Raw genomic sequence first — 144,179 nt, 5'->3', positions numbered from 1 at the left:
TCCGAAGGATGCTGCCCCTGAATTTGGACACAGCCATAGACTCGACTCCATCTGCCCTGATGATCCAAAGTTTATCCTCGGGGATTTTAATCATTGCACCTTGACCAAGTCACTGAAAACCTATGAACAATATGTGTCTTGTGCCACCACTATAAGAAACTCAACGATTGATCTATGCTATGGTTCAGTAAGCAGTGCTTATAAATCCTTGCCCATGCCGTCTCTTGGTGCTTCCTACCACAACTGTGTGTTTTTAATGCCCACGTATAAGCCTGCCCTCAGACGTCTTGAGCATGAAGAGAAAGAAGTCCAAATCTGGTCGGAGGACAGTGTTTCATCTCTCCAGGCCTGTTTGGACTGCACTGATTGGGACTGTTTCTATGATAGCTGTGAGAATATTGACGTCCTCGGTGACACGGTTTCCTCCTATATTTCATTCTGTGTAAACTCTATTATCCCATCAAATAAAGTTGTTGTTTATCCTAATAACAAACCCTGGGTAACTAAGGAGCTCAAAACCGTTATTAACAAAAAGAAAAGGATCTTCTTCACAGGTGATCTTCTTGAGAAAAGGGCCCTCTCCAGGGAGGTGAGGAAAGAAATAGCAAAGGCTAAAGTAAACTACAAGAATAAAATCGAAATGAGGTTTGCAGGTGGCAATATCAGAGCAGCTTGGCAAGGACTTAAATCAATAGCCTGTGTTAACAAGCAGGCAGATGAGGCCAAGCAGCACACCACCATTAAAGGAGTACCGGATGCTGAGTTACCAAACGCTTTCAATTGTTCTTTTTCTCGTTTTGAAAGTTGTGATTTTACTCAGAATATCTCTGCATTGAAGAATTCTCTTGTACCCCTGACTGATTTTGTTATATGCAAAGATCAGGTTACAGCTTTGTTGAAGAAAACCAACATAAGGAAGGCTGCGGGCCCAGATGCTGTCTGTGGGCGCACACTGAGGTACTGTGCCAACCAGCTCAGTGAAGTTTTCTCTACATTCTTTCAGATGTGTGTCAATCACTGTCAGCTTCCTTTAATTTGGAAAAGCTCAACAATAATTCCAATCCCCAAAACAAAAAATCCTGAGCAACTTACTGAGTTTAGGCCTGTCGCTCTTACATCACTTATTATGAAAATCTTTGAGAAAATTCTGAAAGATGAGATTGTCTCTTTAGTGTATGACAAATTAGACCCCTTACAGTTTGCATATCAACCTGGAAAAGGTGTGGAGGATGCTAAGCTCCTCATCCTTGACAAAATCTACAAGCACTTGGAGAAGCCAAAATCACATGTGACACTTTTATTTGCTGACTTCTCTTTAGCTTTTAACAAGATGCAACCACATATTTTAATTCAACGACTTTCCTCTTATTTTAATCTACCTGATCAGTTCTTATTGTTGCTTCTAAACTTTTTAACTGATAGGAAGCAGCAGGTCTTAGTTAATGGAGCTTTGTCAGATGTTGTGGTTACAAATACAGGCTCCCCACAGGGTTGCTCCCCTTCTTTTTATTTTGTATACAGACAGTTGCAGGTCTCACAAAGAGGGCAGCTACCTGGTGAAATTCTCGGACGAAACGGCACTTCTGACTCTCCTCCAGGGGTCAGAGTCAGACCACGGTAGTGCCCTGCCAGACTTTGTTAGCTGGTGTGACGAAAATGTCCTCGATCTTAACGTGAACAAAACCAAAGAGCTTGTCATTGATTTAAAAAAAAAAAAAATGGTGGAAAACCTAAGGCAAGTACAATTCATGGGAATAAAGTCGAAACTGTTGAAACTTATAAGTACTTAGGCACTGTTTTTGATTCACAGCTGAAGTTTGACAAAAATATTGAGTCCACTGTCAAACGAGGCCAGCAGAGAATCCACTTACTAAGAAAGCTGAACTCTTTTAAAGTCTGTAACAAAATGTTGTGTATGTTTTATCAGTCTTTTGTCGAGAGCATTTTAACTTTTTCCTTCATCTGCTGGTTTGGTGGCCTGGCTGTAAGAGACAAAAACAGCCTCTGCAGCATTGTAAAGGTCTGCTCTAAAATAATTGGCATCCAGCAGAGGGACTTGGGGTCTTTGTGGGAGAGGCAGGTGGTTCAGAAAGCCAAAGGAATAATTTCCCATTATGGCCACATCCTGTCCTCTGAGTTTACGACGATGCCTTCGGGCCGCCGTTTTATAGCCCCTATTAGGAGGACAAATAGGTATGCCAATTCTTTTATCCCATCTGCTATTAAGCTCTTGAACATGGACAGTGGCAGCCACTATGTGTAACATTGTAAACTTGTGTCCCAGTGTCCCTGTAACTTAATGTGCCACTTATAATTTATTACTTTTTTTACTCTTATTCTTGGTCTCTGTTATTTAGTTGTGCCACTCCACACAATTATGTGACAGTGGCCTAAGTGCCTTGGCCCCCTGGGGATATGTACTGATCTGCATATTAGTGTACTCCCGTTTGTCGCCTTGCTGCTCATTATTATGTCATGGTTGTTGTTTGTGTTTTTCTATGCCAGAACTGCTTGAACTGAATTGCCCCCCGGGGACTAATAAAGTTGTCTGAACTGAACTGAACTGTCACCAGATTACTTTCATACTGATGGAAACTTAAAAATGTGAAGTTTCTGAGGCAAGCAGTTCAAAGATTTCTGAACCATTTGTCTTCAACATTAGTGAAGGGCTGGGAATCCTCAGTAACCATGGTGACCATGCCTCATCCACATCAGTCTTCCCTCCTGATGACAAAAAATGCAGTATTCAATTACAGATGTCATTAATTAGTCACAATTAAAATATAAATTAATGTTGTAGTTGTATGTTTGTATGCCGTCTTATCATTGCATCCTAAAATTGCTTACCTGAGTTTGGTCCACCTTGGTTGGTCTCCTTGTTCCCATGTAAGACCCTATAATGCCTCAGCATAGAGGAGGTGTTGCTGTATCCAAGTTCTTTGGATCACAGACACTTCACCTTTTAAAATACCAGACATGAGAAGAAAGAAATCAGAACAAGGGATATGCTGTGTTGCCACATTTATATTACACTAGTAATTACATACATTATGGGAGATCAGCTCAAATTGTTCCCAGACAGGGAAAATCTTTTCTTTCTTGCAGGTTCCATCATAAAGTCAAATGACACTTGAATAGATCGCAAAGAAAAAACAGAAACTACACAAAATGTGAGGTAACGGGGGACCTCCATTGCATTTCGTTGCCCCTTAAATTTCAAATTGAACGCCAAAACCACAAAACAGTTCCTGAATCAGTCACGTGGTACGGCCGGCTCGTGAGGCTTCGAACAAACCTCGATACACGCTTCACAAATATCTTCCTGGACTACTCGACACAGAAGACACATCACTACACACGCCACACTGAGGAACAAAAGACCGTCTGTGTGGCAGCAGCTCAGCTTTATAGGCTACAGGTGGCTGATCAGGTGCACTGCAGTGGCCCCGCCCCCGGAATGTACCATTTCTGTGGGGGAGTTTGATTCTCTTTGAACAAATCTAGTTCCAGTGCCTCAATTCACTGATTCAATCAATCAAAGCTTTTAAAGTTACTAAAATTTCCTCCCAGTAAAAGGTCTGAACCTCACAAAGTCCAGCTTGTGTCTTACAGTCTTCCCCACATTCAATGTTCAACACTTGTACAGTCATCAACCAGATATTTTACCAGAAGTAGAAGTCGTCACAGGCGAATGAATTTAAGGCCTTTATTTCAAGTTAAAGAAAACAGAAGCCTCAGTATAAAAGCTATAAGAGATGAAAACAGAGCTCAGAATAACATTTTTTACGCTTCAATTAGACATTTCAAGTGAAAACACGTCAACATATTCAGAAAACAGTCAATAAAAAGTGCAAACAGCCTTTTCTCTTTGAATATCTGCTTCTTTTCTTTGACTTGTCTTCCTGAGAGGAATGGGCATGTGATGGTCCTGCCACTGAATTCAATCTTGGCTGAATGGAGTCGGTGCCGTTCTCATGCAGATCTGTAGGTGTTCACCTGTGAGCCTGGAACCAGACGTGTTCTTCATGTTGTTGAAGGTGGAAAAAGCCGACTCACAGCCGTCAGTGGGTCCAAACGTGGTCCAGGTGTGCAGTGCTGCTTTGGTTAGACCATGAAAACAGTGTGCAGCAGCCAGAAAGCAGCAGGTCAGTGGCCTCTAAATGCTCTTCATGCATCACTTCCTCACAGATCAATGAGCTCCAGCTGCAGAGATCCCACATAAGCCCACCTCAACGTCTGTGTCACCTCCTGTGAAAAGTTCTGTGATGAGGAGAGGATTGTGGGTCAGCAGGAGGAGCTGCTGCCCGAGGCTGAAGCTGTCAAAGCTTTTACTGAAGTTTCCATTCAGCTTGTGTATGAAGTCAACACGGGGAGGAACATCTCTCTCAGACTGAGTGTGTTCTGCAGCTTTGGGAAGTGTGTTCACTCTCCTTCAACATCTGCTGTGAGAATGTGCAGCTTCCTGTGGAAACATCTGACAGCTTTCATCCAATGAACCACTGAATGTTTCCGGTCCTGCAGCTTTAACTTGAGCTCATGAAGGTGTGATGTGATGTCAGCCGACACAGCAACCGTCTCCATGTTGTGCTCATCTTGCAGAAACAGTGAAATCTGTGTTGCTGTCTGACTCTTGAGCTGCTCTTGTTCATGACTTCAGCGCACAGAACAGTGTGATGGATGAGACGGTGGTGAGCTCTGAGATCAGGGTCGTCTTCTCTCTTCCCACCATGGCAGGGGCTCCATCTGTGGTGATGAGACCACCTGGTTCAGATCGACACCTCTCTGTCTCAACATCTCCTTTATTGCTGCATATATGTCCTCTCCTCTCGATGTGTCTCAGTGGTGTTACAGACAACAGCTCCTCACAGAGCTCTTTATCATCTCTGGGAAAAGATGGAAACATTTTAGAAACAGGTGAGCATCATCCAAGATCATCTAGACTCTAGATGATCTTGGATGATGCTCACCTGTTTCTAAAAGGTGAAACCAGGTGTTTCTACTGACAGAGGAGATCATTCCGGCTCCGTCTACTTCCTGCTGAGACCCTCAGACTATACAATCTTTGATGATGCTCACCTGTTTCTAAAAGGTTTCCACCTCTTTCATTCTTCCATCCTGAGTATTTTCTAAGTAAAAGTGATCAAACTCTGGTTAAACGTGTCACATCTGTTGTCAGAACGGTAGAAACACTTAAAACAATAAATAACATGAAGTTAACAGTAGAAAAACACCACGTCAGCACAATGAGACAGTTTAATGAATATATACATGATAATACAGACTTGTTTGTTTTGTATTCTAATCAGCTGTTAATATTCAGTTTTTGTAATAAAACATCCTGATAAACAACCTGTTTTTACATCCATCTGTTTATTATGTCACCATGGAAACCATCAGATGAGTTTATGAACACGATCACAGGTTTTTTTTTTTCTTCTCATCATTATAAAAACACATAAAACAACCAGAAACATCAACATGTGAGTGACACACATCTTGTTAAATAAAGCTTCAGAGACGTTTGATTTTACGTCCTGAATGTTTTTCAGGTGAAAGTGTTGAAATATAAAAACTGAAGTTGTATGGAAAGTATGACACGTGTTATTTTCAGAACATCAGTAAACGACAGAGTAAAATAAGATATTTAGATGTTCTGTAGATACGGGTCGCTCCACACCGACTGACCCAGGACCTGCCAGCTCATGTCACACATTCTTTTTAAGGACATTTATGTTGAAACTTTTGTTCAATTCATGACAACTTGTAAAATCCAAATAGTTGTTTTGTCTCAAATTTAACCAAAATCCTGAAATTGAGTTTAGAGAGTCAAAGTTGAAAAATCCACAAGTTAAAAAGTATTTGGAGTTCAGCTGCACGATCACATTCAGTTCATTTAAGTTTCTACATGAAGTGTTTTGGAGAAGCGGGAAAAGTTCTGGATTGTGGGTGAGTTGGCTGGTTGGAACGACCCATAATCACTACATGACTTATTGATTCACACACATGTTGAAGCATTGAACATATTTGGTGAAAACTTAAAACGTTTAACAAAAGAAATGAAGAGAAAATGAATGATTGAATGTGAGTGTTAAACAAATGAGTCACATACAGATTGATGAGAGTCGTCAGGACAGAAGATCTCTGAGTCCCACTGATTCTGTGCTGCCACCTGCTTTCATTTCATCATCAATTCATGTCTCAGCAAACTTTTACACTCATTCTGTTTTGGTTTTATAATCTATTTGTTCCTTCTCTAAAAGAAAACATGTTTCAGCTTTAAGAATATTAAAAACCTGTTTAAAAAAAACGTAATTTATCCTGAAAGAAGTCAGAATAATAAAAATAAAAAGAGGAGTTTAAGTTGTGCTCGCTGTGCTGCAATCACACAGAATAATACTTGTTTCAGATATTTTCTAAAATCAAGTCAAAGTTTTTGTTCTTCACTCGATTTCTGATGCCAGGAAAGAAAGTTTAAAGGAGCAGTCTGTAGTTTAGTTGAAGAAACAACAACAAGCAGACAAAGATCTTCATCAGCTGATCAACAAACTAAATAAACAAACTTTATACTGTTTCACTGTGTTTATATGTGGCGGACCCTGCCACCTCTCTGGCTTCAAACAGTGTTCTGTTGGAAAAATTGTCTTATTACCTCATTAATATTGTAAATATTTGATTTTCTTATATTGAGCTACTTTAGCAGAGGAGAAACATTTCAGTGATGCTGTGCGACATCTTTCAGTCTGATTATAAACTCGTCAGCTGATCGTTTTACAAACAGTCAGATTTAAACAAAAAGGAACAATTTGTACAAGTTTTGGACTCTTTGCTGTGAACATCAACGTTCAGAAGCATCAAACATGAGCTCAAATCTCTTCAGCACTTGTTTAAAAACTTCATCAGGACAGTTTAGTTTGTGATCTCTGAAAGTGTTTCAGTATTTCATCCGGCTCTCAGACTTCCAAACATCTTCAGCCAACCGGGTCAGACAGAGAAAGACTTTTCTCACAGCTGTTTAGTTTCACAGACGAGATTCAAATCCAACAAACGTCCTGAAAATACAGCCGGACTTCAACAGCCACAAAACACTGAGAGAAACACAATGATTGTCATTAAAATGTGTTTTCTTCTCATATAATAATCACCCAGAAATGAACAGATGTTGTGCAGTTTATCACGTCACTACGGACATAATTACATGTGTTAACCAACACCATCAAACTTTTAGTTTCATCATTAGAAACACATGAAACAAGTCAGAGTGTTTCAGGTGGAGTGTCGAGTACATTTGATCAGATTTTACTGTCCATTCACAACTTTGTTCACAATGATTCTTTACAATTAAAGCTGCAGACGAGTCAATGTTTTCTGTTTCTTACATTTCACTAATAGTTCTGGATTTTATTGGAACAAGAGCCAGAATTCAAAACAACACATGACGGAAAGTACAAGTCAACACAATTTCCACAATTTAATGGAAGAAGTTTAAAATGTAAATGAAGAATCTTTTCAATCAGTTTGAATCATTTTGTACAAAGTTGACTGATGAATTTATTACAAGAAGCTGAAAGATTGATGTGACTGTGATCCTGTACAGACTCAACTGTTCAGCACTGACAATGTTTCTGTGACAGGAGGAGACTCTGCACACTAAACACCACACAGACTCACTGAGGAACCAGAACTGGGCCACAAGAGTCCAAATCCAGGATAAAGAGGTTCAGTGAATGTGGTGTTGAAGGTGTGGAGGTGGATCAGTGAGTCAGAGGAGACTCTGTAGAAGGACAGAGTGCCAGCAGGACAGTCCACATACACTGCTACTCTACCAGAGGAGGAGGAGGAGGAGGAGGAGGAGGAGGAGGAGGAGGAGGAGGAGGAGGAGGAGGAGGAGGAGGAGGAGGAGGAGGAAGAGGAGATGTTTGTTCTGCTGTTATTGTGCCTGACAGAGTAACGACCATCAAAGCACCTCAGACTCCAGGACTGATCATTCCGTCCAAACACACAGTCATCACTGCCTCCTTTCCTTCTGATTCTTCTGTAACTCACTGATATAGAAACACTTCCTCTCCACTCGACCTCCCAGTAACAGCGACCACTCAGACCAGTTCTACACAGTAGCTGATGCCACCTGCCAAACCTCTCTGGATGATCAGGATATGACTGATCCTCCTCCACACATGTCATCTTCCTGTTGTTGTCAGACAGTTTGATGTTTCTGCTGACTGTGTTTGTGTCGACTGTGAGCTCACAGGAATCTGATGGAGAGAAAAAGACACAACACAGCTGCAGTTATTAATGTGTCATCAGTGTGATGATGACATCACAGATGTGAATGAGTGATGTCACAGTGTTTTGATGAATGAAAGTAAAAAGACACTCACACTTCCTCAGACCTGGTGTCAACCATCGGACTCCAGCAGGCTCCACCCTGAAAGGAGGAGGGGGGTCAGAGCAGCACATCCTCTTTCAGCATGCAAACATGGACATGACATGACTCTCATACACAGAAACACAATCTGTCCATCAGGCTGCTTCTCCCTGTTCTCCCTGAACCTCTTCACCTCTGCCACTCTCCTCACACACTGAGAGTGAGCCACAGGATGTTGGTGTGTGTGAAAGAGGACCACAACATCTGAGAACACACACAAACCTCCTGTTGGATTTATCACTTCATCTTTATTTTATTGGATGTTGTTGCTGTTTCCTGTGGGCGACCTTACGCTTGCTGTTTGATCCAATGTCAACTTGTGCTTATGTTTCTATATTATAGGACTTTTGTATTTGGACGTCAGAACTTTTGAGGTCCGATTCCTGTTTGAAGCTTGGAGGGCTTTTCTGAATCTCAGCTGCACAGTCTGCTTTTTGTTCTTGCTGTGTTTCTGCTGCTTTGTTTTACTGTGCAAAGAAACAAATACAATTTATACGTAATAAATCAATCAGAAAACATTGGACGTTGGTTCCCGACCTCTGCCACAAAACCAAGTGACAGAGACCCCCAGACTGTTTCCCTCCAGAACCTCACAAGTGTCACTGTTTCTATCAAGTGATAGAAACAGTTTCATGGTTTCATGTGTTGACATGTTCATGTTACTATAGTTTGGTGCTGGATTGATATCTGATGTATATTACAGCAGTAATAGTTACTGTGAGGAGAACTTCATGTCATGTTTGATGCCAAGTCATCAAAAGTGTGGCAGCACTTTATATTAAAGTCTTCAAAGAAAACAGCTCCAAGATGTGCAGAGCTGATCTCACATGGCCCGGTAGCACCACATCACTGAGACCTGAAGAGAAAGCAGGTCGGAGCCACTACGGGTGAAGGAGACTCGGCACGGTGACTTAGTAAAGGTTTCAAACCCAGAACCTGTCTCCACTGATCCATAGTGTCTGTCCCTTTACTCACTTATTGTTCAGTGTGTTAATGAGCAGCAGGATTTGTTTGTTGGACAGGCTGACTGACAAAAGTTTGGACAGGATGAACTTTTGGACCTGATCCACTTCATCCATTAATAAACCTGTTATTCCTGCAAACACAAGATTAGGGCCCGGCTATATTACAGGTTTCAATTTAACAACCAACGTTTAAGACAGAAACAGCTTCCGTCTGTGCTCTCAGGTCTGTGATGGATCAGTGACGCCCCCTGGTGGGTAATTAGCTGAAGTACGCTCAGAGACACTGGAGGACATCAGAGGAGGTTTTAGAATATTTCATGTTGTAGTCAGAGATCGTCTGAAGTGAAGTCTTAATTTCTTCACAATAGAAACTTGAGCACATCTGTTCTGTTAAAATATATATTACATGTCCTTTTTATTCTCAGTGCATGGCTCAGGCTGCATTCACAATGTACATTTATCTTTTTATTTAATTTTCTAAATTCAAATCCAAATTAAAAAATGTCTTTATTAGCACGATGTGAGACAAACATGTGGCCAAAGCAAGAAAAGAAGAACATTGTAGTGTAAAGACTAGTACAGTAGATGAAAACACAACATAGATATAACTGTAACCAAAGCTGACAATAACAGCACAACACTAAATAATACGTGTCATCACATATAAGATGAACAACTGTCAGCTGACTGTCACTCGCTGTCCCTCAGTTTGTGGCAGCAGAACATAGACTGCTGCTGGATCACAGCTCTTTGGGTTCTCCCCTAGTAGGACTGTTCATGTTTCTTCATCTACTGGCTCAACAAAGCCTTTGTAATCTATTAGATGTTTAATATGTAATCTATTACATGTTTAACATGTGTTTCTCTGATATGTTTCTACTTTTCACATGTTGTGAGGAAGTGCTGCTCTGTTGTTGTGTTTTATTGTACAGGCCTGATCTGTATTTGCTCTTTACATCAGCAGATATGAACTAAAACAACAAGGCGTGTACTGAGTTCACTGAGCTTCATGTGAATTGTGCTACTTTGCAAACTGATATCATATAATATTGTGTCTGTCACTTAACAAAGAAACAAGTCAACGTGGTGACTACGTTGTGAGGAAGGACGCCCCATGACACCACAGCCAGCAGCTGTTCTGACTGATGGTATCCTCAGTATGCTGCTAACACACATGAGGCCACTATCAATGGTGGAGGATGAAGGAGTGCTATGTGCACTTTAGAAAACAAACTATATTTTACTTTTGCATTCTTCATGTAACAAATATATTAGAGGTGTGAATCTTCACTGGCCTCACGATTCCATTACGATTCAGCTGTCAACGATTCTCGATGCATCTCAGTGTTCGTCATCCTCAATGATCTATATCACTGCACACGGCTACTGTTCATCATTTAAATTAATCTTTTATTCTGAAAGTCCTTCCAATAATCAGACTACAGCAGTCTGCAAAATAAAAGCTGCATTTTTTCAATCATCAAACAAAACCTGTCTCCATCTGCAGCGTCTTTCATGTTTGTCTACAATAATCTAGTTTTCACATGGCAGCTTTAAGATCCAACATTTACTGACTCTGCTGCAGACACCTCTCTCAGAGTTGGACAGCAGAGTTGACAGCACCTCCTCAGATCTCGGCTGATAAGCTACTGTAACAGTTATTATTCATGGCTGCAGACGTTAGCTTAAGGAGAAAATGACCAACGTGATCAGTGATTGTTGTGAGGCAGAAGTCTCGTCCAGTTCGTGCTTCACAGCAAGTTCATAAAATCTGATGTGTCTCGAGATTAAAAAGATACTCTTTTTTAATCTCTCTCAGATGATCTCTGCCTCCCTCAGACATCCCTCCTACATCAGTAACTTCAGCCGGAAGTCCTCCCACAGTTCAAAGCATGGGAGCAACATTGCGATGAAACTTTATTGTCCAGCTGAGGCCGAAAAATCAACAATCAACATGAGCTGCAGACTCTTGATGATGCTCTGTCTCTGCATCATGATGCATCTTATAATGGAGACATTTCATCACCTCTAATACATTTATGTTGCTTTTACAATTTGAAGTTGAACTGAACAAGACTAAAGAGAAAAATGTAAGAGATTTTTTGTATTCTTTTAATAAAATGCTGGAAATGTAAAAAGCTAAGTCTGCTTTAGTGATTTGATGTGATTTATGGTTTATGAAAATAGTTGTTAGTTGCAGCTCTATAACTTGTGACAACAAACACTACTCTGTGTTGTGTTGGTAGGGAGTGAGTCTCTCTGGTATGTGACAGAGCTACGAGCACGTTGCTGCAGTCACAGTAAAGTGCTGCTGTTATTACTGTAGTCGGACATAAAGTGAGTGGATAGACTCAGTTAGTGACTGAAACCATGTGTTGTTTGCTGCCACAGAAGATAAATTAAAAGTCCATTCATGAAATGTCGTCACGCCATCTTCCTGCATTTAACACTTCCTATAAATCATTCACAATAAAAGTCCTGGATGATGCAGTTATTTTAAAACTTTTATTTTAGCAAAAAAAATATCTGAATATCTGAACAACAGGAGGTGGAGTAAACGAAGCAGATGATGAGGTCTGTTTGTTTTCAAGGTGTTTCCCCGATGTCCTTCTGTCAGTCTAAACCGGCGGATACTCTATAATGATATGGATGCTGTTATCATGTGTAATGATTGAGATCCTGACCCACCAAACATCCTCAAAAGAGACAAAGTTACGTTTTTCATTCTAAATTACATAATTAGATAATTACCATCAATAAACTCGATGCTGTCTGATTCTGTCACTCGCGGGGATGGGGGCTGTGTTCTGGGGTAAGGTTAAGTGAAGTCTCTGTCTGGAGGGACTGACCGTCACAGAGATTTATTTTTCAACACAAACACTTGGTGAGTTAAAGATTTTGTTAAGTGACAGACGCTGTTTTTCAGGCAGAAATGTGATTTAGAGTCGGGAGGACGGACGAGACGACAGACGGGAGGACAGAGGACAGACAGGAGGACAGACGCTTCTCCACGTATAACTGCAGTATTTTTTTCCTCATATAAGCTGCCAAAGACAGTTACAGTTACTATTACGGCTGGGCGATATGGCCTTTTACTAATATCCTGATATTTTTAGGCCATGTCACGATACATGATATATATCTCGATATTTTCCCTTAGCCTTGAATTAACACTTTGATGCATACAATCATGCCAGTATGATGATTCTATGTGTCTACATTAAAACATTGCTCATACTGCATTAATATATGCAGATTTCATGGATTAAAGCAAAAAAAAAAAAATCTTTTGACTGAAATGTTTTTTCGAGCTGTAGCCAAGTCATATTCCCAATTTGTTATTTGTGAAATATGTTACAGGACACGTTACTTGACACGTGCTAAAAAAATAAGATATGATTTACAGCCTCACCCCACACACTGTTCTCTAATGCAGACATCAAGTTTAAATATTTGACCAACAGTGCCATTTTTTTTGCCAAGCTTCCCTCAAGTTTTACTCTTTCAAATAATCAACCATCGATAGAACTTTTCAGTACGCTATTTTTCTACTTCTTCTTCTCATCATCATTATTATTAATTATTATTATTATTATTATTATTATTATTATTATTATTAATAATAATAATGTTTAAAGCGAGCCTCTTATCGTTTAACAGAAAAATACATCATACAAACAGTAACTACAGCAACTTCTGCAGCCATGTCAGTCTGATGGCGAGTTATCACCTTTCTGTCATCACTAACATACTGTTAATAATCAAAGAAGCTCTGAGGCTTTACATTTGTTCTATATGTTATAATACAAGATTTCAGCATTGAGCTACAATCAGGCTACATTCATGATTTTGTACAGTCAAACTAACCAGAAACTTCGCATTGATCACTGTAAAGTTTCAGGGCGTTCCTGTAACCATGGTAACTCATGGTGCCAGAGGGGAGGGAGAGACGCTGAAGCCGTTTACACAGATACACTGCAGACAAAGTCCAGACTATAGTTGTTATTTCACACATGTAGCACACAACAGGAGACTCTCCGTGTCAGACGAGTTCTCACGTGTTGACTAAACTCAAAAACTAATTGGTAACGTAGCAGCGCGACGAGTCCTTGTTAGCTAAGCAGCTAAACGTTAGCGCCGCTCCGTGTTTATATCCCGCCCTGTGTGGGTCACTGCACTGTCATTGGTCAGGCGCACACACGCAGTTAACGATACCATTGGCTGTAGAGTGTGACAATCTGTCAATAAAGCTCAACCAACACTTGTTCTCCTCCGACCTACATCGATCTCATAAGTCGCCTCTGTGAAGTTTGAATGACGGAAATCTGTGGTAGCGACGGAGAACTTTAATCCATGCATACTTTACGTCCTCCCTCTTGTACCCAAACCACTGCCAGACAATGGAGCCTGCGTTGTTTTTCTTGGGAATTAATTCATAGCACCTGCTGCTGCTGCTACCTGAGACCTCTGCTGCTACATGCTGCCGGGCGTATGACGTTGCACGCACGACAGAATGCGATGTACGTAACTAGGTGCATTTGTTTTATCTCTCTGTGCAGAGAGATGAGAGAGAGTGAGAAGTACCTGTAGTTCAGTGTCCGTGACTAAAAGCAACTGCGTGACAATTGAATGTATACTCGAGTATTCACAATATAGTCATTTTCTACATCCCACAGAGAACAAGCCGCGATACATCGAGTATATTCAATATATCGCCCGCCCTAGTTACTATGTTACTTTTGTTTGGTCCTGTTACGTTGCTTTGTGGGACATTTCTCTTTATTGAGTTGAGTGAAGGACCGACATGCGCTGATCAGCACCAGACCAAAATTTCACCCCTCACAGCTTCTGAAAAATTCTCACAGAGGCGGAGAATTGGCGCAGCACTGTGAATGGGGCTACTGACTGTCTGTGGCTGCAGCAGGACTCTACATACCTGAGAGTGTCCAGTCTCCAGCCTGGATCCTCCAGTCGAGCAGATAGCTGCTTCACTCCTGAGTCTCCTGGATGATTGTAGCTCAGATCCAGCTCTCTCAGATGGGAGGGGTTGGAGTCCAGAGCTGAGACCAGAGAAGTACAGCCTTCCTCTGTGATCAGACAGCCTGACAGCCTGCAGACACACAAAACAACACACATCACAGATCAGCTGAGGGTCCTGATAATTCAGTGCACATCTGTGTTTAAGGGTTTAATGTTTATAACATAATTATCAGAGGCAGAATGAAACCATCCCCACATTCCATGTGAATGGGACTTCTGTCACTCTCTCTCAACCCAACCACTTGAGACAGATGGCGGCCAACCACTAAGCCCGGTTCTGCTTGAGGATTCTGTCCGTTAAAAGGCAGTATTTTCTCAACACTGTGTTGAGTGCTTGCTCGTGGGGGACATGATGGGTCTCTTAAATAAATTTAATTATATAAGGAGTATGATCAATACCTGCTCCAATTGTTATGTTACAAAAAATAATGAAATAAAATAATGAATCCTGACCTGAGAGTTTCAAGGACACAGTGTGGACTCTTCAGTTCAGCAGAAAGTAGCTTCACTCCTGAATCCTGCAGGTTGTTGTTACTCAGGTCCAGTTCTCTCAGACTAGAGGACTGGGAGCTGAGAACTGACGACAGAGCTTCACAGCTTCTCTCTGAGAGGTTACAGTCACTCAGTCTGGATAAAGAATAATGAGCAGAACAAGACAGTTATTTCTATTTGGGTCAATAAAAGCACATTTACTGCATTCTGAAGAAACTTCTCCACACTTACAGAGCTTTGTTGGAGGCTTTGACCACTGGCAGCAGCCTCAGAAGAGCCTCCTCTGAAGCAGAGTATTTATTCAGGTCAAACACGTCCAGATCTTTTTCTGATGACAGTAAGATGAAGACCAGAGCTGACCACTGAGCAGGAGACAGTTTATCTGTGGAGAGACGTCCTGATCTCAGGTACTGTTGGATCTCCTCCACTAGAGAACGATCGTTCAGTTCATTCAGACAGTGGAACAGATTGATGTTTCTCTCTGCAGACAGATTCTCACTGATCTTGTTCTTTATATACTCCACTATGTTCTGGTTGGTCCCTGAGATACTTCCTGTCTGTGTCTGCAGACCTCGGACGAGAGTCTGATTGGTCTGCAGTGAAAGACCGAGGAGGAAGCGGAGGAACAAGTCCAGGTGTCCATTTGGACTCTGTAAGGACTTGTCCACAAAACTCTGGAGGTACTGTGTCAATGCAACTTCGTTTTTTCTTGCTTCAGACTCCTGGGAGTTGATGAGATGTGTTGGGTCAGGTTTGTCTCTTAATAGTTTAGACCACCAGGATGTTGACTGCTTTTCTTCTACCGGCAGATTGACTCTGGAGTTGATGAATGTCAGATGGACATGAAGAGCAGCCAGAAACTCCTGAACACTCAGATGGATGAAGCAGAATACCTTGTCCTGGTACAGTCCTCTCTCCTCTTTAAAGATCTGTGTGAACACTCCTGAGTACACTGAGGCTGCTCTGATATCGATGCCACACTCTGTCAGGTCTGATTCATAGAAGATCAGGTTTCCTTTCTGCAGCTGATCAAAAGCCAGTTTTCCCAGAGACTCAATCATCTTCCTGCTCTCTGGAGTCCAGTGTGGATCTGTCTCAGCTCCTCCATCATACTTGACCTTCTTCACTTTGGCCTGAACCACCAGGAAGTGGATGTACATCTCAGTCAGGGTCTTGGGCAGCTCTCCTCCCTCTCTGGTCTTCAACACATCCTCCAGAACTGTAGCAGTGATCCAGCAGAAGACTGGGATGTGGCACATGATGTGGAGGCTTCTTGATGTCTTGATGTGGGAGATGATTCTTCTGGCCTGCTTCTTGTCTCTGAATCTCTTCCTGAAGTACTTCTTCTTCTGTGGGTCAGTGAACCCTCTGACCTCTGTCACCATGTCAACACACCCAGGAGGGATCTGATTGGCTGCTGCAGGTCGTGTGGTTATCCAGAGACGAGCAGAGGGAAGCAGTTTCCCCCTGATGAGGTTTGTCAGCAGCACATCCACTGAGGTGGACTCTCTAACATCAGTCAGGATCTCAGTGTTGTGGAAGTCCAGAGGAAGTCGACACTCATCCAGACCGTCAAAGATGAACACAACGTGGAACTCTTCAAAGCTGCAGATTTCTTTGGTTTCAGTGAAGAAGTGATGAACAAGTTCCACCAAGCTGAACTTTTTCTCTTTCAGCACATTCAGCTCTCTGAAAGTGAATGGAAATGTGAACTGTATGTCCTGGTTGTCTTTGTCTTCAGCCCAGTCCAGAGTGAACTTCTGTGTTAAGACTGTTTTCCCGATGCCAGCCACTCCCTTTGTCATCACTGTTCTGATTGGTTCATCTCTTCCAGGTGAGGCTTTAAAGATGTCTTCTTGTCTGATTGTTGTTTCTGGTCTGTGTGGTTTCCTGGATGCTGTTTCAATCTGTCTGACCTCATGTTCATCATTGACCTCTGCAGTCCCTCCCTCTGTGATGTAGAGCTCTGTGTAGATCTGATTCAGAAGGGTTGGGTTTCCTGCTTTAGCGATCCCCTCAAACACACACTGGAACTTCTTCTGAAGGTCAGATTTGAGTTTAAGTTGACAAATTCCAGAATAACTTCCTAAATAAACACAACAGAAAGTTCAGTAAGTTATCTATGAAGAACATATGACAATTTCCTTCCCCTAAAGTAGCACATATAAACATGTTTTCCATGTTTTTCCTCCATCTGTTGAGACAAACTGTCTCATTGATCCATCATGTTAAATCTTTAGTGAAATCCTCTTACTGCTCTGCAGACAGTCAGCCAGCTCCTCCTGCTTCATTCTCCTCAGGAAGTGAAGTGTGATCTTCAGAAATGCTTCTCTGCTGCTCCTCCTCTGCTCTTCGTCCTCACCGTCCAACACCTCCTCATCACTTTGACTCTCTGAGCATTCTGGGTAATCTGAACTCAGAACCTTCTGGACCTTCTTCAGCTCGTTCTTCACAAAAGTCACAATGTTCTCCTCCAGCAGCTGAAACAGAATATTATGTGAATGACAACATTTAACATCAGATCCATGTTGGACAGATTCACCACTGGTCTGTAAAGTGCAGCATGGAGATTATTGTGAACAGACTGGATGTAAAAGTAGTTGTTGTTCATGTACAGACCATAAATATGGAGTCCAGGTGTGTCTGATGCTGCTGGACAGACGGACCTCTGGGAACCTCTGAGCTCTCCTGGTCGACTCTGTGGAGGAATCATGAAGAATCAGTCACATTGTGTCTGTAAAACTTTGAATCTGATACCAAAAAACTAAATTACTGGTTTGTTTTTCATACAAACTCTATTCTGAAATTTATTTTGTCTGATTTGTGTTACCTGAAAGTCATTTATTGAATATTTTGTGGGTTGATTTTACGTGATTAACGACACAACGGCCTAAATACAAAGCAACTAGTAAATTCATCATTTGTCAATATAAGCTATATTCATGTCAACATGACTTGTGGGAAGAAAAAATATTTAAAGTCTCCGTTAAAATGCTCCATGTGATTTTAGACATATTTGTAAAACTTTATTATTTTTGCGTATTTAATAAATATTATAAAACAGTGAAATGTTCTGCCTTCAGTTCATATCTTTGTCTCAAGTGTTTAAACTATATTTAAGAGATCAAAAAATAAGTTATTTGTTTTTATATATTTTATATCTAATCAGCCGATATATCAGTTATCAGAGTTTTTTATTCCTTAATATGGGTTTTGGTACCGGCCCCATGAAGTCCAGTTGGGTCGGGCCCTTGTAACGTCAGATATAACACACAGCCCTTCCTCTCCTCAGCAGCAGGACTCAGATTTCAGCAGGAGGTGAGTCACTGCTGTTTGTCCACAGGAGGAACACTGTCCTGTCAGAGTTGTTTAGGGACGGACATGAAGAAATGTGAACCTGTCCTTTAATACTAATCCTGCTCTGACCTCCATCATCACTCTGAGAACATGAAGACCATCAGGACAACTGGTCAGACTGGATTTAATGAGGACAAACATCAACAGAGAGTAACAGGACAACAACTTACTGTCTGTCTGAGGAATGTTCTTGTTTGAAATTAATAAAAAACTCATTTGACTTGTCACTCTTGAAGGACACACAGCTGGTTTGATCTTGTTTGAAATCAATGATCTCATCCATTGATCGGGACAAGCAGGATCTGGTGAACAAAGCATGAATCAGTTATATTTAAATGTAACAGCTCACCTCTTTACAGCAGGAGCTGGTTGTCCTTTAAAATCAATGAGAAGACCTTTTGACTCGTCACTCTTGAAGGAAACACAGCTGGGTTCAGGTCCAGGTTCAGGTTCAGGTCCAGGTCCAGTAGAGGCTGGTCTCCTGTTGGACAGAGAAGAAGACCACCAGAGATGTTAATTCACTTTCTAGTCTTCAGACACAGAAGCTTCTGTCCATAAAATAGTGGAAAACATCAGGAATAAACCTTCAGAGAATATTGGACCAAACTAATTCAATAAAGTGAAATGAAGAGTTGAAGACTGGTTCTATTGGGCAGCTTTCTAAAATGAGAATATACATTTAAGTGAAGAAGAAAGAAGCTGAAAATAAACATCAGGTTTCAAAAAACATCTTTCTCCACAGTTAAAACATGAATCAGTCACATATTAATGTTATTAACAGCTCACCTCTTTACAGCAGGAGCTGGTTGTCCTTTAAAATCAATGGGACGATCTTTTGACCAGTCACTCTTGAAGGACACACAGCTGGGCTCAGGTCCAGGTTCAGGTCCAGGTCCAGGTCCAGGTTCAGGTCCAGATCCAGTGGTTTTAGAGGGAGGGCCTCCCTCCCCTCTGTCCTCACACTGATTCATGCTGCTCATCTCACACACACTTTCATCTGGAGGGGAAACACAAATCATTCATCTGCACATCAACTGAACATTAATTGACTATTATTAATTTCAACCATGAAAATTTAAACATAAAACAATTATTTCTCAACAAGAAGTATAAAGTGACCTTTGAAAAAGAGAGAAAGGACAAAATGTTTGAAACATTCAACAAATAAAATGAAAATGTTAAAAACTAAGATGAGCTGCAGAATCACACAGCGCAGCTCCTGATTGGTCAAACAGTTTCTGCAGCAGCTGATAATATCTTTTGCTCACAAGTTGATTTATTGAGCTGTAAATGTCAGTAAACAGCATTTTACATGTTGTAATGTTGTGTCTGTGTCAGTAATGCCATCGTTGGTTTAATGGACTAAATTCAAGAGGCGTGAAGCAAAGATTACACAACACACACACACACACACACACTGTCTCGTGTGTGACTAAATGTGTTACAAGCTCAACAATATAATATAATATATATAATATATAATATACACCTATGTCACGAACATTACACTTGTTTACTTTATGGTTGCGAGTGTGCTTCACCTGTGTGACGTAGCTGAGGTCTGAGGTCACATGACGTAACACACCGTGCAGTAATAATATGAATAATGATAAGAAGTTAAGCTTCTACAGTGAAACTCTAAATACTCAAAGATGTTTAACCAAGTTAAACTGTCGTCAGTCTGTGTTGGCTGTGTTTCAGTAAGTAAGCAGGTATCGGCACAAAATGGCGGATATTCTTATCGGCAGTTGTTTCTCCTCCGTCGTCCCGAGTTTAAACTTAAACGAGTTCGTCGAGAAATAAACAACGAGCTTCACTTTTTGTGCTGTTTCCGGTGTAACAATGAAAAGTAGAGCTTGTGTTAGCGAGTCGAACATGTCAGATTCATTACATTACCTTCAGCTGGAGGTTCAGACGGAGAAAACTATCTGCAACACACCTGTCAGAGAAAGTGAAAGTAAACTTTGAGGAGGAAACAGCCAGAGAGGCGTGTGACTGACTGGGAGTCTTCCTGTTAGACTGAGGGGGCTGCAGCACGACCCACAACGAGCTAACACATGCCGAATTTACAAGAAGGCCCAAATAATGAAGAATCAGTCACAAACAGCGTTTCTGGAGGTTATAAAGTGTCTCCTAACTGAAAAACTCACTAAATGGAGAGATTTCATAAGGGAGTCTGGGGGTTGACATGTTCACACTGTTAGTGACGTCACCACAGAGGATTTCTGGGTATTGAAGTTCCAATCAAGAGTAGAATGTGTTGGTCAGAATGTTTTCACAGCTGATGTGGACACCATTCATTATTAAATACGGCACATTTCAATGAATATCCTTGAATATAATTTTGACAAATCCTTAATCACTGGTGACTTCTTGTAAATTCGGCTTTAAAATGCAAAACATTAGGATGTTTATTTCCTTGTAAAACGTGTCAGTTTCCACCAGCCTACATTAAACAGTAACTACTGTAATATGAGCTACTTCTTAGTCATGTTGAATATAAAAGCAGCTTTGTTATAAGATCAGTTCAGGGCTGGATGAAGAGTCAGAGCTGTCAGACTGAGAGCGCAGGACACGAGATTCACCACAAGAGGGAGCTAAAGGGCAGCAGAGCAGAGGAGAAGCACCACAAGACACAAAAACATACTTTTTTTTAAATATTTTATTTATACTTTTTTAATTCTTTACAAAAAACAAAGGACAGAAAAAGGAAACAAAAAACCAAAAAAACCAAAAACCTACATACAAAATGGACATACAACACCTGACATTGTTACCCTGAGAGGAAAATCAAAGCCTTGGTCAGTACAGAAACAATACAGGAAACTGAATGAATTACAAATACCACATAGCAGCCTGATTCATATTATTGGTCATTTAGGTCTCATCAAGTAAGGCCAAAAATGGTTTCCATGTTTTCTCATAATGCTTAGGTGCATTCCCTCTACTAAGGCGAATCTGTTCCATCCTTGAAACAAAAACCATTTCGTTAAGCCACCACTTAAAGCAAGGGGATGATGGAGATTTCCAGTTAAGTCAAATTAATTTTTTGGCTGCTACCATGCCTGTTTTGAGAGCCTGCTTACAGTGGGAAGGGAGGGTCGATGTCCTTTCAGAGGAACCAAAAATAGCAAGGTTACAGTCTGGTTGAATAATTATTTTATATTGCTTAGAGAACCAATTGAATATGTCGCTCCAAAAGCTGTCCAGCACTGGGCAATACCAAAATAAATGTGAGAGTGAACCTTCGGCTCTGTTACATCTATCACACATGGGAGACACTGATTCAAATATTCTATTAAGTTTAGTTTTGGAGTAATGCAGTCTATGTAGGACTTTAAATTGAATTAGGCGATATCTTGAGTTTATAGAACACTTCTGTATACTGGACAGGCCCTCCTCCCATAGTTCCTCTGACAGTGGAACTCCCAGTTCTTTTGACCATATATCCCTGAGATGACTGGTACTCACTGGCATCTCAAAAGCAGTAACAAAGCGCGAAATCAAATGCCTGGAGTTTGGTTGTAAGAGAAATGTATCATAAAAATTATAATTATGTGGTCTTAATGGGAAATCCGAAACATGTTCTCTTACAAAATGTCTGACCTGTAAATATCGATAAAAATGTGACTGAGGGAGGTGATATCTAGCCTGGAGCAGAGGGAAAGAAGCAAAATTGTTATCTATGTAAAAATCAGAAATGCAACGTAGGCCTCTCTTTCTCCAGTCCAGAAACACCCCATCCGTCAAGCCTGGTTTAAACAAATGATTACCCGCTATTGGTGCATTTAATGAAACATTTGGTAATCCAAGGGCTTTTCTTATTTGACTCAATATCTTCAAAGAATTGCTAAGAACAAAATTGTTACCAAATAACTTGTGGGATGGCTGTGCAATTGAAAAGAGCAACGCTGGGAGCGAAGTTTGTGATACAGACATGGATTCAATTTTTAACCAGAGCGGAGAGGAACAGTCATCATGAGGAGAACCCCCCTGCCAGAAAATGAGAGCCCTTGCATTTGCAGCCCAGTAATAATGCCTAAAAATCGGGAGACCAAGACCCCCGCTTTTTACGTTCTTCTGCAGATGGGCTTTAGAAATGCGAGGGGGTTTATCTGCCCAAACAAATGACAGGACAACTGAATCTAGTTGTTTACAAAAATGTAACGGCAAATAAATAGGGAGGTTTTGAAAAAGATACAAGAACCTTGGAAGTGCAACCATTTTAATGGCATTTATACGGCCAATCATTGAGAGAGGGAGCAGTTTCCAGTTCTTAATATTAGCTTTTAGTTTATCCACCATATCCAAAAAATTCAATTTCAGTAAGAGTTTGGGGTTTCTGGAAATCTTAAGGCCAAGGTAATTAATATGGGTAGTAACCAATTTAAATGGCAAAGATTTCACGAAAATAGGGCACATGTTAGTCAATGGCATGAACTCACATTTGTCCCAGTTAATTGTGTACCCAGACAATTTACCAAATGATTCTATATAATTCAGGAGGTTGGGAACTGAGACCACTGGGTCTGATAAACAGATCAATAAATCATCAGCATACAGATTAACAAGGCTTTCGACATTACCAAACTTTACACCATGAATATCTGGGTGACCCCTTATACCTATTGCAAGTGGTTCCAAGGTAATATCAAAGAGAAGAGGAGAAAGAGGGTCGCCCTGCCTTACACCCCGCTGTAACTCAAAGGGTTGGGACCTATCTGAATTAGTGAGAATAGAGGATACTGGTTTAAGATAAATCATTTTCACCCATTCAATAAAACTTTCCCCAAATCCAAATTGCTTTAGAGTCTTCAGCATGTAAGGCCATTCGATCTGATCGAATGCCTTCTGGGCATCAAGAGATAAAATAGCAGCCTGTGTATTTTCCCCATGTACTGAATATATTGTATTTAAAAGCAGACGGACGTTACTAAAAGAAAACCGACCTGGGATAAATCCAGTCTGATTAGGGTGTATAATTGTGGAAATATGCCTACCTAATTTTGTAGCCAAAACTTGAGTTATTATTTTCAGATCACAATTTAAGAGAGCAACCGGTCTGTAACTTGCAGGATCCACCGCTTCCCTTCCCCCTTTCAAAAGCAAGGAGATATTTGCCTCATATAATGAACTGGGGAGCGTCTTATTGCTCATAGAATCTTTCACCATTCTCAGCATGAGTGGAACTATTTTGTCATGAAATGATTTATAAAATTCACAGCCAAAGCCATCTGGGCCGGATGTTTTTCCAGAGGGGAAGGCTCGAATAGCATTCAAGAGGTCAGTTTCAGAAAATGGGGCATCCAAGTCATCTCTCGCCGCACTATACTGGTCTTCAAGAAGAAGAGGGTTGAAGCGCCAGCTGTATTTTGGTCTAGATAGGATATTTCTGAAGTTAAGAGAAACTGGACTGTGATCAGATATTAAAATATCATGATATGTAGAATTAGTAACACTAGGCAGTAATTCAGAAGCTATCAGAAAGTAGTCAATCCTAGTGTAAGACTTATGGACATGAGAATAAAAAGAAAACTCCTTATCTGTAGGATGCTGCAGGCGCCATATTACAACCATATTCCTTGTTTTAATTAAATCATTCAGAATTCCCACTAAAGCTATAGTGGGAGGTGGCTTTGTAGAAAACCTATCCAGGACCGGGTCCAGATAACAATTAAAGTCTCCTCCAATAATAACATTCGGGGTGGAGTCCGGTATCAAATCAAATGCTTTACGGAAGAAATCAGGATTATCGATATTTGGACCATAGATGTTAAGCAACGTTATTGGAAGGGAGATTATGTGTCCAGATATCATCAAATACCTGCCATATGGGTCTGCTGTCATACAGTCAAGACTAAATGGTATATCTTTTCGGAAAAGAATAGCAACCCCCCTAGACTTGCGGGTAAAAGGTGCTTGATAAACTTGTGAGATCCAATTTGCTCTCAACCTGCGCTGCTCATTTACACCGATGTGCGTTTCCTGAAGAAAAACTACGTCTGGTTTTAATGACTTGAGATGCGAGAAGACGCGACCCCTTTTAATCACATGACCCAATCCCTTTACATTCCATGAGACCAATGTAAATGTATCATTTATGCTGCTACGTGTTACGTTATCTGATACTGACATTATCCCTATAATAAAAGCAATCTGGTATCCTCTCAAACGTGCACAAAATATAATAAAACAAGACACAAAGTACATCCATTGTAACCTGAGGTAACACCCTCAAACAAACCCATGAACCTGAACATGTCCCCTACCCGCCCGCAAGCACTTCCCCAAACGAAGCACAGACATCCCTTCATGCTCGGGGCCGCTACACGCACGGCCTGAAACCTGCCTTCAAACCTAACTCGCTGTTAAAGCTGTGATAGCTAACTTAGCCCAGTTCCGCTGCCAAACATAATTGACCTGAGTCCGAAGAATCAGAATGACAGTCTCTCAGTGTGTTGAACACAGTTATTTGAATGAGAAGTGTAGCACTAGTCTTAAGATGAGTTCTTTAAGTCAGTGTTGATAAAAGTCATTGCCTCACTCGGTGTTCTGAAGACCTTGAACCTTTAGCTCCCGTAGCATCCGCTGGGCCTCGGTGTACTCACGCCGCTGCCGCATCACCTCAGGCGTGTAATCCGGGAACATTAGCACCTTGTTGGCTTTGTACTCTAGTTGTCGTTCCCTCCGGAGGCGAAGTATGAGCTCCTTCTCCCGATAGAAGTGGACCCTGGCGATGATGGCGCGAGGCTTAGCTCCAGCTGTGGGCGGCGGCCGCAGGGTCCGGTGCGCCCAGTCGATAACCACCGGTGACTGAAAACTGTCTTTGCCAAAAAGCTTCGGGATTAATGCCTCGATGAATTCGGTTGGTTTACCGCCCTCTTCCTGTTCAGGAATGCCGATAATCTTGATATTGTTGCGACGCGACCGGCCTTCGAGGTCATCCACCTTTAGCCTGAGCGCGTTGTTTTCATCCTTCAGGCCAGAGACTGCCTTCTCCAAGCAGGTTATGCGGCTCTCATGGTCCAGCACTCGTTCTTCCACTGTTTCAACCTTCTCCAATAGTTCCCTTTGAGAGCTCTGCACTACTTGAAGTGTTTGCTCTAGTTTATCAAACCTGCTGTTCATGTGTCCCAGGATCTTGTCGGAAACTTTCTCCCATATTGACGGCAACAGCTCCGTGTCGCTGTCGCTGGAGTCATGAACTGGCTGGCTAGCGCTAGCATTGTTAGCATTAGCGCTAGCATTGTTAGCATCAGCGCTAGCATTGTTAGCATTAGCGCTAGCATTGTTAGCATTAGCGCTAGACGAAGCAGAGGATGGTGGAGGCCACTCGACGTTTTTTGACGACTTCCTCGGCATGTCGTTGCATAAACTTAACTGGTTAGGCCACTACTGTGTACAGTTGTTCCCGAGGCTGATAGAATTATGTACGAGACTGTCAGAATAATAATTTTACAAATTGGCAGGGAAGAGCCCCTGAAAGCACGTCTACTCCATGCGCTGCTCACTAGCGCCCCCCACAAAAACATACTTTAATAAATGTCTTTGACCTGTTTCACTGTTTTCTGTCACTTTACTCGTTTATATTTTCTTTTTATGTGTGATTTGATTCGGAAAGTGCTCCATGAATTATCATCAGGGGGGTTGAAAGCTTTAATTTTTCTCCTTTTTGTTCATGTTCTTATTTTTCTGAGTTTAAAATGATCCTCATCTGTATCTACCCAGAGCTGCTGTCAGATATTAAAGGGTAAATTCAACTAAATAGGAATTCAGTCCTCGTCTTTTCAGTTCCGTGCTGATGGAGAGTCAGGTGAATTGTCTTAGTCCACAGAACATCTCTGGAGCTCAATTAAACTTTGCTGAATTAGTTATCAGAACTTCCTGTTTGCAGTGTGCCTGTGGATATACACGCTACTGTCACCAGATTTATGGAGGACCAAACCTGACATAAGTATAAATAAATAAATGCATAAATGCATAAATAAATAAATAAATAAATAAATAAATAAATGCATAAATGCATAAATGCATAAATAAATACACAAATAAATAAATAAATGCTGAAATAAATGTATAAATAAATAAATGCATAAATAAATACATGCATAAATAAATGAATAAATAAATAAATGCTGAAATAAATGTATAAATAAATAAATAAAAGTATAAATAAAAGAATAAATGCTTTTTATTTATTTATACATTTCTGTTCACCTACATTTATTTATTTCTGTATTTCTGTTCACCTACATTTATTTATTTCTGTATTTCTGTATTTCTGTTCACCTACATATATTTATTTCTGTATTTCTGTGTCCATATGTAAATGAGGAGGTAGGAGGTCCTAACCTCTGTCAAGAGCATGATTGGTCAAATCAGAGAGCCAGACAAAAGCAAACGATTCCTGATCTCAAGCCTCACTCTCTGTAACGTTGTAAACAGCTCCAGTTAGCTTAATGGCCTCGACCAGTGTGACAGGTTAACTGGCGTTCATTTTAACTTGTGAGGGTCCCAGATGTGCTGGTGGTGTGGTTTGAGAATCCTGTCTGGAGAGCCGTGTCCGCTAACCAAGAAAAACATTCTGCTCATCCCTCCAAGTCATGTATACGTGTATTCGTTTTGACGTGGCTTGAACACTTCTATCCACACGGAGAAGCCGGGGCTGCGACTTGCAAACCACTGCTAGACGAGCGCTACAGAGCACAAATCGTCCAAAAGTGCATGTTGTCGGTCTCATATCTTTGTCTTGAATCTCTGTACTCTTAAACAACTCATGTGTGGAACAGTATCAAGCATTTGTTCACGCCGAGCGACTCGAGAGCGGCGTGGACACCGCTGTTAGCAGTTAGCTGCTAGTTAGCTTTTAGCTGCTCGCTGTAGCGCTAAGAGCGTAGCGTCCAGGTTAACTGTTGACACATGTTACCACCGAGAGTGAGATACATGTCTGGGCTTTCCTATGAACCATTGTCGCTACTGGTGTTTGTATCACAGGTTGATCTGGACGTCTCACGATTTGCCACAGCTGATTGATATCCAGCCCGAGCTCAGCGTCAGGTCAAAGTACTCTGCAGACTGTTTGACCAGCAGGCTGTATGACAGTGTACAGTTTTCACACTGACTTAGCTTCAGCTTTATAACGATGTATGCGGCTCGGAACGATGGCTTTAAGCGACCATTTGAACAGTGCGGAATGAAAAATACCCGATGGTAACCGGTGTCACAAGGTAGCCTGGACGCTGCGCTACAGCGAGCAGCTAACAGCTAACATAAGAGCTAACAGGCGTCTCCACGCCGCTCTCGAGCCGCTCGGCGTGAACAAATGCCTCAGCCTGTTCCACCCATCAGTTATTTGAGAGTACAGACATTCACGACAAAGATATGAGACCGACAACATGCACTTTTGGACGATTTGTGCTCTATAGCGCTCGTCTAGATACACATATACATGACTTGGAGCGATGAGCAGAATGTTTTTCCTGGTTAGCGGACATGGCTGAGGACCCCTCTCTCTCCAGACGGGATTCTCAAACCACACCACCAGCACACCTGGGACCCTCGCAAGTTAAAATGAACGCCAGTCAAATTCATAACTATACCATAGCTACATGAACAAATGTCAACAACTGCAGCTAACAGTTAGCTGAGCGGGCTTGCTGGTAGCCAGCAACATTCCTGTACAGTGTACAGGAATCAGCGCTGCTAGTAAGGCAGAAGTAGTAGACCTTCATCGAGCACACTCCTGTAACCAATCATGCTCTTGACAGAGGTTAGGACCTCCTACCTCCTCATTTACATATGGACACAGAAATACAGAAATAAATATATGTAGGTGAACAGAAATACAGAAATACAGAAATAAATAAATGTAGGTGAACAGAAATACAGAAATAAATAAATGTAGGTGAACAGAAATGTATAAATAAATGAAAAGCATTTATTCTTTTATTTATACTTTTATTTATTTATTTATACATTTATTTCAGCATTTATTTATTTATTCATTTATTTATGCATGTATTTATTTATGCATTTATTTATTTATACATTTATTTCAGCATTTATTTATTTATCTATGTATTTATGCATTTATTTATTTATTTATACTTATGTCAGGTTTGGTCCTCCATACAGATTACTTTCATATTGATGGAAACTTAAAAATGTCAAGTTTCTGAGGCAAGCAGTTCAAAGATTTCTGAACCATTTGTCTTCCACATTAGTGAAGGGCTGGGAATCCTCAGTAACCATGGTGACCATGCCTCATCCACATCAGTCTTCCCTCCTGATGACAAAAAATGCAGTATTCAATTACAGATGTCATTAATTAGTCACACTTAAAATATAGATTAATGTTGTAGTTGTATGTTTGTATGCTGTCTTATCATTGCATCCTAAAATGGCTTACCTGAGCTTGGTCCACCTTGGTTGGTCTCCTTGTTCCCATGTAAGGGATCACTCAATAGTGAGTGTGAGGAGCTGAAGAGGACGGACGTGCTCCGTGTTGAACAAGAAGTAGCCCGTGTTGAACAAGAAGAAGCCAAAGAAGAGCCTGACTGCACGGAAAAGTGAGACAATGCCTCCTAAGTCAGACCTTAAGAATGAGAATGAGAAAAAAGACCAGCTGATAAAGGAGCTGGGAAACAAAGTGGAGGAGCTGGATCAACAGGGAAAGCTCAATGATGTGATTGTGACTGGCCTCATAATCAAGCCTCCAACCTACGCAGCGGCGGCTGCAGCTGGGAATTCAGTCCATGAGCCTGGTGAATCTGAGATGAAATCTGTGGAGAAGCAGGTGTCTGAGTTCCTGAATGGTAAAGGCATCGAGGTGAATTTCGGCAACGTGGAAGTATGTTACCTCTTACCTCGAAGGAAAGAGTCAGCAACTCGAGCTGTCATCCTGAAATTCATCAACAGAAAATACAAGACTGCACTGCTGAAGCAGGGCAAGAAGCTCAAAGGCTCGAATGTCTACATCAATGAGAATCTCACCAGAAAGAATGCAGACATCGCCAGAACAGCTCGCCAACTGAAAAAGGATGGTAAGATACAACACACCTGGACGGCTAACTGCAGAATCTACATCAAAACAAATGGAGCATCAGCTGAAGAAGTCAAAATAATCCAGATCAGGAGCAAGGATGAGTTGGAGAAATACAATAACTAAGGTATGGCTCACGAACACTCCATAACTACAGCACAGCAAAGTTCAACGGTTCTTACACAGACTGAAAGTATGATGGGAATATCTGAAAGGATTGCTGAGCTAGGAAGTGTGGAGTTCACTACAAATCAACATGTGAATCATACCTTATCTGACCCGAACGAAGGAATTGACCCGGATAATCACTTCTGTTTCAACATGACTGGGAATTGCAAGTATTATACTGAAGTTCAATACAGAGACAGCGCTGAGATGGACGGGAAACTGTCTCTAATTCACTTTAACAGCAGGAGTCTATATACCAACTTCGGCCACATCAAGGAATACCTAAATCACTTCAAAACCCCTTTCACCATCATTGCAGTGTCGGAAACATGGATTAATGAAGACAAAGGCACAGATTTTTTCCTGGATGGATATAATCTTGTAAAAAGTATGTACATTCAATCGTTGATCAGTACAGATCAATACAGGAGGGTTGATAAAGGTCAGAGGCACGAATCAACAGACACTGTGCAGACACTGTGTTGAGGCGGCATGTGAGCATAACAAATACCATTCTGTACCCAAACAATAAGTTGAACCTGAGAAAATTGTATGGTCCAAGGCCAATGCCAGTTGTACATAGCAGGATGTTGTTATAATGTGTATCAACAATGTGAGATAACTTAGGTACGAACACTGTGACACTACTGTGAGTTATCACAAGTTCTTCTGAGCTGTGAAGAACTCAACTAGCCCTGTAAATCGGCACACAACAGTAGACACACATGTAATCGGTATGTACTGTCTAGAGCTTGAATTCAGCTCTGTATGCTACTGCTGTAATATGTTTTGTCAAAGGTCATAACAAAAGAAGTTGAAAAAAAAAAGAAAAAAGAAAAGAAAATGTAAATGCAAATGACAAGAAAAGATCAGGATGAAGACTTTATCCTGTGGGTAATGGGGGCGGGACTTGATAAGCTTTGGCTTCTCCCGCTTTTCCCTTTCGGCCATGTGTATTGTATTATTTGAACAATGATGAAATGTGATGTTTATGAATTGACATGCCCGAAATAAACAACATAAATAAATAAATAAATAAATAAATCCTGTACAGACTCAACTGTTCAGCACTGACAATGTTTCTGTGACAGGAGGAGACTCTGCACACTAAACACCACACAGACACACTGAGGAACCAGGACTGGACCTGTACCAGAGTCCAAATCCAGGATAAAGAGGTTCAGTGAATGTGGTGTTGAAGGTGTGGAGGTGGATCAGTGAGTCAGAGGAGACTCTGTAGAAGGACAGAGTGCCAGCAGGACAGTCCACATACACTGCTACTCTACCAGAGGAGGAGGAGGAGGAGGAGGAGAGATGTCTGTTTGTCTCTTGTTGTGCCTGACAGAGTAACGACCATCAAAGCACCTCAGACTCCAGGACTGATCATTCAGTCCAAACACACAGTCTTCACTGTCTCCTCTCCATCTGATTCTTCTGTAACTCACTGATATAGAAACACTTCCTCTCCACTCGACCTCCCAGTAACAGCGACCAGTCAGACCAGTTCTACACAGCAGCTGATGACACCACCTGGACACAAACCTCTCTGGATGATGAGGATATGACTGATCCTCCTCCACATGTGTCATCTTCCTGTTGTTGTCAGACAGTTTGATGTTTCTGCTGACTGTGTTTGTGTCGACTGTGAGCTCACAGGAATCTGATGGAGAGAAAAAGACACAACACAGCTGCAGTTATTAATGTGTCATCAGTGTGATGATGACATCACAGATGTGAATGAGTGATGTCACAGTGTTTTGATGAATGAAAGTAAAAAGACACTCACACTTCCTCAGACCTGGTGTCAACCATCGGACTCCAGCAGGCTCCACCCTGAAAGGAGGAGGGGGGTCAGAGCAGCACATCCTCTTTCAGCATGCAAACATGGACATGACATGACTCTCATACACAGAAACACAATCTGTCCATCAGGCTGCTTCTCCCTGTTCTCCCTGAACCTCTTCACCTCTGCCACTCTCCTCACACACTGAGAGTGAGCCACAGGATGTTGGTGTGTGTGAAAGAGGACGACAACATCTGAGAACACACACAAACCTCCTGTTGGATTTATCACTTCATCTTTATTTTATTGGATGTTGTTGCTGTTTCCTGTGGGCGACCTTACGCTTGCTGTTTGAGCCAATGTCAACTTGTGCTTATGTTTCTATATTATAGGACTTTTGGATTTGGACGTCAGAACTTTTGAGGTCCGATTCCTGTTTGAAGCGTGCTTTGTTTTACTGAGCAAAGAAACAAATACAATTTATACGTAATAAATCAATCAGAAAACATTGGACGTTGGTTCCCGACCTCTGCCACAAAACCAAGTGACAGAGACTCCCAGACTGTTTCCCTCCAGAACCTCACAAGTGTCACTGAACCTGTTTGCGATAGAAACAGTTTCACGGTTTCATGTGTTGACATGTTCATGTTACTATAGTTTGGTGCTGGATTGATATCTGATGTATATTACAGCAGTAATAGTTACTGTGAGGAGAACTTCATGTTATGTTTGATGCCATTAAAAGCAGAAACAATGACAGAAAATGTCTCTCAGTCTGAAATCTGCTGTGGTGAACATGATGTGTCCAGATGTGACCAGAGGAACATCTGACTATGAAGCCAGGAATCTGTCTTTCTTTCTGTCTGTCTGCGGTTCACATGTCTCCGCACATGTTAGCTAACGTTAGCTAGCTAGCTAAAAGGTCAAATGAAGCGGTGCTCGTGTGACTAACGGCTGTTAGCTAACATTAGCGGCCGTAAGCGCGCTAGCTAACGGTCGCTAATGTTAGCTATGTTATTCACGTTTAGCCAGCTAGCTATTGATAGCGACGCTAACGGCCGCTAACGGTAGCTGGCTAGCTAACATGAGTCCTTCTTCATTTGAACTTGTAGCTAGCTAGCTAACGTTAGCGTTAGCTAATGATGCAGGACTCAAGTGACGAATGGCCGTTAGCTAGCTAGCTACTTCAGAACTCCTCACACATTTTGTTACACCTTGAGACACCAAAAATGAGCGGAGGTGTGTTTTCTTCATTTATGTTTGCATATTATGTGTTTACAACTTGTTTGGAGTCCTGTTGTGGTAAAGTCGGTGGGCCATATTTTCCAGAAATTCCATCACTCTTTGCAGCTGTGAAGACCCTCATTTCAGATAAGGTCACAGAGAGCTCAGGCTGTTAAGGTGAAAGTGAATATGAGGCGAGTGTTGCTCTACAATCACCACCTCCTTAACCCACATCTCCCAAACCAACAAAGTACATTTTTGTAATGATCAATTAAAAACATAAAACATTCTGTCACTGGTGATTTTCTTTGTTTTTATTCCTGTGTTTTTTTCCTTCTTACAATTAATTAGGGAATGAGACTCCACCGGAGTGTCTGCTCATTGTTGGGAGACTGCAAAAGCACAACCCACAGTGAAAGGAAAGGCCCGCACCCTTCTGCTGGGCCTGTTCAGCACTGATGCCCTACTGAAGTCCAACCTGACGGGAGGGGTCAACAAGGTCGGTCCATCTGCAGAGAGACGCAGCCTCTGGACCCCAAGAAGCTTAAAGCTTTACTCAGTAAGACAGTAAAAAAATGTTTAATGGATTAATATATTTTGCTACAAGTTATTGTAAATGGTAAAGGGTAACAAACCTCGGGTTATTCACTGCCTGTGTCTACAGACACCAGCGATACAGCCCAAATGTGCATTTTTATTCGGATGATGTTTACAGATATGACTGTAAAAGAGGAGCTGTTAACATTACTGCTCATGAAAGAACACACGTGGTGAGAGGACATTTTTCAGTCATTCAAAAACTTTCAGGAGAAAACCAGCAGCAGCTCCTGGTGTGTAAACTGTGCAGTATTGACAGCTGTTTGTCACCTATGTGCATTACTGCTGTCAATGTTTATGTGCAGCACCAAGGGTTACATTACTCTCTCAATATCAGTTATGCATTGTGTTATATAAAGTATACTCAGTGTATGTATAAATAAAGAGATGTTTTAAATCACCAATTATTTGTATCGGTATCGGCCTTAATCCTCAATGATCTTTTATTCTGAAAGTCCTTCCAATAATCAGACTACAGCAGTCTACATAATAAAAATTGCATCTCTTCAATCAAACCTGTATCCATCTGCAGCGTCTTTCACGTTTGTCTGCAATAATCTAGTTTTCACATGGCAGCTTTAAAATACAACACTGGGGCAGAACAATCAACAATCAACATGAGCTGCAGACTCTTGATGATGCTCTGTCTCTGCATCGTGATGCATCTTATAATGGAGACATTTCATCACCTCTAATACATTTATGTTGCTTTTAAAATTTGTAAGTTGTTTGAAAGTGAACTGAACAAGACTAAAGAGGAAAATGTAACAGCAATGTTTTATTCTTTTAATAAAATGCTGGACATGTAAAAAAAAAACAAAAAAAAACCATCTGCTTTAGTGATTTGATGTGATTAATGGGTTATGAAAATAGTTGTTAGTTGCAGCTCTGTAACTTGTGACAACAAACACTACTCTGTGTTGTGTTGGTAGGGAGTGAGTCTCTCTGGTATGTGACAGAGCTACGAGCACGTTGCTGCAGTCACAGTAAAGTGCTGCTGTTATTACTGTAGTCGGACATAAAGTGTGTGGATAGACTCAGTTAGTGACTGAAACCATGTGTTGTTTGCTGCCACAGAAGACAAATTAAAAGTCCAATCATGCAACGTTGTCACGCCATCTTCCTGCATTCAACACTTCCTATAAATCTTTCAAAATGAAGGTCCTGCATTATGTAGTTATTTAACAGATTTTACTTTGAAGCAGCAAAATCAGGAAACATTGGATTTCCACCAGCTGCACTTTAACAGACTCCAGAACAGCTGAGAGTGAAACTGAGTCAGCAGCTACGAGCCAGGCTGAAGTAAATTACAACAGCATTAAACCAGAAGTCCACCAACTACTGTATAGAGCTGCAGCTCTGCACAGGTCACATATCATGTTAATCAATGGAGCAGATGATTGATCACTGAATGTCTTCTGTCATTTGATTTAGCTGGTGGTGCAAAACACTGAAACTTTCCTGCCCCTGCAGGCTGTTATAATGATAACTACCCAAACGCAGCAGCGGTTCACCAATTCTCTGCCGTTGGTCGCTCGCACAGAGTGAAGCAGCTCCGCCTTGATTACAAACTGACGTGTAATTCACACAGAAAGCCGACGCTGCGGCTCCTATAGAGGCGTGAACTACACATCATGATGATGACGTCTGTGTGTTTTTAAGGTGTTACACCATTTTCATTGTCAATCTAAACCCATGAATAGTTTATAATCATTTATACCATGGTCTGGGGGAATACTCGATTCTGATTGGCTGCAGGGTGTCAATTAACCCCTGATATATGGACACCTACTAAGTAGTTCCAGTCAATTTGACTGTTCACCACTGTAAATTAATGCGCTAGCTGGCGTACCAAATCTGAATATTTTATTTCCAGCACTGAGTGCAGTGTATCAGTCCTTCAGTATCCTCTGAACACCACAGGGTGGCTACTGTAACACACAAGCTGCAGAAAGTACACTTCCCCTTTAAACTTACTGATACGCGAATAATCCCATATCCCGTTCACTGTTCAGCTCTCTGCTCCAGGCTGCGGCCACAGTAATGTTACACACGGCCGTCATTGTTTGTGAAAATCTTGCTATTGATTTGGGGACAATGACATGACTGGTTAGTTAGCTAATCGTGTTAGCTAGCATACTGTGAAATTATATTTACTGTTTGTCAACCGTATGCAATGTTATTGACTTTGAATCTTGCTAGCATAGCATTAGCTTTCTGGCTCATCGCTGAGCGGACTAGAATATCTCCCGTTGCCAAGTCGTATTTATGATCCGTCCTATTTACTGGAGGAGTGAACAATGTCTCCGTTGCATAAGAACCTTACGGGAGAGTAATGACTGTTCCAGGTATTAGTCAAACCCTCAGGCGTTACCAGGGAAACTAAGTTATGGCTTGTGAAAAACTTTATATTTTGATTGTAAAACGCATGAAAATGTAAATTAATGGTCCAAATTTCTTTTCTTTGGCAAGTGACCATGGTATAAGTGGGATAATGCTCTTTGAGGTGTCCATAAACAGGAGTTAATGGGCCTCTGCGTCATCCATTAACTCCTGTTTATGGACGCCTCGTTGGGCATTATCCCTTACATGGATGCTGTTATAATGTGTAGTGATTTAGAGCTAAAAACCTAACTTTGTCACTCTCAAGGATGTTTGGTGGGTCAGGATCTCACTTGCTTAAGTAAATAATTTCCATCAGTAAACTCCACACTGTCTGACTCACTAACAGGGACAGAGGCTGAAGTCACGTGTATCTGCTGTATTTTCTTGCTCAGCTTTTGTTTGGTCCTGTAACTTTGATTTGTGGGACATTTCTCTTTACTTAGTTGAGTGAAGGACCTGTGTTGTTATCAGACTGTCAGACCGACAGTCCCTTGATATGCACAGCTGGCTTATTCATTCACACTGGTTCAGTTCACCAATAAAGCGCCCCTGATACTACCTCCAGAGGCGGATCAGCGTCGGAGCGAAATTTCACCTCTCGCCGCCTCCGAGAAATTCACACAGAGGTGGAGAACTGGCAGTGTGCAGTGTGAATGGGACTACTGACTGTGGCTGCAGCAGGACTCTACATACCTGAGAGTGTCCAGTCTCCAGCCTGGATCCTCCAGTCGAGCAGATAGCTGCTTCACTCCTGAGTCTCCTGGATGATTGTAGCTCAGGTCCAGCTCTCTCAGATGGGAGGGGTTGGAGTCCAGAGCTGAGGCCAGAGAAGTACAGCCTTCCTCTGTGATCAGACAGCCTGACAGCCTGCAGACACACAAAACAACAAACATCGCAGATCAGCTGAGAGTCCTGATAATTAAGTGCACATCTGTGTTTAACGGTTTAACATTTATCATATTCATTATCTTAGTTTTCAATAATCAGCACTAAACGTTGAATATAACTGAAGTCGATGGAAATGCCATTAGTTTTGCAAATATTTGGCCATGAACCAACATATTGTACTGATGATGGCAAGAAAAGAAATTACAGTTCATCCTGAGGAAAGCATATATCTTAATATATATATTATAGTTTTAGGAGGATCAGAGGTGGAATGAAACTGTTCCCCCATTCCACCTTTGTAACTTTCACATCAACAGTAAGATGGAATGAAGAGACAGTGTGAATGGGGCTTCTGTGTCTGTCTCAACCCAACCAGTTGAGACAGATGGCGTTTCACTATTTAGTCCGGTTGAATGAATGAATGAATGAATGAATGAATGAATGCTTTATTTCAAACATGTGAAAAATATATTAAACTTAAAGCACTAGTCATTAAAACCCTTTGTATGTTTGAAAAGGAGTAGGAAGAAGCATTAGCTTATTAATTCCTACCCCTTCTCCACTTAGTACCTAGTACTATAGGTTATCTTACTTCCTGTGTATCCTGTTTTTTTTTTGTTTTTTTTTAATACTCTCAACAAAAACAATCACCAACAAACAACACAATAACCGCTTGTGTAAAAATAAAATAAATGACAAGTATGGCAAAATGTGAGAACCCTAGTGTTTGTCATACCCCTCTTCTGCCCTGTACCTTGTAAATACCATCTGTTTGTACCGCTGGTTGTGCTTGAGATTTCTGCCTGTTAAAAGTCAGTTTTTTGATTCCACTGTAACAACTGCTTGCTCATGAGGAACATGTTGGGTCTCTTAAATAAATTGAATTATATTAGAAGTATGATCAAGACCTGCTCCAATTGTAAAGTTAAATGAACTAATGACATAAAATAATGAATCCTGACCTGAGAGTTTTAAGGACACAGTGTGGACTCTTCAGTTCAGCAGAAAGTAGCTTCACTCCTGAATCCTGCAGGTTGTTGTTATTCAGGTCCAGCTCTCTCAGACTAGAGGACTGGGAGCTGAGAACTGAGGACAGAGCTTCACAGCTTCTCTCTGAGAGGTCACAGCCACCAAGTCTGGAGCATGAACAGTAAAAAAGACATTTACAGTATTGATAATATCATTGTAGAACATGTGAACTTGCTTTCTGTTTTACTCTAATATGTCAGAGAAATGAGTAATCAACAAAAGGAAATCTGGAACAAACAGACATTTAACAAAATGAGTAGTATGGTTTCAAAACATAGTTCTAACACGAGGCAGAGAGAGAGAACTGAATTCAAATGTTAAAGAAATGACAAAAGTAGTTTGAGACAAACTATGAACTACCTGACCTTAGAGTTTTAAGTTTACACTGTGGACTCTCCAGTCCAACAGACAGATGCTTCACTCCTGAATCCTGCAGGTTGTTGTTACTCAGGTCCAGCTCTCTCAGACTAGAGGACTGGGAGCTGATAACTGAGGACAGAGCTTCACAGCTTTTCTCTGAGAGGTCACAGCTACTCAGTCTGGAGCGTGAACAGTGAAGAAGACATTAGGCGATGCAGTATTCATAATATCATTGTAGCACATGAAGACTTTCTTTGTGTTTTACGCGAATATGTCAGAGATATGAAAAATCATTAATACTAAATCTGGATTAAACAGACATTAAACTATAATAAGTAGCAGGGTTTCTTTCTGAGAGGTTACAGACACTCAGTCTTGACAAAGAATGATGAAGAAAATTAGTTTTTATTTGGGTCAATAACAGCACATTTAAAATAAAATAAAATAATGAATCCTGACCTGAGAGTTTCAAGGACACAGTGTGGACTCTTCCGTTCAACAGAAAGTAGCTTCACTCCTGAATCCTGCAGGTTGTTGTTACTCAGGTCCAGTTCTCTCAGACTAGAGGACTGGGAGCTGAGAACTGAGGACAGAGCTTCACAGCTTCTCTCTGAGAGGTTACAGTCACTCAGTCTGGATAAAGAATAATGAGCAGAATAAGAAAATTATTTGTATTTGGGTCAATAACAGCACATTTACTGCATTATGAAAAAACTTCTCCACACTTACAGAGCTTTGTTGGAGGCTTTGACCACTGGCAGCAGCCTCAGAAGAGCCTCCTCTGAAGCAGAGTATTTCTTCAGGTCAAACATGTCCAGATCTTCTTCTGATGACAGTAAGATGAAGACCAGAGCTGACCACTGAGCAGGAGACAGTTTATCTGTGGAGAGACGTCCTGAACTCAGGTACTGTTGGATCTCCTCCACTAGAGAACGATCGTTCAGTTCATTCAGACAGTGGAACAGATTGATGCTTCTCGCTGGAGACAGATTCTCACTGATCTTCTTCTTCATGTACTCAACTGTTTCCTGATTGGTTTTTGAGCTTCTACCTGTCTCTGTCTGCAGACCTCGGAGGAGATTCTGATTGGTCTTCAGTGAAAGACCGAGGAGGAAGCGGAGGAACAAGTCTAGATGTCCATTTGGACTCTGTAAGGCCTTGTCCACAGCACTCTGGAGGTACTGTGTCAATGCAACTAAGTTTTTTCTTGCTACAGACTTCTGGGAGTTGATGGGATGTGTTGGTTTGTCTTTGAATAGTTTAGACCACCGGGATGTCGACTGCTTTTCTTCTGACAGCAGATTGACTCCAGAGTTAATGAACATCAAATGGACATGAAGAGCAGCCAGAAACTCCTGAACACTCAGATGGATGAAGCAGAACACCTTGTCCTGGTACAGTCCTCTCTCCTCTTTAAAGATCTGTGTGAACACTCCTGAGTACACTGAGGCTGCTCTGATATCGATGCCACACTCTGTCAGGTCTGATTCATAGAAGATCAGGTTTCCTTTCTGCAGCTGATCAAAAGCCAGTTTCAGTCACATTGTGTCTGCAAAACTTTGAATCTGATACCAAAAAACTAAATCACTGGTTTGTTTTTCATACAAACTCTATTCTGAAATTCATTTTGTCTGATTTGTGTTACCTGAAAGTCATTTATTGAATATTTTGTGGGTTGATTTTACGTGATTAACGACAAAACGGCCTAAATACAAAGCAACTAGTAAATTCATCATTTGTAAATATAAGCTATATTCATGTCAACATGACTTGTGGGATGAAAAAATATTTAAAGTCTGAGTTTTAAAATGCTCCATGTAATTTTAGACCTGTTTATATAACTTTATTATTTTTGCGTATTTAATAAATATTGTAAAACAGTAAAATGTTCTGTCTTCAGTTCATATCTTTGTCTCAAGTGTTCAAACTATATTTAAGAGATCAGAAAATAAGTTATTTGTTTTTACATATTTTATATCTAATCAGCGGATATATCAGTTATCAGAGTTTTTTACTCCTTAATATGGGGTTTGGTACCGGCACCATGAAGTCCAGTTGGGTCGGGCCCTTGTAACATCAGATATAACACACAGCCCTTCCTCTCCTCAGCAGCAGGGTCAGATTTCAGCAGGAGGTGAGTCACTGCTGTTTGTCCACAGGAGGAACACTGTCCTGTCAGAGCTGTTTAGGGACGGACATGAAGAAATGTGAACCTGTCCTTTAATACTAATCCTGCTCTGACCTCCATCATCACTCTGAGAACATGAAGACCATCAGGACAACTGGTCAGACTGGATTTAATGAGGACAAACATCAACAGAGAGCAACAGGACAACAACTTACTGTCTGTCTGAGGAATGCTCTTGTTTAAAATTAATGACTGCATCCTTTGACCAGTCACTCTTGAGGGAAACACAGCTGGGCTCAGGTCCAGGTCCAGGTCCAGGTCCAGGTTCAGATCCAGGTCCAGGTCCAGGTTCAGATCCAGGTCCAGGTCCAGGTTCAGATCCAGGTCCAGGTCCAGGTCCAGGTTCAGATCCAGGTCCAGGTCCAGGTTCAGATCCAGGTCCAGGTCCAGGTCCAGGTTCAGGTCCAGGTCCAGGTCCAGGTCCAGTGGTTTTAGAGGGAGGGCCTCCCTCCTCTCTGTCCTCACACTGATTCATGCTGCTCATCTCACACACACTTTCATCTGGAGAGGAAACACAAATCATTCATCTGCACATCAACTGAACATTAATTGACTATTATTCATTTCAACCATGAAAATTTGAACATAAAACAATTATTTCTCAACAAGAAGTATAAAGTGACCTTTGAAAAAGAGAGAAAGGACAAAATGTTTGAAACATTCAACAAATAAAATGAAAATGTTAAAAACTAAGATGAGCTGCAGAATCACACAGCGCAGCTCCTGATTGGTCAGTGGTTATCAGTGGTTTAATGGACTAAATTCAAGAGGTGTGAAGCAAAGATTACACAGCAACACACACACACCAATGAAATTATTATTCTAAACAACGTTTGGCTCTAAGAAACTGTCAAGTGTTCTCCACAACTTTTGACATCTTAAAGACCAAACGACACAGAGTCTTCACTTGGCAGGACAGCAGGGAGAAACTGAAAACTAACTATGAATTAAAGTCTGTCAGACAAATATTTGCCTTTAAAATGTCGTGGAGTAGAAATATAAAGTTGCATAAAAACAAATATTAGAGCCTAAATACAGTATTTGAGCAAATGTACTAAGTTTCAATCCACCTCTGTTGATAATAATCATTTAAAACTCTAATAGTTTCTATTTATTAACATATTTACTGTTGTCTGAGTTTGTTCATAAATATTTCATTTGAATGTATTTAATGTCAGAAAAACATCAAGAAAAATAAAGACACTGATGTTTTATTATTATTATTATTATTATTATTATTATTATTATTATTATTATTGTTGTTGTTGTTGTTGTTGTTGTTGTTAATAGACAACCAATACTTTGCTAGTGTGCTTCTGTTATTACATCTAACATAATTTTACCTGCATGTGATAAATTAACTGCATTCATTTTGAGTTCAAGGAGAAAAATGTCTCGATATCGAGCCTAAAAATTATTTCTTGTTTATGTGAAAATATATTACATATATTCATATATATGTGATCAATAAAATATTAATGCTTGTAAGAAAAGAGTTTTCCAACATGTTTTTTATGTAGTGAATCTTTTACAGATTCTGCTCGTCATCTTACTCTGATACAAAGAGCAGCGATCTGAGTTTAACCTCATGTGTGACTACTAAATGTGTTACAAGCTCAACAATATAATATAATATATAATATAGACCTATGTCACGAACATAACACTTGTTTACTTTATGGTTGCGAGTGTGCTTCACCTGTGTGACGTAACTGAGGTCTGAGGTCACATGACGTAACACACCGTGGAGTAATAATATGAATAATGAGAAGAAGTTAAGCTTCTACAGTGAAACTCTAAATACTCAAAGATGTTTAACCAAGGTAGTTAAACTGTCGTCAGTCTGTGTTGGCTGTGTTTCAGTAAGTAAGCAGATATCGGCACAAAATGGCGGATATTCTTATCGGCAGTTGTTTCTCCTCCGTCGTCCCGAGTTTAAACTTAAACGAGTTCGTCGAGAAATAAACAACGAGCTTCACTTTTTGTGCTGTTTCCGGTGTAACAGTGAAAAGTAGAGCTTGTGTTAGCGAATCGAACATGTTAGATTCATTACATTACCTTCAGCTGGAGGTTCAGACGGAGAAAACTATCTGCAACACACCTGTCAGAGAAAGTGAAAGTAAACTGTGAGGAGGAAACAGCCAGAGAGGCGTGTGACTGACTGAGAGTCTTCCTGTTAGACTGAGGGGGCTGCAGCACGACCCACAACGAGCTAACACATGCCGAATTTACAAGAAGGCCCAAGTAATGAGGAATCAGTCACAAACAGCGTTTCTGGAGTTTATAAAGTGTCTCCTAACTGAAAAACTCACTAAATGGAGAGATTTCATAAGGGAGTCTGGGGGTTGACCTGTTCAAACTGTTAGTGACGTCACCACAGAGGATTTCTGGGTATTGAAGTTCCAATCAAGAGTAGAATGTGTTGGTCAGAATGTTTTCACAGCTGATGTGGACACGATACTTTATTAAATACGGCACATTTCAATGAATATCCTTGAATATAATTTTGACAAATCCTTAATCACTGGTGACTTCTTGTAAATTCGGCTTTAAAATGCAAAACATTAGGATGTTTATTTCCTTGTAAAACGTGTCAGTTTGCACCAGCATACATTAAACAGTAACTACTGTAATATGAACTACTTCTTAGTCATGTTGAATATAAAAGCAGCTTTGTTATAAGATCAGTTCAGGGCTGGATGAAGAGTCAGAGCTGCCAGACTGAGAGCGCAGGACACGAGATTCACCACAAGAGGGAGCTAAAGGGCAGCAGAGCAGAGGAGAAGCACCAGGAGACACAAAAACACACTTTTTTTTGAATATTTTATTTATACTTTTTTAATTCTTTACAAAAAACAAAGGACAGAGAAAGGAAACAAAAAACCAAAAAAACCAAAAACCTACATACAAAATGGACATACAACACCTGACATTGTTACCCTGAGAGGAAAATCAAAGCTTTGGTCAGTACAGAAACAATACAGGAAACTGAATGAATTACAAATACCACATAGCAGCCTGATTCATATTATTGGTCATTTAGGTCTCATCAAGTAAGGCCAAAAATGGTTTCCATGTTTTCTCATAATGCTTAGGTGCATTCCCTCTACTAAGGCGAATCTGTTCCATCCTTGAAACAAAAACCATTTCGTTAAGCCACCTCTTAAAGCAAGGGGATGATGGAGATTTCCAGTTAAGTCAAATTAATTTTTTGGCTGCTACCATGTCTGTTTTGAGAGCCTGCTTACAGTGGGAAGGGAGGGTCGATGTCCTTTCAGAGGAACCAAAAATAGCAAGGTTACAGTCTGGTTGAATAATTATTTTATATTGCTTAGAGAACCAATTGAATATGTCGCTCCAAAAGCTGTCCAGCACTGGGCAATACCAAAATAAATGTGAGAGTGAACCTTCGGCTCTGTTACATCTATCACACATGGGAGACACTGATTCAAATATTCTATTAAGTTTAGTTTTGGAGTAATGCAGTCTATGTACGACTTTAAATTGAATTAGGCGATATCTTGAGTTTATAGAACACTTCTGTATACTGGACAGGCCCTCCTCCCATAGTTCCTCTGACAGTGGAACTCCCAGTTCTTTTGACCATATATCCCTGAGATGACTGGTATTCACTGGCATCTCAAAAGCAGTAACAAAGCGGGAAATCAAATGCCTGGAGTTTGGTTGTAAGAGAAATGTATCATAAAAATTATAATCATGTGGTCTTAATGGGAAATCCGAAACATGTTCTCTTACAAAATGTCTGACCTGTAAATATCGATAAAAATGTGACTGAGGGAGGTGATATCTAGCCTGGAGCAGAGGGAAAGAAGCAAAATTGTTATCTATGTAAAAATCAGAAATGCAACGTAGGCCTCTCTTTCTCCAGTCCAGAAACACCCCATCCGTCAAGCCTGGTTTAAACAAATGATTACCCACTATTGGTGCATTTAATGAAACATTTGGTAATCCAAGGGCTTTTCTTATTTGACTCAATATCTTCAAAGAATTGCTAAGAACAAAATTGTTACCAAATAACTTGTGGGATGGCTGTGCAATTGAAAAGAGCAACGCTGGGAGCGAAGTTTGTGATACAGACATGGATTCAATTTTTAACCAGAGCGGAGAGGAACAGTCATCATGAGGAGAACCCCCCTGCCAGAAAATGAGAGCCCTTGCATTTGCAGCCCAGTAATAATGCTTAAAAATCAGGAGACCAAGACCCCCGCTTTTTACGTTCTTCTGCAGATGGGCTTTAGAAATGCGAGGGGGTTTATCTGCCCAAACAAATGACAGGACAACTGAATCTAGTTGTTTAAAAAAATGTAACGGCAAATAAATAGGGAGGTTTTGAAAAAGATACAAGAACCTTGGAAGTGCAACCATTTTAATGGCATTTATACGGCCAATCATTGAGAGAGGGAGCAGTTTCCAGTTCTTAATATTAGCTTTTAGTTTATCCACCATATCCAAAAAATTCAATTTCAGTAAGAGTTTGGGGTTCCTGGAAATCTTAAGGCCAAGGTAATTAATATGGGTAGTAACCAATTTAAATGGCAAAGATTTCACGAAAATAGGGCACATGTTAGTCAATGGCATGAACTCACATTTGTCCCAGTTAATTGTGTACCCAGACAATTTACCAAATGATTCTATATAATTCAGGAGGTTGGGAACTGAGACCACTGGGTCTGATAAACAGATCAATAAATCATCAGCATACAGATTAACAAGGCTTTGGACATTACCAAACTTTACACCATGAATATCTGGGTGACCCCTTATACCTATTGCAAGTGGTTCCAAGGTAATATCAAAGAGAAGAGGAGAAAGAGGGTCGCCCTGCCTTACACCCCGCTGTAACTCAAAGGGTTGGGACCTATCTGAATTAGTGAGAATAGAGGATACTGGTTTAAGATAAATCATTTTCACCCATTCAATAAAACTTTCCCCAAATCCAAATTGCTTTAGAGTCTTCAGCATGTAAGGCCATTCGATCTGATCGAATGCCTTCTGGGCATCAAGAGATAAAATAGCAGCCTGTGTATTTTCCCCATGTACTGAATATATTGTATTTAAAAGCAGACGGACGTTACTAAAAGAAAACCGACCTGGGATAAATCCAGTCTGATTAGGGTGTATAATTGTGGAAATATGCCTACCTAATTTTGTAGCCAAAACTTGAGTTATTATTTTCAGATCACAATTTAAGAGAGCAACCGGTCTGTAACTTGCAGGATCCACCGCTTCCCTTCCCCCTTTCAAAAGCAAGGAGATATTTGCCTCATATAATGAACTGGGGAGCGTCTTATTTCTCATAGAATCTTTCACCATTCTCAGCATGAGTGGAACTATTTTGTCATGAAATGATTTATAAAATTCACAGCCAAAGCCATCTGGGCCGGATGTTTTTCCAGAGGGGAAGGCTCGAATAGCATTCAAGAGGTCAGTTTCAGAAAATGGGGCATCCAAGTCATCTCTCGCCGCACTATCTAATTGGGGAACATTTAAATGAGCAAAAAAGTTACAGAAATCTGCTTCAGTGGCCTTTACTTTACTAGAATACAGTTCCTTATAGAAGTCCCTGAAGCACGCATTTATCTCTCTCGGATTGGTTAGGAGTCTGCCTGGTTTGGATTTTATCCTATGAATGGCCTGTTTAGCCCTTTCGCCTTTAAGTTGGCTAGCTAGCAGCTTCTCTGGTTTATCTCCAAGTTCAAAATATTTCTGTTTATTTTTTAATAAAAGACTACCAACACGTTTATTAAGAATGGTGTTATATTCATATTTCAATTTCAAGATCTTATTGTAATCAGCGGATGAGAGGGAAGATCTATAAGCCTCTTCCAGTACAGGAAGCATTTTTTCAATGTCCTTAAGACGATTGTTAAATTCTCTTTTCTTGGTGGATTCAAATGAAATAATGTGGCCCCTTGTAACTACTTTGAAGGCCTCCCACAAAACAGAATCCGAAACCTCCCCATTATCATTTGTAACAAGAAATTCGTTTATACGTGCATTCATATGCTCAATGAAAGACTGGTCTTCAAGAAGAAGAGGGTTGAAGCGCCAGCTGTATTTTGGTCTAGATAGGATATTTCTGAAGTTAAGAGAAACTGGACTGTGAACAGATATTAAAATATTATGATACGTAGAATTAGTAACACTAGGCAGTAATTCAGAAGCTGTCAGAAAGTAGTCAATCCTAGTGTAAGACTTATGGACATGAGAATAAAAAGAAAACTCCTTATCTGTAGGATGCTGCAGGCGCCATATTTCAACCATATTCCTTGTTTTAATTAAATCATTCAGAATTCCCACTGAAGCTATAGTGGGAGGTGGCTTTGTAGAAAACCTATCCAGGACCGGGTCCAGATAACAATTAAAGTCTCCTCCAATAATAACATTCGGGGTGGAGTCCGGTATCAAATCAAATGCTTTACGGAAGAAATCAGGATTATCGATATTTGGACCATAGATGTTAAGCAACGTTATTGGAAGGGAGTTTATGTGTCCAGATATCATCAAATACCTGCCATATGGGTCTGCTGTCATACAGTCAAGACTAAATGGTATATCTTTTCGGAAAAGAATAGCAACCCCCCTAGACTTGCGGGTAAAAGGTGCTTGATAAACTTGTGAGATCCAATTTGCTCTCAACCTGCGCTGCTCATTTACACCGATGTGCGTTTCCTGAAGAAAAACTACGTCTGGTTTTAATGACTTGAGATGCGAGAAGACGCGACCCCTTTTAATCACATGACCCAATCCCTTTACATTCCATGAGACCAATGTAAATTTATCATTTATGCTGCTACGTGTTACGTTATCTGATACTGACATTATCCCTATAATAAAAGCAATCTGGTATCCTCTCAAACGTGCACAAAATATAATAAAACAAGACACACAAAGTACATCCATTGTAACCTGAGGTAACACCCTCAAACAAACCCATGAACCTGAACATGTCCCCTACCCGCCCGCAAGCACTTCCCCAAACGAAGCACCGACATCCCTTCATGCTCGGGGCCGCTACACGCACGGCCTGAAACCTGCCTTCAAACCTAACTCGCTGTTAAAGCTGTGATAGCTAACTTAGCCCAGTTCCGCTGCCAAACATAATTGACCTGAGTGCGAAGAATCAGAATGACAGTCTCTCAGTGTGTTGAACACAGTTATTTGAATGAGAAGTGTAGCACTAGTCTTAAGATGAGTTCTTTAAGTCAGTGTTGATAAAAGTCATTGCCTCACTCGGTGTTCTGAAGACCTTGAACCGCTCCTTGTGCTTTATCCGGAGCCTCGCTGGGAAAAGTAGGCTGTGCTCCACCTTTAGCTCCCGTAGCATCCGCTGGGCCTCGGTGTACTCACGCCGCTGCCGCATCACCTCAGGCGTGTAATCCGGGAACATTAGCACCTTGTTGCCTTTGTACTCTAGTTGTCGTTCCCTCCGGAGGCGAAGTATGAGCTCCTTCTCCCGATAGAAGTGGACCCTGGCGATGATGGCGCGAGGCTTAGCTCCAGCTGTGGGCGGCGGCCGCAGGGTCCGGTGCGCCCGGTCGATAACCACCGGTGACTGAAAACTGTCTTTGCCAAAAAGCTTCGGGATTAATGCCTCGATGAATTCGGTTGGTTTACCGCCCTCTTCCTGTTCAGGAATGCCGATAATCTTGATATTGTTGCGACGCGACCGGCCTTCGAGGTCATCCACCTTTAGCCTGAGCGCGTTGTTTTCATCCTTCAGGCCAGAGACTGCCTTCTCCAAGCAGGTTATGCGGCTCTCATGGTCCAGCACTCGTTCTTCCACTGTTTCAACCTTCTCCAATAGTTCCCTTTGAGAGCTCTGCACTACTTGAAGTGTTTGCTCTAGTTTATCAAACCTGCCGTTCATGTGTCCCAGGATCTTGTCGGAAACTTTCTCCCATATTGACGGCAACAGCTCCGTGTCGCTGTCGCTGGAGTCATGAACTGGCTGGCTAGTGCTAGCATTGTTAGCATTAGCGCTAGCATTGTTAGCATTAGCGCTAGACGAAGCAGAGGATGGTGGAGGCCACTCGACGTTTTTTGACGACTTCCTCGGCATGTCGTTGCATAAACTTAACTGGTTAGGCCACTACTGTGTACAGTTGTTCCCGAGGCTGATAGAATTATGTACGAGACTGTCAGAATAATAATTTTACATATTGGCAGGGAAGAGCCCCTGAAAGCACGTCTACTCCATGCGCTGCTCACTAGCGCCCCCCACAAAAACACACTTTAATAAATGTCTTTGACCTGTTTCACTGTTTTCTGTCACTTTACTCGTTTATATTTTCTTTTTGTGTGTGATTTGATTCAGAAAGTGCTCCATGAATTATCATCAGGGGGGTTGAAAGCTTTAATTTTTCTCCTTTTTGTTCATGTTCTTATTTTTCTGAGTTTAAAATAAACCCCATCTGTATCTACCCAGAGCTGCTGTCAGATATTAAAGGGTAAATTCAACTGAAAATAGGAATTCAGTCCTCGTCTTTTCAGCTCCGTGCTGATTGAGAGTCAGGTGAAGTGTCGTAGTCCACAGAACATCTCTGGAGCTCAATTAAACTTTGCTGAATTAGTCATCAGAACTTCCTGTTTGCAGTGTGCCTGTGGATATACACGCTGCTGTCACCAGATTACTTTCATACTGATGGAAACTTAAAAATGTGAAGTTTCTGAGGCAAGCAGTTCAAAGATTTCTGAACCATTTGTCCTCCACATTAGTGAAGGGCTGGGAATCCTCAGTAACCATGGTGACCATGCCTCATCCACATCAGTCTTCCCTCCTGATGACAAAAAAATGCAGTATTCAATTACAGATGTCATTAATTAGTCACAATTAAAATATAAATTAATGTTGCAGTTGTATGTTTGTATGCTGTCTTATCATTGCATCCTAAAATGTCTTACCTGAGTTTGGTCCACCTTGGTTGGTCTCCTTGTTCCCATGTAAGGCCCCATAATGCCTCAGCATAGAGGAGGTGTTGTTGTATCCAAGTTCTTTGGATCACAGACACTTCACCTTTTAAAATACCAGACATGAGAAGAAAGAAATCAGAACAAGGGATATGCTGTGTTGCCACATTTATATTACACTAGTAATTACATACATTATGGGAGATCAGCTCAAATTGTTCCCAGACAGGGAAAATCTTTTCTTTCTCGCAGGTTCCATCGTAAAGTTAAATAACACTTGAATAGATTGCAAAGAAAAAACAGAAACTACACAAAATGTGAGGTAACGGGGGACCTCCATTGCATTTCGCTGCCCCTTAAATTTCAAATTGAACGCCAAAACCACAAAACAGTTCCTGAATCAGTCACGTGGTACGGCCGGCTCGTGAGGCTTCGAACAAACCTCGATACACGCTTCACAAATATCTTCCTGGACTACTCGACACAGAAGACACATCACTACGAATGCCACACTGAGGAACAAAAGACCGTCTGTGTGGCAGCAGCTCAGCTTTATAGGCTACAGGTGGCTGATCAGGTGCACTGCAGTGGCCCCGCCCCCGGAATGTACCATTTCTGTGGGGGAGTTTGATTCTCTTTGAACAAATCCAGTTCCAATGCCTCAATTCATTGATTCAATCAATCAAAGCTTTTAAAGTTACTAAAATTTCCTCCCAGTAAAAGGTCTGAACCTCACAAAGTCCAGCTTGTGTCTTACAGCCTTCCCCACATTCAATGTTCAACACTTGTACAGTCATCAACCAGATATTTTACCAGAAATAGAAGTCGTCACAGGCGAATGAATTTAAGGCCTTTATTTCAAGTTAAAGAAAACAGAAGCCTCAGTATAAAAGCTATAAGAGATGAAAACAGAGCTCAGAATAACCTTTTTTACGCTTCAATTAGACATTTCAAGTGAAAACACGTCAACATATTCAGAAAACAGTCAATAAAAAGTGCAAACAGCCTTTTCTCTTTGAATATCTGCTTCTTTTCTTTGACTTGTCTTCCTGAGAGGAATGGGCATGTGATGGTCCTGCCACTGATTTCAATCTTGGCTGAATGGAGTCGGTGCCATTCTCATGCAGATCTGTAGGTGTTCACCTGTGAGCCTGGAACCAGACTCGTTCTTCATGTTGCTGACGGTGGAAAAAGCCGACTCACAGCCGTCAGTGGGTCCAAACGTGGTCCAGGTGTGCAGTGCTGCTTTGGTTAGACCATGAAAACAGTGTGCAGCAGCCAGAAAGCAGCAGGTCAGTGGCCTCTAAATGCTCTTCATGCATCACTTCCTCACAGATCAATGAGCTCCAGCTGCAGAGATCCCACATGAGCCCACCTCAACGTCTGTGTCACCTCCTGTGAAAAGTTCTGTGATGAGGAGAGGATTGTGGGTCAGCAGGAGGAGCTGCTGCCCGAGGCTGAAGCTGTCAAAGCTTTTACTGAAGTTTCCACTCAGCTTGTGTATGAAGTCAACACAGGGAGGAACATCTCTCTCAGACTGAGTGTGTTCTGCAGCTTTGGGAAGTGTGTTCACTCTCCTTCAACATCTGCTGTGAGAATGTGCAGCTTCCTGTGGAAACATCCAGCAGCTGTCATCCAATGAACCACTGAATGTTTCCGGTCCTGCAGCTTTAACTTGAGCTCATGAAGGTGTGATGTGATGTCAGCCGACACAGCAACCGTCTCCATGTTGTGCTCGTCTTGCAGAAACAGTGAAATCTGTGTTGCTGTCTGACTCTTGAGCTGCTCTTGTTCATGACTTCAGCGCACAGAACAGTGTGATGGATGAGACGGTGGTGAGCTCTGAGATCAGGGTCGTCTTCTCTCTTCCCACCATGGCAGGGGCTCCATCTGTGGTGATGAGACCACCTGGTTCAGATCGACACCTCTCTGTCTCAACATCTCCTTTATTGCTGCATATATGTCCTCTCCTCTCGATGTGTCTCAGTGGTGTTACAGACAACAGCTCCTCACAGAGCTCTTTATCATCTCTGGGAAAAGATGGAAACCTTTTAGAAACAGGTGAGCATCATCAAAGATCATCTAGACTCTAGACGATCTTTGATGATGCTCACCTGTTTCTAAAAGGTGAAACCAGGTGTTTCTACTGACAGAGGAGATCATTCCGGCTCCGTCTACTTCCTGCTAAGACCCTCAGACCATAAAATCTTTGATGATGCTCACCTGTTTCTAAAAAGTTTCCACCTCTTTCATTCTTCCATCCTGAGTATTTTCAAAGTAAAAGTGATCAAACTCTGGTTAAATGTGTCACATCTGTTGTCAGAACGGCAGAAACACTTAAAACAATAAATAACATGAAGTTAACAGCAGAAAAACACCACGTCAGCACAATGAGACAGTTTAATGAATATATATAATAATACAGACTTGTTTGTTTTGTATTCTAATCAGCTGTTAATATTCTGTTTTTGTAATAAAACATCCTGATAAACAACCTGTTTTTACATCCATCTGTTTATTATGTCACCATGGAAACCATCAGATGAGTTTATGAACACGATCACAGGTTTTTTTTTCTTCTCATCATTATAAAAACACATAAAACAACCAGAAACATCAACATCTGAGTGACACACATCTTGTTGAATAAAGCTTCAGAGACGTTTGATTTTACGTCCTGAATGTTTTTCAGGTGAAAGTGTTGAAATATAAAAACTGAAGTCGTATGGAAAGTATGACACGTGTTATTTCAGAACATCTGTAAACGACAGAGTAAAATAAGATATTTAGATGTTCTGTAGATACGGGTCGCTCCACACCGACTGACCCAGGACCTGCCAGCTCATGTCACACATTCTTTTTAAAGACATTTGTGTTGAAACTTTTGCTCAATTCATGACAACTTGTAAAATCCAAATACTTGTTTTGTCCTGAAATTTAGTTTAAAGAGTCAAAGTTGAAAAATCCACAAGTTAAAAAGTATTTGGAGTTCAGCTGCACGATCACATTCAGTTCATTTAAGTTTCTACATGAAGTGTTCTGGAGAAGCAGGAAAAGTTCTGGATTGTGGGTGAGTTGGCTGGTTGGAACGACCCATAATCACTACATGACTTATTGATTCACACACATGTTGAAGCATTGAACAGATTTGGTGAGAACTTAAAACGTTTAACAAAAGAAATGAAGAGAAAATGAATGATTGAATGTGAGTGTTAAACAAATGAGTCACATACAGATTGATGAGAGTCGTCAGGACAGAAGATCTCTGAGTCCCACTGATTCTGTGCTGCCACCTGCTTTCATTTCATCATCAATTCATGTCTCGGCAAACTTTTACACTCATTCTGTTTTGGTTTTATCATTTATTTGTTCCTTCTCTAAAAGAAAACATGTTTAAGCTTTAAGAATATTTAAAAATCTGTTTTTAAAAACGTCTTTTATCCTGAAAGAAGTCAGAATAATAAAATAAAAAGAGGAGTTTAAGTTGTGCTCGCTGTGCTGCAATCAGACAGAATAATACTTGTTTCAGATATTTTCTAAAATCAAGTCAAAGTTTTTGTTCTTCACTCGATTTCTGATGCCAGGAAAGAAAGTTTAAAGGAGCAGTCTGTAGTTTAGTGGAAGAAACGACAACGAGCAGACAAAGATCTTCATCAGCTGATCAACAAACTAAACAAACTTTATACTGTTTCACTGTGTTTATATGTGGCGGACCCTGCCACCTCTCTGGCTTCAAACAGTGTTCTGTTGGAAAAAAATTGTCTTATTACCTCATTAATATTGTAAATATTTGATGTTCTTATATTGAGCTACTTTAGCAGAGGAGAAACATTTCAGTGATGCTGTGCGACATCTTTCAGTCTGATTATAAACTCGTCAGCTGATCGTTTCACAAACAGTCAGATTTAAACAAAAAGTAACAATTTGTACAAGTTTTGGACTCTTTGCTCTGAACATCAACGTTCAGAAGCATCAAACATGAGCTCAAATCTCTTCAGCAGTTGTTTAAAAACTTCATCAGGACAGTTTAGTTTGTGATCTCTGAAAGTGTTTCAGTATTTCATCCGGCTCTCAGACTTCCAAACATCTTCAGCCAACCGGCTCAGACAGAGAAAGACTTTTCTCACAGCTGTTTAGTTTCACAGACGAGATTCAAATCCAACAAACGTCCTGAAAATACAGCCGGACTTCAACAGCCACAAAACACTGAGAGAAACACAATGATTGTCATTAAAATGTGTTTTCTTCTCATATAATAATCACACAGAAATGAACAGATGTTGTGCAGTTTATCACGTCACTACAGACATAATTACATGTGTTAACCAACACCATCAAACTTTTAGTTTCATCATTAGAAACACATGAAACAAGTCAGAGTGTTTCAGGTGGAGTGTCGAGTACATTTGATCAGATTTTACTGTCCATTCACAACTTTGTTCACAATGATTCTTTACAATTAAAGCTGCAGACGAGTCAATGTTTTCTGTTTCTTACATTTCACTAATAGTTCTGGATTTTATTGGAACAAGAGCCAGAATTCAAAACAACACATGACAGAAAGTACAAGTCAACACAATTTACACAATTTAATGGAAGAAGTTTAAAATGTAAATGAAGAATCTTTTCAATCAGTTTGAATCATTTTGTACAAAGTTGACTGATGAATTTATTACAAGAAGCTGAAAGATTGATGTGACTGTGATCCTGTACAGACTCAACTGTTCAGCACTGACAATGTTTCTGTGACAGGAGGAGACTCTGCACACTAAACACCACACAGACGCACTGAGGAACCAGAACTGAACCAGATGAACCCAAATCCAGGATAAAGAGGTTCAGTGAATGTGGTGTTGAAGGTGTGGAGGCGGATCAGTGAGTCAGAGGAGACTCTGTAGAAGGACAGAGTGCCAGCAGGACAGTCCACATACACTGCTACTCTACCAGAGGAGGAGGAGGAGGAGGAGGAGGAGGAGGAGAAGATGTCTGTTCCTCTGTTATTGTGCCAGACAGAGTAACGACCATCATCAGAGCACCACAGACTCCAGGACTGATCATTCTGTCCAAACTCACAGTCTTCTCTGCCTCCTTTCCTTCTGATTCTTCTGTAACTCACTGATATAGAAACATTTCCTCTCCACTCGACCTCCCAGTAACAGCGACCAGTCAGACCAGTTCTACACAGCAGCTGAGGACACCAGGACTCAAACCTCTCTGGATGATCAGGATATGACTGATCCTCCTTCACACGTGTCATCTTCCTGTTGTTGTCAGACAGTTTGATCCTTCTGTCGACTGTGTTTGTGTCGACTGTGTTTGTGTCGACTGTGAGCTCACAGGAATCTGATGGAGAGAAAAAGACACAACACAGCTGCAGTTATTAATGTGTCATCAGTGTGATGATGACATCACAGATGTGAATGAGTGATGTCACAGTGTTTTCATGAATGAAAGTAAAAAGACACTCACATCTCCACGGACCTGGTGTCCACCATCGGACTCCAGCAGGCTCCACCCTGAAAGGAGGAGGGGGGTCAGAGCAGCACATCCTCTTTCAGCATGCAAACATGGACATGACATGACTCTCATACACAGAAACACAATCTGTCCATCAGGCTGCTTCTCCCTGTTCTCCCTGAACCTCTTCACCTCTGCCACTCTCCTCACACACTGAGAGTGAGCCACAGGATGTTGGTGTGTGTGAAAGAGGACCACAACATCTGAGAACACACACAAACCTCCTGTTGGATTTATCACTTCATCTTTATTTTATTGGATGTTGTTGCTGTTTCCTGTGGGCGACCTTACGCTTGACGTTAGCTAACAAGGCAGGACTCAAGTGACTAACGGCCGTTAGCTAGCTAGCTACTTCAGAACCACTCACACATTTTGTGACACTTTGAGACACCAAAAATGAGCGCAGGTGTATTTTGTTTATTTTTGTTTACATGTTATGTGTTTACAACTTGTTTGGAGTCCTGTTGTGGTAAATGCGGTGGGCCATATTTCCCAGAAATTCCATCACTCTCTGCAGCTGTGAAGACCCTCATTTCAGATAAGGTCACAGAGAGCTCAGGCTATGAAGGTGAAAGTGAATATGAGGCCACTGTTGCTCTACAATCACCACCTCCTTAACCCACATCTCCCAAACCAACATCAGTAAGTACATTTTTGAAATGATCGATTAATAACATAAAACATTCTGTCACTGGTGATTTTCTTTGTTTTTATTCCTGTGTTTCTTTCCTTCTTACAATTAATTAAGTGCAACTAGGGAATGAGACTCCACCGGAGTGTCTGACATTGTTGGGAGACTGTAAAAGCTCAACCCACAGTGAAAGGAAAGGCCCGCACCCTTCTGCTGGGCCTGTTCAGCACTGATGTCCTACTGAAGTCCAACCTGACGGGAGGGTCAACAAGGTCGGTCCATCTGCAGAGAGACGCAGCCTCTGGACCCCAAGAAGCTTAAAGCTTTACTCAGTAAGACAGTAAAAAAAATGTTTAATGGATTAATATATTTTGCTTAAGTTACTGTAAATGGTAAAGGGTAACAAACACCTTAGGACTGAAATGTACACAATTAATAGCAAAACAGATGGATGAATAAAAAGCTTTAACAACTTTGATATTCTTTTAGATATAAAGCAATTTCTCTATCTAGTTAGAATCCATCAAATATCTTATCAGCATTAAAATGGATCCCCTGTAGTACCTTTAAAATCCCAGCACCAATTCACCTCCCATAGGCAGACGCTTGGCTATAGCAAAGTACAGCTGCTCTCACTGACCACAATGCTTCCTGGAAAACTTAAAGTGGATACAGTAGTATAACCTCCTCGCTCTAAAAGCCCCTTGGAGAACTTTGGTTCCTTGAGAAGCCAGTTCTGATTTCAGACTGAACTATTTACAGGTAACCGACTGAGGAGCGAGGACTCGGCATACAAGAAAAATATTACCAGTATTGGTATCCACCTCATCTTTACTTTTGCAACAATCAGAGGCTAACATTGTGGATGTCTCTCTTACTTTATTATCTTTTTCAGATGCAGTTGTTCAACAACACCCAGGGAAGAAGATTCCAGACATACGGACGGCCATAAACAAAAGGATCTGTGAGTTAAGACACTAAGAGAAGAAAAAGTCCGAGGACAACTGTGAAGGACTGGCCAAGGCTGGCCAATCAGAGCGGGTCTTGATGTTAGCATGTGTCCATGACACTGCACTAAAGGACTGTTGTCCTGTTTTTTCCACTGATGACTGTTTTATTATAATGGACAGTTGTCCTATTGCAAATGTTACTGGAAGTGTTTTTGTTAATTTATTGTTGTGTTGCCATCGATTGGATCTCATTAAAATATAATATGTTTAAAAAAATGATTTTATTGCCTGGAACTATGATATGATATTCTGTGTGTTCTCGAGTAAATGTCCTTTCAGCTGCTGCTTTTGAAATAAACTTCATTCAGTTAATGTAAACTATATTGATGTATTATTCAATATATTATTTTCATTTTAAAATATGATAGACATTGTACATGAGATTATTTCACATTTACCATGTATAAAGTATATAATATAATTATGTATATATTTAATGTAAATCAATATATTTTTCAACACATTTAAGACATGTTCGCATATAGATCTGATTATATTATCTTGTACATTGAGGTATATTATCTCATATAATTGTACATATATATTTACATATATTTACGATGTCTCTTCCAATATATAATCTCATATCTAATTTGGGACATATTTCAATATATATAACAATATATTATATAGTATAACTATGTATTTATTCAATATGTGGAAACGGCAATAATTGCAGTATTTTCCCATAAATTGCAATATATGAATTACATATATATAATATATTATTATATAATATGCTATGGTATATTAATATCTAAATTTCACAATATATGAATACACATGAAATATCCTGTCAGATAATATATTGAGAAATATATTTTTGTTGTGTAAGGGACATGATGACTACGTTGTGAGGAAGGACGCCCCGTGACACCACAGCCAGCAGCTGTTCTGACTGATGGTATCCTCAGTATGATGCTAACACACATGAGGCCACTATCAATGGTGGAGGATGAAGGAGTGCTATGTGCACTTTAGAAAAAAAAACTTCATGTAACAAACAGTTTGGAGGCGTGAATCTTCAGTGGCCTCAAGATTCCATTACGATTCAGCTGTCGATGATTCTCGATGCATCTCCTTGTTCATCATCCTCAATAGAGCCCGACCAATTTATCAGCGGGCAGATATTATCGGCCGATATTGGGCATTTTCCAAACTATCGGTTTTGGCATTTATAATGGCAGATAAATTAATATTTGAAAAATAAAATATAAACGGATGAAACACCCTCCAACCATGTAATGAGTGTTAACATCCACCAGAGGGAGCGCTACAACAGGTCGAGTCTTTGCCACCTGATTGACGTACAGGACGGCCAATCTGAGATCTCTTCTTGTAGGGTCACGCATCACGGGTCATGGGTCACTATGTATATGCAAATGAGCTAGCTACTGCAAAACACAAGCGAGCTAAGTGTCCTGGTTAGCGGCTTGAACTGATATCAACAAAGGAAGGGATATAAAAAAATGCGCATTTGTCAAACTACCATCGCTATTCCGAAGGAGGAGAATGTTGAGAGGCACTTTCGAACCATTAAAAAGTACGACACTGACTCTCCGCTGATTAGCCATTAGCCTTGTCGATCAGCTGTTAGCATAGCATAGAGTCTACAGACACCAGCGATACAGCCCAGATGTGCATTTTTATTCAGATGATGTTTACAGATATGACTGTAAAAGAGGAACTGTTAACATTACTGCTCATGAAAGAACACACGTGGGGAGAGGACATTTTTCAGTCATTCAAAAACTTTCAGGAGAAAACCAGCAGCAGCTCCTGGTGTGTAAACTGTGCAGTATTGACGGCTGTTTGTCACCTATGTGCATTACTGCTGTCAATGTTTATGTGCAGCACCAAGGGTTACTTTACTCTCTCAATATCAGTTATGCATTGTGTTATATAAAGTATACTCAGTGCATGTATAAATAAAGAGATGTTTAGTATTTTTTATGTAGGTAGATCATTTCGACCTGGTCATTTTGAAAGTAGCTCACAAGTTAAATCAGTGTGTGCACCCTGCTCTACAACGCCACAAACCCTATAATATATTTTGATGGTCCTCTGTTCTGTTGTGACAATAAAACAAACAAGTTTATTTTTAAACTGCATTATCATATTATTTCAGTGAGGACTCATAAGTAACTACAAATAACTAATGTTACAGAAATGTGTTTATGTTTTGTGACGTGTTTCTGGATTTTTTAAAAATATAAATATATATATGTTAGCCGATATATTGGAACACGGATTCTTAAATCACCAAATATTTGTATCGGTATCGGCCTTAAAAATCCTTTATCTGTCGGGCTCTAAACCTTAATGATCTTTTATTCTGAAAGTCCTTCCAATAATCAGACTACAGCAGTCTACAAAATAAAAGCTGCATCTCTTCAATCAAACCTGTATCCATCTGCAGCGTCTTTCACGTTTGTCTGCAATAATCTAGTTTTCACATGGCAGCTTTAAGATACAACACTGGGGCTGAACAACCAACAATCAACATGAGCTGCAGACTCTTGATGATGCTCTGTCTCTGCATCGTGATGCATCTTATAATGGAGACATTTCATCACCTCTAATACATTTATGTTGCTTTTACAATTTGTAAGTTGTTTGAAAGTGAACTGAACAAGACTAAAGAGGAAAATGTAAGAGCAATGTTTTATTTTTTTAATAAAATGCTGGACATGTAAGAAAAAAAAACATCTGCTTTTGTGATTTGATGTGATTAATGGGTTATGAAAATAGTTGTTAGTTGCAGCTCTATAACTTGTGACAACAAACACTACTCTGTGTTGTGTTGGTAGGGAGTGAGTCTCTCTGGTATGTGACAGAGCTATGAGCACGTTGCTGCAGTCACAGTAAAGTGCTGCTGTTATTACTGTAGTCGGCCATAAAGTGTGTGGATAGACTCAGTTAGTGACTGAAACCATGTGTTGTTTGCTGCTACAGAAGATAAATTAAAAGTCCATTCATGCAACATTGTCACGCCATCTTACTGCATTTAACACTTCCTATAAATCTTTCAAAATGAAGGTCCTGCATTATGTAGTTATTTGAAAGCTTTTATTTTGAAGCAGCAAAATCAGGAAATATTGGATTTCCACCAGCTGCACTTTAACAGACTCCAGAACAGCTGAGAGTGAAACTGAGTCAGCAGCTACGAGCCAGACTGAAGTAAATTACAACAGCATTAAACCAGAGGTCCACCAACTACTGTAGAGAGCTGCAGCTCTGCACAGCTCACATATCATGTTAATCAATGGAGCAGATGATTGATCACAGAATGTCTTCTTCTGTCATTTGATTTAGCTGGTGGTGCAAAACACTGAAACTTTCCTGCCCCTGCAGGCTGTTATAATGATAACTACCCAAACGCAGCAGCGGTTCATCAATTCTCTGCCGTTGGTCGCTCACACAGAGTGAAGCAGCTCCGCCGTGATTACAAACTGACGTGTAATTCACACAGAAAGCCGACGCTGCGGCTCCTACAGAGGCGTGACCTACACATCATGATGATGACGTCCGTGTGTTTTTAAGGTGTTACCCCATTTTCATTCTGTCAATCTAAAGCCACGAATAGTTTATAATCATATGGATGCTGTTATAATGTGTAGTGATTTAGAGCGAAAGACGTAACTTTGTCACTTTCAAGGACGTTTGGTGTGTCAGGATCTCAATTACATAAGTAAATAATTTCCATCAGTAAACTCGACGCTGTCTGACTCACTAACAGAGACGGAGGCTGTTTTCTGGGGGACAATTCACTGAAGTCACGTGGATCTGCTGTATTTTCTTGCTCAGCTTTTGTTTGGTCCTGTAACTTTGGTTTGTGGGACATTTCTCTTTACTTAGTTGAGTGAAGGACCTGTGTTGTTATCAGACTGTCAGACCGACACGCCCTCGATATGCACAGCTGGCTTATTCATTCACACTGGTTCAGTCCATCAATAATGCGCCCCTGATGCTACCTCCAGAGGCGGATCAGCGTCGGAGCGAAATTTCACCCCTCACCGCCTCCGAAAAATTCACACAGATGCGGAGAACTGGCAGAGTGCAGTGTGAATGTGGCTACTGACTGTCTGTGGCTGCAGCAGGACTCTACATACCTGAGAGTGTCCAGTCTCCAGCCTGGATCCTTCAGTCGAGCAGAAAGCTGCTTCACTCCTGAGTCTCCTGGATGATTGTAGCTTAGGTCCAGCTCTCTCAGATGGGAGGGGTTGGAGTCCAGAGCTGAGGCCAGAGAAGTACATCCTTCCTCTGTGATCAGACAGCCTGACAGCCTGCAGACACACAAAACAACACACATCACAGATCAGCTGAGAGTCCTGATAATTAAGTGCACATCTGTGTTGAAGGGTTTAACATTTATCATATTCATTATCTTAGTTTTCAATAATCAGCACTAAACGTTGAATATAACTGAAGTCGATGGAAAGGCCATTAGTTTTGCAAATATTTGGCCATGAATAAACATATTGTACAGATTGAAATGATGACCTGATGATGGCAAGAAAAGAAATTACAGTTCATCCTGAGGAAAGCATACATCTTAATATATATATTATAGTTTTAGGAGGATCAGAGGTGGAATGAAACTGTTCCCCCATTCCACCTTTGTAACTTTCACATCTACAGTAAGATGAAATGAAGAGGCAGTGTGAATGGGGCTTCTGTGTCTGTCTCAACCCAACCAGTTGAGACAGATGGCGTCTCACTATTTAGTCCGGTTGTGCTTGAGATTTATGCCTGTTAAAAGTCATTTTTTTCATTCCACTGTAACAACTGCTTGCTCATGAGGAAAATGTTGGGTCTCTTAAATAAATTGAATTATATCAGGAGTATCATCAAGACCTGCTCCAATTGTAAAGTTACATGAACTAATGACATAAAATAATGAATCCTGACCTGAGAGTTTCCAGGACACAGTGTGGTCTCTTCAGTTCAGCAGAAAGTAGCTTCACTCCTGAATCCTGCAGGTTGTTGTTATTCAGGTCCAGCTCTGTCAGACTAGAGGACTGGGAGCTGAGAACTGGGGACAGAGCTTCACAGCTTCTCTCTGAGAGGTTACAGACACCAAGTCTGGAGCGTGAACAGTAAAAAAGACATTTACAGTATTGATAATATCATTGTAGAACATGTGAACTTGCTTTCTGTTTTACTCTAATATGTCAGAGAAATTACTAATCAACAAAAGGACATCTGGAATAAACAGACATTTAACAAAAATAAGTAGTATGGTTTCAAAACATAGTTCTAACACAAGGCAGAGAGAGAGAACATTGAATTCAAATGTTAAAGAAATAACAATAGTAGTTTGAGACAAACTATGAACTACCTGACCTTAGAGTTTTAAGTTTACACTGTGGACTCTCCAGTCCAACAGACAGATGCTTCACTCCAGAATCCTGCAGGTTGTTGTTACTCAGGTCCAGTTCTCTCAGACTAGAGGACTGGGAGCTGATAACTGAGGACAGAGCTTCACAGCTTCTCTCTGAGAGGTTACAGACACCTAGCCTGGAGCGTGAACAGTAAAAAAGACATTAGATGATGCAGTATTCATGATACCATTGGAGCACATGTGACCTTGCTTTCTGTTTTACTCTAATATGTTGGGAGATATGAAAAATCAACAAAACTAAATCTGGATTGAACAGACATTTAACAAAAATAAGTAGTATGGTTTCAAAACATAAGAGTTCTGATGTGAGAGAGAGAGAACATTGAATTCAAATGTTAAAGAAATAACAATAGTAGTTTGAGACAAACTATGAACTGCCTGACCTTAGAGTTTTAAGTTTACACTGTGGACTCTCCAATCCAACAGACAGATGCTTCACTCCAGAATCCTGCAGGTTGTTGTTACTCAGGTCCAGTTCTCTCAGACTAGAGGACTGGGAGCTGATAACTGAGGACAGAGCTTCACAGCTTCTCCCTGAGAGGTTACAGACACCTAGCCTGGAGCGTGAACAGTAAAAAAGACATTAGATGATGCAGTATTCATGATACCATTGGAGCACATGTGACCTTGCTTTCTGTTTTACTCTAATATGTTGGGAGATATGAAAAATCAACAAAACTAAATCTGGATTGAACAGACATTTAACAAAAATAAGTAGTATGGTTTAAAAACATAAGAGTTCTGACGTGAGAGAGAGAGAACATTGAATTCAAATGTTAAAGAAATAACAAAAATAATTTGAGACAAACTATGAACTACCTGACCTTAGAGTTTCAAGTTTACACTGTGGACTCTCCAATCCAACAGACAGATGCTTCACTCCAGAATCCTGCAGATTGTTGTTACTCAGGTCCAGTTCTCTCAGACTAGAGGACTGGGAGCTGAGAACTGAGGACAGAGCTTCACAGCTTCTCTCTGAGAGGTCACAGCTACTCAGTCTGGAGCGTGAACAGTGAAAAAGACATTAGGCGATGCAGTATTCATAATATCATTGTAGCACATGTAGACTTTCTTTCTGTTTTACGCGAATATGTCAGCGATATGAAAAATCATTAATACTAAATCTGGATTCAACAGACATTAAACAATAATAAGTAGCATGGTTTCTCTCTGAGAGGTTACAGACACTCAGTCTTGACAAAGAATGATGAAGAAAATTAATTTTTATTTGGGTCAATAACAGCACATTCAAAATAAAATAAAATAATGCATCCTGACCTGAGAGTTTCAAGGACACAGTGTGGACTCTTCAGTTCAGCAGAAAGTAGCTTCACTCCTGAATCCTGCAGGTTGTTGTTACTCAGGTCCAGTTTTCTCAGACTAGAGGACTGGGAGCTGAGAACTGAGGACAGAGCTTCACAGCTTCTCTCTGAGAGGTTACAGACACCTAGCCTGGAGCGTGAACAGTAAAAAAGACATTAGATGATGCAGTATTCATGATACCATTGGAGCACATGTGACCTTGCTTTCTGTTTTACTCTAATATGTTGGGAGATATGAAAAATCAACAAAACTAAATCTGGATTGAACAGACATTTAACAAAAATAAGTAGTATGGTTTAAAAACATAAGAGTTCTGACGTGAGAGAGAGAGAACATTGAATTCAAATGTTAAAGAAATAACAAAAATAATTTGAGACAAACTATGAACTACCTGACCTTAGAGTTTCAAGTTTACACTGTGGACTCTCCAGTCCAACAGACAGATGCTTCATTCCAGAATCCTGCAGGTTGTTGTTACTCAGGTCCAGCTCTCTCAGACTAGAGGACTGGGAGCTGAGAACTGAGGACAGAGCTTCACAGCTTCTCTCTGAGAGGTCACAGCTACTCAGTCTGGAGCGTGAACAGTGAAAAAGACATTAGGCGATGCAGTATTCATAATAACATTGTAGTACATGTAGACTTTCTTTCTGTTTTACGCGAATATGTCAGAGATATGAAAAATCATTAATACTAAATCTGGATTCAACAGACATTACACAATAATAAGTAGCATGGTTTCTCTCTGAGAGGTTACAGACACTCAGTCTTGACAAAGAATGATGAAGAAAATACATTTTTATTTGGGTCAATAGCAGCACATTCAAAATAAAATAAAATAATGAATCCTGACCTGAGAGTTTCAAGGACACAGTGTGGACTCTTCAGTTCAGCAGAAAGTAGCTTCACTCCTGAATCCTGCAGGTTGTTGTTACTCAGGTCCAGTTCTCTCAGACTAGAGGACTGGGAGCTGAGAACTGAGGACAGAGCTTCACAGCTTCTCTCTGAGAGGTCACAGTCACTCAGTCTGGATAAAGAATAATGAGCAGAATAAGAAAATTATTTCTATTTGGGTCAATAACAGCACATTTACTGCATTATGAAAAAACTTCTCCACACTTACAGAGCTTTGTTGGAGGCTTTGACCACTGGCAGCAGCCTCAGAAGAGCCTCCTCTGAAGCAGAGTATTTCTTCAGGTCAAACACATCCAGATCTTCTTCTGATGACAGTAAGATGAAGACCAGAGCTGACCACTGAGCAGGAGACAGTTTATCTGTGGAGAGACGTCCTGAACTCAGGGACTGTTGGATCTCCTCCACTAGAGAACGATCGTTCAGTTCATTCAGACAGTGGAACAGATTGATGCTTCTCTCTGGAGACAGATTCTCACCGATCTTCTTCTTCATGTAATCGACTGTTTTCTGATTGGTTTTTGAGCTTCTACCTGTCTGTGTCTGCAGACCTCGGAGGAGAGTCTGATTGGTCTTCAGTGAAAGACCGAGGAGGAAGCGGAGGAACAAGTCCAGATGTCCATTTGGACTCTGTAAGGCCTCGTCCACAGCACTCTGGTAGAAACGTGTTGATTTGCCTCCAAAGACGTCAGACAACCGGGATGTCGACTGCTCTTGTTCTGACAACAGATTGACTCCAGAGTTCATGAATGTCAGATGGACATGAAGAGCAGCCAGAAACTCCTGAACACTCAGATGGATGAAGCAGAACACCTTGTCCTGGTACAGTCCTCTCTCCTCTTTAAAGATCTGTGTGAACACTCCTGAGTACACTGAGGCTGCTCTGATATCGATGCCACACTCTGTCAGGTCTGATTCATAGAAGATCAGGTTTCCTTTCTGCAGCTGATCAAAAGCCAGTTTTCCCAGAGACTCAATCATCTTCCTGCTCTTTTTTTTCCAGTGTGGATCTGTCTCAGCTCCTCCATCATACTTGACGTTCTTCACTTTGGCCTGAACCACCAGGAAGTGGATGTACATCTCAGTCAGGGTCTTGGGCAGCTCTCCTCCCTCTCTGGTCTTCAACACATCCTCCAGAACTGTAGCAGTGATCCAGCAGAAGACTGGGATGTGGCACATGATGTGGAGGCTTCGTGATGTCTTGATGTGGGAGATGATTCTGCTGGCCTGCTCCTCATCTCTGAATCTCTTCCTGAAGTAATCCTCCTTCTGTGGGTCAGTGAACCCTCTGACCTCTGTCACCATGTCAACACACCCAGGAGGGATCTGATTGGCTGCTGCAGGTCGTGTGGTTATCCAGAGGCGAGCAGAGGGAAGCAGTTTCCCCCTGATGAGGTTTGTCAGCAGCACATCCACTGAGGTGGACTCTCTAACATCAGTCAGGATCTCAGTGTTGTGGAAGTCCAGAGGAAGTCGACACTCATCCAGACCGTCAAAGATGAACACAACCTGGAACTCTTCAAACCTGCAGATTTCTTTGGTTTCAGTGAAAAAGTGATGAACAAGTTCCACCAAGCTGAACTTTTTCTCTTTCAGCACATTCAGCTCTCTGAAAGTGAATGGAAATGTGAACTGTATGTCCTGGTTGGCTTTGTCTTCAGCCCAGTCCAGAGTGAACTTCTGTGTTAAGATTGTTTTCCCGATGCCAGCCACTCCCTTTGTCATCACTGTTCTGATTGGTTCGTCTCTTCCAGGTGAGGCTTTAAAGATGTCTTCTTGTCTGATTGTTGTTTCTGGTCTGTGTGGTTTCCTGGATGCTGTTTCAATCTGTCTGACCTCATGTTCATCATTGACCTCTGCAGTCCCTCCCTCTGTGATGTAGAGCTCTGTGTAGATCTGATTCAGAAGGGTTGGGTTTCCTGCTTTAGCGATCCCCTCAAACACACACTGGAACTTCTTCTGAAGGTTAGATTTAAGTTTACGCTGACAAACTGCAGCAAGATGTTCTAAATGAACACACAACAAAAAAGATCATTAAGTTATTTATTAAGTTAGTTATAAGTTGTCTCATTGATCCATCATGTTAAATCTTTAGAGAAATCCTCTTACTGCTCTGCAGACAGTCAGCCAGCTCCTCCTGCTTCATTCTCCTCAGGAAGTGAAGTGTGATCTTCAGAAATGCTTCTCTGCTGCTCCTCCTCTGCTCTTCATCCTCACCGTCCAACACCTCCTCATCCTCCCTCTGACTCTCTAATGATTCAGAGGGATCTGAACTCAGAACCTTCCGGACCTTCTTCAGCTCGTTCTTCACAAAAGTCACAATGTTCTCCTCCAGCAGCTGAAACAGAATATTATGTGAATGACAACATTTAACATCAGATCCATGTTGGACAGATTCGCCACTGGTCTGTAAAGTGCAGCATGGAGATTATTGTAAACAGACTGGATGAAAAAGTAGTTGTTGTTCATGTACAGACCATAAATATGGAGTCCAGGTGTGTCTGATGCTGCTGGACAGACGGACCTCTGGGAACCTCTGAGCTCTCCTGGTCAACTCTGTGGAGGAATCATGAAGAATCAGTCACATTGTGTCTGTCCACTCAGAGACAAACACAAGCTGAAGGTCCTTTGAGTTAAAGTGTTGATGACATCATTGAATCAGATGGTTTCCTCTGACATCAAAGTGTTGGTCGTACTGCTGATCTCACTGTGAATCATCAGTCAGTCAGTTTACTGGGTTGGTTCAGCAGCTTGTCTGGTTTAGTCCCTCCAGCTCTTGACCCGTTTAATACTGTGGACAGCAACACACAGCTAACATAAGCTAGCTGGATGCTAACTGTCCAGTGCAAACTGGTGAAGAGTCTCAATAAACTTGTATTCAATCTCGATTCCAACATTGGAGTATGAAAAAATGATTTATTATGTCTTTTTGTTTTCGTTTAAATTGTTTCTGCAATAAATTTGAATCTGACTGTCGTACAAACTTGATTTTGACTATTTTGTGTGTTGCTTTATGGCGATTAACGACACAATGACCTAATTATAAAGATAATAATGAATTGATAATTTGTAAAAACAAGCTATACTCATGTAGACATGACTTGTAATACTTATGTCTGAGTTTAAAAATGCTCCACGTAACTTTAGACATATTTGTAACAGTTTATTATTTTGGATATCTAATAAATATTGTAAAACAGTAAAATGTTCTGCCTTCATTCATAACTTTTTATCAAGTGTCCAAACTATATTTAAGAGATCAGAAAATGAGTTATTTGTTTTTATATATTTTATATCTAATTAGCCGATGTATCAGTTATCAGAGTTTTTTACTCTTCATATGGTTTCGGTACCGGCCCCATGAAGTCCAGATGGGTCGGGCCCTTGTAACGTCAGATATAACACACAGCCCTTCCTCTCCTCAGCAGCAGGACTCAGATTTCAGCAGGAGGTGAGTCACTGCTGTTTGTCCACAGGAGGAACACTGTCCTGTCAGAGGTGTTTAGGGACGGACATGAAGAAATGTGAACCTGTCCTTTAATACTAATCCTGCTCTGACCTCCATCATCACTCTGAGAACATGAAGACCATCAGGACAACTGGTCAGACTGGATTTAATGAGGACAAACATCAACAGAGAGCAACAGGACAACAACTTACTGACTGTCTGAGGGATGCTCTTGTTTGAAATCAATGTCTGCATCCTTTGACCGGTCACTCTTGAAGGAAACACAGCTGGGTCCAGGTCCAGGTTCAGGTTCAGGTCCAGTAGAGTCTGGTCCCCTGTTGGACAGAGAAGAAGACCACCAGAGATGTTAATTCACTTTCTAGTCTTCAGACACAGAAGCTTCTGTCCATAAAATAGTGGAAAACATCAGCAATAAACCTTCAGAGAATATTGGACCAAACTAATTCAATAAAATGAAATGAAGAGTTGAAGACTGGTTCTATTGGGCAGCTTTCTAAAGTGAGAAGATAAATTAAACTGAAGAAGAACGAAGCTGAAAATAAACATCAGGTTTCAAAAAACATCTTTCTCCACAGTTAAAACATGAATCAGTCACATATTAATGTTATTAACAGCTCACCTCTTTACAGCAGGAGCTGGTTGTCCTTTAAAATCAATGAAAAGATCTTTTGACTTGTCACTCTTGAAGGACACACAGCTGGGCTCAGGTCCAGGTCCAGGTCCAGGTCCAGGTTCAGGTCCAGGTCCAGGTCCAGGTCCAGGTCCAGGTTCAGGTCCAGTGGTTTTAGAGGGAGGGCCTCCCTCCTCTCTGTCCTCACACTGATTCATACTGCTCATCTCACACACACTTTCATCTGGAGAGGAAACACAAATCATTCATCTGCACATCAACTGAACATTAATTGACTATTATTCATTTCAACCATGAAAATTTAAACATAAAACAATTATTTCTCAACAAGAAGTATAAAGTGACCTTTGAAAAAGAGAGAAAGGACAAAATGTTTGAAACATTCAACAAATAAAATGAAAATGTTAAAAACTAAGATGAGCTGCAGAATCACACAGCGCAGCTCCTGATTGGTCAGTGGTTATCAGTGGTTTAATGGACTAAATTCAAGAGGTGTGAAGCAAAGATTACACAGCAACACACACACCAATGAAATTATTATTCTAAACAACGTTTGGCTCTAAGAAACTGTCAAGTGTTCTCCACAACATTTGACATCTTAAAGACCAAACGACACAGAGTCTTCACTTGGCAGGACAGGAGGGAGAAACTGATAACTAACTATGAATTAAAGTCTGTCAGACAAATATTTGCCTTTAAAATGTCGTGGAGTAGAAATATAAAGTTGCATAAAAAGAAATATTAGAGCCTAAATACAGTATTTGAGTAAATGTACTAAGTTTCAATCCACCTCTGTTGATAATAATCATTTAAAACTCTAATAGTTTCTATTTATTAACATATTTACTGTTGTCTGAGTTTGTTCATAAATATTTCACTTGAACGTATTTAATGTCAGAATTACATCAAGAAAAATAAAGACACTGATGTTTAATCATTATTATTATAATTATCATTATTATTATTGTTAATAGACAACCAGTACTTTGCTAGTGTGCTTCTGTTATTACATCTAACATGATTTTACCTGCATGTGATAAATTAACTGCATTTGTTTTGAGTTCAGGGAGAAAAGTGTCTCGACATCGAGCCTAAAAAATATTTCTTGTTTATGTGAAAATATATTACATATATTCATATATATGTGATCAATAAAATATTAATGCTTGTAAGAAAAGAGTTTTCCAACATGTTTTTTATGTAGTGAATCTTTTACAGATTCTGCTCGTCATCTTACTCTGATACAAAGAGCAGCGATCTGAGTTTAACCTCATGTGTGACTAAATGTGTTACAAGCTCAACAATATAATATAATATATATAACATATAATATAGACCTATGTCACGAACATTACACTTGCTAACTTTATGGTTGCGAGTGTGCTTTACCTGTGTGACGTAGCTGAGGTCTGAGGTCACATCACGTAACACACCGCGGAGTAATAATATGAATAATGATAAGAAGTTAAGCTTCTACAGTGAAACTCTAAATACTCAAAGATGTTTAACCAACGTAGTTAAACTGTCGTCAGTCTGTGTTGGCTGTGTTTCAGTATGTAAGCAAGTATCAGCACAAAATGGTGGATATTCTTATCGGCAGTTGTTTCTCCTCCGTCGTCCCGAGTTTAAACTTTAACGAGTTCATCGAGAAATAAACAACCGAGCTTCACTTTTTGTGCTGTTTCCGGTGTAACACTGAAAAGTAGAGCTTGTGTTAGCGAGTCGAACATGTTAGATTCATTACATTACCTTCAGCTCGAGGTTCAGACGGAGAAAACTATCTGCAACACACCTGTCAGAGAAAGTGAAAGTAAACTGTGAGGAGGAAACAGCCAGAGAGGCGTGTGACTGACTGGGAGTCTTCCTGTTAGACTGAGGGGGCTGCAGCACGACCCACAACGAGCTGACACATGCCGAATTTACAAGAAGGCCCAAATAATTAAGAATCAGTCACAAACAGCGTTTCAGGAGGTTATAAAGTGTCTCCTAACTCAAAAACTCACTAAATGGAGAGATTTCATAAGGGAGTCTGGGGGTTGACATGTTCAAACTGTTAGTGACGTCGCCACAGAGGATTTCTGGGTATTGAAGTTCCAATCAAGAGTAGAATGTGTTGGTCAGAATGTTTTCACAGCTGATGTGGACACCATTCATTATGAAATACGGCACATTTCAATGAATATCCTTGAATATATTTGTCTGTGTGATTTAGCTGCTGTGATAAAAAACAAATGTGTTTTTATCACACTGGAACAGAAAACCCTCAGACTATACAATCTGTGATGATGCTCACCTGGTTTCCACCTTTTTACATGGCAGCAAAGAAGCACGAGATGGAAGCAGAATTCAATTAAAAAAAAATTAATAAATGTTTTAAAATGCTTTCTCCACATATTCCTAACTATCTGGACCTACTTGTTAATTCTGCAAGGATTATAAATACAATGTAACCAGACTCCCTTGACAAATCGTCTGTTTATAAGAAACTTTATAGACTTTGTGAAACAGCTATGACAAATCCTAAGTTTGCACCAGCCTACATTAAACAGTAACTACTGTAATATGAGCTACTTCTTAGTCATGTTGAATATAAAAGCAGCTTTGTTATAAGATCAGTTCAGTCCACAGAACATCTCAGGAGCTCAATTAAACTTTGTTGAATTAGTCATCAGAACTTCCTGTTTGCAGTGTGCCTGTGGATATACACTCTACTGCTCTCAAATGCACAGTCCATCAGGAACAAGGTGGATGAGCTGGAAGCGTGGGCCAAATTCAAACCCGAAGTTCGGGAAGCATGTCTGCTAGCATTCACTGAGACATGGCTCAGTGAAGCGGATCAAGATGGGGACCTGGCCATAAGTGGGTTCGGCAGCCCACTTCGTCTTGACCGGTCCCCAGAGATCACAGGGAAGAGTCGAGGAGGGGGAGTGTGTCTTTTTGTTAATCGGAGGTACTGTAACACCGTTGTGATCCGGGAAAAGTTATGTACTCCTGATACTGAACTGCTGTCTGTCTCACTCCGGCCTCACTATTTACCCCGTGAATTTCAACAGCTGTTTTTCACGCTTGTTTACATTCACCCACGTGCCAACGCAGCCGCAGCGGCACAGCTGATCGTAGATGTCACACATAGACTCGACTCCATCTGCCCTGATGCTCCAAAGTTTATCCTCGGGGATTTTAATCATTGCACCTTGACCAAGTCACTGAAAACCTATGAACAATATGTGTCTTGTGCCACCACTATAAGAAACTCAACGATTGATCTATGCTGTGGTTCAGTAAGCAGTGCTTATAAATCCTTGCCCATGCCTTCTCTTGGTGCTTCCTACCACAACTGTGTGTTTTTAATGCCCACGTATAAGCGTGCCCTCAGACGTCTTGAGCATGAAGAGAAAGAAGTCCAAATCTGGTCGGAGGACAGTGTTTCATCTCTGTTGGACTGCACTGATTGGGACTGTTTCTATGATAGCTGTGAGAATATTGACGTCCTCGGTGACACGGTTTCCTCCTATATTTCATTCTGTGTAAACTCTATTATCCCATCAAATAAAGTTGTTGTTTATCCTAATAACAAACCCTGGGTAACTAAGGAGCTCAAAACCGTTATTAACAAAAAGAAAAGGACCTTCTTCACAGGTGATCTTCTTGAGAAAAGGGCCCTCTCCAGGGAGGTGAGGAAAGAAATAGCAAAGGCTAAAGTAAACTACAAGAATAAAATCGAAATGAGGTTTGCAGGTGGCAATATCAGAGCAGCTTGGCAAGGACTTAAATCAATAGCCTGTGTTAACAAGCAGGCAGATGAGGCCAAGCAGCACACCACCATTAAAGGAGTACCGGATGCTGCGTTACCAAACGCTTTCAATTGTTCTTTTTCCCGTTTTGAAAGTTGTGATTTTACTCAGAATATCTCTGCATTGAAGAATTCTCTTGTACCCCTGACTGATTTTGTTATATGCAAAGATCAGGTTACAGCTTTGTTGAAGAAAACCAAAATAAGGAAGGCTGCGGGCCCAGATGCTGTCTGTGGGCGCACACTGAGGTACTGTGCCAACCAGCTCAGTGAAGTTTTCTCTACACTCTTTCAGATGTGTGTCAATCACTGTCAGCTTCCTTTAATTTGGAAAAGCTCAACAATAATTCCAATCCCCAAAACAAAAAATCCTGAGCAACTTACTGAGTTTAGGCCTGTCGCTCTTACATCACTTATTATGAAAATCTTTGAGAAAATTCTGAAAGATGAGATTGTCTCTTTAGTGTATGACAAATTAGACCCCTTACAGTTTGCATATCAACCTGGAAAAGGTGTGGAGGATGCTAAGCTCCTCATCCTTGACAAAATCTACAAGCACTTGGAGAAGCCAAAATCACATGAGACTTTTATTTGCTGACTTCTCTTCAGCTTTTAACAAGATGCAACCACACATTTTAATTCAACGACTTTCCTCTTATTTTAATCTACCTGATCAGTTCTTATTGTTGCTTCTAAACTTTTTAACTGATAGGAAGCAGCAGGTCTTAGTTAATGGAGCTTTGTCAGATGTTGTGGTTTCAAATACAGGCTCCCCACAGGGTTGCGTTCTATCTCCCCTTCTTTTTATTTTGTATACAGACAGTTGCAGGTCTCACAAAGAGGGCAGCTACCTGGTGAAATTCTCAGACGACACAGCACTTCTGACTCTCCTCCAGGGGTCAGAGTCAGACCACGGTAGTGCCCTGCCAGACTTTGTTCGTTGGTGTGACGAAAATGTCCTCGATCTTAACGTGAACAAAACCAAAGAGCTTGTCATTGATTTAAAAAAAAATAAAAAAATGGTGGAAAACCTAAGGCAAGTACAATTCATGGGAATAAGATCGAAATTGTTGAAACTTATAAGTACTTAGGCACTGTTTTTGATTCACAGCTGAAGTTTGACAAAAATATTGAGTCCATTGTCAAACGAGGCCAGCAGAGAATCCACTTACTAAGAAAGCTGAACTCTTTTAAAGTCTGTAACAAAATGTTGTGTATGTTTTATCAGTCTTTTGTCGAGAGGATTTTAACTTTTTCCTTCATCTGCTGGTTTGGTGGCCTGGCTGTAAGAGACAAAAACAGCCTCTGCAGCATTGTAAAGGTCTGCTCTAAAATAATTGTCATCCAGCAGAGGGACTTGGGGTCTTTGTGGGAGAGGCAGGTGGTTCAGAAAGCCAAAGGAATAATTTCCCAGTATGGCCACATCCTGTCCTCTGAGTTTACGACGATGCCTTCGGGCCGCCGTTTTATAGCACCTATGAGGAGGACAAATAGGTATGCCAATTCTTTTATCCCATCTGCTATTAAGCTCTTGAACATGGACAGTGGCAGCCACTATGTGTAACATTGTAAACTTGTGTCCCAGTGTCCCTGTAACTTAATGTGTCACTTATTATTTATTACTTTTTTACTCTTATTCTTGGTCTCTGTTATTTAGTTGTGCCACTCTACACAATTATGTGACAGTGGCCTAAGTGCCTTGGCCCCCTGGGGATATGTACTGATCTGCATATTAGTGTACTCCTGTTTGTCGCCTTGCTGCTCATTGTTATGTCATGGTTGTTGTTTGTGTTTTTCTATGCCAGAACTGCTTGAACTGAATTGCCCCCCAGGGACTAATAAAGTTGTCTGAACTGAACTGAACTGTCACCAGATTACTTTCATACTGATGGAAACTTAAAAATGTGAAGTTTCTGAGGCAAGCAGTTCAAAGATTTCTGAACCATTTGTCCTCCACATTAGTGAAGGGCTGGGAATCCTCAGTAACCATGGTGACCATGCCTCATCCACATCAGTCTTCCCTCCTGATGACAAAAAATGCAGTATTCAATTATAGATGTCATTAATTAGTCACAATTAAAATATAAATTCATGTTGTAGTTGTATGTTTGTATGCCGTCTTATCATTGCATCCTAAAATGGCTTACCTGAGCTTGGTCCACCTTGGTTGGTCTCCTTGTTCTCATGTAAGGCCCCATAATGCCTCAGCATAGAGGAGGTGTTGTTGTATCCAAGTTCTTTGGAACACAGACACTTCACCTTTTAAAATACCAGACATCAGAAGAAAGAAATCAGAACAAGGGATATGCTGTGTTGCCACATTTATATTACACTAGTAATTACTATATGTATACATTATTATGGGAGATCAGCTCAAATTGTTCCCAGACAGGGAAAATCTTTTCTTTCTTGCAGGTTCCATCATAAAGTCAAATGACACCTGAATAGATCGCAAAGAAAAAACAGAAACTACACAAAATGTGAGGTAACGGGGGACCTCCATTGCATTTTGTTGCCCCTTAAATTTAGAATTGAACGCCAAAACCACGAAACAGTTCCTGAATCAGTCACGTGGTACGGCCGGCTCGTGAGGCTTCGAACAAACCTCGATACGCGCTTCACAAATATCTTCCTGGACTACTCGACACAGAAGACACATCACTACAAATGTCACACTGAGGAACAAAAGACCGTCTGTGTGGCAGCAGCTCAGCTTTATAGGCTACAGGTGGCTGATCAGGTGCACTGCAGTGGCCCCGCCCCCGGAATGTACCATTTCTGTGGGGGAGTTTGATTCTCTTTGAACAAATCCAGTTCCAACACCTCAATTCATTGATTCAATCAATCAATCAAAGCTTTTAAAGGTACTAAAATTTCCTCCCAGTAAAAGGTCTGAACCTCACAAAGTCCAGCTTGTGTCTTACAGTCTTCCCCACATTCAATGTTCAACACTTGTACAGTCATCAACCAGATATTTTACCAGAAATAGAAGTCGTCCCAGGCGAATGAATTTAAGGCCTTTATTTCAAGTTAAAGAAAACAGAGGCCTCAGTAAAAAAGCAATAAAAAGTGAAAACAGAGCTCAGAATAATCTTTTTTATGCTTCAATTAGACATTTCAAGTGAAAACACGTCAACATATTCAGAAAACAGTCAATAAAAAGTGCAAACAGCCTTTTCTCTTTGAATATCTGCTTCTTTTCTTTGACTTGTCTTCCTGAGAGGAATGGGCATGTGATGGTCCTGCCACTGATTTCAATCTTGGCTGAATGGAGTCGGTGCCGTTCTCATGCAGATCTGTAGGTGTTCACCTGTGAGCCTGGAACCAGACTTGTTCTTCATATTGTTGACGGTGGAAAAAGCCGACTCACAGCCGTCAGTGGGTCCAAACGTGGTCCAGGTGTGCAGTGCTGCTTTGGTTAGACCATGAAAACAGTGTGCAGCAGCCAGAAAGCAGCAGGTCAGTGGCCTCTAAATGCTCTTCATGCATCACTTCCTCACAGATCAATGAGCTCCAGCTGCAGAGATCCCACATGAGCCCACCTCAACGTCTGTGTCACCTCCTTTGAAAAGTTCTGTGATGAGGAGAGGATTGTGGGTCAGCAGGAGGAGCTGCTGCCCGAGGCTGAAGCTGTCAAAGCTTTTACTGAAGTTTCCACTCAGCTTGTGTATGAAGTCAACACGGGGAGGAACATCTCTCTCAGACTGAGTGTGTTCTGCAGCTTTGGGAAGTGTGTTCACTCTCCTTCAACATCTGCTGTGAAAATGTGCAGCTTCCTGTGGAAACATCCAGCAGCTGTCATCCAATGAACCACTGAATGTTTCCGGTCCTGCAGCTTTAACTTGAGCTCATGAAGGTGTGATGTGATGTCAGCCGACACAGCAACCGTCTCCATGTTGTGCTCATCTTGCAGAAACAGTGAAATCTGTGTTGCTGTCTGACTCTTGAGCTGCTCTTGTTCATGACTTCAGCGCACAGAACAGTGTGATGGATGAGACGGTGGTGAGCTCTGAGATCAGGGTCGTCTTCTCTCTTCCCACCATGGCAGGGGCTCCATCTGTGGTGATGAGACCACCTGGTTCAGATCGACACCTCTCTGTCTCAACATCTCCTTTATTGCTGCAGATATGTCCTCTCCTCTCGATGTGTCTCAGTGGTGTTACAGACAACAGCTCCTCACAGAGCTCTTTATCATCTCTGGGAAAAGATGGAAACCTTTTAGAAACACGTGAGCATCATCAAAGATCATCTAGACTCTAGACGATCTTTGATGATGCTCACCTGTTTCTAAAAGGTGAAACCAGGTGTTTCTACTGACAGAGGAGATCATTCCGGCTCCGTCTACTTCCTGCTAAGACCCTCAGACTATACAATCTTTGATGATGCTCACCTGTTTCTAAAAGGTTTCCACCTCTTTCATTCTTCCATCCTGAATATTTTCAAAGTAAAAGTGATCAAACTCTGGTTTAACATGTCACATCTGTTGTCAGAACGGTAGAAACACTTAAAACAATAAATAACATGAAGTTAACAGCAGAAAAACACCACGTCAGCACAATGAGACAGTTTAATGAATATATACATAATACAGACTAATAACAATACTGTCACCATGGAAACCATCAGATGAGTTCATGAACACGATCACAGGTTTGTTTTTTCTTCTCATCATTATAAAAACACATAAAACAAGCAGAAACATCAACATGTGAGTGACACACATCTTGTTAAATAAAGCTTCAGAGACGTTTGATTTTACGTCCTGAATGTTTTTCAGGTGAAAGTGTTTAAATATAGAAACTGAAGTTGTATGGAAAGTATGACACGTGTTATTTACAGAACATCAGTAAACGACAGAGTAAAATAAGATATTTAGATGTTCTGTAGATACGGGTCGCTCCACACCGACTGACCCAGGACCTGCCAGCTCATGTCACACATTCTTTTTAAAGACATTTGTGTTGAAACTTTTGTTCAATTCATGACAACTTGTAAAATCCAAATAGTTGTTTTGTCTCAAATTTCACCAAAATCCTGAAATTGAGTTTAGAGAGTCAAAGTTGAAAAATCCACAAGTTAAAAAGTATTTGGAGTTCAGCTGCACGATCACATTCAGTTCATTTAAGTTTCTACATGAAGTGTTCTGGAGAAGCGGGAAAAGTTCTGGATTGTGGGTGAGTTGGCTGGTTGGAACGACCCATAATCACTACATGACTTATTGATTCACACACATGTTGAAGCATTGAACATATTTGGTGAGAACTTAAAGTGTTGAACAAAAGAAATGAAGAGAAAATGAATGATTGAATGTGAGTGTTAAACAAATGAGTCACATACAGATTGATGAGAGTCGTCAGGACAGAAGATCTCTGAGTCCCACTGATTCTGTGCTGCCACCTGCTTTCATTTCACCATCAATTCATGTCTCAGCAAACTTTTACACTCATTCTGTTTTGCTTTTATTAATTATTTGTTCCTTCTCTAAAAGAAAACATGTTTAAGCTTTAAGGATATTAAAAATCTGTTTTAAAAAAATGTCTTTTATCCTGAAACAAGTCAGAATAATAAAATAAAAAGAGGAGTTTAAGTTGTGCTCGCTGTGCTGCAATCAGACAGAATAATACTTGTTTCACATATTTTTCTAAAATCAAGTAAAAGTTTTTGTTCTTCACTCGATTTCTGACTCCAGGAAAGAAAGTTTAAAGGAGCAGTCTGTAGTTTAGTTGAAGAAACAACAACGAGCAGACAAAGATCTTCATCAGCTGATCAACAAACTAAATAAACAAACTTTATACTGTTTCACTGTGTTTATATGTGGCGGACCCTGCCACCTCTCTGGCTTCAAACAGTGTTCTGTTGGAAAAAAAAATGTCTTATTACCTCATTAATATTGTAAATATTTGATGTTCTTATATTGAGCTACTTTAGCAGAGGAGAAACATTTCAGTGATGCTGTGCGACATCTTTCAGTCTGATTATAAACTCGTCAGCTGATCGCAAACAGTCAGATTTAAACAAAAAGGAACAATTTGTACAAGTTTTGGACTCTTTGCTCTGAACATCAACGTTCAGAAGCATCAAACATGAGCTCAAATCTCTTCAGCACTTGTTTAAAAACTTCATCAGGACAGTTTAGTTTGTGATCTCTGAAAGTGTTTCAGTATTTCATCCGGCTCTCAGACTTCCAAACATCTTCAGCCAACCGGCTCAGACAGAGAAAGACTTTTCTCACAGCTGTTTAGTTTCACGGACCAGATTCAAATCCAAAAAACGTCCTGAAAATACAGCCGGACTTCAACAGCCACAAAACACTGAGAGAAACACAATGATTGTCATTCAAATGTGTTTTCTTCTCATATAATAATCAGACAGAAATGAACAGATGTTGTGCAGTTTATCATGTCACTACGGACATAATTACATGTGTTAACCAACACCATCAAACTTTTAGTTTCATCATTAGAAACACATGAAACAAGTCAGAGTGTTTCAGGTGGAGTGTCGAGTACATTTGATCATATTTTACTGTCCATTCACAACTTTGTTCACAATGATTCTTTACAATTAAAGCTGCAGACGAGTCAATGTTTTCTGTTTCTTACATTTCACTAATAGTTCTGGATTTTATTGAAACAAGAGGCAGAATTCAAAACAACACATGACAGAAAGTACAAGTCAACGCAATTTAATCCACAATTTAATGGAAGAAGTTTCAAATGTAAATGTAGAATCTTTTCAATCAGTTTGAATCATCTTGTACAAAGTTGACTGATGAATTTATGACAAGAAGCTGAAAGATTGATGTGACTGTGATCCTGTACAGACTCAACTGTTCAGCACTGACAATGTTTCTGTGACAGGAGGAGACTCTGCACACTAAACACCACACAGACACACTGAGGAACCAAAACTGGACCTGAAGAACCCAAATCCAGGATAAAGAGGTTCAGTGAATGTGGTGTTGAAGGTGTGGAGGTGGATCAGTGAGTCAGAGGAGACTCTGTAGAAGGACAGAGTGCCAGCAGGACAGTCCACATACACTGCTACTCTACCAGAGGAGGAGGAGGAGGAGGAGGAGGAGGAGGAGGAGGAGATGACTGTTCCTCTGTTATTGTGCCTGACAGAGAAACAACCATCATCAGAGCACCTCAGACTCCAGGACTGATCATTCAGTCCAAACCAACAGTCTTTACTGTCTCCTCTCCTTCTGATTCTTCTGTAACTCACTGATATAGAAACTATTCCTCTCCACTCGACCTCCCAGTAACAGCGACCAGTCAGACCAGTTCTACACAGCAGCTGTGGACACCAGGACTCAAACCTCTCTGGATGATCAGGATATGACTGATCCTCCTCCACACGTGTCATCTTCCTGTTGTTGTCAGACAGTTTGATGTATCTGTCGACTGTGTTTGTGTCGACTGTGAGCTCACAGGAATCTGATGGAGAGAAAAAGACACAACACAGCTGCAGTTATTAATGTGTCATCAGTGTGATGATGACATCACAGATGTGAATGAGTGATGTCACAGTGTTTTGATGAATGAAAGTAAAAAGACACTCACATCTCCACAGACCTGGTGTCAACCATCGGACTCCAGCAGGCTCCACCCTGAAAGGCGGAGGGGGGTCAGAGCAGCACATCCTCTTTCAGCATGCAAACATGGACATGACATGACTCTCATACACAGAAACACAATCTGTCCATCAGGCTGCTTCTCCCTGTTCTCCCTGAAACTCTTCACCTCTGCCACTCTCCTCACACACTGAGAGTGAGCCACAGGATGTTGGTGTGTGTGAAACACCATTCTTCATGTAACAAACACTTTAGAGGTGTGAATCTTCACCGGTCTCACGATTCCATTACGATTCAGCTGTCAACGATTCTCGATGCATCTCAGTGTTTGTCGTCCCCAATGATCTATATCACTGCACACAGCTGTCAGTCCACAAAATAAAAGCTGCATCTTTTCAATCATCAAACAAAACATGTATCCATCTGCAGCGTCTTTCACGTTTGATGATGCTCTGTCTCTGCATCTTGATGCATCTTATAATGGAGACATTTCATCACCTCTAACACATTTATGTTGCTTTTACAATCTGGAAAGTTGTTTGAAAGTGAACTGAACAAGACTAAAGAGGAAAATTTAAGAGTTATGTTTTATTCTTTTAATAAAATGCTGGAAATGTAAAAAACTAAAAGTCTGCTTTTGTGTTTTTATGTGATTAATGGGTTATGAAAATAGTTGTTAGCTGCAGCTCTATAACTTGTGACAACAAACACTACTCTGTGTTGTGTTGGTAGGGAGTGAGTCTCTCTGGTATGTGACAGAGCTACGAGCACGTTGCTGCAGTCACAGTAAAGTGCTGCTGTTATTACTGTAGTCGGACATAAAGTGTGTGGATAGACTCAGTTAGTGAATGTAACCATGTGTTGTTTGCTGCCACAGAAGATAAATTAAAAGTCCATTCATGCAATGTTGTCACAGCATCTTCCTGCGTTTAATAATTCCTATAAATCCTTCACAATAAGAGTCCTGCATTATGCAGTTATCTCAAAGCTTTTATTTTGAAGCAGCAAAATCAGGAAACATTGGATTTCCACGAGCAGAACCTTAACACGACTCCAGAACAGCTGAGAGTGAAACTGAGTCAAAGTTTAAAGATTTTTGTTGGTGACAGACGCTGCTTTTCAGGCAGAAATGTAATTTAGAGTCGGAAGGACGAAAGAGACGACAGACGGGAGGACAGATGCTTCTCCAAGTATAACTGCAGTATTTTTTTTCCTCATATAAGCTGCCAAAGGCAGTTACAGTTACTACGTTACTTTTGCTTGTTCATGTAATGTTGCTTTGTGAGACATTTCTATTTATTTAGTTGAGTGAATGTAGGACTGGGCGATATGGCCTCAAATAAATATCATGATACAATGAGCAACTCACCTCGATAACGATAAATGAACAATAAGTAACCCCCCCCCCCACATTGTAGTTAAGATTTATATTATTTATTTAGTAGTTAAGAACAAATGATAACCACACGATTAAACAGCTGAAAAGCACAGATTACTTGAAATGACAACAACTGAACAAGTTTAAAAGTATAAAATATACAGTCCCTTATAAACAAATTCTAAACTTCTCGCTTCTTGCTTTTTTTATTTCTTCGAATTGAATCACATGGTTGTACTGCAGGTGGTGGAAGAGGTTGGATGTAAATTAAAAAACATTTTGAGGACTTCAGAATCAGAATCTAAGACATGAGACAAAATAGTAGAGAAGTTGACATTGCTACTTAATAATATGTTAACCTCTTGAGCATTAGAGAACTTTTTTTACCATTATTTTCTTTATCATTATATATTTTTGATAGACATTAACATTCATATAAAATAGAGGAAGCACTAAGGTACAATAAACATAGCTGTGTCTCATTCGTCCAGTTTACTAATACAATCTGCTGTTGGAGTCACTGGGCACCATGACATGGAAGATATTGAAAGAACTGCAATTATTTTGTATTAATATATTTATGCTAAGTAATTTGATGACAGTCCCTAAATTAGTTTCCAGTGATTCAGTGCCATGTTCTGGGAGGTGAGCTGACCTTCCTCCTGCTGCTCACACTGGGTGAACCTCAGTAAAGTCGCGGCTGGACCCAAGTAGAGCTTAGAATCAAGCCCGACCCGAGCCCGTGCACGTTGTGTCCGAGCCCGGCCCGACACATTAAATGTAATTATGAGCCCGAGACTGATTTAAACCCGACAACTGTTTAATACATGGGCTGTTATAACTGACGTTCTCGACTACAATTGCGAGTTGTTTGAACTACAGAAATCTTAATGAATAACGCAACAAGTGCCGCACTTAATGCACTCGACAAAGCTGACAAATGTTATTATCACGGTCCACGACTTGTTTAAAATGGGTTCACACCTACAACTTTCCTCCAAACTTGCTCAAAGTTAATTCTACTGTTTTTATTTTTTTCTTTACATCTTCATGCTCCATGTTGCACTTAAACTACACAATCAGTGATGCCGGTAAGGTGTTACTAGTTTTGTCATTTTCCTTAGTAAAAAATATATATTTTTGCTTTCTTCTTGCATCTCGGGGAGTGACGTCACGTACGTGAGAAGTCACGTTTTCCAGCATGAGGACACTCACGTGTCAGACCACGCTGAGACACAAATGTAAACAACAATGGAGGGAGGAGAGAGATGCGCGTTTTGTAGCTGGAAATACAGTCATTATTTTGAGTGAATAAAAAACAAAACACAAATGTTTGATCAATGGACCGGCCCAGCCGAAGACAGTGGCTTGTTGCAGCCTTTGAACGCAGCATCATTACACAAACTGTCCGCGACTCTCAGCGAGAGTGGGTCCACTTGATTACTAACCTGGCATAGCTGGTGTTGCATCAGCGGGCGGAGTTTGCCATCAAATTAATGTAAAATAAGCACATCGGTATACGCAGGGGTAGATCAATCAAGTGGACCTAACATGTCCCCTGTCGCTAGTGGATGTTATGCCTATGACACCGAATATACCGACATGGCCAAAATGACGTCGATTATCGTCGTCAATTTTGGTATCGGTAAATTTTTGGTTTATCGCCCAGTCCTAAGTAAAGGCCTGACATGCGCCGATCAGCGTTTGTATCACAGGTTGATCTGGACGTCTCATGCTTTGCTGCAGCTGACTGACCTCATGTTGAGTTCGGCTGAATGTCAACATACTCTGCAGGCTGTATGACAGTTTTCACATCGACTTGCCTTCAGCTGAATAATGATGTATGCGGCTCGGTACAATGGCTTTAAGTAACCATTTGAACGCAGTGTGGAATAAAAGAAATACTCAATGAAAACAGGTGTCACAAGTTAACCTGGACGCTGTGCACTAAACGCCACAGCTAACAGCGTCTCCACGCTGCTCTCGAGCCTCTCGGCGTGAACAAATGCCTCAGATTGTTTCACCCACGAGTTGTTTGTGAGTACAGACATTCACGACAAAGATATACGACCGACAACATGCACTTTCGGACGATTTATAGACAGTTGCGTTTTTTCAGACAGGCATCGACACAGTCACCTACACTGTCACTGTGTGCTCTGTAGCGCTCATCTAACAGTGGTTTGCAGGTCGCAGATCCCGGCATCTCCGTGTGGAATAGTATTGTTCAAGCCATGTCAAAATGAATACACATATACATGACTTGGATCAATAAGCAGGGTGATCGGAATGTTTTTCCTGGTTAGTGGACATGGCCAAGGACCCCTCTCAAGATGGGATTCTCAAACCACACCTCCAGCACACCTGGGACCGTCGCCAGTGAAAATGAACGCCAGTTAAACTATCACATCGGAGCGAGATTTCACCCCTCAATACCTCCGAAAAATTCTCACAGAGGCGGAGAATTGGCGCGGCTTCGTGAATGGAGCTACTGACTGTCTGTGGCTGCAGCAGGACTCTTCATACCTGAGAGTGTCCAGTCTCCAGCCTGGATCCTCCAGCCGAGCAGACAGCTGCTTCACTCCTGAGTCTCCTGGATGATTGTAGCTCAGGTCCAGCTCTCTCAGATGAAAGGGGTTGGAGTCCAGAGCTGAGGCCAGAGAAGTACAGCCTTCCTCTGTGATCAGACAGCCTGACAGCCTGCAGACACACAAAACAACACACATCGCAGATCAGGTGAGGGTCTTAATGATTCATCTGTGTTTAAGGGATTAACGTTTATTATATTCATCAACTTAGTTTTCAATAATTTAATAATCAGCAATGAACACAGAGTCTAACTGAAGCTGATGGAAATTCCATTAGTTTTGTAATTATTTGGTCATGAACCAACATACTGTACAGATTAAAATGATGATTCTGATGATGGCATTAGATGAAAAGTCAGAGGATCACCAAAGTAATAACAGTTCATCCTGAGGGGAGCATGAATGTCAAAATCCACATGACAATCCATCCAAAGGTTGCTGAGATATGCAAGTCAAGATTAGTGCAGAATAGACTGACTGACCGACATTTTCAATATATATATAGATTAGGGGTGTCATTGGTTTTGTATTATTACTTTGATGAGTGAAGGATCTGAAAAGTTGTCAGACTGTGAACACTATCATAACATCAGACTCCTGTTGTGGCTCTGTTCGAGGATCAAAGGCAGAATGAAAACGTACCTCCATTCCACCTTTGTAACTTTCACACCAACAGTGAGGTGGAATATGGACGCAAGATTCCTGCCTTGAAGAGGCAGTGTAGTGGAGCTTCTGTCCGGTTCTGCTTGAGGTTACTACCTGTTAAAAGGCTTTTTTTTCTGACCTCTGTGTCAAGTGCTTGCCCATGGAGGAAACGTTGGGTCTCTTAAATCAATTGAATTATATCAGGAGTATGATCAAGACCTGCTCCAATTGTAAAATTACATGAAATAATGAAATAAAAAATGAAGCCTGACCTGAGAGTTTCAAGGACACAGTGTGGACGCTTCAGTTCAGCAGAAAGTAGCTTCACTCCTGAATCCTGCAGGTTGTTGTTACTCAGGTCCAGCTCTCTCAGACTAGAGGACTGGGAGCTGAGAACTGAGGACAGAGATTCACAGCTTCTCTCTGAGAGGTTACAGTCACTCAGTCTGGATAAAGATGAACAGAACAAGACAATTATTTCTAGTTGGGTGAATAACAGCACATTTACTGCATTCTAAAGAAGCTTCTCCACACTTACAGAACTTTGTTGGAGGCTTTGACCACTGGCAGCAGCCTCAGAAGAGCCTCCTCTGAAGCAGAGTATTTCTTCAGGTCAAACACATCCAGATCTTTTTCTGATGACAGTAAGATGAAGACCAGAGCTGACCACTGAGCAGGAGACAGTTTATCTGTGGAGAGATGTCCTGAACTCAGGTAATGTTGGATCTCCTCAACGAGAGAACGATCATTCAGTTCATTCAGACAGTGGAACAGATTGATGTTTCTCTCTGGAGACAGAGTCCCTTCGAACTTCTTCTTGATGTAACTGACTGTTTCCTGATTTGTCTCTGAGATACTTCCTGTCTGTGTCAGCAAACCTCGCAGGAGAGACTGATTGGTCTGCAGTGAAAGACCGAGGAGGAAGCGGAGGAACAAGTCCAGGTGTCCATTTGGACTCTGTAAGGCCTTGTCCACAGCACTCTGGTAGAAATATGTCTCTGGAGATTGACGTTCTGTTGTTTGTTCCTCTGCCAGCAGATTGACTCCAGAGTTGATGAATGTCAGATGGACATGAAGAGCAGCCAGAAACTCCTGAAAACTCAGATGGACGTAGCAGAACACCTTGTCCTGGTACAGTCCTCTCTCCTCTTTAAAGATCTGTGTGAACACTCCTGAGTACACTGAGGCTGCTCTGATATTGATGCCACACTCTGTCAGGTCTGATTCATAGAAGATCAGGTTTCCTTTCTGCAACTGATCAAAAGCCAGTTTTCCCAGAGACTCAATCATCTCCCTGCTCTCTGGAGTCCAGTGTGGATCTGTCTCAGCTCCTCCATCGTACTTGACATGTTTCACTTTGGACTGAACCACCAGGAAGTGGATGTACATCTCAGTCAGGGTCTTGGGCAGCTCTCCTCCTTCTCTGGTTTTCAACACATCCTCCAGAACTGTAGCAGTGATCCAGCAGAAGACTGGGATGTGGCACATGATGTGGAGGCTTCTTGATGTCTTGATGTGGGAGATGATTCTGCTGGCCTGCTCCTCATCTCTGAATCTCTTCCTGAAGTACTCCTCCTTCTGTGGGTCAGTGAACCCTCTGACCTCTGTCACCATGTCAACACACCCAGGAGGGATCTGATTGGCTGCTGCAGGTCGTGTGGTTATCCAGAGGCGAGCAGAGGGAAGCAGGTTTCCCCTGATGAGGTTTGTCAGCAGCACATCCACTGAGGTGGACTCTCTAACATCAGCCAGGATTTTAGTGTTGTGGAAGTCCAGAGGAAGTCGACACTCATCCAGACCGTCAAAGATGAACACAACCTGGAACTCTTCAAAGCTGCAGATTTCTTTGGTTTCAGTGAAGAAGTGATGAACAAGTTCCACCAAGCTGAACTTTTTCTCTCTCAGCACATTCAGCTCTCTGAAAGTGAATGGAAATGTGAACTGTATGTCCTGGTTGTCTTTGTCTTCAGCCCAGTCCAGAGTGAACTTCTGTGTTAAGACTGTTTTCCCGATGCCAGCCACTCCCTTTGTCATCACTGTTCTGATTGGTTCATCTCTTCCAGGTGAGGCTTTAACGATGTCTTCTTGTCTGATTGTTGTTTCTGGTCTGTCTGATTTCCTGGATGCTGTTTCAATCTGTCTGACCTCATGTTCATCATTGACCTCTGCAGTCCCTCCCTCTGTGATGTAGAGCTCTGTGTAGATCTGATTCAGAAGGGATGGGTTTCCTGCTTTAGCGATCCCCTCAAACACACACTGGAACTTCTTCTGAAGGTTAGATTTCAGTTGATGCTGACAAAATCCAGAATGACTTTCTAAATAAACACAACAAAAAAGTTCATTGACTCGATTACAAAGAAAATATGACAATTTCCTTCCCCTAAAGATTGTATATATAAACAGATTCATCATCATCAGACTTCAGTAAACTTCTCATTGATCCATCATGTTAAATCTTTACAGAAATCCTCTTACTGCTCTGCAGACGGTCAGCCAGCTCCTCCTGCTTCATTCTCCTCAGGAAGTGAAGTGTGATCTTCAGAAATGTCTCTCTGCTGCTCCTCCTCTGCTCTTCATCCTCACTGTCCAACACCTCCTCATCCTCCCTCTGACTCTCTGAGCATTCTGGGTAATCAGAACTCAGAACCTTCTGGATCTTCTTCAGCTCGTTCTTCACAAAAGTCACAATGTTCTCCTCCAGCAGCTGAAACAGAATATCATGTGAATGACAACATTTAACATCAGATCCATGTTGGACAGATTCACCACTGGTCTGTAAAGTGCAGCATGGAGATTATTGTGAACAGACTGGATGTAACAGTAGTTGTTGTTCATGTACAGACCATAAATATGGAGTCCAGGTGTGTCTGATGCTGCTGGACAGACGGACCTCTGGGAACCTCTGAGCTCTCCTGGTCGACTCTGTGGAGGAATCATGAAGAATCAATCACATTGTGTCTGTCCACTCAGAGACAAACACAAGCTGAAGGTCCTTTGAGTTATAGAGTTGATGACATCATTGAATCAGATGGTTTCCTCAGACATCAAAGTGTTGGTCGTACTGCTGATCCCACTGTGAATCAACAGTCAGTCAGTTTACTGGGTTGGTTCAGCAGCTTGTCTGGTTTAGTCCCTCCAGCTTTTGACCCGTTTAATACTGTGGACAGCAACACACAGCTAACATAAGCTAGCTGGATGCTAACTGTCCAGTGCAAATTGGTAAAGAGTCTCAATAAACTTTTATGTATTTTACTAGTGCAGTGCCCGTAGGAAGCATGTTTTCCTATAGAAAAGTGGAAGGTTCAGTAGCTTTTTCATGGATGGCCAAATGAGGCTGTGTTTGAAGGTGGGACGTCAGGGATATAATTGACTGTTTTTGACTACTTTTGATTATACCATTATATTTCACTTTAAAAACTATTTACCTTGTCTTGTTTGGTGTCATTATTTTCAACACAACCTCACATGTGTGACTATACAGTTATTCTTTCATTTTGACGTATTATATTAACACTATGGACCTAAAATCACAAAATAATATAAAATCAGAGTAAGAAAAAGTTAGATTTTTTACTGTGAAAACCACAAACAGTTTAATGAACCAATTGCATTAGTTATAATACAAATATAAATTGTTGTTTGCTTAATTTGTGCATAAGTTTTTGAAATTTACAAAGTTATATGTAACTATTTACATTTAAATGCAGGCAATGCTCCTCAGCTCATTCCTGCCTGCTCCACATTAATCAGTCTCCTGATTGTTTTGACTCACAACACAAAAAAACAACTACACTACATACACCACACCAAATACTACATTACACACTAACTATACTCTCCAAACACGCTTAATGTCACAAATATCTCAACTCTCAAAACGCGCTCTCTCTGTCGCTGTCTACATCACCGCCTCCGTCCCTCACACAACTTCCTGTTCCTCAACAACCAAACTTGCTGCTTGGACACAAAGCCCGTTTTTACCGTTTCTTCCTGCACCAGACACAAAGCAAACGTGACGACAATGTTCGCGAAAAAGTGTGGCAGACAATATAAGTCCAGTTTTGGACGTGCTGGTGCGTCCGGTGCGTCCAAAACTTGGGAGGTGGGCCGTGTGGGTTGGCTAGTGGCTAGCTACACACGAACATCCACAGATTCCAGTTCCACTTTGTTGTCCACGCGTCTCCGGATCTCCTCAGATCCGAACAGACTGGGTCCGGACTTGTTTGGTCTCATTAATCCACAACAGTCAGTTTAGATGCACAGAACGGGACCGAACCACCGGCAAAATCCAGGTCCAGCTCGCGCCGCTGCAGGTATGAGTCCGCTTGTTAAGGCTTAAGGCCAGCAATGCTAGCGGAATTCGTAAAACATTTCTGAAATAAATTATTAACGGCATCATTGTAGTCCAAAGAAATGTGACGTTGCACACCCTTGAACCACGCAGCAGCCACATGGAAACTCTCAGGTCAGTCTGATCCTGATCTTCAGAGATATTTGAGCATTGCGGTGGGCTCTGCAGTGATAGGTCTGGTGCGCACGTGACTGTGGTGGCTCTGTGGACAATGCTCGCGAATTTGTAAAGCATTTATGAAATAATTTATGAACGGTGTCATTGCAGTCCAAAAAAATGCGAAGTTGCACACCCTTGAAACACGCAGCAGCCATGTTGTAAGTCTCAGGTCAGTCTAATCCTGATCCGCAGAGATATTTGAGGAACACACACACAGACAGAGAGTCCTTGCTTTTATAGAGAGATTTATATAAAGTTATATCGAGCATATCAAGATTTTTACTCTTCATATGGGTTTCGGTACCGGTCCCATGAAGTCCGGATGGGTCGGGCCCTTATAACGTCAGATATAACACACAGCCCTTCCTCCCCTCAGCAGCAGGCTCAGATTTCAGCAGGAGGTGAGTCACTGCTGTTTGTCCACAGGAGGAACACTGTCCTGTCAGAGTTGTTTAGGGACGGACATGAAGAAATGTGAACCTGTCCTTAAATACTAATCCTGCTCTGACCTCCATCATCACTCTGAGAACATGAAGACCATCAGGACAACTGGTCACACTGGTTTAATGAGGACAAACATCAACAGAGAGCAACATGACAACAACTTACTGTCTGTCTGAGGAATGTGCTTGTTTGAAATCAATGATCTCATCCACTGATCGGGACAAGCAGGATCTGGTGTGAAAAGCATGAATCAGGTAAATGTAACAGCTCACCTCTTTACAGCAGGAGGTTGTTGTCCTTTAAAATCAATGAAACAATCATTTGACTGGTCACTCTTGAAGGACACACAGCTGGGTCCAGGTCCATGCTCAGGTCCAGGTCCAGGTCCAGGTCCAGTGGTTTTAGAGGGAGGGCCTCCCTCCTCTCTGTCCTCACACTGATTCATGCTGCTCATCTCACACACACTTTCATCTGGAGAGGAAACACAAATCATTCATCTGCACATCAACTGAAATCAGCCTTTGGGTCAGAAACACTCTTGAAGGACAAAATGTCTGAAAGTCAACTTCCTCTTCTAACATTTAAACTCAGAGCACATTATTCCACAACTCACTGACTCTATTAATACATATTTCACTAAATGGCTGCTACAGGACATCAAACCAAAACTAAATCATGTCATTAAATCATTTGTATTCTGTTTTTTACTGTTCTCTACTAATAAAGTCGCTCAGAGCAGTGACGTGAAATCTGGAGACAAATGTGAAAATGTCTTCTGACAGAAAAGAGACCGTGGACTGATCCAGGACCTGTCTTCACTGAGCTGCAGGAAGGAGAGTGATGTCATCAGTCTGTCTGAGTCTTATTTCAAAATAAAAGACTTTTGTCACACAGTAACACCAGTGACTCCAGAGGACGATCTCTCATTATATGTTTTATAATATTTGCTTTGAATTTTATTTATGTCATTTCTACATAAACATGACCGTATTATAAAGGGTATAAAAACAGTCACTTTCCTTCTGTACATGACTGTGGAGACTTTCTGTGGAGCTTGGAGTTTTAAATAACTGATTAAAAACAAATACTGACAAGTTGATTTAACCAGGAGGCAGAAATTGTTCTAATAACCTGTTGTGTTATTATAAAATATGAAAGTCTCAGGTGTGTTCAGGTGGGTTTTGGCTGTAGAGGCTATGACGTCTCTAACTGACGTCACGTCTCCTGTCAGAACATCAGCTGCTGGACTTGGATCAGTCCACTAGATGACGTCATGACGCTGTGGTGGAGTCGACACACACGTTTCTCTTATATCTTTTAATCTAAAAGAGTCAATCTGGTAATCTGTTGTTTATTTAAAACATTTATCTGCAAAGTAAAAATTAGAATCTCTTCCTCTGAGAAGTAATCAGGAGCAGAAATACTCGAGTAACGTAACAGGCACTTTAAGTACTGACACTGAGAGCCGACGTGTTCCTGCTGACTGTTGCTCAGTGATGAAGTTATATTTGTATTAATTAAATAAAGCTTCAGACTCCTGGATGTCCTCTTACTGCCTCCTCATCAGTCCTGGACTGTAAATACAACCACAGATTATTCACCGACACCAACAGCTGCTCTCCAGCCGCGTTTAGTGCGTCACACAGCGGGAGAGCGGCGGCTCGTCTCGGCCTCCTCCACAGGCTGATTCAGGCAGGTGTGTGTCCGCACGCTCCGAGTTTAAACTCGTGAGTTCTGAGAAATAAACAAACGAGCTTCACTTTTTGTGCTGTTTCCGGCGTAACACTGAAAAGTTGAACTTGTGTTATCGAGTCGAACATGTCAGATTATTTACATTACCTTCAGCTGGAGGTTCAGACGGCCAATACAGAGAAATGAAACTAAACTTTGAGGAAGAAACACCCAGAGAAGCGTGTGACTGACTGGGAGTCACATGCCTAATTTACAAGAAGTCCCAAATAATGAAGAATCAGTCACAAACAGGCTGCACAGAGTTTATAAAGTGTCTCCTAACTCAAAAACTCACTAAATGGAGAGATTTCATAAGGGAGTCTGGGGGTTGTCTCTCCCTCTTTGCCTCCTGGATGTTGATGTGACTTGTAATATGTTGGTGTTCGTGTTTGTCCTCTGCTGTCATAAAAAAAAGGTTCTCAGATTGTTGTAATTGATTGTTAACAACCACAGGAAGCATCTAAAATGTGTGCGGGACAATCTAACGAGGTTCTGGAGGTCCACATCTCAAATCAACAGACTACATGTCAATTCATGTGTTCTGGTTCCTTTTAATATAGCATGAAAACAATATTAATTATTTGCACCTGGACACATATTAGAAGAAGAAATTCATTTGATGACTAATTATAGTAAAAGTACTCGATTACTTTCCACCAGCGCACTGACAGAGACAACATGATGATGATACAAGTAGAATTTTATATTCAGCTACTTTAGCAGATGAGAAACATTTCAGTGATCGTGTGTCGTGTTTTCAGTCATCTCATCTGATCTGATCTTGTGTGTTCTGATCCAATAACAAATTAATAAATTCACTTGTGTTGAAGAAACAGGTTTGCTGAAGTTGTGCTGTTGTACTGACTACTTTACTGCAGCAAAGGATTGTGGGTATTTCTGCCTATGTTTATTCTTACCAAACAGATGTGGGCCAGAATAAGTTTGTCCCTTTTTTATTGTTGTGGACATCAAGTTGATGAATCAGTCTTAAATGAATCACTTTCTTTGAGCATTTCACTTTTTTTGACCACAAAATAATTGTGTGAAAACCTCGAGGATTTGGACTCAGAACTTTAACAGTGGAAGTGACGTCATCAGATACTCGTCCTTCCTTTCTTACTGGTTCTGACTGCAGGCTTGAACCCACGACCTCAGAACTTCACAGAACTTCTTCAGCTCACTGAGCCGTCGAGTCGGCAGCTTGGCGGTTCTGTGTGGACTATTTGGTCTCCGGCTCTTCGGTCCGTCGCCTGCTGTTGGACTTTAAAACTGGTCTGTAACAATTGGAGCCACCGGGTCAGACAGAGAAAGACTTTTCTCACAGCTGTTTAGTTTCACGGACGAGATTCGAATCCAACAAACGTCCTGAAAATACAGCCGGACTTCAACAGCCACAAAACACTGAGAGAAACACAATGATTGTCATTAAAATGTGTTTTCTTCTCATATAATAATCACACAGAAATGAACAGATGTTGTGCAGTTTATCACGTCACTACGGACATAATTACATGTGTTAACCAACACCATCAAACTTTTAGTTTCATCATTAGAAACACACAAAACAAGTCAGAGTGTTTCAGGTGGAGTGTCGAGTACATTTGATCAGATTTTACTGTCCATTTACAACTTTGTTCACAATGATTCTTTACAATTAAAGCTGCAGACGAGTCAATATTTTCTGTTTCTTACATTTCACTAATAGTTGTGGATTTTATTGAAACAAGAGGCAGAATTCAAAACAACACATGACAGAAAGTACAAGTCAACGCAATTTACACAATTCAATGGAAGAAGTTTAAAATGTAAATGAAGAATCTTTTCAATCAGTTTGAATCATTTTGTACAAAGTCGACCGATGAATTTATTACAAGAAGCTGAAAGATTGATGTGACTGTGATCCTGTACAGACTCAACTGTTCAGCACTGACAATGTTTCTGTGACAGGAGGAGACTCTGCACACTAAACACCACACAGACGCACTGAGGAACCAGAACTGGACCAGATGAGCCCAAATCCAGGATAAAGAGGTTCAGTGAATGTGGTGTTGAAGGTGTGGAGGTGGATCAGTGAGTCAGAGGAGACTCTGTAGAAGGACAGAGTGCCAGCAGGACAGTCCACATACACTGCTACTCTACCAGAGGAGGAGGAGGAGGAGGAGGAGGAGGAGGAGGAGGAGGAGGAGGAGGAGGAGAGGACTGTTTGTCTGTTATTGTGCCAGACAGAGTAACGACCATCATCAGAGCACCACAGACTCCAGGACTGATCATTCAGTCCAAACCAACAGTCTTCAATGCCTCCTTCCCTTCTGATTCTTCTGTAACTCACTGATATAGAAACATCTCCTCTCCACTCGACCTCCCAGTAACAGCGACCAGTCAGACCAGTTCTACACAGCAGCTGATGACAGTAGGACTCAAATCTCTCTGGATGATCAGGATATGACTGATCCTCCTCCACACGTGTCATCTTCCTGTTGTTGTCAGACAGTTTGATGTTTCTGCTGACTGTGTTTGTGTCGACTGTGAGCTCACAGGAATCTGATGGAGAGAAAAAGACACAACACAGCTGCAGTTATTAATGTGTCATCAGTGTGATGATGACATCACAGATGTGAATGAGTGATGTCACAGTGTTTTCATGAATGACAGTAAAAAGACACTCACATCTCCACGGACCTGGTGTCAACCATCGGACTCCAGCAGGCTCCACCCTGAAAGGAGGAGGGGGGTCAGAGCAGCACATCCTCTTTCAGCATGCAAACATGGACATGACATGACTCTCATACACAGAAACACAATCTGTCCATCAGGCTGCTTCTCCCTGTTCTCCCTGAACCTCTTCACCTCTGCCACTCTCCTCACACACTGAGAGTGAGCCACAGGATGTTGGTGTGTGTGAAAGAGGACCACAACATCTGAGAACACACACAAACCTCCTGTTGGATTTATCACTTCATCTTTATTTTATTGGATGTTGTTGCTGTTTCCTGTGGGCGACCTTACGCTTGCTGTTTGATCCAATGTCAACTTGTGACCAGGTTTCTATATTATAGGACTTTTGGATTTGGACGTCAGAACTTTTGAGGTCCGATTCCTGTTTGAAGCTTGGAGGGCTTTTCTGAATCTCAGCTGCACAGTCTGCTTTTTGTTCTTGCTGTGTTTCTGCTGCTTTGTTACTGTGCAAAGAAACAAATACAATTTATACGTAATAAATCAATCAGAAAACATTGGACGTTGGTTCCCGACCTCTGCCACAAAACCAAGTGACAGAGACTCCCAGACTGTTTCCCTCCAGAACCTCACAAGTGTCACTGAACCTGTTTGTGATAGAAACAGTTTCATGGTTTCATGTGTTGACATGTTCATGTTACTATAGTTTGGTGCTGGACTGATATCTGATGTATATTACAGCAGTAATAGTTACTGTGAGGAGAACTTCATGTCATGTTTGACGCCATTAAAAGCAGAAACAATGACAGAAAATGTCTCTCAGTCTGAAATCTGCTGTGGTGAACATGATGTGTCCAGATGTGACCAGAGGAACATCTGACTATGAAGCCAGGAATCTGTCTTTCTTTCTGTCTGTCTGTGGTTCACATGTCTCCAGACATGTTAGCTAACGTTAGCTAGCTAGCTAAAAGTTCAAATGAAGCAGGACTCGTGTGACTAACGGCAGTTAGCTAACGTTGGCGGCCTTTAACCAGCTAGCTAACGTTCGCTAACGTTAGCTACGTTAGTGGCCGTTAGCGCGCTAGCTATCGATAGCGACCGTTAGCTAGCGCGCTAACGGCCGCTAATGTTAGCTGGCTAGCTAACATCAGTCACATGAGTCCTTCATTTGAACTTGTAGCTAGCTAGCTAACATTAGCGTTAGCTAATGAAGCAGAACTCAAGTGACTAACGGCCGTTAGCTAGCTAGCTACTTCAGAACCACTCACACATTTTGTTACACTTTGAGACACCAAAAATGAGCGCAGGTGTATTTTGCTTATTTTTGTTGACATATTATGTGTTTACAACTTGTTTGGAGTCCTGTTGTGGTAAATTCAGTGGGCCATATTTCCCAGAAATTCCATCACTCTTTGCAGCTGTGAAGACCCTCATTTCAGATAAGATCACAGAGAGCTCAGGCTATGAAGGTGAAAGTGAATATGAGGCCAGTGTTGCTCTACAATCACCACCTCCTTAACCCACATCTCCCAAACCAACATCAGTAAGTACATTTTTGTAATGATCAATTAAAAACATAAAACATTCTGTCACTGGTGATTTTCTTTGTTTTTATTCCTGTTTCTTTCCTTCCTACAATTAATTAGGTGCAACTAGGGAATGAGACTCCACCGGAGTGTCTGACATTTTTGGGAGACTGCAAAATCACAACCCACAGTGAAAGGAAAGGCCCGCACCCTTCTGCTGGGCCTGTTCAGCACTGATGTCCTACTGAAGTCCAACCTGACGGGAGGGGTCAACAAGGTCGGTCCATCTGCAGAGAGACGCAGCCTCTGGACCCCAAGAAGCTTAAAGCTTTACTCAGTAAGACAGTAAAAAAAATCTTTAATGGATTAATATATTTTGCTGAAGTTATTGTAAATGGTAATGGGTAACAAACCTCGGGTTATTCACCGCCTGTGTCTACAGACACCAGTGATACAGCCCAGATGTGCATTTTTATTGGGATGATGTTTACAGATATGACTGTAAAAGAGGAGCTGTTAACATTACTGCTCATGAAAGAACACATGTGGGGAGAGGACATTTTTCAATCATTCAAAGACTTTCAGGAGAAAACCAGCAGCAGCTCCTGGTGTGTAAACTGTGCAGTATTGACGGCTGTTTGTCACCTATGTGCATTACTGCTGTCAATGTTTATGTGCAGCACCAAGGGTTACATTACTCTCTCAATATCAGTTATGCATGGTGTTATATAAAGTATACTCAGTGTATGTATAAATAAAGAGATGTTTAGTATTTTTTATGTAGGTAGATCATTTCGACCTGGTCATTTTGAAAGTAGCTCACAGGCTAAAACAGTGTGTGCACCCTGCTCTACAACGTCACAAACCCTATAATATATTTTGATGGTCCTCTGTTCTGTTGTGACAATAAAACAAACAAGTTTATTTTTAAACTGCATTATCATATTATTTCATTGAGGACTCATAAGCAACTACAAATAACTAATGTTACAGAAATGTGTTTATGTTTTGTGACGTGTTTCTGGATTTTTTAAAAATATAAATATATATATGTTAGCCGATATATTGGAACACGGATTTTTAAATCAGCAAATATTTGTATCGGTATCGGCCTTAAAAATCCTTTATCTGTCGGGCTCTAAACCTTAATGATCTTTTATTCTGAAAGTCCTTCCAATAATCAGACTACAGCAGTCTACAAAATAAAAGCTGCATCTTTTCAATCAAACCTGTATCCATCTGCAGCGTCTTTCACGTTTGTCTGCAATAATCTAGTTTTCACATGGCAGCTTTAAGATACAACACTGGGGCCCAACAATCAACAATCAACATGAGCTGCAGACTCTTGATGATGCTCTGTCTCTGCATCGTGATGCATCTCATGATGGAGACATTTCATCACCTCTAATACATTTATGTTGCTTTTATAATTTGTAAGTTGTTTGAAAGTGAACTGAACAAGATTAAAGAGGAAAATGTAAGAGCAATGTTTTATTCTTTTAATAAAATGCTGGACATGTAAAAAAAAACATCTGCTTTTGTGATTTTATGTGATTAATGGGTTATGAAAATAGTTGTTAGTTGCAGCTCTATAACTTGTGACAACAAACACTACTCTGTGTTGTGTTGGTAGGGAGTGAGTCTCTCCGGTATGTGACAGAGCTACGAGCACGTTGCTGCAGTCACAGTAAAGTGCTGCTGTTATTACTGTAGTCGGACATAAAGTGTGTGGATAGACTCAGTTAGTGACTGAAACCAGGTGTTGTTTGCTGCCACAGAAGATAAATTAAAAGTCCATTCATGCAACGTTGTCACGCGATCTTCCTGCATTCAACACTTCCTATAAATCTTTCAAAATGAAGGTCCTGCATTATGTAGTTATTTAACAGATTTTACTTTGAAGCAGCAAAATCAGGAAACATTGGATTTCCACCAGCTGCACTTTAACAGACTCCAGAACAGCTGAGAGTGAAACTGAGTCAGCAGCTACGAGCCAGGCTGAAGTAAATTACAACAGCATTAAACCAGAAGTCCACCAACTACTGTAGAGAGCTGCAGCTCTGCACAGCTCACATATCATGTTAATCAATGGAGCAGATGATTGATCACAGAATGTCTTCTTCTGTCATTTGATTTAGCTGGTGGTGCAAAACACTGAAACTTTCCTGCCCCTGCAGGCTGTTATAATGATAACTACCCAAACGCAGCAGCGGTTCATCAATTCTCTGCCGTTGGTCGCTCACACAGAGTGAAGCAGCTCCGCCTTGATTACAAACTGACGTGTAATTCACACAGAAAGCTGACGCTGCGGCTCCTATAGAGGCGTGACCTACACATCATGATGATGACGCCTGTGTGTTTTTAAGGTGTTTCCCCATTTTCATTGTCAATCTAAACCCACAAATACTTTATAATCATTTATACCATGGTCTGGGGGAATACTCGATTCTGATTGGCTGCAGGGTGTCCATTAACCCCTGATATATGGACACCTACTAAGTAGTTCCAGTCAATTTGACTGTTCACCACTGTAAATTAATGCGCTAGCTGGCGTACCAAATCTGAATATTTTATTTCCAGCACTGAGTGCAGTGTATCAGTCCATCAGTATCCTCTGAACACCACAGGGTGGCGACTGTAACACACAAGCTGCAGAAAGTACACTTCCCCTTTAAACTTACTGATACACGAATAATCTCATATCCCGTTCACTGTTCAGCTCTCTGCTTCAGGCTGCGGCCACAGTAACGTTACACACGGCCGGTCATTTGTTCTTGAAAATCTTGCTATTGATTTGGGGACAATGACATGACTGGTTAGCTAGCTAATCGTGTTAGCTAGCATACTGTCAAATTATATTTACTGTTTGTCAACCGTATGCAATGTTATTGACTTTGAATCTTGCTAGCATAGCATTAGCTTTCTGGCTCATCGCTGAGCGGACTAGAATATCTCCTGTTGCCAAGTCGTATCTATGATCCGTCCTATTTACTGGAGGAGTGAACAACGTCTCCGTTGCATAAGAACCTTACGGGAGAGTAATGACTGTTCCAGGTATTAGTCAAACCCTCAGGCGTTACCAGGGAAACTAAGTTATGGCTTGTGAAAAGCTTTATATTTTGATTGTAAAACGCATGAAAATGTAAATTAATGGTCCGAATTTCTTTTCTTTGGCAAGTGACCATGGTATAAGTGGGATAATGCTCTTTGAGTTGTCCATAAACAGGAGTTAATGGGCCTCTGCGTCATCCATTAACTCCTGTTTTATGGACGCCTCGTTGGGCATTATCCCTTACATGGATGCTGTTATAATGTGTAGTGATTTAGAGCTAAAAACGTAACTTTGTCACTCTCAAGGATGTTTGGTGGGTCAGGACCTCACTTGCTTAAGTAAATAATTTCCATCAGTAAACTCCACACTGACTCACTAACGGGGACAGAGGCTGTTTCACTGAAGTCACGTGGATCTGCTGTATTTTCTTGCTCAGCTTTTGTTTGGTCGTGTAACTTTGGTTTGTGGGACATTTCTCTTTACTTAGTTGAGTGAAGGACCTGTGTTGTTATCAGACTGTCAGACCGACAGTCCCTTGATATGCACAGCTGGCTTATTCATTCACACTGGTTCAGTCCGTCAATAATGCGCCCCTGATACTACTTCCAGAGGCGGATCAGCATTGGAGCGAAATTTCACCCCTCGCCGCCTCCGAAAAATTCACACAGATGCGGAGAATTGGCAGTGTGCACTGTGAATGTGGCTACTGACTGTCTGTGGCTGCAGCAGGACTCTACATACCTGAGAGTGTCCAGTCTCCAGCCTGGATCCTCCAGTCGAGCGGAAAGCTGCTTCACTCCTGAGTCTCCTGGATGATTGTAGCTCAGGTCCAGCTCTCTCAGATGGGAGGGGTTGGAGTCCAGAGCTGAGGCCAGAGAAGTACAGCCTTCCTCTGTGATCAGACAGCCTGACAGCCTGCAGACACACAAAACAACACACATCACAGATCAGCTGACGGTCCTGATAATTCAGTGCACATCTGCGTTTAAGGGTTTAATATTTATCATATTCATTATCTTAGTTTTCAATAATCAGCACTAAACGTTGAGTATAACTGAAGTCGATGGAAATGCCATTAGTTTTGCAAATATTTGGCCATGAACCAACATATTGTACAGATTAAAATGATGAACTGATGATGGCAAGAAAATAAATTACAGTTCATCCTGAGGAAAGCATATATCTTAATATATATATTATAGTTTTAGGAGGATCAGAGGTGGAATGAAACTGTTCCCCCATTCCACCTTTGTAACTTTCACATCTACAGTAAGGTGGAATGAAGAGACAGTGTGAATGGGGCTTCTGTGTCTGTCTCAACCCAACCAGTTGAGACAGATGGCGTCTCACTATTTAGTCTGGTTGTGCTTGAGATTTATGCCTGTTAAAAGTCAGTTTTTTCATTCCACTGTAACAACTGCTTGCTCATAAGGAAAATGTTGGGTCTCTTAAATAAATTGAATTATATTAGGAGTATGATCAAGACCTGCTCCAATTGTAAAGTTAAATGAACTAATGACATAAAATAATGAATCCTGACCTGAGAGTTTTAAGGACACAGTGTGGACTCTTCAGTTCAGCAGAAAGTAGCTTCACTCCTGAATCCTGCAGGTTGTTGTTACTCAGGTCCAGTTCTCTCAGACTAGAGGACGGGGAGCTGAGAACTGAGGACAGAGCTTCACAGCTTCTCTCTGAGAGGTTACAGTCACCAAGTCTGGAGCGTGAACAGTAAAAAAGACATTTACAGTATTGATAATATCATTGTAGAACATGTGAACTTGCTTTCTGTTTTACTCTAATATGTCAGAGAAATTAGTAATCAACAAAAGGAAATCTGGAATAAACAGACATTTAACAAAAATGAGTAGTATGGTTTCAAAACATAGTTCTAACACGAGGCAGAGAGAGAGAACTGAATTCAAATGTTAAAGAAATAACAAAAGTAGTTTGAGACAAACTATGAACTACCTGACCTTAGAGTTTTAAGTTTACACTGTGGACTCTCCAGTCCAACAGACAGATGCTTCACTCCAGAATCCTGCAGGTTGTTGTTACTCAGGTCCAGCTCTCTCAGACTAGAGGACTGGGAGCTGAGAACTGAGGACAGAGCTTCACAGCTTCTCTCTGAGAGGTTACAGACACCTAGCCTGGATAAAGAATAATAAGCAGAACAAGAAAATTATTTGTATTTGGGTCAATAACAGCACATTTACTGCATTCTGAAGAAACTTCTCCACACTTACAGAGCTTTGTTGGAGGCTTTGACCACTGGCAGCAGCCTCAGAAGAGCCTCCTCTGAAGCAGAGTATTTCTTCAGGTCAAACACGTCCAGATCTTCTTCTGATGACAGTAAGATGAAGACCAGAGCTGACCACTGAGCAGGAGACAGTTTATCTGTGGAGAGACTTTCTGAACTCAGGTACTGTTGGATCTCCTCCACTAGAGAACGATCGTTCAGTTCATTCAGACAGTGGAACAGATTGATGTTTCTCTCTGGAGACAGATTCTCACTGATCTTCTTCTTCATGTACTCGACTGTTTCCTGATTGGTTTTTGAGCTTCTACCTGTCTGTGTCTGCAGACCTCGGAGGAGATTCTGATTGGTCTGCAGTGAAAGACCGAGGAGGAAGCGGAGGAACAAGTCCAGATGTCCATTTGGACTCTGTAAGGCCTCGTCCACAGCACTCTGGTAGAAACGTGTTGATTTCCCTCCAAAGACGTCAGACCACCAGGATGTTGACTGCTCTTCATCTGACAGCAGATTGACTCCAGAGTTGATGAATGTCAGATGGACATGAAGAGCAGCCAGAAACTCCTGAACACTCAGATGGACGAAGCAGAACACCTTGTCCTGGTACAGTCCACTCTCCTCTTTAAAGATCTGTGTGAACACTCCTGAGTACACTGAGGCTGCTCTGATATCGATGCCACACTCTGTCAGGTCTGATTCATAGAAGATCAGGTTTCCTTTCTGCAGCTGATCAAAAGCCAGTTTTCCCAGAGACTCAATCATCTTCCTGCTCTCTGGAGTCCAGTGTGGATCTGTCTCAGCTCCTCCATCATACTTGACCTTCTTCACTTTGGCCTGAACCACCAGGAAGTGGATGTACATCTCAGTCAGGGTCTTGGGCAGCTCTCCTCCCTCTCTGGTCTTCAACACATCCTCCAGAACTGTAGCAGTGATCCAGCAGAAGACTGGGATGTGGCACATGATGTGGAGGCTTCGTGATGTCTTGATGTGGGAGATGATTCTTCTGGCCTGCTTCTTGTCTCTGAATCTCTTCTTGAAGTAGTCCTCCTTCTGTGGGTCAGTGAACCCTCTGACCTCTGTCACCATGTCAACACACCCAGGAGGGATCTGATTGGCTGCTGCAGGTCGTGTGGTTATCCAGAGGCGAGCAGAGGGAAGCAGTTTCCCCCTGATGAGGTTTGTCAGCAGCACATCCACTGAGGTGGACTCTCTAACATCAGTCAGGATCTCAGTGCTGTGGAAGTCCAGAGGAAGTCGACACTCATCCAGACCATCAAAGATGAACACAACCTGGAACTCTTCAAAGCTGCAGATTTCTTTGGTTTCAATGAAGAAGTGATGAACAAGTTCCACCAAGCTGAACTTTTTCTCTTTCAGCACATTCAGCTCTCTGAATGTGAATGGAAATGTGAACTGTATGTCCTGGTTGGCTTTGTCTTCAGCCCAGTCCAGAGTGAACTTCTGTGTTAAGACTGTTTTCCCGATGCCAGCCACTCCCTTTGTCATCACTGTTCTGATTGGTTCATCTCTTCCAGGTGAGGCTTTAAAGATGTCTTCTTGTCTGACTGTTGTTTCTGGTCTGTGTGGTTTCCTGGATGCTGTTTCAATCTGTCTGACCTCATGTTCATCATTGACCTCTGCAGTCCCTCCCTCTGTGATGTAGAGCTCTGTGTAGATCTGATTCAGAAGGGTTGGGTTTCCTGCTTTAGCGATCCCCTCAAACACACACTGGAACTTCTTCTGAAGGTCAGATTTAAGTTTGCGCCGACAAAGTGCAGCAAGATGTTCTAAATGAACACACAACAAAAAAGATCAAGACATTTATAAAGAAAATATGACAATTTCCTTCCCCTAAAGTATCACATATAAACATGTTTTCCATGTTTTTCCACCATCTGTTGAGACAAATTGTCTCATTGATCCATCATGTTAAATCTTTAGAGAAATCCTCTTACTGCTCTGCAGACAGTCAGCCAGCTCCTCCTGCTTCATTCTCCTCAGGAAGTGAAGTGTGATCTTCAGAAATGCATCTCTGCTGCTCCTCCTCTGCTCTTCATCCTCACCGTCCAACACCTCCTCATCCTCCCTCTGACTCTCTGAGCATTCTGGGTAATCTGAACTCAGAACCTTCTGGATCTTCTTCAGCTCGTTCTTCACAAAAGTGACAATGTTCTCCTCCAGCAGCTGAAACAGAATATTATGTGAATGACAACATTTAACATCAGATCCATGTTGGACAGATTCACCACTGGTCTGTAAAGTGCAGCATGGAGATTATTGTGAACAGACTGGATGTAAAAGTAGTTGTTGTTCATGTACAGACCATAAATATGGAGTCCAGGTGTGTCTGATGCTGCTGGACAGACGGACCTCTGGGAACCTCTGAGCTCTCCTGGTCGACTCTGTGGAGGAATCATGAAGAAACAGTCACATTGTGTCTGTAAAACTTTGAATCTGATACCAAAAAACTAAATTACTGGTTTGTTTTTCATACAAACTTGATTTTGATATATAATTTGTCTGATTTGTGACCCGAAAGTCATTTATTGAATATTTTGTGTGTTGCTTTTAGGTGATTAATGACGCAACGGCCTAAATATAAAGAAACTAATGAATTCATCATTTGTAAATATAAGCTATATTCATGTAGACATGACGTGTAGTAAGAAAAAATACTTAAAGTCTGAGTTTAAAAATGCTCCATGTAACTTTAGACCCGTTTGTATAACTTTATTATTTTTGCATATTTAATAAATATTGTAAAACAGTAAAATGTTCTGTCTTCAGTTCATATCTTTGTCTCAAGTGTTTAAACTATATTTAAGAGATCAGAAAATAAGTCATTTGTTTTTATATATTTTATATCTAATCTGCCGATATATCAGTTATCAGAGTTTTTTACTCCTTAATATGGGTTTTGGTACTGGCACCATGAAGTCCTGATGGGTCGGGCCCTTGTAACGTCAGATATAACACACAGTCCTTCCTCTCCTCAGCAGCAGGCTCAGATTTCAGCAGGAGGTGAGTCACTGCTGTTTGTCCACAGGAGGAACACTGTCCTGTCAGAGTTGTTGAGGGACGGACATGAAGAAATGTGAACCTGTCCTTTAATACTAATCCTGCGCTGACCTCCATCATCACTCTGAGAACATGAAGACCATCAGGACAACTGGTCAGACTGGATTTAATGAGGACAAACATCAACAGAGAGCAACATGACAACAACTTACTGTCTGTCTGAAGAATGCTCTTGTTTGAAATAAATGTTTGCATCCTTTGACCAGTCACTCTTGAGGGAAACACAGCTGGGCTCAGGTCCAGGTCCAGGTCCAGTAGAGGCTGGTCTCCTGTTGGACAGAGAAGAAGACCACCAGAGATGCTAATTCACTTTCTTGTCTTCAGACACAGAAGCTTCTGTCCATAAAATAGTGGAAAACATCAGGAATAAACCTTCAGAGAATATTGGACCAAACTAATTCAATAAAGTGAAATGAAGAGTTGAAGACTGGTTCTATTGGGCAGCTTTCTAAAGTGAGAAGATACATTTACTAAAGAAGAATGAAGCTGAAAATAAACATCAAGTTTCAAAAAACATCTTTCTCCACAGTTAAAACATGAATCAGTCACATATTAATGTTATTAACAGCTCACCTCTTTACAGCAGGAGCTGGTTGTCCTTTGAAATCAATGTAACGATCGCTTGACCGGTCACTCTTGAAGGACACACAGCTGGGCTCAGGTCCAGGTCCAGGTCCAGGTCCAGGTCCAGGTCCAGGTCCAGGTTCAGGTCCAGTGGTTTTAGAGGGAGGGCCTCCCTCCTCTCTGTCCTCACACTGATTCATGCTGCTCATCTCACACACACTTTCATCTGGAGAGGAAACACAAATCATTCATCTGCACATCAACTGAAATCAGCCTTTCCATCATGTCTCCTGTCAGAACATCAGCTGCTCCTCCTCTGATTGGCTGCTTCATGTCAGTGTCACATGACTGCTGCACTTCTGCTGTCAGTCCACTAGATGGTGTCATGGAGCATCAGACTGGAAGTGAGTCGTCTGCTCTGAACACCAGTTTAACCAGCGAGACACGACTGGAATCATAGAAACACCAGTAACAGTGGAGGAAAGTACATTTACTCGAGTACTTTACAGAACTGCAATTCTGAGGTACTTCAGTCATGTACTTCTACTTTGTGCTTCTTAATAACTTTACTTGACACGTATCTTTGGATTATTTACACATTCAGATGATCAAGGCACAAAATCATTAATACATCATGATGTATTATTGTAGATGATCAAACATTTTAAATGTGTAACATTACCTTCAGCTGGAGGTTCACACGGACACGACTGTCTGCACCACAACCATCACAGTGAATGAGACTTTGGACCAGCGCCGCCTGAAGATGCTGTTAGAGTTACACATTAATCACATCATATGAATCATATGAGTGAAATCTGATGACTTGTGTGTTTAATGAGAGTGTAAAGGTCAAATACATGTTCAGTTGTTGTTACTTTGGTTCAACAAAGCAGCTTTAGTGACTTTTACAGACCAACATCACTTTAACTGACTGTTAGTTTCTATGAGGTCACTACACAACAACTCACACACAACTCACAAGTTGTCATGAAGAAACATTCAGGTAACAACTTGTGTTATAAAATCCTTCAGCTGTGCTGCAGATACTTTGTGAGTTTTTAACTAGAACCTCATAAAACACACAGTAAAGTTACATGTTAGTGTTTGTGACTGTGATTCAGTTCAGGTCCAGTTTGAATGAAGTGTGTTTGAAGACGAGTTAACGAGCAGATTAAACTGATCTCAGTTCAGTCAGATACAGAAACTTCAGTTCAGACGGTTGGATTTTTCTGTTTAGAATGAAAATAGGAGTCCAAATATTTCCTCTCTTAACATTTAGTGAGTTTATGTTGTTGACTTATTAGACTCAGTAGTGAACTGGCTGCTTTTCCATCTCCAGCTGAAGCTACAGGCTGTCAGACTGTCACCTCTGAGCTACAGAGTGCTGTTAGGAGACAGGACGGACACACAGAGACGTCTTTGACAGGACGTCAACACTGTTGTTCTTCACTCTGCTCACAATGTTAGCTGGTTAGCTGAATGTTAGCTGGTTAGCTGAATGTTAGCTGGTTAGCTGAATGTTATTGTAAAGTTAATTCATATCTTACCTGTAAAGACCAAACGACACAGAGTCTTCACTTGGCAGGACAGCAGGGAGAAACTGAAAACTAACCATTAATTAAGTCTGTCAGAAAAATATTTGCCTTTAAAATGTCGTGGAGTAGAAGTATAAAGTTGCATAAAAAGAAATATTAGAGCCTAAATACAGTATTTGAGTAAATGTACTAAGTTTCAATCCACCTCTGTTGATAATAATCATTTAAAACTCTAATAGTTTCTATTTATTAACATATTTACTGTTGTCTGAGTTTGTTCATAAATATTTCACTTGAATGTATTTAATGTCAGAAAAACATCAAGAAAAATAAAGACACTGATGTATTATTATGATTATTATTATGATTATTATTATTATTATTATTGTTATTATCATTATTATCATCGTTGTTATTAATAGACAACCAATACTTTGCTAGTGTGCTTCTGTTATTACATCTAACATGATTTTACCTGCATGTGATAAATTAACTGCATTTGTTTTGAGTTCAGGGAGAAAAATGTCTCGACATCGAGCCTAAAAATTATTTCTTGTTTATGTGAAAATATATTACATATATTCATATATATGTGATCAATAAAATATTAATGCTTGTAAGAAAAGAGTTGTCCAACATGTTTTTTATGTAGTGAATCTTTTACAGATTCCTTTCGTCATCTTACTCTGATACAAAGAGCAGCGATCTGAGTTTAACCTCATGTGTGACTAAATGTGTTACAAGCTCAACAATATAATATAATATATATAATATATAATATAGACCTATGTCACGAACATAACACTTGTTTACTTTATGGTTGCGAGTGTGCTTCACCTGTGTGACGTAACTGAGGTCTGAGGTCACATGACGTAACACACCGCGGAGTAATAATATGAATAATGAGAAGAAGTTAAGCTTCTACAGTGAAACTCTAAATACTCAAAGATGTTTAACCAAGGTAGTTAAACTGTCGTCAGTCTGTGTTGGCTGTGTTTCAGTAAGTAAGCAGATATCGGCACAAAATGGTGGATGTTCTTATCGGCAGTTGTTTCTCCTCCGTCGTCCCGAGTTTAAACTTAAACGAGTTCGTCGAGAAATAAACAACGAGCTTCACTTTTTGTGCTGTTTCCGGTGTAACAATGAAAAGTAGAGCTTGTGTTAGCGAGTCGAACATGTCAGATTCATTACATTACCTTCAGCTGGAGGTTCAGACGGAGAAAACTATCTGCAACACAACTGTCAGAGAAAGTGAAAGTAAACTGTGAGGAGGAAACAGCCAGAGAGGCGTGTGACTGACTGGGAGTCTTCCTGTTAGACTGAGAGCTGCAGCACGACCCACAACGAGCTAACACATGCCGAATTTACAAGAAGGCCCAAATAATGAAGAATCAGTCACAAACAGCGTTTCTGGAGGTTATAAAGTGTCTCCTAACTGAAAAACTCACTAAATGGTGAGATTTCATAAGGGAGTCTGGGGGTTGACATGTTCGAACTGTTAGTGACGTCACCACAGAGGCTTTCTGGGTATTGAAGTTCCAATCAAGAGTAGAATGTGTTGGTCAGAATGTTTTCACAGCTGATGTGGACACCATTCATTATTAAATACGGCACATTTCAATGAATATCCTTGAATATAATTTTGACAAATCCTTAATCACTGGTGCCTTCTTGTAAATTCGGCTTTAAAATGCAAAACATTAGGATGTTTATTTCCTTGTAAAACGTGTCAGTTTGCACCAGCCTACATTAAACAGTAACTACTGTAATATGAGCTACTTCTTAGTCATGTTGAATATAAAAGCAGCTTTGTTATAAGATCAGTTCAGGGCTGGATGAAGAGTCAGAGCTGCCAGACTGAGAGCGCAGGACACGAGATTCACCACAAGAGGGAGCTAAAGGGCAGCAGAGCAGAGGAGAAGCACCACAAGACACAAAAACATACTTTTTTTTTGAATATTTTATCACACATGGGAGACACTGATTCAAATATTCTATTAAGTTTAGTTTTGGAGTAATGCAGTCTATGTACGACTTTAAATTGAATTAGGCGATATCTTGAGTTTATAGAACACTTCTGTATACTGGACAGGCCCTCCTCCCATAGTTCCTCTGACAGTGGAACTCCCAGTTCTTTTGACCATATATCCCTGAGATGACTGGTACTCACTGGCATCTCAAAAGCAGTAACAAAGCGGGAAATCAAATGCCTGGAGTTTGGTTGTAAGAGAAATGTATCATAAAAATTATAATTATGTGGTCTTAATGGGAAATCCGAAACATGTTCTCTTACAAAATGTCTGACCTGTAAATATCGATAAAAATGTGACTGAGGGAGGTGATATCTAGCCTGGAGCAGAGGGAAAGAAGCAAAATTGTTATCTATGTAAAAATCAGAAATGCAACGTAGGCCTCTCTTTCTCCAGTCCAGAAACACCCCATCCGTCAAGCCTGGTTTAAACAAATGATTACCCGCTATTGGTGCATTTAATGAAACATTTGGTAATCCAAGGGCTTTTCTTATTTGACTCAATATCTTCAAAGAATTGCTGAGAACAAAATTGTTACCAAATAACTTGTGGGATGGCTGTGCAATTGAAAAGAGCAACGCTGGGAGCGAAGTTTGTGATACAGACATGGATTCAATTTTTAACCAGAGCGGAGAGGAACAGTCATCATGAGGAGAACCCCCCTGCCAGAAAATGAGAGCCCTTGCATTTGCAGCCCAGTAATAATGCCTAAAAATCGGGAGACCAAGACCCCCGCTTTTTACGTTCTTCTGCAGATGGGCTTTAGAAATGCGAGGGGGTTTATCTGCCCAAACAAATGACAGGACAACTGAATCTAGTTGTTTAAAAAAATGTAACGGCAAATAAATAGGGAGGTTTTGAAAAAGATACAAGAACCTTGGAAGTGCAACCATTTTAATGGCATTTATACGGCCAATCATTGAGAGAGGGAGCAGTTTCCAGTTCTTAATATTAGCTTTTAGTTGATCCACCATATCCAAAAAATTCAATTTCAGTAAGAGTTTGGGGTTTCTGGAAATCTTAAGGCCAAGGTAATTAATATGGGTAGTAACCAATTTAAATGGCAAAGATTTCACGAAAATAGGGCACATGTTAGTCAATGGCATGAACTCACATTTGTCCCAGTTAATTGTGTACCCAGACAATTTACCAAATGATTCTATATAATTCAGGAGGTTGGGAACTCAGACCACTGGGTCTGATAAACAGATCAATAAATCATCAGCATACAGATTAACAAGGCTTTGGACATTACCAAACTTTACACCATGAATATCTGGGTGACCCCTTATACCTATTGCAAGTGGTTCCAAGGTAATATCAAAGAGAAGAGGAGAAAGAGGGTCGCCCTGCCTTACACCCCGCTGTAACTCAAAGGGTTGGGACCTATCTGAATTAGTGAGAATAGAGGATACTGGTTTAAGATAAATCATTTTCACCCATTCAATAAAACTTTCCCCAAATCCAAATTGCTTTAGAGTCTTCAGCATGTAAGGCCATTCGATCTGATCGAATGCCTTCTGGGCATCAAGAGATAAAATAGCAGCCTGTGTATTTTCCCCATGTACTGAATATATTGTATTTAAAAGCAGACGGACATTACTAAAAGAAAACCCACCTGGGATAAATCCAGTCTGATTAGGGTGTATAATTGTGGAAATATGCCTACCTAATTTTGTAGCCAAAACTTGAGTTATTATTTTCAGATCACAATTTAAGAGAGCAACCGGTCTGTAACTTGCAGGATCCACCGCTTCCCTTCCCCCTTTCAAAAGCAAGGAGATATTTGCCTCATATAATGAACTGGGGAGCGTCTTATTTCTCATAGAATCTTTCACCATTCTCAGCATGAGTGGAACTATTTTGTCATGAAATGATTTATAAAATTCACAGCCAAAGCCATCTGGGCCGGATGTTTTTCCAGAGGGGAAGGCTCGAATAGCATTCAAGAGGTCAGTTTCAGAAAATGGGGCATCCAAGTCATCTCTCGCCGCACTATCTAATTGGGGAACATTTAAATTAGCAAAAAAGTTACAGAAATCTGCTTCAGTGGCCTTTACTTTACTAGAATACAGTTCCTTATAGAAGTCCCTGAAGCACGCATTTATCTCTCTCGGATTGGTTAGGAGTCTGCCTGGTTTGGATTTTATCCTATGAATGGCCTGTTTAGCCCTTTCGCCTTTAAGTTGGCTAGCTAGCAGCTTCTCTGGTTTATCTCCAAGTTCAAAATATTTCTGTTTATTTTTTAATAAAAGACTACCAACACGTTTATTAAGAATGGTGTTATATTCATATTTCAATTTCAAGATCTTATTGTAATCAGCGGATGAGAGGGAAGATTTATAAGCCTCTTCCAGTACAGGAAGCATTTTTTCAATGTCCTTAAGACGATTGTTAAATTCTCTTTTCTTGGTGGATTCAAATGAAATAATGTGGCCCCTTGTAACTACTTTGAAGGCCTCCCACAAAACAGAATCCGAAACCTCCCCATTATCATTTGTAACAAGAAATTCGTTTATACGTGCATTCATATGCTCAATGAAAGACTGGTCTTCAAGAAGAAGAGGGTTGAAGCGCCAGCTGTATTTTGGTCTAGATAGGATATTTCTGAAGTTAAGAGAAACTGGACTGTGATCAGATATTAAAATATTACGATACGTAGAATTAGTAACACTAGGCAGTAATTCAGAAGCTATCAGAAAGTAGTCAATCCTAGTGTAAGACTTATGGACATGAGAATAAAAAGAAAACTCCTTATCTGTAGGATGCTGCAGGCGCCATATTTCAACCATATTCCTTGTTTTAATTAAATCATTCAGAATTCCCACTGAAGCTATAGTGGGAGGTGGCTTTGTAGAAAACCTATCCAGGACCGGGTCCAGATAACAATTAAAGTCTCCTCCAATAATAACATTCGGGGTGGAGTCCGGTATCAAATCAAATGCTTTACGGAAGAAATCAGGATTATCGATATTTGGACCATAGATGTTAAGCAACGTTATTGGAAGGAAGTTTATGTGTCCAGATATCATCAAATACCTGCCATATGGGTCTGCTGTCATACAGTCAAGACTAAATGGTATATTTTTTCGGAAAAGAATAGCAACCCCCCTAGACTTGCGGGTAAAAGGTGCTTGATAAACTTGTGAGATCCAATTTGCTCTCAACCTGCGCTGCTCATTTACACCGATGTGCGTTTCCTGAAGAAAAACTACGTCTGGTTTTAATGACTTGAGATGCGAGAAGACGCGACCCCTTTTAATCACATGACCCAATCCCTTTACATTCCATGAGACCAATGTAAATTTATCATTTATGCTGCTACGTGTTACGTTATCTGATACTGACATTATCCCTATAATAAAAGCAATCTGGTATCCTCTCAAACGTGCACAAAATATAATAAAACAAGACACACAAAGTACATCCATTGTAACCTGAGGTAACACCCTCAAACAAACCCATGAACCTGAACATGTCCCCTACCCGCCCGCAAGCACTTCCCCAAACGAAGCACAGACATCCCTTCATGCTCGGGGCCGCTACACGCACGGCCTGAAACCTGCCTTCAAACCTAACTCGCTGTTAAAGCTGTGATAGCTAACTTAGCCCAGTTCCGCTGCCAAACATAACTGACCTGAGTCCGAAGAATCAGAATGACAGTCTCTCAGTGTGTTGAACACAGTTATTTGAATGAGAAGTGTAGCACTAGTCTTAAGATAAGTTCTTTACGTCAGTGTTGATAAAAGTCATTCCCTCACTCGCTGTTCTGAAGACCTTGAACCGCTCCTTGTGCTAGAGGTGGATTTCATCGTTCGATGTCGAGATTCAGTTCCCGTCGGTCAGTTCGGACTCGTTCATATAGTTCGCTCGTTCATTCGTTCAGTCGCATTTCCGGTACAACGGCGGTGATTGTAATGCACAGTTCTCAGCTCCTCGTTCTCAAACGATCATGCTAACGGTCAACATAACAGGCTGTTAATGGCAAATACATAGCTGCAACTACATGATTATGTGTACTTTTGGACAACACGACAGTTAGCAGCTAACAGCTAAAGCCAGCTAGCCAAGAACGAGTGACTAACCGAACGAGAATGAGAGCTACGAACGAAATGAAATGGGTTTTTTTTTTATGTAAACGGTTCTCATTGGCTAAAATTCGACGACAGTGTCCTAGACCCAGCATACGATTGGCTGGCTCTCAGTCCTCCTCACCACTCTGATAACTGAACAGTGAACAACACAGTGACTGGTCTGTGAGAATGAACGAACGAACGAGAGAGAAGTGAAACGGGGAATCAGGTCAGTTCGTTCGCGTTAAAGACTCGTTCGTTCGAACTGATTCGTTCGCGACCGAGCCATCACTACCTTGTGCTTTATCCGGAGCCTCGCTGGGAAAAGTAGGCTGTGCTCCACCTTTAGCTCCCGTAGCATCCGCTGGGCCTCGGTGTACTCACGCCGCTGCCGCATCACCTCAGGCGTGTAATCCGGGAAAATTAGCACCTTGTTGCCTTTGTACTGTAGTTGTCGTTCCCTCCGGAGGCGAAGTATGAGCTCCTTCTCCCGATAGAAGTGGACCCTGGCGATGATGGCGCGAGGCTTAGCTCCAGCTGTGGGCGGCGGCCGCAGGGTCCGGTGCGCCCGGTCGATAACCACCGGTGATTGAAAACTGTCTTTGCCAAAAAGCTTCGGGATTAATGCCTCGATGAATTCGGTTGGTTTACCGCCCTCTTCCTGTTCAGGAATGCCGATAATCTTGATATTGTTGCGACGCGACCGGCCTTCGAGGTCCTCCACCTTTAGCCTGAGCGCGTTGTTTTCATCCTTCAGGCCAGAGGCTGCCTTCTCCAAGCAGGTTATGCGGCTCTCATGGTCCAGCACTCGTTCTTCCACTGTTTCAACCTTCTCCAATAGTTCCCTTTGAGAGCTCTGCACTACTTGAAGTGTTTGCTCTAGTTTATCAAACCTGCCGTTCATGTGTCCCAGGATCTTGTCGGAAACTTTCTCCCATATTGACGGCAACAGCTCCGTGTCGCTGTCGCTGGAGTCATGAACTGGCTGGCTAGCGCTAGCATTGTTAGCATTAGCGCTAGCATTGTTAGCATTAGCGCTAGACGAAGCAGAGGATGGTGGAGGCCACTCGACGTTTTTTGACGACTTCCTCGGCATGTCGTTGCATAAACTTAACTGGTTAGGCCACTACTGTGTACAGTTGTTCCCGAGGCTGATAGAATTATGTACGAGACTGTCAGAATAATAATTTTACATATTGGCAGGGAAGAGCCCCTGAAAGCACGTCTACTCCATGCGCTGCTCACTAGCGCCCCCCACAAAAACACACTTTAATAAATGTCTTTGACCTGTTTCACTGTTTTCTGTCACTTTACTCGTTTATATTTTCTTTTTATGTGCGAGTTGATTCGGAAAGTGCTCCATGAATTATCATCAGGGGGGTTGAAAGCTTTAATTTTTCTCCTTTTTGTTCATGTTCTTATTTTTCTGAGTTTAAAATGATCCTCATCTGTATCTACCCAGAGCTGCTGTTGGATATTAAAGGGTAAATTGAACTAAATAGGAATTCAGTCCTCGTCTTTTCAGCTCCGTGCTGATGGAGAGTCAGGTGAAGTGTCGTAGTCCACAGAACATCTCAGGAGCTCAATTAAACTTTGCTGAATTAGTTATCAGAACTTCCTGTTGGCAGTGTGCCTGTGGATATACACACTACTGTCACCAGATTACTTTCATACTGATGGAAACTTAAAAATGTCAAGTTTCTGAGGCAAGCAGTTCAAAGATTTCCAAACCATTTGTCTTCCACATTAGTGAAGGGCTGGGAATCCTCAGTAACCATGGTGACCATGCCTCATCCACATCAGTCTTCCCTCCTGATGACAAAAAAATGCAGTATTCAATTACAGTTGCCATTAGTCACAATTAAAATATAAATTAATGTTGTAGTTGTATGTTTGTATGCCGTCTTATGAATGCATCCTAAAATGGCTTACCTGAGTTTGGTCCACCTTCGTTGGTCTCCTTGTTCCCATGTAAGGCCCCATAATGCCTCAGCATAGAGGAGGTGTTGCTGTATCCAAGTTCTTTGGATCACAGACACTTCACCTTTTAAAATACCAGACATGAGAAGAAAGAAATCAGAACAAGGGATATGCTGTGTTGCCACATTTATATTACACTAGTAATTACTATGTGTATACATTATTATGGGAGATCAGCTCAAATTGTTCCCAGACAGGGAAAATCTTTTCTTTCTTGCAGGTTCCATCGTAAAGTCAAATGACACCTGAATAGATCGCAAAGAAAAAACAGAAACTACACAAAATGTGAGGTAACGGGGACCTCCATTGCATTTCGTTGCCCCTTAAATTTCGAATTGAACACCAAAACCACGAAACAGTTCCTGAATCAGTCACGTGGTACGGCCGGCTCGTGAGGCTTCGAACAAACCTCGATACGCGCTTCACAAATATCTTCCTGGACTACTCGACACAGAAGACACATCACTACGAATGCCACACTGAGTAACAAAAGACCGTCTGTGTGGCAGCAGCTCAGCTTTATAGGCTACAGGTGGCTGATCAGGTGCACTGCAGTGGCCCCGCCCCCGGAATGTACCATTTCTGTGGGGGAGTCTGATTCTCTTTGAACAAATCCAGTTCCAGTGCCTCAATTCATTGATTCAATCAATCAATCAAAGATTTTAAAGTTACTAAAATTTCCTCCCAGTAAAAGGTCTGAACCTCACAAAGTCCAGCTTGTGTCTTACAGTCTTCCCCACATTCAATGTTCAACACTTGTACAGTCATCAACCAGATATTTTACCAGAAATAGAAGTCGTCCCAGGTGAATTAATTTAAGGCCTTTATTTCAAGTTAAAGAAAACAGAAGCCTCAGTATAAAAGCTATAAAAAGTGAAAACAGAGCTCAGAATAACCTTTTTTACGCTTCAATTAGACATTTCAAGTGAAAACACGTCAACATATTCAGAAAACAGTCAATAAAAAGTGCAAACAGCCTTTTCTCTTTGAATATCTGCTTCTTTTCTTTGACTTGTCTTCCTGAGAGGAATGGGCATGTGATGGTCCTGCCACTGATTTCAATCTTGGCTGAATGGAGTCGCTGCCGTTCTCATGCAGATCTGTAGGTGTTCACCTGTGAGCCTGGAACCAGACTCGTTCTTCATGTTGTTGACGGTGGAAAAAGCCGACTCACAGCCGTCAGTGGGTCCAAACGTGGTCCAGGTGTGCAGTGCTGCTTTGGTTAGACCATGAAAACAGTGTGCAGCAGCCAGAAAGCAGCAGGTCAGTGGCCTCTAAATGCTCTTCATGCATCACTTCCTCACAGATCAATGAGCTCCAGCTGCAGAGATCCCACATGAGCCCACCTCAACGTCTGTGTCACCTCCTGTGAAAAGTTCTGTGATGAGGAGAGGATTGTGGGTCAGCAGGAGGAGCTGCTGCCCGAGGCTGAAGCTGTCAAAGGTTTTACTGAAGTTTCCACTCAGCTTGTGTATGAAGTCAACACGGGGAGGAACATCTCTCTCAGACTGAGTGTGTTCTGCAGCTTTGGGAAGTGTGTTCACTCTCCTTCAACATCTGCTGTGAGAATGTGCAGCTTCCTGTGGAAACATCTGACAGCTTTCATCCAATGAACCACTGAATGTTTCCGGTCCTGCAGCTTTAACTTGAGCTCATGAAGGTGTGATGTGATGTCAGCCGACACAGCAACCGTCTCCATGTTGTGCTCATCTTGCAGAAACAGTGAAATCTGTGTTGCTGTCTGACTCTTGAGCTGCTCTTGTTCATGACTTCAGCGCACAGAACAGTGTGATGGATGAGACGGTGGTGAGCTCTGAGATCAGGGTCGTCTTCTCTCTTCCCACCATGGCAGGGGCTCCATCTGTGGTGATGAGACCACCTGGTTCAGATCGACACCTCTCTGTCTCAACATCTCCTTTATTGCTGCATATATGTCCTCTCCTCTCGATGTGTCTCAGTGGTGTTACAGACAACAGCTCCTCACAGAGCTCTTTATCATCTCTGGGAAAAGATGGAAACATTTTAGAAACAGGTGAGCATCATCCAAGATCATCTAGACTCTAGACGATCTTGGATGATGCTCACCTGTTTCTAAAAGGTGAAACCAGGTGTTTCTACTGACAGAGGAGATCATTCCGGCTCCGTCTACTTCCTGCTAAGACCCTCAGACTATACAATCTTTGATGATGCTCACCTGTTTCAAAAAGGTTTCCACCTCTTTCATTCTTCCATCCTGGATATTTTCAAAGTAAAAGTGATCAAACTCTGGTTTAACGTGTCACATCTGTTGTCAGAACGGTAGAAACACTTAAAACAATAAATAACATGAAGTTAACAGCAGAAAAACACCACGTCAGCAAAATTAGACATTTTAATGAATATATATAATAATACAGACTCGTTTGGTTGTTTTGTATTCTAATCAGCTGTTAATATTCTGTTTCTGTAATAAAACATCCTGATAAACAACCTGTTTTTACATCCACCTGTTTATTATGTCACCATGGAAACCATCAGATGAGTTTATGAACACGATCACAGGTTTTTTTTTCTTCTCATCATTATAAAAACACATAAAACAACCAGAAGCATCAACATGTGAGTGACACACATCTTGTTAAATAAAGCTTCAGAGACGTTTGATTTTACGTCCTGAATGTTTTTCAGGTGAGAGTGTTTAAATATAAAAACTGAAGTCGTATGGAAAGTATGACACGTGTTATTTTCAGAACATCAGTAAAGGACAGAGTAAAATAAGATATTTAGATGTTCTGTAGATACGGGTCGCTCCACACCGACTGACCCAGGACCTGCCAGCTCATGTCACACATTCTTTTTAAAGACATTTATGTTGAAACTTTTGTTCAATTCATGACAAATTGTAAAATCCAAATAGTTGTTTTGTCTCAAATTTCACCAAAATCCTGAAATTGAGTTTAAAGAGTCAAAGTTGAAAAATCCACAAGTTAAAAAGTATTTGGAGTTCAGCTGCACGATCACATTCAGTTCATTTAAGTTTCTACATGAAGTGTTCTGGAGAAGCGGGAAAAGTTCTGGATTGTGGGTGAGTTGGCTGGTTGGAACGACCCATAATCACTACATGACTTATTGATTCACACACATGTTGAAGCATTGAACATATTTGGTGAGAACTTAAAGCGTTTAACAAAAGAAATGAAGAGAAAATGAATGATTGAATGTGAGTGTTAAACAAATGAGTCACATACAGATTGATGAGAGTCGTCAGGACAGAAGATCTCTGAGTCCCACTGATTCTGTGCTGCCACCTGCTTTCATTTCAACATCAATTCATGTCTCAGCAAACTTTTACACTCATTCTGTTTTGCTTTTATTATTTATTTGTTCCTTCTCTAAAAGAAAACATGTTTAAGCTTTAAGAATATTAAAAATCTGTTTTAAAAAACGTCTTTTATCCTGAAACAAGTCAGAATAATAAAATAAAAAGAGGAGTTTAAGTTGTGCTCGCTGTGCTGCAATCAGACAGAATAATACTTGTTTCAGATATTTTCTAAAATCAAGTCAAAGTTTTTGTTCTTCACTCGATTTCTGATGCCAGGAAAGAAAGTTTAAAGGAGCAGTCTGTAGTTTAGTGGAAGAAACAACAACGAGCAGACAAAGATCTTCATCAGCTGATCAACAAACTAAATAAACTTTATACTGTTTGACTGTGTTTATATGTGGCGGACCCTGCCACCTCTCTGGTTTCAAACAGTGTTCTGTTGGAAAAATTGTCTTATTACCTCATTAATATTGTAAATATTTGATGTTCTTATATTGAGCTACTTTAGCAGAGGAGAAACATTTCAGTGATGCTGTGCGACATCTTTCAGTCTGATTATAAACTCGTCAGCTGATCGTTTCACAAACAGTCAGATTTAAACAAAAAGGAACAATTTGTACAAGTTTTGGACTCTTTGCTCTGAACATCAACGTTCAGAAGCAGCAAACATGAGCTCAAATCTCTTCAGCACTTGTTTAAAAACGTCATCAGGACAGTTTAGTTTGTGATCTCTGAAAGTGTTTCAGTATTTCATCCGGCTCTCAGACTTCCAAACATCTTCAGCCAACCGGCTCAGACAGAGAAAGACTTTTCTCACAGCTGTTTAGTTTCACAGACGAGATTCAAATCCAACAAACGTCCTGAAAATACAGCCGGACTTCAACAGCCACAAAACACTGAGAGAAACACAATGATTGTTATTAAAATGTGTTTTCTTCTCATATAATAATCACACAGAAATGAACAGATGTTGTGCAGTTTATCACGTCACTACAGACATAATTACATGTGTTAACCAACACCATCAAACTTTTAGTTTCATCATTAGAAACACATGAAACAAGTCAGAGTGTTTCAGGTGGAGTGTCGAGTACATTTGATCAGATTTTACTGTCCATTCACAACTTTGTTCACAATGATTCTTTACAATTAAAGCTGCAGACGAGTCAATGTTTTCTGTTTCTTACATTTCACTAATAGTTCTGGATTTTATTGGAACAAGAGCCAGAATTCAAAACAACACATGACAGAAAGTACAAGAAAACGCAATTTACACAATTTAATGGAAGAAGTTTAAAATGTAAATGAAGAATCTTTTCAATCAGTTTGAATCATTTTGTACAAAGTTGACTGATGAATTTATTACAAGAAGCTGAAAGATTGATGTGACTGTGATCCTGTACAGACTCAACTGTTCAGCACTGACAATGTTTCTGTGACAGGAGGAGACTCTGCACACTAAACACCACACAGACACACTGAGGAACCAGAACCAGAACTGGTCCAAATGAGCCCAAATCCAGGATAAAGAGGTTCAGTGAATGTGGTGTTGAAGGTGTGGAGGTGGATCAGTGAGTCAGAGGAGACTCTGTAGAAGGACAGAGTGCCAGCAGGACAGTCCACATACACTGCTACTCTACCAGAGGAGGAGGAGAAGGAGGGGGAGGAGGAGGAGATGAGTGTTTCTCTGTTATTGTGCCTGACAGAGTAACGACCATCATCAGGGCACCACAGACTCCAGGACTGATCATTCAGTCCAAACCAACAGTCTTCACTGTCTCCTTTCCTTCTGATTCTTCTGTAACTCACTGATATAGAAACTCCTCCTCTCCACTCGACCTCCCAGTAACAGCGACCAGTCAGACCAGTTCTACACAGCAGCTGAGGCCAGTCAAACCTCTCTGGATGATCAGGATATGACTGATCCTCCTCCACACGTGTCATCTTCCTGTTGTTGTCAGACAGTTTGATGTATCTGCTGACTGTGTTTGTGTCGACTGTGAGCTCACAGGAATCTGATGGAGAGAAAAAGACACAACACAGCTGCAGTTATTAATGTGTCATCAGTGTGATGATGACATCACAGATGTGAATGAGTGATGTCACAGTGTTTTCATGAATGACAGTAAAAAGACACTCACATCTCCACGGACCTGGTGTCAACCATCGGACTCCAGCAGGCTCCACCCTGAAAGGAGGAGGGGGGTCAGAGCAGCACATCCTCTTTCAGCATGCAAACATGGACATGACATGACTCTCATACACAGAAACACAATCTGTCCATCAGGCTGCTTCTCCCTGTTCTCCCTGAACCTCTTCACCTCTGCCACTCTCCACACACACTGAGAGTGAGCCACAGGATGTTGGTGTGTGTGAAAGAGGACGACAACATCTGAGAACACACACAAACCTCCTGTTGGATTTATCACTTCATCTTTATTTTATTGGATGTTGTTGCTGTTTCCTGTGGGCGACCTTACGCTTGCTGTTTGATCCAATGTCAACGTGTGCTTATGTTTCTATATTATAGGACTTTTGGATTTGGACATCAGAACTTTTGAGGTCCGATTCCTGTTTGAAGCTTGGAGGGCTTTTCTGAATCTCAGCTGCACAGTCTGCTTTTGTTCTTGCTGTGTTTCTGCTGCTTTGTTTTACTGTGCAAAGAAACAAATACAATTTATACGTAATAAATCAATCAGAAAACATTGGACGTTGGTTCCCGACCTCTGCCACAAAACCAAGTGACAGAGACTCCCAGACTGTTTCCCTCCAGAACCTCACAAGTGTCACTGAACCTGTTTGTGATAGAAACAGTTTCATGGTTTCATGTGTTGACATGTTCATGTTACTATAGTTTGGTGCTGGATTGATATCTGATGTATATTACAGCAGTAATAGTTACTGTGAGGAGAACTTCATGTCATGTTTGATGCCATTAAAAGCAGAAACAATGACAGAAAATGTCTCTTAGTCTGAAATCTGCTGTGGTGAACATGATGTGTCCAGATGTGACCAGAGGAACATCTGACTATGAAGCCAGGAATCTGTCTTTCTTTCTGTCTGTCTGTGGTTCACATGTCTCCAGAACCGTTCATCCAATCTACTTTATACTTGGCAGGTTTGTTGCTGAGGACTCAAAGAAGAGCAGCGTTTATTTTGAATTCAATAGTAGAAGTTTTTAAGGCTGCGACAACTAACCAGGCACATGCACACATAAGGCCCAAGACGTGAACAGAACCACTCACACATGTTGTTACACTTTGAGACACCAAAAATGAGCGCATGTGTATTTTGCTTATTTTTGTTGACATGTTATGTGTTTACAACTTGTTTGGAGTCCTGTTGTGGTAAATTCGGTGGGCCATATTTTCCAGAAATTCCATCACTCTTTGCAGCTGTGAAGACCCTCATTTCAGATAAGGTCACAGAGAGCTCAGGCTATGAAGGTGAAAGTGAATATGAGGCCAGTGTTGCTCTACAATCACCACCTCCTTAACCCACATCTCCCAAACCAACATCAGTTAGTACATTTTTGTAATTAACAACATAAAACATTCTGTCACTGGTGATTTTCTTTGTTTTTATTCCTGTGTTTCTTTCCTTCTTACAATTAATTAGGTGCAACTAGGGAATGAGACTCCACCGGAGTGTCTGACATTGTTGGGAGACTGTAAAATCACAACCCACAGTGAAAGGAAAGGCCCGCACCCTTCTGCTGGGCCTGTTCAGCACTGATGTCCTACTGAAGTCCAACCTGACGGGAGGGGTCAACAAGGTCGGTCCATCTGCAGAGAGACGCAGCCTCTGGACCCCAAGAAGCTTAAAGCTTTACTCAGTAACACAGTAAAAAAAATGTTTAATGGATTCATATATTTTGCTTAAGTTACTGTAAATGGTAAAGGGTAACAAACCTCGGGTTATTCACCGCCTGTGTCTACAGACACCAGCGATACAGCCCAGATGTGCATTTTTATTCAGATGATGTTTACAGATATGACTGTAAAAGAGGAGCTGTTAACATTACTGCTCATGAAAGAACACACGTGGGGAGAGGACATTTTTCAATCATTCAAAAACTTTCAGGAGAAAACCAGCAGCAGCTCCTGGTGTGTAAACTGTGCAGTATTGACGGCTGTTTGTCACCTATGTGCATTACTGCTGTCAATGTTTATGTGCAGCACCAAGGGTTACATTACTCTCTCAATATCAGTTATGCATTGTGTTATATAAAGTATATCAGTGTATGTATAAATAAAGAGATGTTTAGTATTTTTTATATAGGTAGATCATTTCAACCTGGTCATTTTGAAAGTAGCTCACAAGTTAAATCAGTGTGTGCACCCTGCTCTACAACGTCACAAACCCTATGATATATTTTGATGGTCCTCTGTTCTGTTGTGACAATAAAACAAACAAGTTTATTTTGAACTGCATTATCATATTATTTCAGTGAGGACTCATAAGTGACTACAAATAACTAATGTTACAGAAATCTGTTTATTGTTTGTGACGCGTTTCAGGATTAATTTTTTTAAATGTACATGTATATACATCGGCCGATATCTTATATATATATATAATATCTGATTTTTAAATCACCAAATATTTGTATCGGCCTTAAAAATCCTTTATCGGTCGGGCCTTAATCCTCAATGATCTTTTATTCTGAAAGTCCTTCCAATAATCAGACGACAGCAGTCTACAAAATAAAAGCTGCATCTCTTCAATCAAACCTGTATCCATCTGCAGCGTCTTTCACGTTTGTCTGCAATAATCTAGTTTTCACATGGCAGCTTTAAGATACAACACTGGGGCCGAACAATCAACAATCAACATGAGCTGCAGACTCTTGATGATGCTCTGTCTCTGCATCGTGATGCATCTTATAATGGAGACATTTCATCACCTCTAATACATTTATGTTGCTTTTAAAATTTGTAAGTTGTTTGAAAGTGAACTGAACAAGACTAAAGAGGAAAATGTAACAGCAATGTTTTATTCTTTTAATAAAATGCTGGACATGTAAAAAAAACAAAAACATCTGCTTTTGTGTTTTTATGTGATTAATGGGTTATGAAAATAGTTGTTAGTTGCAGCTCTATAACTTGTGACAACAAACACTACTCTGTGTTGTGTTGGTAGGGAGTGAGTCTCTCCGGTATGTGACAGAGCTACGAGCACGTTGCTGCAGTCACAGTAAAGTGCTGCTGTTATTACTGTAGTCGGACATAAAGTGTGAGGATAGACTCAGTTAGTGACTGAAACCATGTGTTGTTTGCTGCCACAGAAGATAAATTAAAAGTTCATTCATGCAACGTTGTCACGCCATCTTCCTGCATTCAACACTTCCTATAAATCTTTCAAAATGAAGGTCCTGCATTATGTAGTTATTTGAAAGCTTTTATTTTGAAGCAGCAAAATCAGGAAACATTGGATTTCCACCAGCTGCACTTTAACAGACTCCAGACCAGCTGAGAGTGAAACTGAGTCAGCAGCTACGAGCCAGGCTGAAGTAAATTACAACAGCATTAAACCAGAGGTCCACCAACTACTGTAGAGAGCTGCAGCTCTGCACAGGTCACATATCATGTTAATCAATGGAGCAGATGATTCATCACTGAATGTCTTCTTCTGTCATTTGATTTAGCTGGTGGTGCAAAACACTGAAACTTTCCTGCCCCTGCAGGCTGTTATAATGATAACTACCCAAACGCAGCAGCGGTTCATCAATTCTCTGCCGTTGGTCGCTCACACAGAGTGAAGCAGCTCCGCCTTGATTACAAACTGACGTGTAATTCACACAGAAAGCCGACGCTGCGGCTCCTATAGAGGCGTGACCTACACATCATGATGATGATGTCTGTGTGTTTTTAAGGTGTTTCCCCGTTTTCATTCTGTCAATCTAAACCCACGAATGGTTTATAATTATATGGATGCTGTTATAATGTGTAGTGATTTAGAGTCAGACCGGCATGCCCTCGATATGCACAGCTGGCTTATTCATTCACACTGGTTCAGTTCGTCAATAAAGCGCCCCTGATACTACCTCCAGAGGCGGATCAGCGCCGGAGCTAAATTTCACCCCTTGCTGCCTCCGAGAAATTCACACAGAGGCGGAGAATTGGCAGTGTGCAGTGTGAATGTGGCTACTGACTGTCTGTGGCTGCAGCAGGACTCTACATACCTGAGAGTGTCCAGTCTCCAGCCTGGATCCTCCAGTCGAGCAGATAGCTGCTTCACTCCTGAGTCTCCTGGATGATTGTAGCTCAGGTCCAGCTCTCTCAGATGGGAGGGGTTGGAGTCCAGAGCTGAGACCAGAGAAGTACAGCCTTCCTCTGTGATCAGACAGCCTGACAGCCTGCAGACACACAAAACAACACACATCACAGATCAGCTGAGAGTCCTGATGATTCAGTGCACATCTATGTTTAAGAGTTTAACATTTATTATATTCATTATCTTAGTTTTCAATAATCAGCACTAAACATTGAGTATAACTGAAACTGATGGAAATGCCATTAGTTTTGCAAATATTTGGCCATGAACCAACATATTGTACAGATTAAAATGATGACCTGATTATGGCAAGAAAAGTAATTACAGTTCATCCTGAGGAAAGCATATATTTTAATATATATATTATAGTAAGTTGTCAGACTGTGAACACTATCAGAACATCACACTCCTGTCCACGCAGATGTCGTCTCACCTCTGTTGTGGCTCTGTTACTACCACTGTAGGAGGATCAGAGGTGGAATGAAACTGTTTCCCAATTCCACCTTTGTAACTTTCACACCTACAGTAAGGTGGAATATCGATGCAAGATTCCTGCCTTGAAAAGGCAGTGTGAATGATCTCTCTCTCTTTCAACACAACCAGTTGAGACAGATGGCGTCTCACTACTTAGTCCGGTTGTGCTTGAGATTTCTGATTGTTAAAAGTCATTTTTTTCATGCCACTGTAACAACTGCTTGCTCATGAGGAAAATGTTGGGTCTCTTAAATAAATTGAATTATATTAGGAGTGTGATCAAGACCTGCTCCAATTGTAAAGTTACATGAACTAATGACATGAAATAATGAATCCTGACCTGAGAGTTTCAAGGACACAGTGTGGACTCTTCAGTTCAGCAGAAAGTAGCTTCACTCCTGAATCTTGCAGGTTGTTGTTACTCAGGTCCAGTTCTCTCAGACTAGAGGACTGGGAGCTGAGAACTGAGGACAGAGCTTCACAGCTTCTCTCTGAGAGGTTACAGTCACTCAGTCTGGATAAAGAATAATGAGCAGAACAAAACAATTATTTCTATTTGGGTCAATAACAGCAAATTTACTGCATTCTAAAGAAACTTCTCCACACTTACAGAGCTTTGTTGGAGGCTTTGACCACTGGCAGCAGCCTCAGAAGAGCCTCCTCTGAAGCAGAGTATTTCTTCAGGTCAAACACATCCAGATCTTCTTCTGATGACAGTAAGATGAAGACCAGAGCTGACCACTGAGCAGGAGACAGTTCATCTGTGGAGAGACTTCCTGAACTCAGGGACTGTTGGATCTCCTCCACTAGAGAACGATCGTTCAGTTCATTCAGACAGTGGAACAGATTGATGTTTCTCTCTGGAGACAGATTCTCACTGATCTTCTTCTTCATGTACTTGAGTGTTTCCTGATTGGTTTTTGAGCTACTTCCTGTCTGTGTCTGCAGACCTCGTAGAAGAGACTGATTGGTTTGCAGTGAAAGACCGAGGAGGAAGCGGAGGAACAAGTCCAGATGTCCATTTGGACTCTGTAAGGCCTCGTCCACAGCACTCTGGTAGAAACGTGTTGATTTGCCTCCAAAGACGTCAGACAACCGGGATGTCGACTGCTCTTGTTCTGACAACAGATTGACTCCAGAGTTGATGGATGTCAGATGGACATGAAGAGCAGCCAGAAACTCCTGAACACTCAGATGGATGAAGCAGAACACCTTGTCCTGGTACAGTCCTCTCTCCTCTTTAAAGATCTGTGTTAACACTCCTGAGTACACTGAGGCTGCTCTGATATCGATGCTACAATCTTTCAGGTCTGATTCATAGAAGATCAGATTTCCTTTCTGCAGCTGCTCAAAAGCCAGTTTTCCCAGAGACCCAATCATCTTCCTGCTCTCTGGAGTCCAGTGTGGATCTGTCTCAGCTCCTCCATCATATTTGACCTTCTTCACTTTGGCCTGAACCACCAGGAAGTGGATGTACATCTCAGTCAGGGTCTTGGGCAGCTCTCCTCCCTCTCTGGTCTTCAACACATCCTCCAGAACTGTAGCAGTGATCCAGCAGAAGACTGGGATGTGGCACATGATGTGGAGGCTTCGTGATGTCTTGATGTGGGAGATGATTCTGCTGGCCTGCTCCTCGTCTCTGAATCTCTTCCTGAAGTACTCCTCCTTCTGTGAGTCAGTGAACCCTCTGACCTCTGTCACCATGTCAACACACCCAGGAGGGATCTGATTGGCTGCTGCAGGTCGTGTGGTTATCCAGAGGCGAGCAGAGGGAAGCAGTTTCCCCCTGATGAGGTTTGTCAGCAGCACATCCACTGAGGTGGACTCTCTAACATCAGTCAGGATCTCAGTGTTGTGGAAGTCCAGAGGAAGTCGACACTCATCCAGACCGTCAAAGATGAACACAACCTGGAACTCTTCAAAGCTGCAGATTTCTTTGGTTTCAGTGAAGAAGTGATGAACAAGTTCCACCAAGCTGAACTTTTTCTCTTTCAGCACATTCAGCTCTCTGAAAGTGAATGGAAATGTGAACTCTATGTCCTGGTTGTCTTTGTCTTCAGCCCAGTCCAAAGTGAACTTCTGTGTTAAGACTGTTTTCCCGATGCCAGCCACTCCCTTTGTCATCACTGTTCTGATTGGTTCGTCTCTTCCAGGTGAGGCTTTAAAGATGTCTTCTTGTCTGATTGCTGTTTCTGGTCTGTGTGGTTTCCTGGATGCTGTTTCAATCTGTCTGACCTCATGTTCATCATTGACCTCTGCAGTCCCTCCCTCTGTGATGTAGAGCTCTGTGTAGATCTGATTCAGAAGGGTTGGGTTTCCTGCTTTAGCGATCCCCTCAAACACACACTGGAACTTCTTCTGAAGGTCAGATTTAAGTTTACGCTGACAAACTGCAGAATGACTTTCTAAATAAACACACAACAAACAAGATCAATAAGTTACTCATAAAGACAATAAGACAATTTCCTTTCCTTAAAGACTGTATATAAGCAGATTTATCATCATCAGTCTTCAGTAAATGTCTCATTGATCCAACATGTTAAATCTTTAGTGAAATCCTCTTACTGTTCTGCAGACAGTCAGCCAGCTCCTCCTGCTTCATTCTCCTCAGGAAGTGAAGTGTGATCTTCAGAAATGCCTCTCTGCTGCTCCTCCTCTGTTCTTCATCCTCACCATCCAACACCTCCTCATCCTCCCTCTGACTCTCTAAGTATTCTGGGTAATCTGAACTCAGAACCTTCTGGACCTTCCTCAGCTCGTTCTTCACAAATGTGACAATGTTCTCCTCCAGCAGCTGAAACAGAATATTATGTGAATGACAACATTTAACATCAGATCCATGTTGGACAGATTCACCACTGGTCTGTAAAGTGCAGCATGGAGATTATTGTGAACAGACTGGATGTAAAAGTAGTTGTTGTTCATGTACAGACCATAAATATGCAGTCCAGGTGTGTCTGATGCTGCTGGACAGACGGACCTCTGGGAACCTCTGAGCTCTCCTGGTCGACTCTGTGGAGGAATCATGAAGAATCAGTCACATTGTGTCTGTCCACTCAGAGACAAACACAAGCTGAAGGTCATGTGGAAGAAGCCCCACATCCCTGTTGTAATAAATGAGGAGGGGGTGGAGATGCTTGACACCTCCATGTTTCGTTTGGGTGCAACTGAATAACAAGCTGAACTAGTCAGACAACACTGAAGCCTTCAACAGGAATGGACAGATCAGGCTGTTCTTTCTGAGGAGGCTCAGGTCCTTCAATGTTTTCACTAGTCTGCTACTGATGTTCTACCAGTCTGTGGTTCAGTGTCATATCTGCTGTGGTGGATGGGGAGGTGTCATCAGCAGCTGTGGTACAAACAAACTGAATAAGCTGGACAGGAAGGCCAGCTCTGTGGTGGGGATGGAACTAGACAGTCTGGAGGCTGGAGCAAAACTAACACACCAGAGAACAGTGAGGGGAAAACACTGGCTTCATGGTTCCTTGCAAGCCGGAGGTCAGAATTCCTGTCTTCCAATCTAAAAGCGTCCCAGTGGATCTGATCAGAGAAACATGGACACTCGCTGCAAACAGGTGTTTGAATCAAATCAAATCAAATCAAATCAATCTTTATTTGTATGGCGCTTTTCATACAGAAGAGTAGCTCAAAGTGCCTTACAGGGATTCAAAACAACAACAGAAAAGAGAAACAGCAAATAAAAATCAAGATAAGAAAATTTAAAGAACCCAACCCTCCCACCCCCACAGACATGCACAGAGACATACACAAATACATACACACTCAAACACACACTCACACATACGCACGCAGACACACAGACTCATACACTCACACTAGAGGTCGACCGATAGTGGATTTTTAAAGGCCGATATAATAACGATAGATTGGAGCAGGAAAAAGCCGATAGCCGATTAATCGGCCGATATCACTCACTCCCCCCTCCCCCCCTGTGAAAAAATTCAACACTGTTGGAAATGAACAATCTTTGACTTTATTAGCAGCAACTGTTTTACTGAACAGCTAAGTCAACGTAATAAATATCCCAATATATAAAATCTCGAAGTGAACATCAAACTCAAAGTAATAAATACCTAAATAAATAAATAAATCTGGATAAATTAAGTGATCCTTCACATTTTGTGAGTGATGGCACTGTGTGCCATAAAAAATAATAATCACAAAATAACACTGGTTAAACAAGGCACATAGTGAAGGGATTTGAACTGTGATTTTCTCATCCTCCCATAGTCAGGCTGTAACCACTAACCAGCTAGGGATGGTATGTTAGGATTTTATCTTTATCTTATCCATACTCTTAACAGTCCTGTTCTTTATCACTACTAAAGAATGGTTTGTTTTTTAATTATCTTTTTTTTAAAAGAATAAATTCAGAACAGGAATTCCTTTATATTTCAAATATAACTACATATTGTTTCCACTGCAGCAACAGTAAAGTTTACAACAGCAAAGTCACTATATAAACTCCGTAATATCTGGAAACAAATCGAGGGGGGGGGCGGCTGGTTTGTCTCAGCCAGCAGCTAAAGTTTACAAGAAATTGCCAAATTTTAAGATTCATGGCAAACTAAGATGAACAGACTACACACAGACAGCTTTCATTTTAGCGTGTTCTTAACAAGCTGTTAATTGTTAGCTTAACAAGCACTGTGGTCGTGTAAAACGTGCCGGTGCAAATGTCGCTGTTTATGCTGAAATATGATGCACGTTTATGCTAGTTGAACAAGTGGTACTTATTGCCTACGCAAAGGACGTTATGTTTGTTGACTTTCAACTCGTGAAGGTTTTATTGCACTTACAGTTACGCGTGTCGCCGTCTCCACCTGGTCACTTCTCTCCTCTCTCTCCTGCACACAGCAGCAGAGAGAGGAGAGGAGCAGCCCGGCCCGTCAGTGATCAGAGAGACAGAGAGCAGGGCAGGGAAGAAGAAGTTTATGGCGCTGTGGAAAAAAACTGCAGCCATCGGCCACTATCGGAGCGTAGTTCCGCCGATTCCGATAGTTTGTAAAACGTCCTATCAGCGCGGATTAATCGGCCAAAACGATTGATCGGTCGACCTCTAACTCACACATACACTAGCTGTCACTAGAGAGACATGGCTGGGCAGCGAAACCTGAGGCGTGGAGGAAGCTACCTTTGGGGGGGGCCAACCACACTGAGAGCCATCCCAGTCCAAGGCTGCAGAGAGTGCTGCCACAGGAACCACCCCAACCCGGGCAGACAGGAGGCCCCACACCACAGTGCGGAGCCCTCTAGCTACCCGGGCCGAAACCGCCCATGGGACAGCACCCCCAACGGCCAGACCAGAGACAACTCCCAGTCTGGCAGGCCCCCATGAGGAATCATTGGAGATTGAAAACTGACAGTCTAAAACAGTAAAATAGAGCAAAAAGCATAGAGGCTTAAAACACGAGGGACTAAGACATAAAAGCATAGAGGCTAAAAACACAAACTCTTTTTGGGAAGGCCAGAGAGCAGGGCATTACAGTGGAAAGTCTGTGAACTTCACATCAACTACAGCAGCTGATTTAACAGTTGAGAAAACTTAAAGTAAAGACAGGAGGAGTCGGCTGCTAACACATACTGTCAAAGACTGAGACTGAGCTCAGATCAACTGAATCAAAGTGAGAATGACAACTACAAATGGTTTTACTGCACATTTCCCAAACAAACACTATATGAAGTCAAAAATGATCAAGAGGTTAAAAGTAATTGTTCACTTTGTGCACTAGTGATGGCTTGGTCGCGAGCAAATCAGTTCAAACGAACGACTCTTTAATGCAAACTACTGACCTGATTCCCTGTTTCACTTCTCTCACGTTTGTTCTCACAGACCAGTTGCTGTGTTGTTCACTGTTTAGTTATCAGAGTGGTGAGTAGGGGTGTGCCAAAATATCGATACTACGATATATTGCGATATTTCGTCTTGAGGTACGTTATTGATACACTGGTGCCAAATATCGATATATAAAAATATTTAAAAAATTATTATTATTATTTATTTTATTTTTTTTGGCCCACCACCACCACCCCTCTTCAGAGGACAGCTTTATCTTTATTCAAACATAGGTATACAACCAAATAAAATTTAAAAAATGGTTTAAGTAGCTCTGAAACCCACACATGTAGATATTTAATGATAGTTGTGGTCAGTGTGTGTGTTAAGAAGAGACAATATACTCTTTGTTTACTTGGCTGTCATTCATGTGAAATTGATTGACAATGTTTTGTAATTCCTGTGAAATGGATTCAGTGCAGTCAATAAATTCTGAATTTCTTCAGTGACACAGATATCGTGATGTATCGTGGATGAAATTTCTTGCAATATATCGATTATCGCAGAATCGCTGTATCGTGATTCTATCGTTATCGTGGGCAAAATATCGTGATAGTATCGTATCGCGAGGTACCTGGTGATACCCAGCCCTAGTGGTGAGTGCTGAGTCTAGGACACTGTTGTCGAATTTTCCAATCCAATGAGAAACAGGAAAGCATAGCAACCGTTTCTGTGAAAAAAACCCCATTTCATTTCGTTCATAGCTCATCCTGCTCGTTTGTTCACTGATTCCTCTCCTGTCACTCGTTCTTGGCTAGCAGGCTTTAGCTGTTAACTGTTGTGTTGTCTAAATGTGCACATAATCATGAAGTTGCAGCTATGTATTTGCCTTGAACTACAGCGTTATGTGAAATCCACCTCTATTGTGCACTGAGAGACACAGAAAAGAGAGGGAACAAACAAAGGGTGGACAGTGAACTTTCAACTTCTGTGGTCACATGACTGAAAACCAGACTTGATGACTTGATGGAGGAACATAGTGGAGGCACAATTATCCTTTGTTAGCAGCTAGCATCTGTTAGCCTGAATACAATGACTACGTGGGCCATTCCAAAATAGGAGGACATTTTACGTCCCACCCATGAAATTTCAAGTAATACATTTACAAAATACAAAATCATGCAGTTGTTGTGTAACTTTTACTTGTCCTGAGACCAACTCGAAAAAATAATTTGAAAATATTTTTTAAAATACTAAATAAGTCTGGAGTACTCCCTAATATGCTATTTTTCTCTTGTCCCACACCCTTGGTGACCAAATTGGACTCCAATAAAAACTGTCAAAATGACATTTAAATCTACTTTCTTTTGTATGATTTTGTTCATAGATGTCTCTGCACTTAAGGCTTTGTCTTTCACTCTGTCTCTGAGGATCAGAATGAGAATTAAGTATTATCTTTGCAAACTAAAAGGGTGTGTAAGGTGTAACCAATGTATTGAATATTAGAGATCTAATGAAAATCAGTAAAGAAACAGTGTTGCGCTGAGGTCATGAGAAAGTGTTAAAGAACTGATCAGGTCATCATGAGGCCAAAAGGAAGTGTCAAAATCTGACCCCACTTCGGGCACGGGCACAGACCGTGGCCGAGGTGTGTTAGGTCATTATGAAATCGTCAGCTTTCATTAAGGGACTATTAGTCATTGAACGGAGAGATGGTGGGAAAATGTCCTAGTAAGGACATTAAACCGTGCCACTGTCCGAAGCAAGAGAGAAGCGTTATGAAATCGATAACCATCATCAAGGGGTTATCAACCAGTGGATGGAGAGATGCTGAAAAAATTTCCTAATAAGGACACAAAACCAAGCCAGTGTCCGAAGCAAGAGTGTATATAACCTGAGGAGCACAGACTAAAGTTCGTTCTTCAACTCGCTGAAGCCTTAAAGAAACACCTGAGACGGAGAATGTGAGCAGCCTAAACATCGAAGAAAGGACTTCAAGAAGTCTTCGGCAGAAACAGACCAAGGAATTAAGAGCACAACTGATTAACCATTTTTGCCAACATGCTGTGGATTACAATTTGGATATTGGAGTACTTTTGTCCACTCTGCTGGCGTGAAGTTTGGACTTTGAGGAAGTGACGAGAACTCGGTCTGGGTTTTGATTTGCCTCAAGCACTTGGACTTTCAGCAGGAAGGGAGAGGCAAGCCATGGAAAGACCTGACCCTCTCCATCTCAGCTAAATGTAAGTATTTTCGAGCTGGTCGAGTGCCTCCTGGACAGGGGTAAAACTTAGGATCTAATACCTCTCTTATATTTTTCATATTTTTATAACATTGTCAGCCTCGCTTGAATGTCTCACTCTACCTCACTCAACCCTGTTATGCCTATTTCCAGAATAATAGAAATACTTTACTTGTTTACTTATGTAAGTCTGTCATCTTGGTAATTACCAAGGGTTAAATGCTAACAGCCAGCTAAACAACTAGCATAGATTTGTGAGGAAAAGCTAAAATTAGCATGTATTTGCAGCCCTGTTACTGAGTGTTGGTAACAGGGTTGCGCTAGATTTAGCAAATATCAATTGTAACATGTAATACAAAAACAATCCTTTTATGCCTGAGATGAGCCAATAAAGGTTTTTATAGTTTAATACCTATTATTGATGAATATGTAGCAGATAACTGTTAAATACAAGGTTAATTTTTTTGAAAATTCCGAAGCCCAAATGTCCTCCAATTCTGGAATGACCCATGTTACACTCAACCAGTCATCAGACAATTGTTAAACTGGACTCAAGAGATGAAGACTGGTTCTACTGGGCAGCTTTCTAATGTGAGAATATAAATGTACTAAAGAAGAACTATGATGAAAAACAACAACAACTTTAAACAAATGTCTCTAAATAAATAACATAAAACATTAATCAGTCATATTTTCATGTTATTAACAGCTCACCTCTTTACAGTAGTAGGTTTTTCTTCTCTAAAATCAATATAACGATTCTCTGACCGGTCACTCTTGAAGGAAACACAGCTGGGTCCAGGTTCAGGTCCAGGTCCAGGTCCAGTAGAGGCTGGTCTCCTGTTGGACAGAGAAGAAGACCACCAGAGATGTTAATTCACTCTCTAGTCTTCAGACACAGAAGCTTCTGTCCATAAAATAGTGGAAAACATCAGGAATAAACCTTCAGAGAATATTGGACCAAACTAATTCAATAAAGTGAAATGAAGAGTTGAAGACTGGTTCTATTGGGCAGCTTTCTAAAGGGAGAATATAAATTTAAGTGAAGAAGAACGAAGCTGAAAATAAACATCAGGTTTCAAAAAACATCTTTCTCCTCAGTTAAAACATGAATCAGTCACATATTAATGTCATTAACAGCTCACCTCTTTACAGCAGGAGGTTGTTGTCCTTTGAAATCAATGTAACGATTCTCTGACCGGTCACTCTTGAAGGACACACAGCTGGGCTCAGGTCCAGGTTCAGGTCCAGGCCCAGGTCCTGGTTCAGGTCCAGGTCCAGGTCCAGTGGTTTTAGAGGGAGGGCCTCCCTCCTCTCTGTCCTCACACTGATTCATGCTGCTCATCTCACACACACTTTCATCTGGAGAGGAAACACAAATCATTCATCTGCACATCAACTGAACATTAATTGACTATTATTCATTTCAACCATGAACATTTAAACATAAAACAATTATTTCACAAGAAGAAGTATAAAGTGACCTTTGAAAAAGAGAGAAAGGACAAAATGTTTGACACATTCAACAAATAAAATGAAAACGTTAAAAACTAAGATGAGCTGCAGAATCACACAGCGCAGCTCCTGATTGGTCAAACAGTTTCTGCAGCAGCTGATAATATCTTTTGTTCACAAGTTGATTGATCTGAGCTGCAAATGTCAGTAAACTGCATTTTACATGTTGTAATGTGTCTGTGTCAGTAATGTTATCGTTGGTTTAATGGACTAAATTCAAGAGGCGTGAAGCAAAGATTACACAGCAACACACACACACACACACTGTCTCGTGTGTGACTACTAAATATGTTACAAGCTCAACAAGATAATATAATATATAATATAGACCTATGTCACGAACATTACATTTGTTTACTTTATGGTTGCGAGTGTGCTTCACTTGTGTGACGTAACTGAGGTCTGAGGTCACATGACGTAACACACCGCGGAGTAATAATATGAATAATGATAAGAAGTTAAGCTTCTACAGTGAAACTCTAAATACTCAAAGATGTTTAACCAAGGTAGTTAAACTGTCGTCAGTCTGTGTTGGCTGTGTTTCAGTAAGTAAGCAAGTATCGGCACAAAATGGCGGATGTTCTTATCGGCTGTTGTTTCACCTCCGTCGTCCCGAGTTTAAACTTAAACGAGTTCGTCGAGAAATAAACAACGAGCTTCACTTTTTGTGCTGTTTCCGGTGTAACAATGAAAAGTAGAGCTTGTGTTAGCGAGTCTAACATGTCAGATTCATTACATTACCTTCAGCTGGAGGTTCAGACGGAGAAAACTATCTGCAACACAACTGTCAGAGAAAGTGAAAGTAAACTGTGAGGAGGAAACAGCCAGAGAGGCGTGTGACTAACTGGGAGTCTTCCTGTTAGACTGAGGGGGCTGCAGCACGACCCACAACGAGCTAACACATGCCGAATTTACAAGAAGGCCCAAATAATGAAGAATCAGTCACAAACAGCGTTTCAGGGAGTTTATAAAGTGTCTCCTAACTCAAAAACTCACTAAATGGAGAGATTTCATAAGGGAGTCTGGGGGTTGACATGTTCAAACTGTTAGTGACGTCACCACAGAGGATTTCTGGGTATTGACGTTCCAATCAAGAGTAGAATGTGTTGGTCAGAATGTTTTCACAGCTGATGTGGACACCATTCATTATTAAATACGGCACATTTCAATGAATATCCTTGAATATAATTTTGACAAATCCTTAATCACTGGTGACTTCTTGTAAATTCGGCTTTAAAATGCAAAAAATGTGGATGTTTATTTCCTTGTAAAACGTGTCAGTTTGCACCAGCCTACATTAAACAGTAACTACTGTAATATGAGCTACTTCTTAGTCATGTTGAATATAAAAGCAGCTTTGTTATAAGATCAGTTCAGGGCTGGATGAAGAGTCAGAGCTGTCAGACTGAGAGCGCAGGACACGAGATTCACCACAAGAGGGAGCTAAAGGGCAGCAGAGCAGAGGAGAAGCACCACAAGACACAAAAACATACTTTTTTTTTGAATATTTTATTTATACTTTTTTAATTCTTTACAAAAAACAAAGGACAGAGAAAGGAAACAAAAAAACAAAAAAACAAAAACCTACATACAAAATGGACACACAACACCTGACATTGTTACCCTGAGAGGAAAATCAAAGCTTTGGTCAGTACAGAAACAATACAGGAAACTGAATGAATTACAAATACCACATAGCAGCCTGATTCATATTATTGGTCATTTAGGTCTCATCAAGTAAGGCCAAAAATGGTTTCCATGTTTTCTCATAATGCTTAGGTGCATTCCCTCTACTAAGGCGAATCTGTTCCATCCTTGAAACAAAAACCATTTCGTTAAGCCACCTCTTAAAGCAAGGGGATGATGGAGATTTCCAGTTAAGTCAAATTAATGTTTTGGCTGCTACCATGCCTGTTTTGAGAGCCTGCTTACAGTGGGAAGGGAGGGTCGATGTCCTTTCAGAGGAACCAAAAATAGCAAGGTTACAGTCTGGTTGAATAATTATTTTATATTGCTTAGAGAACCAATTGAATATGTCGCTCCAAAAGCTGTCCAGCACTGGGCAATACCAAAATAAATGTGAGAGTGAACCTTCGGCTCTGTTACATCTATCACACATGGGAGACACTGATTCAAATATTCTATTAAGTTTAGTTTTGGAGTAATGCAGTCTATGTAGGACTTTAAATTGAATTAGGCGATATCTTGAGTTTATAGAACACTTCTGTATACTGGACAGGCCCTCCTCCCATAGTTCCTCTGACAGTGGAACTCCCAGTTCTTTTGACCATATATCCCTGAGATGACTGGTACTCACTGGCATCTCAAAAGCAGTAACAAAGCGGGAAATCAAATGCCTGGAGTTTGGTTGTAAGAGAAATGTATCATAAAAATTATAATTATGTGGTCTTAATGGGAAATCCGAAACATGTTCTCTTACAAAATGTCTGACCTGTAAATATCGATAAAAATGTGACTGAGGGAGGTGATATCTAGCCTGGAGCAGAGGGAAAGAAGCAAAATTGTTATCTATGTAAAAATCAGAAATGCAACGTAGGCCTCTCTTTCTCCAGTCCAGAAACACCCCATCCGTCAAGCCTGGTTTTAAAACAAATGATTACCCGCTATTGGTGCATTTAAATGAAACATTTGGTAATCCAAGGGCTTTTCTTATTTGACTCAGTATCTTCAAAGAATTGCTAAGAACAAAATTGTTACCAAATAACTTGTGGGATGGTTGTGCAATTGAAAAGAGCAACGCTGGGAGCGAAGTTTGTGATACAGACATGGATTCAATTTTTAACCAGAGCGGAGAGGAACAGTCATCATGAGGAGAACCCCCCTGCCAGAAAATGAGAGCCCTTGCATTTGCAGCCCAGTAATAATGCCTAAAAATCGGGAGACCAAGACCCCCGCTTTTTACGTTCTTCTGCAGATGGGCTTTAGAAATGCGAGGGGGTTTATCTGCCCAAACAAATGACAGGACAACTGAATCTAGTTGTTCAAAAAAATGTAACGGCAAAATAAATAGGGAGGTTTTGAAAAGATACAAGAACCTTGGAAGTGCAACCATTTTAATGGCATTTATACGGCCAATCATTGAGAGAGGGAGCAGTTTCCAGTTCTTAATATTAGCTTTTAGTTTATCCCCATATCCAAAAAATTCAATTTCGTAAGAGTTTGGGGTTTCTGGAAATCTTAAGGCCAAGGTTAATATATGGGTAGTAACAATTTTAAATGCAAAGATTTCACGAAATAGGGCACATGTTAGTCAATGGCATGAACTCACATTTGTCCCCAGTTAATTGTGTACCCAGACAATTTACCAAATGATTCATATAATTCAGGAGGTTGGGAACTGAGACCACTGGGTCTGATAAACATATCAATAAATCAGCAGCATACAGATTAACAAGGCTTTGGACATTACCAACTTTACACCATGAATATCTGGGTGACCCCTTATACCTATGGCAAGTGGGTTCCAAGGTAATATCAGAGAGAAGAGGAGAAAGAAGGGTCGCCCTTGCCTTACACCCCGCTGTAACTCAAAGGGTTGGGACCTATCTGAATTAGTGAGAATAGAGGATACTGGTTTAAGATAAATCATTTTCACCCATTCAATAAAACTTTCCCCAAATCCAAATTGCTTTAGAGTCTTCAGCATGTAAGGCCATTCGATCTGATCGAATGCCTTCTGGGCATCAAGAGATAAAATAGCAGCCTGTGTATTTTCCCCATGTACTGAATATATTGTATTTAAAAGCAGACGGACGTTACTAAAAGAAAACCGACCTGGGATAAATCCAGTCTGATTAGGGTGTATAATTGTGGAAATATGCCTACCTAATTTTGTAGCCAAAACTTGAGTTATTATTTTCAGATCACAATTTAAGAGAGCAACCGGTCTGTAACTTGCAGGATCCACCGCTTCCCTTCCCCCTTTCAAAAGCAAGGAGATATTTGCCTCATATAATGAACTGGGGAGCGTCTTATTTCTCATAGAATCTTTCACCATTCTCAGCATGAGTGGAACTATTTTGTCATGAAATGATTTATAAAATTCACAGCCAAAGCCATCTGGGCCGGATGTTTTTCCAGAGGGGAAGGCTCGAATAGCATTCAAGAGGTCAGTTTCAGAAAATGGGGCATCTAAGTCATCTCTCGCCGCACTATCCTGGTCTTCAAGAAGAGAGAGGGTTGAAGCGCCAGCTGTATTTTGGTCTAGATAGGATATTTCTGAAGTTAAGAGAAACTGGACTGTGATCAGATATTAAAATATTATGATAAGTAGAATTAGTAACACTAGGCAGTAATTCAGAAGCTATCAGAAAGTAGTCAATCCTAGTGTAAGACTTATGGACATGAGAATAAAAAGAAAACTCCTTATCTGTAGGATGCTGCAGGCGCCATATTACAACCATATTCCTTGTTTTAATTAAATCATTCAGAATTCCCACTAAAGCTATAGTGGGAGGTGGCTTTGTAGAAAACCTATCCAGGACCGGGTCCAGATAACAATTAAAGTCTCCTCCAATAATAACATTCGGGGTGGAGTCCGGTATCAAATCAAATGCTTTACGGAAGAAATCAGGATTATCGATATTTGGACCATAGATGTTAAGCAACGTTATTGGAAGGGAGATTATGTGTCCAGATATCATCAAATACCTGCCATATGGGTCTGCTGTCATACAGTCAAGACTAAATGGTATATCTTTTCGGAAAAGAATAGCAACCCCCCTAGACTTGCGGGTAAAAGGTGCTTGATAAACTTGTGAGATCCAATTTGCTCTCAACCTGCGCTGCTCATTTACACCGATGTGCGTTTCCTGAAGAAAAACTACGTCTGGTTTTAATGACTTGAGATGCGAGAAGACGCGACCCCTTTTAATCACATGACCCAATCCCTTTACATTCCATGAGACCAATGTAAATGTATCATTTATGCTGCTACGTGTTACGTTATCTGATACTGACATTATCCCTATAATAAAAGCAATCTGGTATCCTCTCAAACGTGCACAAAATATAATAAAACAAGACACAAAGTACATCCATTGTAACCTGAGGTAACACCCTCAAACAAACCCATGAACCTGAACATGTCCCCTACCCGCCCGCAAGCACTTCCCCAAACGAAGCACAGACATCCCTTCATGCTCGGGGCCGCTACACGCACGGCCTGAAACCTGCCTTCAAACCTAACGCTGTTAAAGCTGTGATAGCTAACTTAGCCCAGTTCCGCTGCCAAACATAATTGACCTGAGTCCGAAGAATCAGAATGACAGTCTCTCAGTGTGTTGAACACAGTTATTTGAATGAGAAGTGTAGCACTAGTCTTAAGATGAGTTCTTTAAGTCAGTGTTGATAAAAGTCATGCCTCACTCGGTGTTCTGAAGACCTTGAACCTTTAGCTCCCGTAGCATCCGCTGGGCCTCGGTGTACTCACGCCGCTGCCGCATCACCTCAGGGTGTAATCCGGGAACATTAGCACCTTGTTGGCTTTGTACTCTAGTTGTCGTTCCCTCCGGAGGCGAAGTATGAGCTCCTTCTCCCGATAGAAGTGGACCCTGGCGATGATGGCGCGAGGCTTAGCTCCAGCTGTGGGCGGCGGCGCAGCAGGTCCGGTGCGCCCAGTCGATAACCACCGGTGACTGAAAACTGTCTTTGCCAAAAAGCTTCGGGATTAATGCCTCGATGAATTCGGTTGGTTTACCGCCCTCTTCCTGTTCAGGAATGCCGATAATCTTGATATTGTTGCGACGCGACCGGCCTTCGAGGTCATCCACCTTTAGCCTGAGCGCGTTGTTTTCATCCTTCAGGCCAGAGACTGCCTTCTCCAAGCAGGTTATGCGGCTCTCATGGTCCAGCACTCGTTCTTCCACTGTTTCAACCTTCTCCAATAGTTCCCTTTGAGAGCTCTGCACTACTTGAAGTGTTTGCTCTAGTTTATCAAACCTGCCGTTCATGTGTCCCAGGATCTTGTCGGAAACTTTCTCCCATATTGACGGCAACAGCTCCGTGTCGCTGTCGCTGGAGTCATGAACTGGCTGGCTAGCGCTAGCATTGTTAGCATTAGCGCTAGCATTGTTAGCATCAGCGCTAGCATTGTTAGCATTAGCGCTAGCATTGTTAGCATTAGCGCTAGACGAAGCAGAGGATGGTGGAGGCCACTCGACGTTTTTTGACGACTTCCTCGGCATGTCGTTGCATAAACTTAACTGGTTAGGCCACTACTGTGTACAGTTGTTCCCGAGGCTGATAGAATTATGTACGAGACTGTCAGAATAATAATTTTACATATTGGCAGGGAAGAGCCCCTGAAAGCACGTCTACTCCATGCGCTGCTCACTAGCGCCCCCCACAAAAACATACTTTAATAAATGTCTTTGACCTGTTTCACTGTTTTCTGTCACTTTACTCGTTTATATTTTCTTTTTAGTGTGATTTGATTCGGAAAGTGCTCCATGAATTATCATCAGGGGGGTTGAAAGCTTTAATTTTTCTCCTTTTTGTTCATGTTCTTATTTTTCTGAGTTTAAAATGATCCTCATCTGTATCTACCCAGAGCTGCTGTCAGATATTAAAGGGTAAATTCAACTAAATAGGAATTCAGTCCTCGTCTTTTCAGTTCCGTGCTGATGGAGAGTCAGGTGAATTGTCTTAGTCCACAGAACATCTCTGGAGCTCAATTAAACTTTGCTGAATTAGTTATCAGAACTTCCTGTTTGCAGTGTGCCTGTGGATATACACGCTACTGTCACCAGATTTATGGAGGACCAAACCTGACATAAGTATAAATAAATAAATGCATAAATGCATAAATAAATAAATAAATAAATAAATAAATAAATGCATAAATGCATAAATGCATAAATAAATACACAAATAAATAAATAAATGCTGAAATAAATGTATAAATAAATAAATGCATAAATAAATAACTGCATAAATAAATGAATAAATAAATAAATGCTGAAATAAATGTATAAATAAATAAATAAAAGTATAAATAAAATAAATGCTTTGTATTTATTTATACATTTCTGTTCACCTACATTTATTTATTTCTGTATTTCTGTTCACCTACATTTATTTCTTTCTGTATTTCTGTATTTCTGTTCACCTACATATATTTATTTCTGTATTTCTGTGTCCATATGTAAATGAGGAGGTAGGAGGTCCTAACCTCTGTCAAGAGCATGATTGGTCAAATCAGAGAGCCAGACAAAAGCAAACGATTCCTGATCTCAAGCCTCACTCTCTGTAACGTTGTAAACAGCTCCAGTTAGCTTAATGGCCTCGACCAGTGTGACAGGTTAACTGGCGTTCATTTTAACTTGTGAGGGTCCCAGATGTGCTGGTGGTGTGGTTTGAGAATCCTGTCTGGAGAGCCGTGTCCGCTAACCAAGAAAAACATTCTGCTCATCCCTCCAAGTCATGTATACGTGTATTCGTTTTGACGTGGCTTGAACACTTCTATCCACACGGAGAAGCCGGGGCTGCGACTTGCAAACCACTGCTAGACGAGCGCTACAGAGCACAAATCGTCCAAAAGTGCATGTTGTCGGTCTCATATCTTTGTCTGAATCTCTGTACTCTTAAACAACTCATGTGTGGAACAGTATCAAGCATTTGTTCACGCCGAGCGACTCGAGAGCGGCGTGGACACCGCTGTTAGCAGTTAGCTGCTAGTTAGCTTTTAGCTGCTCGCTGTAGCGCTAAGAGCGTAGCGTCCAGGTTAACTGTTGACACATGTTACCACCGAGAGTGAGATACATGTCTGGGCTTTCCTATGAACCATTGTCGCTACTGGTGTTTGTATCACAGGTTGATCTGGACGTCTCACGATTTGCCACAGCTGATTGATATCCAGCCCGAGCTCAGCGTCAGGTCAAAGTACTCTGCAGACTGTTTGACCAGCAGGCTGTATGACAGTGTACAGTTTTCACACTGACTTAGCTTCAGCTTTATAACGATGTATGCGGCTCGGAACGATGGCTTTAAGCGACCATTTGAACAGTGCGGAATGAAAAATACCCGATGGTAACCGGTGTCACAAGGTAGCCTGGACGCTGCGCTACAGCGACAGCTAACAGCTAACATAAGAGCTAACAGGCGTCTCCACGCCGCTCTCGAGCCGCTCGGCGTGAACAAATGCCTCAGCCTGTTCCACCCATCAGTTATTTGAGAGTACAGACATTCACGACAAAGATATGAGACCGACAACATGCACTTTTGGACGATTTGTGCTCTATAGCGCTCGTCTAGATACACATATACATGACTTGGAGCGATGAGCAGAATGTTTTTCCTGGTTAGCGGACATGGCTGAGGACCCCTCTCTCTCCAGACGGATTCTCAAACCACACCACCAGCACACCTGGGACCCTCGCAAGTTAAAATGAACGCCAGTCAAATTCATAACTATACCATAGCTACATGAACAAATGTCAACAACTGCAGCTAACAGTTAGCTGAGCGGGCTTGCTGGTAGCCAGCAACATTCCTGTACAGTGTACAGGAATCAGCGCTGCTAGTAAGGCAGAAGTAGTAGACCTTCATCGAGCACACTCCTGTAACCAATCATGCTCTTGACAGAGGTTAGGACCTCCTACCTCCTCATTTACATATGGACACAGAAATACAGAAATAAATATATGTAGGTGAACAGAAATACAGAAATACAAATAAATAAATGTAGGTGAACAGAAATACAGAAATAAATAAATGTAGGTGAACAGAAATGTATAAATAAATGAAAAGCATATTATTCTTTTATTTATACTTTTATTTATTTATTTATACATTTATTTCAGCATTTATTTATTTATTCATTTATTTATGCATGTATTTATTTATGCATTATTTATTTATACATTTATTTCAGCATTTATTTATTTATCTATGTATTTATGCATTTATTTATTTATTTATACTATGTCAGGTTTGGTCCTCCATACAGATTACTTTCATATTGATGGAAACTTAAAAATGTCAAGTTTCTGAGGCAAGCAGTTCAAAGATTTCTGAACCATTTGTCTTCCACATTAGTGAAGGGCTGGGAATCCTCAGTAACCATGGTGACCATGCCTCATCCACATCAGTCTTCCCTCCTGATGAAAAAATGCAGTATTCAATTACAGATGTCATTAATTAGTCACACTTAAAATATAGATTAATGTTGTAGTTGTATGTTTGTATGCTGTCTTATCATTGCATCCTAAAATGGCTTACCTGAGCTTGGTCCACCTTGGTTGGTCTCCTTGTTCCCATGTAAGGGATCACTCAATAGTGAGTGTGAGGAGCTGAAGAGGACGGACGTGCTCCGTGTTGAACAAGAAGTAGCCCGTGTTGAACAAGAAGAAGCCAAAGAAGAGCCTGACTGCACGGAAAAGTGAGACAATGCCTCCTAAGTCAGACCTTAAGAATGAGAATGAGAAAAAAGACCAGCTGATAAAGGAGCTGGGAAACAAAGTGGAGGAGCTGGATCAACAGGGAAAGCTCAATGATGTGATTGTGACTGGCCTCATAATCAAGCCTCCAACCTACGCAGCGGCGGCTGCAGCTGGGAATTCAGTCCATGAGCCTGGTGAATCTGAGTGAAATCTGTGGAGAAGCAGGTGTCTGAGTTCCTGAATGGTAAAGGCATCGAGGTGAATTTCGGCAACGTGGTGGAAGTATGTTACCTCTTACCTCGAAGGAAAGAGTCAGCAACTCGAGCTGTCATCCTGAAATTCATCAACAGAAAATACAAGACTGCACTGCTGAAGCAGGGCAAGAAGCTCAAAGGCTCGAATGTCTACATCAATGAGAATCTCACCAGAAAGAATGCAGACATCGCCAGAACAGCTCGCCAACTGAAAAAGGATGGTAAGATACAACACACCTGGACGGCTAACTGCAGAATCTACATCAAAACAAATGGAGCATCAGCTGAAGAAGTCAAAATAATCCAGATCAGGAGCAAGGATGAGTTGGAGAAATACAATAACTAAGGTATGGCTCACGAACACTCCATAACTACAGCACAGCAAAGTTCAACGGTTCTTACACGACTGAAAGTATGATGGGAATATCTGAAAGGATTGCTGAGCTAGGAAGTGTGGAGTTCACTACAAATCAACATGTGAATCATACCTTATCTGACCCGAACGAAGGAATTGACCCGGATAATCACTTCTGTTTCAACATGACTGGGAATTGCAAGAAGTATTATACTGAAGTTCAATACAGAGACAGCGCTGAGATGGACGGGAAACTGTCTCTAATTCACTTTAACAGCAGGAGTCTATATACCAACTTCGGCCACATCAAGGAATACCTAAATCACTTCAAAACCCCTTTCACCATCATTGCAGTGTCGGAAACATGGATTAATGAAGACAAAGGCACAGATTTTTTCCTGGATGGATATAATCTTGTAAAAAGTATGTACATTCAATCGTTGATCAGTACAGATCAATACAGGAGGGTTGATAAAGGTCAGAGGCACGAATCAACAGACACTGTGCAGACACTGTGTTGAGGCGGCATGTGAGCATAACAAATACCATTCTGTACCCAAACAATAAGTTGAACCTGAGAAAATTGTATGGTCCAAGGCCAATGCCAGTTGTACATAGCAGGATGTTGTTATAATGTGTATCAACAATGTGAGATAACTTAGGTACGAACACTGTGACACTACTGTGAGTTATCACAAGTTCTTTGAGCTGTGAAGAACTCAACTAGCCCTGTAAATCGGCACACAACAGTAGACACACATGTAATCGGTATGTACTGTCTAGAGCTTGAATTCAGCTCTGTATGCTACTGCTGTAATATGTTTTGTCAAAGGTCATAACAAAAGAAGTTGAAAAAAAAAAGAAAAAAGAAAAGAAAATGTAAAATGCAAATGACAAGAAAAGATCAGGATGAAGACTTTATCCTGTGGGTAATGGGGGCGGGACTTGATAAGCTTTGGCTTCTCCCGCTTTTCCCTTTCGGCCATGTGTATTGTATTATTTGAACAATGATGAAATGTGATGTTTATGAATTGACATGCCCGAAATAAAACAACATAAATAAATAAATAAATAAATCCTGTACAGACTCAACTGTTCAGCACTGACAATGTTTCTGTGACAGGAGGAGACTCTGCACACTAAACACCACACAGACACACTGAGGAACCAGGACTGGACCTGTACCAGAGTCCAAATCCAGGATAAAGAGGTTCAGTGAATGTGGTGTTGAAGGTGTGGAGGTGGATCAGTGAGTCAGAGGAGACTCTGTAGAAGGACAGAGTGCCAGCAGGACAGTCCACATACACTGCTACTCTACCAGAGGAGGAGGAGGAGGAGGAGGAGATGTCTGTTTGTCTCTTGTTGTG

At 41.1% G+C, this 144,179-nt stretch overlaps 4 protein-coding genes and 2 long non-coding RNA genes across 6 annotated transcripts; 2 read left to right on the top strand and 4 right to left on the bottom strand.

Moving 5' to 3' along the window:
• Positions 1–4,189: 4,189 nt before the first annotated feature.
• Positions 4,190–15,050, bottom strand: LOC115577766 (tripartite motif-containing protein 14-like; the record flags this gene model as incomplete). The annotated part of the gene is made up of 4 exons (XM_030410655.1): positions 4,190–4,348; positions 7,669–8,184; positions 14,341–14,500; positions 14,884–15,050. Coding segments are annotated over 4 exons (1,002 nt in total), but the record flags the coding sequence as incomplete, so codon positions are not given.
• Positions 15,051–49,960: 34,910 nt separating this feature from the next.
• On the bottom strand, positions 49,961–86,274 carry LOC115577764 (NACHT, LRR and PYD domains-containing protein 12-like). Its single transcript, XM_030410654.1, has 12 exons — positions 86,223–86,274; positions 84,286–86,062; positions 84,020–84,193; positions 83,041–83,214; positions 63,609–63,782; positions 63,155–63,328; positions 62,260–62,433; positions 61,378–61,551; positions 60,144–60,317; positions 54,343–54,389; positions 54,193–54,216; positions 49,961–50,118 (listed from the first exon to the last, which is right to left on the bottom strand). Exons 1-12 carry the CDS (start codon positions 86,257–86,259, stop codon positions 49,961–49,963), a joined length of 3,261 nt encoding a protein of 1,086 aa, XP_030266514.1. The 5' UTR covers positions 86,260–86,274.
• LOC115577769 (uncharacterized) lies at positions 54,707–56,017 on the top strand. Its single transcript, XR_003983276.1, has 3 exons — positions 54,707–55,032; positions 55,139–55,353; positions 55,917–56,017. It is a non-coding gene; the product is annotated as an uncharacterized LOC115577769 (long non-coding RNA).
• A 6,148-nt stretch (positions 86,275–92,422) lies between the features above and the next one.
• On the bottom strand, positions 92,423–112,313 carry LOC115577763 (NLR family CARD domain-containing protein 3-like; the record flags this gene model as incomplete). Its single annotated transcript, XM_030410653.1, has 8 exons — positions 111,513–112,313; positions 102,258–102,323; positions 101,890–102,118; positions 99,927–101,721; positions 99,657–99,830; positions 99,224–99,397; positions 93,100–93,146; positions 92,423–92,973 (listed from the first exon to the last, which is right to left on the bottom strand). Coding segments are annotated over exons 1-8 (3,837 nt in total), but the record flags the coding sequence as incomplete, so codon positions are not given.
• LOC115577770 (uncharacterized) lies at positions 94,552–94,977 on the top strand. Its single transcript, XR_003983277.1, has 2 exons — positions 94,552–94,648; positions 94,752–94,977. It is a non-coding gene; the product is annotated as an uncharacterized LOC115577770 (long non-coding RNA).
• Positions 112,314–120,077: 7,764 nt separating the features above from the next.
• On the bottom strand, positions 120,078–138,774 carry LOC115577762 (NACHT, LRR and PYD domains-containing protein 1-like). Its single transcript, XM_030410652.1, has 5 exons — positions 138,522–138,774; positions 132,002–132,095; positions 123,589–123,762; positions 122,683–122,856; positions 120,078–120,324 (listed from the first exon to the last, which is right to left on the bottom strand). The coding sequence occupies exons 1-5, from the start codon at positions 138,772–138,774 to the stop codon at positions 120,123–120,125; spliced, it is 897 nt and encodes a 298-aa protein (XP_030266512.1). The 3' UTR covers positions 120,078–120,122.
• Positions 138,775–144,179: the final 5,405 nt, after the last annotated feature.

This window comes from Sparus aurata, unplaced genomic scaffold (genome assembly GCF_900880675.1).
Source record: "Sparus aurata unplaced genomic scaffold, fSpaAur1.1, whole genome shotgun sequence".
In the NCBI taxonomy this organism is placed as follows: domain Eukaryota; kingdom Metazoa; phylum Chordata; class Actinopteri; order Spariformes; family Sparidae; genus Sparus; species Sparus aurata.
This window is presented reverse-complemented; position numbering and strand designations above follow the sequence as displayed.

Excerpts from the sequence above, each read along its gene's own strand:
- LOC115577764 (XM_030410654.1), bottom strand. The coding sequence starts at position 86,259 with ATGAAGCAGGAGGAGCTGGCTGACCGTCTGCAGAGCA. Across the intron at positions 86,063-86,222 it reads GGCTGACCGTCTGCAGAGCA|AAAGTCATTCTGGATTTTGT; the intron begins GTAAGAGGATTT and ends GTGTTTATTTAG. Across the intron at positions 54,217-54,342 it reads GACACCAGGTCCGTGGAGAT|ATTCCTGTGAGCTCACAGTC; the intron begins GTGAGTGTCTTT and ends TCTCTCCATCAG.
- LOC115577762 (XM_030410652.1), bottom strand. The coding sequence starts at position 138,774 with ATGAACGGCAGGTTTGATAAACTAGAGCAAACACTTCAAGTAGTGCAG. Across the intron at positions 123,763-132,001 it reads AAACCTACTACTGTAAAGAG|ACTGAGTGACTGTAACCTCT; the intron begins GTGAGCTGTTAA and ends TTCTTTATCCAG. Across the intron at positions 122,857-123,588 it reads TGTGTCCTTGAAACTCTCAG|GCTGTCAGGCTGTCTGATCA; the intron begins GTCAGGATTCAT and ends GTGTGTCTGCAG.